This window comes from Pectinophora gossypiella, chromosome 15, assembly GCF_024362695.1.
Source record: "Pectinophora gossypiella chromosome 15, ilPecGoss1.1, whole genome shotgun sequence".
NCBI lineage: Eukaryota > Metazoa > Arthropoda > Insecta > Lepidoptera > Gelechiidae > Pectinophora > Pectinophora gossypiella.
In genome coordinates this window covers 2,879,477-3,023,655 of record NC_065418.1, presented here as the reverse complement: position 1 = coordinate 3,023,655, position 144,179 = coordinate 2,879,477, and the positions used below count along the sequence as shown (strand labels likewise).

Below are 144,179 nucleotides of genomic sequence, written 5' to 3'. Positions count from 1 at the left end.
ACAATGCGCACGCGGCTTTGCTTGCGAATTGACATAATTAAATACTAACATGAATTAAATATATTATTGGGATGTTATTGTGTATATATAATGTATTGTAGTGTATGTCTGTATGTATGTAAGTAAAGTATCTTTGTGTTGTATTATTTTGTAAGTATATACTACATAATTCTAGCTATATATTATATTATAATTATGTGTGGTGGTTCCCACAAGGGAAAAACTGTACAGCGCCATCTATATTGTTCTTGAGGAACGTAGCCTCGAAAGCCCGTCATTACACTTCAATTATAACAGTTATTCTGGTAATGGAACAATAAAGGTGAAAGTCTAAATCGATTAATTTCAAGAATATAGGCTGTTTTGCAATAAAACCGACTATTGTGCTTATTTTATTCGGTTGTTACTGTCCTGTATCAGCCTCCGTGGTCTAGTGGTTAGAGCGTTAGAAGTCTGGGTTCTATTCCCGTTGGGGACATGGTCGAAATCACTTTGTGCGCCTGTCCTTTGTTTGGTAAGGATTTTGCAGGTTTGAATCACGTGTTTGTCGGGAAAAGTAAGATGATTCCGTGGTTTGAAGGGCACGTTAAGCCGTTTGTCCCGGATATTAGAAGTAAAACATACCACCAACAACCGACAGTGAAGCAGCGTGGTGGAGTATGCTCCATACCCCCTCCGGTTGATTGAGGACGTATATAGGTTGTATATGTATTGTCCTAAATGAGCAATAAATAATTATTGATTGATTGATTGGATGGATATATTGAGATGATGGGGCTGTAAAGTTCTCAATTGTGAACGCGTGAAGCGCAGCGTGGGCAGGCCCCCACAAGGTACACTGATGATCTTCTGAAGGTTCCAGGTAAAACGCTGAATGCGGGCAACAGAAGAATAGTCATTGTGGCGAGCTTTGGGGGAGGCCTGTGTCCAGGAGTATATTTCTAGATGATGACGATGATGATTGAGATGATTTCAAGCAAATGACCATTATATTAGAGTAATAGCGTCTACTACTGCATTTAAACTCTTTTTGAAAATCAAGAAGCTAATTTTAGTAGCATGCTAAGTAAAGCTACGATAAATAATTCAAATTCTATTGCCAACAGCACTCCACATAGAAAAGCTAAGCCAACATCGGTCCCTGATCCCAACGGCAACAACGACTCAGGGTACGCACCTTCGAACCTTGAAGATACTATCAGGGAACACGTCTCGCCTCCTGGGTCACCCGGTATGAAGGATGCCACAGTCCTCAAGAATATGGGCTGCGATGGAGCTAGGTGGAAGAAAAATGGGAAGGAACCTAAGTAAGAAAAAGCTCTATAATATACAGGGTGTTAGAGACACCGCAACGAAAACAATTTTAGAATGTCTACTTGATGATGGTTGTATTTTTCTTATCGGAAATTTTTAATAAAGATTTTGAGCTTTTGCTACGCTACACTGTAAATCTAAAAACGCGAACAACCTACATACTTGCAATGTTGTTTACATGAATGATATTTAATAATTTGTCATGTTTACTTTTTATTTTAAATTTAGGTTATGCAATTTAAAAAAACACTAAGATTTTCATATTTTTTTCGCCAGGATACTCCACTTGATAGGTATGAACTCAGACTAACGGTCTGAATTTTTGAATCGTCCCTCAACGTTTTCGTTGCGGTAAAACTAATACATAGTACAAAGAATCTTGCTTTTTTTAACTTTAAAGCGAAAAAATTTTGCGATTTAATTTTGGACAATTTTACTACCCGTTTTAATGTCTTCATTACTGATTAACAGAATTATGTAAATCAAGACTGCTGAATTATTCAAACGCTTCTTTACCTTATTTTTATCATAAGTTGAGCTCAGGTTAGCGCCCGCTTAGATACCCAAAAGCATGTTATCCAATTTTTTCCACGTGAGTGTCTTCAGCGCTCCCCTTTAGTCCAACCAAGTAGTGAAAGCCATCCAAGGCATATCTACACTAATATTATTAAACTGGTAAATTTTGAAAAGTCGTGAATTTTTTGTAGAAAGTAATTTCTCGACTTCCTGAACCAATTTTACAAATTCTTTCACCAGTAGAAAGCTTTATTATTCCTGAATTCTGAAGGCTATATTAGATAAATAAAAATAATAAGTATTTTTTTTATATTTTGCCAGGAATGTTTCACTGACCGTCCAAGTTGATGAGGAGAATAAAGTAAGTTCGTTAGACCTTCGGGATGCAGAAGGTTCAAAGAAGGAGAGGAAAGCCAGTTCTGCAACTGCAAGGTTCACGATATACAAGGCTAATAAAGCGAGTAAGAAGAAAAGAGAGAAGTCTTCCGCCAAGAAGGAGCGTAAGGCTACCAAAACGTTGGCTATAGTTTTAGGTAAGTAAAAACATAATCAGTTACTTACTTGAGAAGGTGAATCGATGGCAAATAGACCAAGATAGGTACAGAATGGTTACCAAGAGATAGTTTACAACTTATGAAGCACACCACTAGTCAGACGATCAAATGACTTTGTGAGGCTTACACAGGACCGGAAACAGTACCTTGAGTAACAAGAGGTCTATACTCAGCAGTAGGTAGATACAATACAATACAACACAACACAACACAATACAATACAAATACACTTTATTGCACCAAAATAAAAAGAAATATAACTTACAACTACTTTTGATATGAAATCCTAAGATGGATGTAAAATAAAATGATTATGGTGACACGTGATTAGACCATCGCGCATGATCACATACTAATTTACCTGATGATAAATACTTATTTGGCGAGGTGGTAACAGGGTGCGTTCTGCGTAGTGGTATATCCAGGGGTCACGTATAAAGTAGCTTTAGACGCGAGCGTGTTCATATTTCATTCTTAATAATAATATTAGCATAATAATTAACATAGATACAACAACTGTTTCAATAATTTATGAGAATAGTTCTATGTCACGCATTGTAAGAATACTGGAAATAGGATTTGTTCAGCTAGAAGATAATTATTGTTTTACTTATCTAATTGATCATTACTAACCCTAAATCCAGGTGGGGAAAAATCACAAAAATCTCTTTGTGATCCTTAGATTGGTTAGAAGAATAGAGGCTGATCACCCGAATGTCCGAAAGTAACATGATCCGCACTCGTTAAGTCCGTTGGTCTCGGATACTACTTACTTATGTATGTACGCAGTTGTTACATGAGTCATGTTGAGGGGCTTTGGCAGCTCAAGAACAACCCTGACACCAGTGTTGATGAGGTTGGTAACACCTCATAACACATAACCCACGCGATAGGAGAAGAGTAACATTGTTTATATTTTCCCAGGTGTATTCCTGTTCTGCTGGACGCCCTTCTTTACGTTCAACGTGATCGACGCTCTGTCCGTCAAGTTCGACCTGCCCTTCTCACCAGGAGTGACTGCCTTTATCCTCACCACCTGGCTGGGCTACATCAACTCCTTTCTCAATCCCGTCATCTACACCATCTTCAACCCTGAGTTCAGGAAAGCTTTCAGGAAGATACTCAAATGTGGTACTTAGCCCTAGAATTATTTGGTCGTCTTTACTGAATAGATCTCTTTGCTGGTAGCTATTTGTATCTCGGATAGGATTGGGGTTGGATTTTAGCGTCGATCGATGTTAAAACTTCACAAATGCCGATTTACAAACAGTAATAGTTATTGTAGTAATGTGGTTCACCGGCTTTTAAACCCCAGTACCAAACTTGCACAATTTACCTTAAGTGCAGTTTTCACTAAAACAGTACGCTCGACCATTATAGACGGCGATACGGCTCACCACCTATCACACTCGTCTAATAAAGCTCCATGAGGTGTGGGTACTTATTTCATATTGTGATGGATGTACCTCTGACTACCCCAATTGGGATACAGTCGTGAGCTTATGTGTATGTTTTTGTAAAATCATAGTTTTGAATAGAATAGAATAGAATAGAATAGTTTATTTGCCAGAAAACAGTACAATAAGATGTTGTTACAATTTTATGTCCAGTGTTTTCAGCTTACACGTAAGCATGCAATGAACTTGGATATAATATTTATACTATTTATTGTACATACGAAAGGATTTTTCCTTTTTTATCGAAAAACTGATAAGCAGCTGTAAAATTTAAAAAAAAAAACTTAATGTCGATGATTGTTGAATTTTTAAAATGACACCCACTACACGATCTGCCTACCCCAAATCCGTAAAAATAACTGTAATATAATATAGCCAATAGGTACATAACTAACTAAATATAATTCTATAAAATAGATATTTGTATATTATTTGCTTGATTATAATAATAACGAGATCTATCAGACGACCAAATGATTCAAATAAGGGGTAAGAAGCATTATAATATTTAATGTGATATCTCAATAAAATAATTTAGAATTATTAAATATAAATAAATGTAGGTGTTTTAGCATATCATAATTTTAATTATAAGACATTTATAGCAAATTATTTGAAAATAATAATTATAAAATTGTACCATAGCCTAAGTAGTAAAAATATGCTTACAACTTTAGTAACAATTATAATTTCATCAGCATTAATAAAACTAATTATTTACTGTATATCTGCCAAAATTAGATAATAATTAGTTTTGTTTTCTGGTTGTGAATATTTTTATATTAATAATTACTTGACTAGTATAGTGATACTTATTTTCACAAAATATATCTAGTCATTTCGTTAATAATTTATTTCGTTACCCATTTGTGTTTTTTCACATAAGCAGTTTTGTATCATTTCCGTTATAATTATTTTTTATAATTTTCAATATATTAAAAAAAATTGGTAACTATTTGAAAATTCCATAGTAATTTCGTGTTTAGTCAAAACGTATATTCATTTATTCAAACAATTAAAAACAAAACAAACACAAAAAAAATCAAATATTTATATATAATATTTACTTTTACCGGATTTTCCTTGCACTTTTTTACGTCTTCAAAAAGTACTTAGGTGTCAATACACACGACCTATCCATTTTAATTGATTATTTTTTTATTAATAAAAAATAAATATTGTTAAGATATGATAATGTAGTGTCAATACATTGGCCATGTACCATGCACTGCGTGATTTGATAAGGTAGTTTGTAATTATATTTATATGCTAATAAATCTCTTTAATAAACCAAAGATACAGCGTAAAGTGTAAATAATCTTTCATTATTATTATAAATGGGTGAATATCAAAATTTCAAGTTTGGTGGCGACATTTCATATTATTTTTTCGTGAAAAATTGGGTTCCGCCATGAAAAAGATCCAAAAGGATCCTCGGTTCCGACATTTACGAAACCGAACCGAATTTCCGTGATTTATTTTTCACGAAAAAATTATATGACAGTTCGCCACCAAACTTGGCACATTTTGATATTCACCCAAATATATTATGTTTGTGTACAAATTAGAGGCAATAATGATGCGTAGTTATGTAAGAAAATAACGAATAAATTAAATAAAGCTTTTAGTGCACACTATGATGCTGTTTAAATAAATTCTGTGTGACATTCTGTATCAGTCTATCAATGCCAAAGAAATATCAAAATTAAATAATTATCAGCTTAAATAGGAGTAGTCTAATGCCGACATATACCTTACCTTATCTTTTGGCTTGGTTACAGATTTTGGTTCTTTTAATATTTTGATATATACTACAAGACGCAATAGTCATAACCATAAGCACAAATTATAACTATAGGTATCGATAGACACATATCAAACCTCAAATTTTATAGTTGAAATATTATAATTTGGAGAGTAGTTATTATTTTATCATTTTATAATTTATACTTTCCCTAAAAAAATAAATTAAAATATATAAATGTAGTGTGTATATGCATCAAATCAATATACCTATAGTTCAATATAAAAATCGGGCTTATTAGATGGTTTTTATAATATAGTAAATGCAAGTTATTATGTGAAATATTCGATATGAAATGTATATATAGAGTTGTAATATTTAATAACTTATAAAACATTGTAAATGTTCATGTTTTAGCAAAAACAGTATTATTATTAAATAAAAAGCTAAGAGCCAAAGTAATAATAACTTATATTACATATATTATAAAAGTTTAAATTCTGCTCATTAGATGAAATTTTGTGTATAATAAAAATGTAATAGAAATAATAAATAGAAGTATTAGGTGATATTATTATAAATATGTAACTTAACGAATTTGATGAAGCATTTGTTATGTAGTAGGACAGAATATGACATATTATGAAACTTGTTAGGCAGGTTTGTCACTTCATTAAAATAGCTAAATCTGTTAATTTTTGAAAGCATCTCTTTACGTAATTTCGATGTCATTTTTTATAAACAAATAGAAGGGAAGCTGGTTAGAAAGAGGTAAGGCTTACATGGAACACATTAAAGAGAACGTAAACGTCGTGTCTTATAAGGAAGTCGAAGAATAGGCCTTTGATAGCCAAGAATGGAGAACGCTACACCGACAAGAGCGTGGTTCTTTAATTAATGATGATGACAAATGAGTTACAACAATACAAATACAAACCATATAATATGTTATTTACATTTGAAACAAACGTTATTTAACCGTTATATGCAAATGTAAATTAAATATTACATACAGAAAAACATGTATGCCTTATTGTCGATCGAATCGAATGGTCTTTAGAATGATCGTCTTTAGAAATACATGCAAAAATGTGCTTCTGAAATTACGTTTAGCGTATGTAGGCACTTTCTAAAATTCATACAAATATTTCTGAAACTCATCAATACTTTTGTCATCGCATTTTTCTTCGTAGAATATTGCGTGGTTTTAATTTATGTTCCTTGTCTTTATTTTTTATATTCTTTTATGAAGAGGTGTTTTTACGTGTACAGCAAACCCGAAACAAACAATATAATTAATTATACATTGTTTTAATATTAATTAATTATTATTATTGTTTTTTTATGTTATGTAATTATTATTATATTTGAGCTGAGTGCACGTGTAGACAGTGGTAATTTGAGTGTAATATAGTGAAACGCAACACGAAGTCTTTCATTATAGTGTTTTAGTGACATAGGTACCTTCCATTTATACAAGGATTCAGAAATGTTAGTAGTTTAATTCAATAACACTCAACTATGTTAAGTATAAAAAAAACTAGAAAAAATTAAGCTTTCATGATAGAACATACCAACTTATTAAGTTAATTTTTACGTAGGTTGGTTGTATACATAACGTGAGCTGTCTATATAAGATTGTTTTAACTTTCTATGCAAATTGAATATAAGTTGAAATATATCATTCTGTTTTCAAACCTGGTTGTTTTATTACACTAGCCATTCGACCCGACATCGCCTAAGGTAGGTACAAATTAAGTTTTCTTAGAGAAACGCAGGGGCCAAGTTGAAGTGGGATTGGGCAGGTCACGTCTGTCGGATGCCTAAAGACTTGCACGCTAAGATCACCACAGAATGGTCTCCGAGTTGAGACAGACGCAGGCGTGACAGGCCGAGGCGAAGATGGCGCGACGACGTGGATGCTTGCTTTCCTGGAAGGTTGGTTGGAGGAAGCACTGGAAAGAGAGTCCTGGAAGAATTGGAGAAAGGACTTTGCCCAGCAGTGGGACACTTTAGGCTAGATAAGATAAGATAAGAGAAACGCAGAGCATAACATAAAAAAGAAATATCTATAATGCAAATTAGTTCAATTTTTTTTATTTATTATTAATAAGCCTTAAGTATAACATTAGTTTAAATGCAATGTCCTGCAAAATTGCATAAGCAATTTGTCTGCAGGATCACAGTCTCGCTCATTTGGTTAAATTACAATAATTAAGAATTAAAAAATAGGTAAGTACGTGCTAAATTAAATCTAATAAATATTTTTTTAACTTATTTTCAAACATTTTTTTGGTTGCTGATATTAGGCCAAACTTGACACTCTAGTTGGGTGACGACCCGATTAATTCAACCATAAGGCGGACAATCAGCTCGCGACAACAAAAATACTTCACGATCCCAATAGCGACCCCGCCTTATTCAGCGCTTATCGCTATTGCCCGTTATTCGCGCCCAACGGCACCCTCAGGCCTTAATTTCTGGCCAGGATGTCTTAAATTTTGTACCAAATGAGACCACTCAGCGCTCCCCATTTATCCGGCTAAGTAGTGAATGTCATTGGCGGAAAAACTACAATATTATCAATAATAAATATTATCAATATTATAAATATTGTGGGGTTTCTCGGATGGCTCGGACTTAAAGTGCAAGGGCGGCACTGTTCCCCAAACGATGGAACATCTTACGAGTACATCGTGTCCTGCGTGCCCGAACACCTGCACGCAGGAAGATCAGACGAGCGCTGCAGATAGCGCCATACTTGTTGCCAAGTTTTAGGCCGATACTACGTATTTAGTTTGCCATCGACAGGTTAAATAGAAGTGCTTGGGGAAACTCACAAAGAGAAAAATTAAATCGAAAAACATTTCTGACTCGGACGGCATTTGGGCATCGGTTTAATCACGATACGTAGATCGAAAAAAATTCGCATGGCCAGGAGGAGGACCCGGTGGTATAATGGATAATACGCTCGTCCCGGCTTGGGCAAGAGCTGCGTTCCAATCCCGTCTGATTCAGATGATTTTCGATTTATTTTTTCTGTTTGATAGCGTGTTCCTAAAACCAAAAAAGAATAAAGGAAGTTTATGAAAATTTACAAATGGACGTCTTTAATGGTAATTATAACGGATTTCTGAATTGTTTGTCCGTTTCTTATTTTGTGTAAAATATTGTGTTGTAGGTAATATTTTAGATGCACTGAGGCGCCGAAACCTCATCAACTAAAAGGTGTATCGATTATAATTACTCTATGCTTTTAAAAACTCTTCGTGAGAATAAACAAAAAACGCTCTTTTCCTGAAATGGAAATAATAATAAACTCTGATTAATAGCAGCTAACTTACCCTACTAAGCATTATTTTATTTATTATTATTAAGGCCTTAAATAACTTATAAAACTCACTTAGAAGCCGTGGTAGCCCAGTTGGTAGAACGCTTGACTCTCATTGTAAGGTCGCAGGTTCGAATCCAACACCGGCCTAAACCGATAATTTTCTAAATTATGTTCGAATTCATGTTTAGATCAGGAATGATAATCACGTACTCAGCGGTGAAGGAAAACATCGTGAGAAAACCCACATTCCCGAGAAATACGTTTCGGAAGTATGTGAACTAACCTGCATTAGGCTGGCTTTTCTTTCACGGGTTGGAAATTCAGACAGGCAGTTGCTTCTGTAAAAAACCGGACCTGTCAAATCTCCAGGTTAGGTAAGCAAACCCTGCGCGACAAAATAATGATTTCTGAAGTGAGGTTCAAAATCTATGAAAAGGTACAAAATGGGTCATATCTTGTAAACTGTAAATAATTGAAGATTGATGGGGGTGTTTCTGGTAGCAAATGAGCCCCTCTATTAAATTTTCAATTTTGATCGCGTACCTCTGGGCCACCCTGTATAGTATAATTATTATACGTTTGATTTTTTTACTCTTTAGAGATGTCAGATAACTGCTGTCAACATATCAATTGGTGGTGGTGGTGATGGTACCGCAGGTGGTATCTTAGAAATTTGATTTAAATTAACGTAGGGTAAGGTGGTGCAAGAGTGCGCAGGCGATAAGAGTGCGCATATGGCTCTGTGCAAAAACTGAAAGATATTTGCTGCTAATTTAAATCATGTTTTGAACACCTACTATGCCGGTTTACACTCCCCAAAAATAATTGCGATTGAGTGAAAACTGTGTCTCTCAGGTAAGTCCGAAGTTTTTTAATGCTTTTTATGTTAAATATCATCTATTTCAATGTGTGATTGTTTCAAAAAACAACCCACTACAAGTATTTGATTACAATTATTAAACAACCTAACCTGTCAACTTGCCGCTCGAAAGAAATAATTATAATCGCTGCGCAGAGATGGTGCTAGTAAAGTCATTACTGCGATTTGAGAAAAAATGTAAGAGTGCGCACTACGAGGGTGTGTAAGATGGCGCGTGCATACTCTTACACTACGGTGGATATTTTAGTGATTTCTAATTTTTATGCAATTTTTATTGACTTGCAGCATTACCAGAAGATAAAGGAAAACTGACCGACAAAATTGTCCACTTTCGTTATTAGAAAGAAGAAGCTCGTAAATGCGTCAATGGAGGGGAAGTAAGAGATCGGTTGCTAAATCTCTTGGAATTGCGGTATCTACTTTAAGAAAGAGGTTGCTCAGAACTTCAATTGCAATCAAATCAGGAAGATATGATCTTACATTTCCGATAGAAGTAGAACAAAAAACCAAAAAAGCCTCGATTAGATTTTAAGACGCCTAAAAAGCCTAAGAATGCTCCCAAAATAAAAAAGTGGAAATGTGGAGGGTGCGACGTAATATATAAAAAACCTATTGATGAAGACTGGATTGAGTGCTCCGGATGCAAAAACTGGTGGCATGAAAAATGTACAGCGTATACAGGCGTAGGAGCTTACATATGTGACTTTTGCGTGGACAAATAAACTGCGCACTCTTATCCGTCTCATAGCGCACTCTTACACACACCTGAGTGTAAGAGTGCGCAAATCTCATTTTGTGATTTAATTGAAATACGTCCAAAGATAATAATTATAGATGAAAATAATATATTCCAAATAATAGTCTATTAGTTACTGTATAATATTTAATAGAGTTGATTTTCCTAATTGCTTTTGTTTTATTTTTAGAACTAATTGAACTTTAAGTGCGCACTCCTGCACCACCTTACCCTATGTTTTTTTTTATGGTACTATTATCGTGTCATTAAACTACTGGTTGATTATAAGTAGGTACTAGAAATAGAAATGTTTTATTGCGACCTTGTGTTCGTACAAATTGCGGTGTTATAAAAATACAGTAGTAAGTATTATAGTATCAACATGGACCCGGTAAGGGCGCTGCAACTGGTAGAGAGGACAACATACTTAATTATTAGTCAGTAATAAAAATTTTCGACGTCGAGGTAGACCACGACGACGGTGGAGGGACGAGCTGGACGCCTTCCGGCCTCCGGCACACCTGGCGGAACGATGCCCGAGACAGGGAGGATTGGAAAGAGAAGGGGGAGGCCTTTGCCCAGCAGTGGGACATTGTATGGCTACAGAAAAAAAAAAAAGAAAAAAAAATTTTTATAATATTATTTTACTTATATTTACTAACTTAATTACAAAATAATTAATATAAAATGCACTTCTCCTGGCAATTTACAAATAAGTAAATATTATATTGTATTACAAACCCAACAGCATTCTGGGTTGCTGTGTTCAATCAATTAACCAATAAATTGTACGGTGTAACATGTAATCAATCTATTTGAAGAAGATGGATCGGACAATTTCGTAACGAATTGAGGTTCTTGTACATGAAAATAATATGTACCAACAGAATAAAGGTCGTGATTTTGGAAACAGCTGAAAATTTTCTAAAGTTATTGTTCGTGGCTGGTTTAAGATAGAAGAAATTTTTTTTATGGTTCTGACACGTAACAAGAGAGGATGAATTAGTAGATTTAGTTAAGCAAAAGATTTATGATGATGATGGATGTAAGTGGTGAAGTTGGAAGGGGAAAGCCTAGGCGATCAGATCCAATATGTCTTAAAGAAGCCTTTCTTTAAAACATATCAGGTGAGGCCAGCTACATCGCGGCGAGCATGCATGAAGTCTTCGATGAACTACTAGGTGATGAACTATCATCAAGTCAGATAGTGATCAAACCAATAAAAAAAAACCGCATTAAAATCGGATCCTCCGTTTGGGAGCTACGATGCCACAGACAGACACATACACATTTACACAGACACGTCAAACTTATAACCCCGTCGTTTTTGTGTCGGGGGTTAAAAATAAAAAGAAACAATAAAATAGATAAAATAAAACAACTAAAATTAAATTAAAAATACATATAAAAAATGTTTATAATATTATAATAAAAAAAGGTTTGATTTCGACAACAACTTCACATGCTAAGTGAAGATGTGTGTGGCTTAAGGTGGTACACGCTTACACACTCGAATTAAAATGCCTATTCGTTCTAGTTTTGAACTTTTGAAAGATTCCGAGATAGTAAGAATGGAAAATATTTTACTTTATGTATACGGGTCTTCGGAAAATAGATTTCTATTTGTAGTCCGTCGATTTACAGATTAAATTATCCGTTGTCTGCGATACGCCTTGAGGTCCGTTCAATCGAAGCGAGGGTCCCTTCGCGGACAATATGTCTAAGATTAACTCGGGGATTCAAGACAACTCGTCCATTTTACAAAACGGCGTGTGGTGTAAGGGTTGAACTTTTGTCGATTTAATCAGGGTGTTAGTGACATCGTAACGAAAACTTTGAGGGATGATTTAGGACATGATTCTGAGTAGATGTAAGGTAGAGTTTTCCGTCGCAAAAGGTTGTAACTGAAATTAATTAAAAAAAAAGAAACTAAAATTACCACGAATTTTTCGACTAGAAATGCCACTTGATATCAACTCTGAATCATGGTCTGAATCATGCCCCAAAGTTTTCGTTGCGATGTCACTAACACCCATACATACTTGTATGGCTACCTGTAAGTACTTGTACTTGGTGTTTATCATTAAACAATAATTATCCAATAGTTCTTTTTAATAAAATTATTTTTAAATATTTTATTTTTACAAATTAGGAATGCGATTTTCATCTGTGTTTTACAAGACCCGAAACATGGGCGGTCCTGATAGAGCTTCGTTTGACGTCACATTTCACAAAATAAACAAAAACTATCTATCGAGTTTTAAGTTATCATACTGTCTGACAGTTTCTTTGTTTGTTGAAATATGACGTCACTGGGCAAAATGTCACGAGACCACCCGGTTTTGCGCGAAATTTAAATTAATTGAAGAAAAATGCGTTTTGTTGTATATAAGCTCTTTCGAGAACATAAAATATTTTAAGAGGTCTTAAATAAGTAATTCTAGTTTTTAAAATATTTATCCAAAAACCGTGAAGTAGCCAATTTATTTTTAACCAAGAATAATATGTACGAATTCCTATTTGCCTATTTCCCGAAAAAAAAAACTGTAATGAAAAATTACGAAACGTTTTTATCTCGCCCCATACCCCACGGGGGCGCGTAGTCCCATGTGAGACTCTTAGCACTGACAATAGTGTATTGTACAAGATATTGCCGTTTGACTGAGGATTTCCGAGAACTATCAAGAACCGTGATATTATGGCTTTAAAGCCATTGTCAAAGCAATACTGGTGGGAAAAATCGAAGCCAATATTAAGGCTCGATGGCGTTTTATAATCTGTGTACGAAGTTTCCTTATTGTCTGGCAAAGAACGGAGATAAAGTATAAAGATATCTTGCTTTATAATGCCAACAATGAAGAGGTGGAATCCCACTTGTTCGGTAAAGTAGTGAACGTCATCCGAGGCAAATATAAAATAAGTCAAAACAATGTAAAACTTGGGTTGTGAAGCCTATACCAACCTCATCAACCCTGGCGTCAGGGTGCCGTGCCTTTCGAAGCACGGATCATCTTACTTTCGGACATCTGTAATGTCCTAACCAAACAAGAGCTCATAAAGTGGTTTTTGTGATGTCCCCACCGGAATTGGAACCCGGGACCTTCGGATCGTGAGATACGGAGCATACTCCAACAGTCTACTGCCCTGCAGGTTGATGAGTAAATCTAGAAGTGTTCGGTTCGAATCAAACCCGATGGTGTCATATTAAAAATAAAATTCTTAAATTTTGCCACATTTCAACTTTTATTTACTTTGACACACTTCCAATTTCAACTTTATCACAATGTTTACTTTAAATACTTTCTTATCAGCCCTACAGAACCATAATAAAGATATATTTTTTTAAAATTTTCGTAATTATATTTACCTATAATTTGCAGAATAAGGAAACTTAGCTTCGCGTACCCTCACGCTCGACACATTTTTATAACTCACCGCAATTTCAATATTTTCAGATTTAAATTAAATTAAAAACGAAAATAGAAAACAAAGCTCAGAAATAAAAATAAGCGTCTTTTATCTGTATTCTTTACCTTTTCATAGCTCTGAAAGTGAGCCTCCGTATATTCCATTCAATGAGGTGCACTCCCAATGAAGTGCAGAATGCGACTCGACTATATTTCAACATCAATTGCGGCCAAACTGCCTGGCTCGGCATCCAATTCTGCGTTTCTATTCATACTGTAATCCCAAGGGAGAGGCGAGCGAGAATTGGAATCGAATTGTGGCATTTCAATCGCATTGCAATGAATAGGGAGATGCGATGGAACGCAAGAAACGGGACAAAGACGCGCCCACAAAATAAACTGGAACTTGGAAGAGAATTGACTTTGAGTGTCAAAGAATATTTTATTGACTCTAGTGTAGGTAGTGTAGGTAGCTTCTTATAATTAGAGACACCTGAGGCGCGAACGTATTTAACATTTTTAACCCCCGACGCAAAAACCACGGGGTGTTATAAGTTTGCCGTGTCTGTGTGTGTGTGTAAATATGAATGTGTCTGTCTGTGGCATCGTAGCTCCCAAACAGATGATCCGATTTTAATGATTTATTTTTTGTTTTAAAGGTATATCAGTCGAGAGTGTTCTTAGCTATGTTTGGTGGAAATGAAGTGGTGTTTGGTCTTCAACGTCATCAGGTCGTTTGTTAAGTCTGATAGGAAAGTTACACGCTCAGTTTGCTTGCAAGCATATGTGGGATAAGTTATTTTTTGCTTTTTATAGGGTTTAGCATTTTTAACCTTTTGTCATAATAATTGAGTAATTTGTTTTGGTCGGGGCTTTTTCAATTTTTAATTTATTTTTTTCTACTTTATTTTGTTTCAAAATTGAATGACATCAAGTTTGTTTAAATGTTTTAAGTATCATGATGAATACAAAGATCCTAATTTAGTTCTTTTCTATTTACCAACATTACACCAGATACCGATTACGTAAACTTAAAAAAAAACTGTGTTTGTTTGGTATTTTAGTCAGCAACATTCCTTTTCATTTTCTATAGACATCAAAGAACTTTTTGAAAACAAAAAATAACCACAAAATACTTAAAAACTTAATGTGTATGTGTAAACCTAATATCCTAACCTAACCTAAAAGTACCTAACAACTAACCTAACCTAATAGTTCTTACCTATTTATTTTACACATACTATACTATAATTATATATTATTAAGTAAATAGCTTAAATAAAAGTTTGTTTCTTTTTTACTCTATAATGAATTTATAAAACAAAATAAGTTATTTATTAACGATGACAGTCCTCAGAGAGGCCTTGCATTAATAGGCAAATATCCAAAAACTAGGAAGCTTTCTACGCCTGTCTATTCAGTACTTACTCTTCATTAGTTTCGACAATGGCACTCAACAAAGGCAAGAGAGCATTCTTTGCAGAAAACGACTGGGTTCAACGAGGTGGGTACTCTGAACGTCCTTATTACGACTACCTCTTCTTTGGAACTTATTTCTTATCGCTGGATTCGCTAGGATTTTGAAGGAAATAATCTTTAGAACATTTTAATTGCATTTCATAATATCCCTACCATTATCCCGTTTTTCATAGGCTCCGCTTACCTAACCTGAAAATTTGCCAAGGTCGGTTTTTTACAGCAGGGACTGCCTGTTTCAACATTCAACCCGCGAAGGGTTTTTTTTTGACTGACTTATTGTAGATTTGCCGCAGATGGCATTAACTACTTGGCTGGACATATGGGGAGCGCTGAAGGCTCTCACCCGGTAAAACGTTTAAGACAACAGGCCTGAGGGTGCCCAGTTGGGCGCGAACCTCGGCTCAGGGCGTCGTCTGAGAGGAAAAATATTTATAAGAATTAATCGACCCTAGCGGGTCGATAGCTATAAGCGCTGATTGAGGGAAGCCGCGAAGGGAAAACCAGCCCTATACAGCTTAGGTCACATACCGAATGTGGGTTTCCTCATGATGTTTCCCTTCACCACTGAGCACGTGATAATAATTTAGAAAGAAAAGTGACATTTAGGAACAAAAACGATCATTCTGTGATACATAACCGGGTGAGAGCCCTCAGCGTTTCCCATTTGTTCGGCCAAGTAGTGAATGGCTTATACGGCAAATCTACAATTAGTGACGACTAACAATAGAGAAATAAAAGGGTGTTACACACTCAGGCTTCGGTACAAAATTTCATATAGTGACGAATACTTTCTACTACTCATCATCATCATCATCATCAGCCTTTTAACGTCCCCACTGCTGGGGCACGGGCCTTCCCTATGGATGGATAGGGAGATCGGGCCTTAAACCATCACACGGGCCCAGTGCGGATTGATGGTTATTAACGACTGCTAATGCAGCCGGGACCAACGGCTTAACGTGCCGTCCGAAGCACGGAGGAGCTCGAGATGCAAACTTTTTTTTTGTGGTCACCCATCCTATGACCGGCCTCTGCGAAAGTTGCTTAGCTTTAACAATCGCAGACCGAGCGCGTTTACCGCTGCGCCACCGAGCTCCTCACTTACTACTACTTAGTAAAAATCTAACAGATGGATTTTAATTCTTATTTACTGATTGTAGAATACGTAACTATATCGCGGCCGCGCGCCACGATACTTCTTTAAGATTAGGACGCGTCTGCAGGAATCGGGGTCATAAAAAGTCTTCATTTTGTAATTATTATTACAAAATGAAAACTTTTTAATTAATTATTGTTATTTATTGGGCGGCTGTTAGCTGAAAGTTGTTACTTCTGGCCCTTTCCACATCAAAATAGAGACAGCGAGCGTGATTTGTATCTGTTCAATCATTACACTGTGACTCCATTGTATCTCGCCTATATAACTAGGACGGTATTAACTCTAAACTTATCTGTTATCTTCATCACAATTCCAGTTAGGGCAGGGCTCAAACTTACCAACTTCTCTATTATTGTTGCTGGCAACTATGCCCTAATCGAGGGACAATGTTAAGGCGAAACGAGCGTTTTAAATTATAGACCAGAAATAATTATCTTTTGAGAGTTTATATTTTTAATGACCTAAACTCGGCGCAACGTAAGGAGTCGCGCGGCTGCGGCGCCAGTGTCGCATATTCTGCATACAATTATTATAACTTGACAATATTAGTTCCATAAAAATGACTGACTTCAGAAGTTAGTCATCATGACTAAATTCAGAAACTATAAGTGCTATGAGTTTCAAATTTTGCATAAAGGTTCCTGATTGGATGTTATTCGGGATCCCACGCGGATAGTCCCTGGCTTTGACTCCAAACAAAAAATCTGGACCCAATTGAACCGGTGTAGGACCAACCATGGAAAGTCGAACCATCACCTACATAAATGAGGCTTAAAGGAGTCTCCATACTGTGAATGTGGTCACCCGGATCAAACCCTATCTCACATAGTAATGATTTGTTTTTTGCCACTAACATAGTAAGTATATAAGTTTTTATACTGTTACTAACAATTATGGACATATTGTCTGAAATAAAGTTATTGATTTGATAGTGAACGAGTGCTCTCTACACCGGTTCCCAAGTGGCATAGCCGAGCTGCATTGTGTGACGGATGCGGCAGAGACTTGGTTAGGGAAGCTTAAGCTGAATATTATGATCCACGCAGGATATTTTATTTTTGTCTGCCATACGCAATAATATACGCGAACGAAGTCGCGGGTAACAACTAGTAATATATAAGGATATTAAAAGACAATACTTATATCTACCCCTTAAGATCGAAGAAGGTTTCCAGATGGACGGGTTATGTTGATGTTAGCCCACATTTTGGGACGAAAAGCTTTTAGATTGTATAGAGGGTAGGCTTAAAATCTGCCTTCAACATGGTCTCAAGTGAAATATTGTGTGCGTAAGATTTAGTTGGTTCCCAGAGGGGAATACGCCTATCTCTCATATTGAATTAGGTATAATTTTATGAAATAATAACCCGCCATTTTGATATGGTTCTATTGAATCACTTCTCTAACTGGCATGATTAATATAAAGCGATAAGGGCTGATTAACCACCACCGGAAGTGGAATTCTTTGCCGTTTTCTGTATTTCCGAATGCATATAACCCCGGTGCTTTCAAGGCCAGAGTGAACAGGCACCTTCTGGGCGAGCTCGCTCCATCTTAGGTCTCGTCAATGCCTTCGGGCAAGTCTGGGGCTAAGAGCAAACTCATCAAAGTAAAAAAAAAAACCGGGGTTGTTGAGGTAATCGACCCCCATAACACACACGATAGAAGGAGAGCACGTGAAGAGGAGGAGGGCTGGTAACCTGTGTGTGGACCATATGGTTTAAAGAACGCAATTTGGTCAATGTACTTATATTTTTCTAGGTCTTACTGTGCCAGCTCTAACAATCTACGCCTTATACCATAGAATAAAAAAATATGTATAGAACGGCAACCATCCGCTAAGCTATGACCTAGGTTTACTTAAATTCTCAGTCTTATTTTAGTCTTCAATCGTACGGACGTCAGACGTCACGCACACAGATGCGCATGTACGATAAGGAGCCTGTTTCATAAAATTTACAATTGTAAATTACAACGACAATTTGGTGTTCATTACGTAGCTAATTTGAAACTGCAAAATATTTGTGATCACACACTCCGCAATGTACATCAAACTGTCATTGTAATTTACAATTGGAAGTTTTATAAAACAGGCCCAAAGTCAATTTATAGTGTCTGTGTAAAACGAGGTTTTTAGTATAAAGTGTTCGGATGTACTTTCACTTTCCTTCATCCTCCACGCGCCCATCTTGCCTTACCTAATATTATTATAATTTTGTTTTAATTAAAACGTGTTTTGCTTTCCTGCACTTTAAAGTTTTTTCTTATTTATTCTGTTCGCTACAGGTAAGCTTTGCTTCGAGTTTAAAGTAAAGAGTAAAAACGAATTAATTTTTCGCTTGACTATTACAAAATAAAAATAAAAACTTAAACCGGCTTCAAAATCTTTATAATATTTTGTTGAATTCAATGTTAGAATCTAAATTGTTGTCTGTTGGATCGTAAGATAGAATTTGCTTGAATTAAATCACATAATAACGGGTTCTTACCGCGTTTAAATCAGGGATGTGAGACTCCCGATATTTCGACACTGTTGCATTATCACGGGATGACTGATGAGAACGCAGTAAGAACCCGTTATTATGTGTTTTAATTATGATAATATCCGCGTAAACTTAAAACAACATAGATTTTGCTGACTTACCGATAAATTTAAAAATTTACCGTATTTCAGACTTTTACAGTAACACAATATATATAATTATGGAACTTAAAGTTACTAGTGATAAAGCATTGTACAGAATAATACTCCAATGAATGTCAGATAATTAACAGAGCTAATTCACACAAAAGTATTTTCGCTAACCCAAATCTAAACGCTAAACCACTATATGCGAACAAAATGTGCTACGTCACAACATCAAAGTAGGCTAAAGTCAAAAAGTTCCAAACCAAAAAGTTTGTCAGTAAACTGGATTCAAAATGTCTTTCCGTCTTTCAAAAGTAAACAAATTTAGCTCAAACGTAATTTGATGAAGAGGACTCGAAACTCGGAACAACTTTGGCATAATGAGGTCTCAACACGTTTTACAGCTATGCTAATGGTTTATTAGACTTCTGATTTATTCAGGGTCTGAGAGACCCACTAAGTGCATTCCATATTTATTTGCCCATCTATGAATATTCAGCTTCATCCCCATGGGTTAGTAGACGGTTTTAAAAGCCCAAGCTCAAAGGTTATGAGTGCCCACCACGCTTTTTGCTCGTATCTTCTCTATTTATAACTTGCTCAGTATAATTATAAGAATCTTTTTAAGCTACGGCACACCCCCGACACTTCGTACAAAACATGTCGTTTACACAGACACCAGACATTGACATTATCGGACACGCGCATATGTGTGTGTGACGTCTGACGCCCACGCGATTAAAGACTAAGGTAAGACCAAATAGGGGTGAGGCAAACCTAGCCGATTTAACATTGTCGAAATCACTTTGAGGATTTGGCAAATAAGTGCTTTTAAGATATTTTCATAAGTAATTTTAATAAGGGTTCACATATTAAAGTATTAACTTTACATCGTTTATTTTGTCTATAAGTCAAAATTCGCGGCCCTCAGCATTCATATCTAATCTTCTTCTATCGTGTGGGTTTGTGAGGTGAATTACCAACCTCAGCAACTCTGGTGTCAGGCTTATTATTGAGCCGCCAAAGGCCCCTGACATGACTCATTTAACGACTACTTACTTACATCAGTAAGCAGTAACCGGGATCAACGGCTTAACGTGCCTTCCGAAGCACGGATCATCTTACTTTTTGGACAATCAGGTGATCAGCCTGTAATGTCCTAACCAAACTAGGGATTACAAAGTGATTTTTGTGATATGTCCCCACCGGGATTCGAACTCGGGACCTTCAGATCGTAAGCCCAACGCTCAACCACTGGACCACAGACGTTATGCATATGTAATTATTTTATCGGTGTAGATGACGGCTCTATTATACTTGTGTTTCCAAATGAAATGCATGAACACCTATAGATTCACGCCTTTACCCGCGATAAGGCAGCTAAATTCAAATCCGCCTATTGTTTCTATACTACTTGAAGCATGGAGAACTGTGATATTGAAGCTTGTCTAAACAACATTAACTGGCAGAGCCTTTGTCCAAGTTTGTGTCCAGCCTATCGGGTTTATAGTTTCTTGTTTCTGACTGCGAACAGGCTCGCCTCGATTGTTCGACCAACAGGTGGGATGACGTAATTGGTAAGGTAAGGTATCTGCCGACCGTAGATACACTTACCTACGTTATTCTATAGGGAAATGTTGTTAACTTATCTGTGTTGTAATAATCTTCATTATCTACCCGACTGTGGAGGGGTGTTTGATCGCTATGCATATGTCGTGGCCAGATCATAGAATTGATCATTTCATGATGTGCTCGATCATTTCATGAAATGGAATATCATTCGTTGGCCACATCATGATGTAGTTTGGCCAGATCAATGAACACAAAACGTTTAACGATATGAGCAACTAAATACATGATTACTTCATGATATGGCCAAACGTTGGCAATCATATCGTAAAATTAGTAACATTATTCACCGATAGTGTCGATTATTGTTAAAACTTGATTGATGTTATAATCGATGAATCAATGTATGATTTTCCATATCGAGTAGGTACATAATTTTGAACCTAAAATTAATCGACTATTCTCATTTTTATTACACCACACACGATATAGCCAAACGTTGATTGATAGATTATTAAAAGTTGACGTTTCAAGGATATGGTCAACTTAAGTTGGCTATTTATCATGAAAATGACCATTTCAGGAAATGGTCGAACACATCAAGAAATCTGGCCACGACACATATATGCACGTGTGTATGTGCGTCTGTTTCCGCCTAACTTCTAAACCGCTTATCAGAATTTAACAAATGAGGCGCGGAACAAGGGACTTTCCAGGCTACTTTCCCCACAAAAGCATAGATGGTGCTGTCCAAATTTTTCTTCGTTTAACAATATAATTTCATGGGCAAAACACATGTGAGTATCAGAAAAGTGTATTAGAACATAATTGTGGAAAATTTAATAAGCTTTTACTGACTTGATTTTTTCAAATTCAAATTACTAATTACAAATTGATTTATTTGTGAAACACAGGTGGAGTAGGTTTTTCTTGATATTACTTTATATTGATGTGAGAGTAATAAACATATCATCATCATCACCAGCCCAATAACGGGCACGGGCCTTCCCTATGGATGGCTACTATCACGCGGGCCCAGTGCGGATTGGTGGTTATTAACGACTGCTAATACAACCGGGACCAACGGCTTAACGTGCCTTCCGAAGCAAGGAGGAGGTCGAGATGAAAACTTTTTTTTTGTGATCACCCATCCTATGACCGGCCTTTGCGAAAGTTGCTTAACTTTTCAACAGTCGCAGGCCGAGCGCGTTTACCTCTGCGCCACCGAGCTCCTCAATAAACATAATTATATTATTTCTTGGGGATTTGACTTTTAGTACCTGTGTTAACCCTGAACACATTCCTGATAGAATCGCTTATTAGGTCCCCTCTCACACCACAACCCCTTTATTGACCGACTAGTTGTAAATTAAAAAAAAAACTAGCGTTTATCGCCAAGATTGATATAACATCGTAACATGGAAACATATAAGGGAAGACATTTGTTTTTCCACTTAGTTTTGCATGACGGACGATGCTGAAGTGAATTTCTAGGTCACTAAGTGCCAATTAGTGCTGAGTTGTCTTTTTATACCTAGTGCTACTTAAGCTAGAGATACAACTCTTAAGATATTTTTACAGGGATATTTTGTTTTCTTTTGTAATTTTCTATATCACGTTATCTTTTGACTATGTAACATCATCATCATCAGCCGTACGACGCCCACTGCTGGGCATAGGCCTCCCCCAAGGATCTCCACGACGATCGACTATGTAACATTATAAATATCAAATAAAGTAAACACTATGTTATTATGTATAATCAGGTGCTAATTTTAGCAAACACCTAATTTTATTTTAAGTTGTAAGTACCTGCCATTTCTTATCCGCTGCCAATCAGTCCTAAGTCTAAGAGTTTGCTTGCCACGGTTATCGCCTACATTACAATTCGGAGGTATTTTCTTGTTTCATACTTTTTAGAGCGCAGTTTCATGCTTTTTAGATTATTCCATAATCGAGTTTTAATTTTTAAACTTATTGTCACACTTTTTGGGCGCTCATTTTTAATCTATTATAAGTACCGTACCTTATATAAGTAACAATGTAACAATGGTGCTAGTTCCTGTACATACCATCTAACTTTATTTCCATATTTTTTTAACAGCTAAAAAAGAAAGGGACACGTAATCGACAGGCATAAAATTTATGGAACACACGTAAATTTTAGGCAGAAATCTAAAACATCACTCAAAAAAGTTACATCAGCCAATAACCCGACAGAATTAAGTCGATAGCATACGTCAAACGGCTTGCGTATCACCAAAATGCGTTTTTTAAACGCCCGAGTGACACATTTATTTGAATATTAACAGTTGTCAATCCTCAGCGGATAAGAAAATGACGGGTATAACTTAAAATAAAATTAGGTGATGTCTGCAGGCATCGGGGCCAATGGTTAGTTTTAAACAAGTATAATCTTTCATTATCTCGGCAAACTTAAAGTAAGCCCTGTACACTTATCACAAAAGTTGTTTAAGTTATTCTCGTCACGTTATAAACCGAGGACTATTAATAGAATTATCCTTTAGGGCTCAAATAAAGGTTTGACCACAGGGCGTTACAATATAACATAAATGCTTTATTGCACCAAAATAAAAAGAAAATAATTACAAAAGGACTTAACTAGGTACATGGTTAATGGCGGCTTTATCGCTTAAACCGATTTCTTCCAGACAACCATATAAGGTGAGGAAATACCAATAAATCATCATCATCATCACCAGCCCATTAACGTCCCCACTGCTGGGGCACGGGCCTTCCCTATGGATGGGTAGGGAGATCGGGCCTTAAACCATCACGCGGGCCCAGTGCGGATTGGTGGTTATTAACGACTGCTAATGCAGCCGGGACCAACGGCTTAACGTGCCTTCCGAAGCACGGAGGAGCTCGAGATGCAAACTTTTTTTTTGTGGTCACCCATCCTATGACAGGCCTTTGCGAAAGTTACTTAACTTCAACAATCGCAGATCGAGCGTGTTAACCGCTGCGCCACCGAGCTCCTTAATACATGCGCAAGAATAAATAAATACATAATAATAAATGCGTAATATATAAAGAGCCGAGACGACGAGGCACGGCCGACGGGCCGAGGCGGAGATGGCGCGACGACTTGGATGCTTTCCTGGAAGGCTGGCCGGAGGAAGCACTGGAGAGAGCCCTGGAAGAAATGGAGGGAGGCCTTTGCCCAGCAGTGGGTTTTTAGTTAGTTAGTTAGTGGCCCAGCAGTGGGACACTTTAGGCTAGATAAGATAAGATATAAAGATTTTTATTGTTCAAGATGGCGGGAGTTTAACGAGTATATCTTTTGAATGAGAAAGGTACCATATTTTTTAGTTTAGGTATCAAATAGTACTGGATAGGTATTATATCTAACATGCGATCCGCGCTTCGGAGGGCACGTTAAGGCGTTGGTCCCAGTTACTGCTTATTGATGTAAGTGAGTAATAGTTACATGAGCGGCTCAATAATAACCCTGACACCAGGGTTGATGAGGTTGATAAACCACATCACAACCCACACGATAGAAGAAGAAGAAATATTCGGTACGGTGTCACAACCTGTATAGTCGGTACATAATTATGCCTTGTGAAAGGCATTTGGCGGCTCAAGTTTAACCCTGACGCCAAAGTTGATCAGGGGGGCTAAAAAGGCCACTTAAAATTTATCTAAAAAGCCATATTGCAATTATTCATTTCCTCCGCATATAAAACTAAGTGCGCAATATCAAACATGCATACATAAACTCACGCCCATGTTCCCCGAAGGGGTGGGCAGAGCCACAAATAATCAGAAGACTATTTGCAGCCACTTTTGATACATAGTCCTAAGATAGATAATGATGAACCGTATGGTGATAGGGGATCAGCCTATCGTCCATATCATCATTGGCCTTATACGTCTGTTTCAGACGATTTGTGACGTCATTGCCTCGAAGAAATGCACTTTATTTCATGGCTGTGCAAGCCAACCCTATAGCGGCAAACACCTGGTTTGACACACTGGCGAGCAGGAGAATTAAACGCCACCAAACCGACAACAATCCACCAGTTGGAGACTTCTCCTGCAGAGTGTGCGGTAGAGTTTGCCGCTCTAGGATCGCCCATATAGATAAACAATATCAAGAAACGTCAAATAGCAATTATTGCTTATTTAGATGAATTGCTTTGATGTGGTCTTCTTAAACCCTTCTTGACAACCCACACGAGAGCTGAAAAAGTCGATTTGATCAGCAAAATAATGCGATGCGATGCTTTAAATCTCATAAGCTGCCTCTTGTGTTTTCAACATGAAATATATTATTCTCCTGTATTTAATTCATTCATCTCGTTTATTCATTTCATGTTAATCAAGTACACAGTAAAGTCACAGTAAAGCATTAGTAGAATCTTCATAACAGCGTCGCTTTATATTATATTTTGAATTAAGCCTTCCTTATTTGTTTAGGTTACGGCAAAGTTATGAAACGTTCTGAGGTAAATATAAGTATAATTATTTTAGTTACAGTTTATTTCGCCCTAAAGTTGCCAACATTCGTCACAAGGCCGCTCTTACCAGGTACAAAATTTAAGACATCAGGCCTGAGTCACCGAGGTTAGGCGTGAACATTGGTATACAACTAGCGCGAACTACGGCTAAGAGCGGCGTCTGAGAGGATGAAATTTGAAAGAATTAATCGTCTCTAATTGGCTGACATCGATAAGTGCTGAATGAGAGAAATCATCGACCACGCGGACGGGTATCGGCGGGCACTCGCGTAGAACGTGATACTACGTTTAAAATGTTATACTTAGTGCCCTTACAGACCAGCAACAATAGTGCCGATGACGTCGTCGACATGCTGCGGCGACGGCGACGGTCAACAAAGTCGACATGCCGACGGCAAACGCAAACAAAACTTGTGACGTGTCATTACGTCACTGCAGTGTAGTCAAGGATAACGCACGTATTTTGCAAGTCGAAAAGAAAATTTTACATAAGATACATAACTCCTCTGCTGGACTGGGAGTAAAGAAAAAACATAGAATGCGTTCAGCTGCCTATCTTCCTGTGCATGTCGTAAAAGGCGACAAAGGGACAGCGTCCTGTCGAACATGATGGATCATCTGTAAGAGCGTTAGGCTAATCCTATCATCATACGGTTTATTATTATCCACCTTAGGACTTTCTATCAAAAGTGGCTGCAAATAGTTTTTTGATTATTTGTAGTTCTGCCCACCCCTTCGGGGAATAAGGGCGTGAGTTTATCTATGTACGTAAGATACATGTGTATACAATCACAGTTGCTGTTGTAGTATTGCTGTATGTACCGAAATAAGTAAATAAAACACACAGTCTTATTCCAAAACGTAGATTTGCCGTAGATGGCATTAACCACTTGGCCGGACAAATGGGAAGCGCTGAAGGCTCTCACCCGGTACAAAATTTAAGACAACAGGCCTGAGGGTGCCCTGTTGGGCGCGAACCTCGTCTCAGGGCGTCGTCTGAGAGGAAGAATATTTGAAAAAAATAATTGAACCTAGTGGGTCGATAGCGATAAGCGCTGAATGAGGGAAATCGTCCACCACGCCGGCGCGGCGGGGTCTGTGTCGGGGTTCGGAAGTGTTTGGTGTCGCGAGCTGCTTGGCCGCCTCTATGGCTAGAGTAATCGAGCCGTCGGGATTGTATCCTTCAGAATGATTATGATTAGTTAAATTATTTTCTTCCGAAAATTTGTAGTTTATCGCGCACGAGGTAAAATAAGTTAAATATCGGGCGACTTTCACGGGCAACACAGACCATTAGGGAATTTAGCTGCGGTTTGGTTAAAAGCGTGTCTAAAGTTACTTTTAGCGCGTTACGTTCACGTACGCGTTATCGTAGAGGCTTACCATCATCTGTCAGATTTTGTGGTCAATAATTCTTGTGATTGCTAATTTATATTCGGACTAATCTCGAGAATCCCTGATTGGAGTCGAATTCAGTGGTTTGCCTACGTGATTCGAACCACGGATATTACGATAGCGCTAATTACACTTGCCAATCTATTCTGCCTGATGCTTCAAGGTCACCGGCTTGCCGATCAGGATCATGTAATGTAATGGCAAATTAATATGGCGTTACCATGGTAACCATGATCTCGAGCGAGTTGGTGGGGAGTAATCATGGTAACCACTATCACAGCTGATTTAAGGGCTATCACGGACAAGTCTAGACGTGCTTTTAACATGAATATCTTCTTCTCTCGTGTGGGTTGTGTCAATAACCGACTTTTTCAAACCCTCAAGGTTATTATTATTATTTGAGTTTAAAAGGACTCGAGCTATGCAGCTCGAATGGCCACTGCGACCTAGCAAGATATCATCATCATCATCAGCCCATTAACGTCCCCACTGCTGGGGCACGGACCTTCCCTACGGATGGATAGGGAGATCGGGCCTTAAACCATCACGCGGTCCCAGTGCGGACTGATGGTTATTAACGACTGCTAATGCAGCCGGGACCAATGGCTTAACGTGCCTTCCGAAGCACGGAGGAGCTCGAGATGAAAACTTTTTCTTTTTGGTCACCCATCCTATGACCGGCCTTTGCGAAAGTTGCTTAACTTTAACAATCGCAGACCGAGCGCGTTTACCGCTGCGCCACCGAGCTCCTCAAGATACATTGTGACCAAATCCCTACATTTAAAAATCCTCCTCCAGACCGATCCGATTAGATCTAGCGTCATTTTGGGAAGGTCCATGACCTCCTGGGGAACCATTATGTGGCCTCCCAGTGCTCGACTTCTACTGTGTATGAGAGCCTCACAACTCCACAGCAGGTGTAATGGCGTCTCATCCCCCTTTAAACAGAATCTGCATAAAGGGGACTCGGTCAGCTCAGGTGTCAAGGTCAAGGTATCAGGTGTTGAACGGCCAAAGACCCCTGACATGGCTCATGTAACGACTACGTACTCATTAGACAAATAGTGGCCAGGACCGATTACTAAACGTGCCCTCTTAAGCACGGATCATCTCACTTTCAGAAAAAATGAATATTAAAGAATGCTATGGCTCTTAACCAATTAAGTGATTCTCTTCAATCTTTATAGCGTAATAACTATTTGACGGTCTCTCAAGCGCAAATAGTCATTAAAAGCTGACATAAAAATGTAAACCAAACTTCAAATTAGTATTAAAAAAAAATAGTTCTCCAGATTACCTGTGATGGCAGTTTCACAGTTTTATAGAGGTTCTCTCTATAAAATGCTTACGAGTTCAAACTAGGTGAGGTAGGTAACAACATAAAACTTTATAGTCGGTTCCTCTTACCGGAGAAGTTAAATTTAGGTAGTAAAAAACAGATTTATCGCATTAAATGAAAGAATTATGGAAGTACAGGGTCAGTTTTAGGGTTAATTTAGCTTGGAAGTGTCACTGAAAAGCAACCTTAAACACGTTTATACAGACAATGGTTCTAATTCCTGTAAACACCATCTAATTTTATTTTAAGTTATAGCTGTCATTTTCTTATCCGCCGAAAAAGAAAGGGACGGGTAATCGACAAGCATAAAATTTATGGAACACACGTCAATTTTAAGCACAAATCTAAAATAACCGTCTAAAAATTTTACACTGGCCAATAACCCGACAGAATTATGTTGACAGACGTCAAACGGTTTGCATACCAGCGAGATACCTTTTTGATTCGCCCGGGTTATCCATTCATTTACTCATTCTTCCTAAAATTAAGAGCTGTCAATCATCCGTCCCTTTCCTTTTCGGTTGATAAAAAAAATGACAGGTATAACTTAAAATAAAATTAGGAGGTGTCTGCAGGAATCAGGGCCAATACGTTCCTTCGTCGATCGGATGGAGTATGGACCGTACGGTCACGAGCATTAATATGTATGCACTTTGGTACCATGTCACATTAGCTTTTTTAACAAATTAAACCGTAAGTCTCATTAAATGTCAAATATGATAGTGCGACAGGGTTCTAAAGTGCGTACATGATATTGTTCATGATTGTACAGCACGCTGTTACGCGAGTTAGTGATAAGACGGGACAAATAAATAAAAACAGACTCGGGGCCATAGACCGCTTATAACAAATAGACAACCAACTCTCTAACACAGTGTCCACGGCGTGTAACGACACAGTACAACCGATATTGCACTTTATTTTATTAAAACGGAGAAAGAAAAAAAAATAGAAAAAAAGTAAATTAAAATAAGTACCTGTTTTTTGTTTATTTATTTTTTTATATTGTTCGTTGTAAGTAATTTAGACTGACTATTGAAGAGTACGTACTCAAAGATATTCTGTATTTAGGAATATTATTATTAATATGTCTAAATTCATTTTCTCTTTTCATTTATATATTTATCTTACAGGTATGTGTTTTATTTTTACTTTTTTTTTTTTGTATAATTTGCATGCATAAATTCTTGGTGAAAACTTAATTGGCTTCTGTACTACCTAAAGTGTGTTATATCGATATTATGTTTTATTTTAAACTTTATACGTTTACGTTAAATAAAGAAAAAACAGCCATAACATCTTAATTTTATAGTATCTTCACCCACGTTACCCATGTTTGTGATTTGTTAGTTTAAGTTTACTGTACGCAATGGATTATTACGTTAGTGCAGTAGTAATACTGTTTTCTTTTCTAAATAAATAAATAACTTAATCTTGTCGCTACTATTCTTAATTGTAATGGCGGCGGGGAAAGTTTGCCTTATGTGTCCGATGCCTTGGCAGTCTGGGGGGGCCTCAATCCGGGTGTATCGGCCCCTGTTATCTCCGCTACACAGCGTGCGTGGGATGATATTGGAGCAAAGCGGATCGAGCGTCAGCTCCTGGCACATGCTAGTGGGGCATCTTTGGCTAGACTCCGGGCGGTTTCTCAACCTGAATCTGGGGCATGGTTGCACGCATTACCCTCCCCTCACTTAGGCACTTTATTAGACGATGATTCGTTGCGCGTGGCGGTAGCTTTCCGCCTGGGTTGCAAGGTGTGTGAACCCCACATATGCACCTGCGGTTCTATGGTGGAGGCTGATGGCCATCACGCACTGAGTTGTCGACGTTGCGCGGGGAGGTTTTCACGTCACCATGCACTCAATGATATTGTGCGGAGAGCCCTAGTATCAGCGAGTGTTCCCTGCGTGCTTGAGCCGCCGGGCCTATGTAGGTCCGATGGGAAAAGGCCGGATGGGCTGACTTTGGTGTCTTGGAAAAATGGCAAGTGCCTAGTTTGGGACGCTACTTGCGTCAGTACTGTAGCTGCCAGTCACCTTAGTCGCACCGTCCACTCTCCTTCAGCGGCAGCTGAGGACGCTGCTGAGAGGAAAAGGGAAAAATACGTAGCACTGGCGCCACTGTATGATTTTGTACCCGTTGCTGTGGAGACCTTTGGCTGCTGGGGGGCAGACACCAGAATCTTTATTTCAGATTTAGGTCGCAGGCTCAGGGAAAAAACGGGTGACTCTCGCTCCGGTTCGTTCTTAGAGCAAAGGTTGGCCATTGCTATTCAGCGCGGCAATGCGGCGAGCGTTATGGGCACCTTTGCACCGGGAACAGTCAGGGGCGGGTTATTTATGGACTAAGTTTTCTTTAATAATTTTATTGTTAAATTGTATATGTGACAAATTGTATAATTATATAATAAATTTCTTTGTAAAATAAAATTCATATCCAAACTTAATACGAATTTACTAGAGATGGGACGGGTACCCGGTGGCCGGGTACCCGGCAAAAGTGGGATCCGGTGCATCACTAGAATTTACCACACGGTTTAGGCACTTTTTTAGAAAATCTCCTTAGCGAACGTCAGTCTATTTGTTTATAAATGTAAGTGCTTGGGGCAGAAGGAATTCGAAACCGCAGCTCTTGTCAAACTGGAATCAATGGTCAGGACAAAATATATTTATGTGTATACAAACTATGTTAAGTACTTAATCATCATCTCCCTAGCACTATCCCGGTTTTTACAGGGTCCGCTTACCTAACCTGAAGATTTGACAGGCCCGGTTTTTTACAGAAACGACCCACATACAGGTCACATACCTCCTGAAATACATTTCTCGGCAATGTGGGTTTCCTCACGATGTTTCCTTCACCGCTGCTATGTGACGACTTAAATACAGGGTGTTAGTGACATCGTAACGAATACTCAGGGGGATGATTCAGACCATGATTCTGAGTTAATATCAAGTGGAATTTTTCGTCGCAAAATTCATGATTTTTTTTTAGTTTTTTTTAAATTATTTTCAATTCTATAATTTTGCGATGAAAAATTCCACTTGATATTAACTCCGAATAATCAGCTGAATCATCCCCCTCAGTATTCGTTACGATGTCACTTACACCCCACACAAGTACATACGGTAGCCATACAAGTAGGTATGGGTGTTAGTGACACCGTAACGAATACTAAGGGGGATGATTCAGACCATGATTCTGAGTTGATATCAAGTGGAATTTTCAGTCTGAATATTCCTGAAAATTTTTGTTTTTTTTTTTTAATTATTTTCAATTCCATACTTTTGCGACGGAAAATTCTACTTGATATCATCTCAGAATCATGGCCTCAATCACCCCTCAAAGTTTTCGTTACGATGTCACTAACACCCTGTATATTACTTACCTAATTAATAAACAGGTCACAATTTTATTATAATAATACAATTTGTCACATAAACAGTCACATACGTAACTTCGTCACGTCCAACTACGCGTTTAAGTGTTCTGATTCTGACCTGGTCCATACGAACCCATTACACTAGCAACCTAACCTTATTAATAAAGTTTTTCTTGAGTTTTTGAACCTCGTTGTAGTTACCTAATAAGTATTACAAAAGCAATGCACATTCCACTTCCAAACTTAAATCAAATTCATATATTGGCGGCGTAAGTACTTACTTATTACGAGTACCTATTAAAATATATTTTATCCTGGTTGCCCCACTCGAGAACCCGAGGGCCCACTCAACAGTTTATATGGGGGCCTTACGTGGCCCTATTGGCCGGCAGAAGTGCTTACTTGTCCCCTGGGCCGCTTTAGGGCACTCCCTTCTGAGTGCGTAATTGATAATGAAACGCCTGGGTCACTTTCGGCTGAACGGACGATGCTAGTTGAGTAGGCCGAATTTTATTTTCTGCTATAATTTAACATCATCATCATCAATTCAACATCTGGCTAATTATGAGGAGGTCTGTGCCCAGCAGATATAATAATAATAATAGACTGTTTATTGTTTATGTTCTGTGTGTTTAGTCTTCTTCTATCGTGTGGGTTGTGAGGTGAATTACCAACCTCATCAACCCTGGTGTCAGGGTTATTATTGAGCCGCCAAAGGCCCCTGACATGGCTCATGTAACGACTACTAACTTACATCAGTAAGTAGTAACCGGGACCAACGGCTTAACGTGCCTTCCGAAGGATCATCTTACTTTTTGGACAATCAGATAATCAGCCTGTAATGTCCTAATCAAACTAGGGACCACAGTGTGATTTTTGTGATATGTCCCCACCGGGATTCGAATCCCGGGACTATATACACTTACCATGTATATTTTATGTGTATTAAAATTTGTAATGCCTTACCATTTACCATAAAGGAGTTACCATTGCCAATATTTAAAAGTAAATTAAAAAAATTGCTTATTCACCATACCTTTTATTCAGTGAATGAATATTTCAATTTAAAGTCACAACCGTTTATTTAAATTAAGGGTAATTGTTTTTTGTGTATTTAAAATATCTATTGTTATTTATTTTTTATAACACAGATTTATTAAAGATTAAAATGTTCCTCTAATTATAAATTATTTAATATTAATATTCGCACGCTGTATGGTTGAGTGATGGACTTTTTTTGTAACAATATTTTTAAGATCTTTTGTACCACTCTAGAGCGAATAAATTTTATTTCATTTCATTTCATTTATTTTGAAGAAAATTTAATTTTGTTGGGTGTAATAAAAAGAGTTATCATTTACACCCAAAAACTAAAAAATGCATAATATACATTGTTTTAAGTTTACGCGGTTATTATCATAATTAAAACACATAATAACGGGTTCTTACCGCGTTTAAATGGGGATATGAGACTCCCGATATTTCGACACTTGTGCAAGTGCCATGATCACGGGATAACTGATGAGATTGGAGTGGAGTAGGTAGATAGAATATCGGGAGTCTCATATCCCCATTTAAACACGGCCTCCGTGGTCCCGTGGTTGAGCGTTGGACTAACGATCCGGAGGTCCCGGGTTCGAATCCCGGTGGGGGACATATCACAAAAATCACTTTGTGATCCCTAGTTTGGTTAGGACATTACAAGCTGATCACCTGATTGTCCAAAAAGTAAGATGATCCGTGCTTCGGAAGGCACGTTAAGCCGTTGGTCCCGGTTACTACTTACTTATGTAAGTAAGCAAACGTTACATGAGCCATGTCACGGGCTTTTGGCGGCTCAATAGTAACCCTGACACCAGGGTTGATGAGGTTGGTACTCCAACTCACAACCCACACGATAAAAGAAGATTTAAACGCGGTAAGAACCCGTTATTATGTGTTTTAAAAATGCAGAATATGTCTGTCATCCATAAAATTAGAAAAAACGAAGAAAAATCTGTACAGCGCTATCTATATTGTTTTCGAGGAACATAGCATGGAAAGTCCCTCATTGGGATACCTCCCATTAGGTTACTACCGTCGTCAGCGTATGTTATGTGAAAGTGGAACATTTCCATCCTTCAGTCCTTCAGAAATAAGAAGTTAGACATCAAAATGTATGGTTTCCAAAGCTATGTGATTTCTGAACGGAAGCCGTAGGAACGTCTCGGGGCGATGCTAGGCCGGCTTAGTTTAGGATCGTTGCACCTACGTGAGTTACTGCTGCGAGCTCACATACTCTGTTTAGCCAAAATAAGATACTAAGTACGGTCACGAGCATTAATATGTATACACTTTGGTACCATGTCACATTAACTTTTTTGACGAATTGAACTGTAAGTCTCACTAAATATCAAATATGTTAGTGCGACAGAGTCCTAAAGTGGGTACATTATGTTGCTCATGACTGTACACACCCGCTTTCCCACAAGGTCTCAAAATGCGACATTGAATTCATTCATTCATATACTTATACACATTTGAAACATTTTTACTCATAAAAGTAAGTGCGAAACTACAACAATAAATGTTAAGTAGTAAATTATTGCTTTTTAAAAGATATATTGCTTTAACGTGGCCGTTTTTTAGGAAAAAAGAAAGAAAATAAGAATGTGTATTGGTGTACGATTTCGCTTCGCGGGTTGGAAAGTCAGACACTTAGCCGCTTCTATAAAAAACCGGACCTATCTAATGTCTACGTTAGGTAAGCGGACCCGTGAGGAAAGGGATAGCGAGAGAGACGATGTGATGATTTTATTTCTATCCTTTTTCAGTCGTGTGGGTTGTGAGGTGGATTACCAACCCCATAAACCCTGGTGTCATGGTTATAATTGAGCCGCCAAAGACCCCTGACATGGCTCATGTAGCGACTGCTTACTTACATCTGTAAGTAGTAACCGGGACCAACGGCTTAACGTGCATTGCGAAGCATGGATCATCTTACTTTCAGACAATCAGGTAATCAGCCAGTAATGTCCGAACCAAGCAAACAAAAAACAAAAAAAAAACTAAATTTATTTCAATGATGGACGCTACAACTTACAAGTAACCGACTTCTTACTAACACCCCAACTTACTATTAAACTTTTCAAGTACCTAGTTCATGACATTTGCGGCAAATCTACAAAAAAAATACTTACTTTATTATATATTAATATTCATTGTATTTTTTTTGGCTATTAGCCGTAAAAACACCTCCACCAACCCGCAGTGGAGAAACGTGGTGGAGTATGCTCCATACACCCTCCGGTTGATTGAGGGGAGGCCTGTGCCCAGCAGTGGGACGTATATAGGCTGTATGCATTTTTTTATATTTTAAGTTTAACGTTCACTATCTGGGTAGCATAATTGGGATATTACACTTGCTTTTTTTATTCAATATTTCCAATATAAAGTGGAGTTGCCATGGTAACGTTCGTAAGGTTGAGATGATTTCAGTAGTGCTCCAATATCTGGGCTTAATGCCCCCGTTTCGATACCACGCTATACACGATGGCTAAAATATAAGGAAATTAAGGTAGCTAATGTTACAGATATAGTATTGAAGGCTGAAGACTCATGGTTTTCATGAAGGAAATGTTCTTTGAAGAAAAACGTAATACATTTCGCTTCTTTAAACAATATTCATAATATATGTACATCATATAAATTTTCCGGAAAGCACTTAAGCTGTTGATCCTGGGCCCAAATTCACTGGAAAAGCGTGATGGAGTAGGTGAGGTATATATGCTTCAATATTATATGCTTATATGCTTCAATTATATACTATATGCTTCGATTACGTTGATTCTGATGATTCTGATACTGATTCCCTTCTTTCTGCTTCGCCGCAGTCGAGTAAAAAGTACGTACAAATCAAATACATGTTTAAATTAACAAAACCCGTCTATAGTACACAAAGTCATTAGCATCGGTACACCTACAGGCAGAATATTAAGTATAATGGAAAGGTACAGACACAGGTAGAAAGGCACGAATGTTTAATTCAAATTAGTGGTAAACTATTTTGGGACCTTCGTTCGCGGGTACGAAAGGTAGACCTTTTCTTATATAAATATATACGAGTGTATTAGTACGTACAGATACACATACAACTTTGTTTTTCAACTAATGATAAATTCGTTAACATAGACTAGAGAGGACACGGAATAGAAGAAAGAGTTTGGAAAGGCCCTAACGCTTATTTTGTATGAGAACCGCTGTCGCCGGTTCAAACCCATCCCCTGGTAGTTGCGGCTTCCGAATACATTCCGCTTAGGGACGGTACTGAAAAGTATCGTCGTCCGAAGGACGTAATATACGATCCCGACGACTCGATTACTCTAGCCACAGAGGCAGCCAATCCGCTCGCGACACCAAACACTTCAGGACCCCGATACCGACCCCGCCGGCGTGGTCGACGAATTCTCTCATTCAGTGCTTATCGCTATCGACCCACTAGGGTCGATTAATTCTTTCAAATATTTTTTCTCTCAGACTTCGCCCTTAGCCGAGGTTCGCGACTAACTGGGCACCCTCAGGCCTGTTGCCTTAAACGTTGTACCGGGTGAGAGCCTTCAGCGCTCCTCATTTGTCCGGCCAAGTAGTTAATGCCATCTGCGGCAAATCTACAATAAGTCACATCAAAAAAAAAAAACAATAAAATATATAAATAAATAAAAGCGTCGGCCACGCCGGCGGGGTCGGTATCAGGGTCCTGAAGTGTTTGGTGTCGCGATCTGATTGGCTGCCTCTATGGCTCTCTATGCTCTCTATGCCTCTATGGCTAGAGTAATCGGGTCGGACATTTTATTGATAAATAGCCGATCATACTAAGATTTTTAGCATTCCTGTGATAAGGATCTTGCACGATAGTCAATATTCGACTACCCTGCAGGTCATAATACACTAAACAATAAAAAAGCACAAAAAGAAACATGAATCTGCGACGGAAAATTCCATTTGATATTAACTCAGAATCATGATCTGAATCATCCCGTTCAGTATTCGTTGCAATGTCACTAACACCCTGTATAAGTATACTTCTTGAATTTTTATAAGCTAACTGTCAATTTAAGTCCCAAATTGTTATAAGCTATTGCGAGAAAGTTATATATAACCTAAGAAAAGTTTTCAATTAATGCCTTTTAAAATCAAATGCAAAACTCTGAAAGTGAAAGTTAGGTCAACTATTCTAAGAACAAAGTACCGAGGAGCTATTGTTTTGCTAAGAATCTTAGAACAATTAGCAGGTTCCCACGATACCAAGCCACTTCACAGTTCTCGTGCCACCTCCAAAAGTTTGGCACCTTGGAATTTATTAATTGAATTCCCTAACTTGGCTTTACTTTTACAATGTGCGTAGTTTGTGGAAAATATAAGTCTGGTAGAATTAGGTAGGTATAGAGCGTCTTATTGATACCGTAAAGAAAACGTTGAGGGATGATTCAGACCATGATTCTGAGTTGATATCAAGTGGAATTTCATGTCGGAAAATTCATGAAAGATTTTATTATAAAAAATAAAATAAAAATAAAAATGACAAATTATTAACAACCATCAAATTGTTCAAAAACTTAAAATATTAATTAAACATTACCAACAAGGGAAGGTACCGTCGTTTTAGTACAATCAAATAAAGGTTCTATTTTTTTTTTTCAATGTTTTTAGAATTCATGTTTGGTTCATATCAAACATATATAAAAACATAAACAGCCTGCTCACCTCCCCTGAATCAACCCGATGGGATATGGAGCATTTGAAAATCTAAGAAATTATTCAGCCAGTTACAAAATCGTCGCTGACTTATCAGAAAATTTTGGCGAATCTGTTTTGCACGTTTTGCTATTTTCAATAAGACACACATTTTTCAGCAAAATATTGCAGATACGTCAGTTTGCAAAATCAGCCACGAAATAGGTACCTAACTTTATTAAAACAAATACATTCATCAATATTCACGCTCGAAACTTTAAGATGAAGATGATCAATTGATTACAACTCAATGTTACTGGTTGGCTGGATAAACTCGCTGGCAGAGTATACAGAACTATACAAATAACTAAGTTAGAAACATTAACAATGTTACTAATTGGATAGTTTCCTAGGTCAAAGACAAAATATGAAATTCTGATTACTAAAAAAAGACAGATCTAAAACATACAAAACGTTTTCTTTTTTCTATTGAACTTATTTATGAATTTTAATACAGAAAAAATATAGGTAACATTTTGTCACGATTTTCTACCTCCATGACGTCACACGTTGCTTTTTCATACAAACTCCATAGTAATTTCGTGTTTTGACATTTAGTAAAAAGTAACTGGTTTGACTAGTTCGAAACTATATTTATAACCGTAATAGTAGTAGAAGTAGTAGTTTTATATAAATAAGTATCTAATACGTAAGTATCTAATATGTAAGTCGTATAAGTAAGTAGTAAATAAGTATTTTTTTTTTTCTCTTTGAGAGTTGCCCAAGCACGGTAACCACGGGTGAGTTCTACATAAACAAAAATCGAATAAGTATCTTTTTATATTGTTATTATTTAGAACTTTTCGAGAAAGAAAAAGATTCTGACACTTCTAGAAGGCTGATATGAGCTTGAACTGCTTATGAATACGCTTTGAGTATAAGAAAAACAACAGTTTGATTATAACAAAAAGAGGAGCTCGGGGGCGTAGCGGTAAACGCGCTCGGTCTGCGATTGATGAAGTTAAGCAACTTTCGCAAAGGCCAGTCATAAAATGGGTGACCACAAAAAAAAAGTTTTCATCTCGAGCTCCTCCGTGCTTCGGAAGGTTTAAGGCCCGTTGTCCCTATCCATCCATAGGGAAGGCCCGTGCCCCAGCAGTGGGGACGTTAATGGGCTGTGATGATGATGATGATAAGAAAAACAAAAATCCATCTAGTTAACGCAGTCTTCTTCTCTATTGTAGGTTGTGAGGTCTATGACCTTATAAACCCTGGTGTTGGTACAGTATACGGTAAATAGCAATATATATCTCTCTAGCGTTATCCCGTTTTTCACAGGGTTCGCTTACCTGACTTGAAGATTTGACAGGTCCGGTTTTTACAGAAGCGACGGTATACGGTAAATAGCAAGAAAACTAGAAATCATTTTGGGTACAATATCACAATATTCTTTTAACAATACAATTCTTCTCAATATTTTTTTTCTTTTAACAAAAATAACATAGATTGAATACTTTCTTTTTAAAAGTCGGTGAAAAATAAATGTCTCACCAAAATAGACGAAAAAACTAAGTTCCGAATGTTTCCGGCTAAGTAAGGAATGCTGAAAAAAATACAAACATAAGTGTTGGAAAATTTTGCATTCACAGTCGCGAAGCTTAATCAACACTAGCTACAAAAAACTCCATTTTACACCCTCTACACTGTCAAATTTAGAACAGCCATTGAGCCATCCATCCTCGAGCACACCGAAATCCAAACAGGCTAGTTTTCGAAGAAGTTCCTAATGATAAAAGCTTTTTTACCATGTTTATCAATATACAGGATGTTAGTGACATCGTAACGAAAACTTTGAGGGGTGGTTCAGGCCATGATTTTGAGTTGATATCAAGTAGAAATTTCCGTCGCAAAAGTATGGATTGAAAATAATTAAAAACAAAAGAAAAATTTTCATGAATTTTTTGCCACGAAATTCCACTTGATATCAACTCAGAATCATGGTCTGAACCATCCCCCTCAGTATTCGTTACGATGTCACTAACACCCATACCTACTTATATGGCTACCGTATGTACTTGTACGGGGTGTAAGTGTCATCGTAACGAATACTGAGAGGGATGATTCATCTGATTATTCTGAGTTAATATCAAGTGGAATTTTCCATCGCAAAAGTATAGAATTGAAAATAATTTAAAAAAACTAAAAAAAAATCATGAATTTTGCGACGGAAAATTCCACTTGATTTTAACTCAGAATCATGGTCTGAATCAACCCCCTCAGTATTCGTTACGATGTCACTAACACCCAGTATTTAATAGGTAACCAGACGATCTCAAAAACTTAACTTCATTCAATTTAAAAAGAAATTGCGTGTGTGGCTAGAGGAGAAAAACTTCTTTAAGTAATGAATTATAATTTATTTTGTCTTGTTGGCGTTTCTGTAATGTGTGTGTGTGTGTGTGTTGTTCCAATTTTAATTGTAATCTGTGGATATTGCAAAAATGATATTAAAAAAAAATTAAAATAAAATAAAATATATAAAAATATTGATTTTAAATTAATTTTGAAGTGGTACTTATTAAATATTATAATGTTTTACCTATATGTTGGTTTTCATGCCTGACAATGGTGAAGTGTGTGATCTTGCTGAATGTTATATAAAACCTTTACGTACATTTTGATGCAAATAAGTTATTTAGATTTTTTTTGAAATTCTAATAAACTTCGCAAAAACAAAAACCTCGTGATATTGTGGCCAGAATTCGCGATCACAGAATTCAGTACAAAACTAGTTGACCACGTTTCGACCGCATTTTTCAATAAAGCTGCTAAGTCCACTGGCTTTTCCAATAAACGGACTATCGCAGTCCCTTGTGGTGTCATGTCTGCTGTAAATTAATAATAAGCTTCCTAGGTTATTGGGGAAAATGCCAGGGATTCATATTTAGACGACGTTCCATTCGAAAAGACTATTTTGCACCCGAAATACTTCCAACGAAACGTCAAAACATTTGTTTTCTATTGAAATTTTCCTAGGTCAAAGATAAATTATGAAATTCTGATTACTAAATAGAAACAGATCTAAAGGTGACAAAAATGTTTTCTTCTTTCTATTTCATCTATTTATTACTTTTTATAAAGAAAAGTTTTTCTATGACGTCACAGGTTGCTTTTTCAAACAAATTCCATAGTAATTTCGTGTTTTGACGTTTTGTTAAGAGTAACTGATTTGATGGATATGGGTGAACATCAAAATGTGCCAAGTTGCTATGTCTATTGACATTTTGATTTTCACCCATATAATGTCCTAGTGTAGTGACGTCATCAATAAAAGCAGTCAACCTTACTCATTGCGGTTTAATTCGGAATTTGAATTCGGAATACGTCAAAAAGAAAATAATATTTAGTTTTGATAATCTAAAACTGGCTTCTATTTCTAGAAATAGTTTTTTTTTAATTGGGTCGTGTAGTAGGTCGTGTATTAGGTTCAAGATAAATTATGAAATTCTGATTAAGTACTAAATAAAGACAAATCTAAAACTGTCAAAAAACGTTTTCATTTTCTATTAACTTATTTATGAATTTTAATCACGAAAAACGTAATAATAAGTCCAACATTTTATCACCTTTATCTATAAAGTTTCGGGTTAATTAAAAAGTAACTGATTTGACTCGGAAACTAGCCTATTTATCTAATTATCTTTGACCCGAAATATCATTTTCTACTCTTATCTTCTTTTGTTTTAGGTAGAATTTAATATTGGGTCCCACCGGTTGAAATCTTAGGGCAACGCCGTATTTAAATTGAAGAAAGAAAGAAAAGTATTTGAAAATCTTATTTCGGGCCTGTCGTATTTAGTTTTGGAGATTTTATTGTCATCGTCGTGGGTAATTCAGTACATTTAAAAATGTTTAATTTTTCATTTCACATACCTACTTATTCATACAGCGCTATACAAATTAAGCCGAAAGAAATTGCTAACAAGACAGAAGATGTAAGATAGATAACATAACATAATAAGCTGGTCGGCAGGTCGGATGCGCCTGTGGCTGCGCGTTGGATTCAGTTGCACACAGGACGTGGCAGTGACATTAATATTAATTGTATTTAAAACGTGAATGTTTACTGACAATAGAATAAGACTGTAATAACTTACACCTATGGACTGTAATGTCTGATAACAAATATTTATTATAATTATTTGCGCGTTGTTTCCATATCTCGGGCCTATGGAGTCCCGGACTTTTGGAACGCGTGCGTGGGGCCGAAGCCAACACGTAGAGGCCCCTTAAGACAATTAAATTGAAATGTAGAGCGACACTAACCGGCGAGTATGCACTATAAGAGTGCACCCAAAGACAACCCCCGGTTCGTGTAGGACTCATCATCATCTCCCTAACGATATCCCGTTTTTCACAGGATCCGCTTACCTAACCTGAACATTTGACAGAGTTTTTTTACAGAAGCGACTGCCTGTCTGACCTTCCAACCCGCGAAGGGAAAACCAGCCCAATATAGGTTAGGTCACATACCTCCGAAATGCATTTCTCGGGGATGTGGGTTTCCTCACGATGTTGTGACTATTGCATAATTTTATCGTAACAAGGGGAACTGGGCTTTCCTGGGTGTTCCTGTTGAATGCCGACAAATGTGTAGTGTTGAATGCCGACAAATGTTGAAAAAAAAAAAAACAATAGCAACAAAGTAACTTAATTAACAATTTTATACCGATTGGCAAAAAAAATTAAACTGAAAATTGTAATCTGAGATTATCCTCGATTCAATTTCAGCCAAACCAAAATACATTATCGAATGAACTTTCAAATTAAAATCGTATTCATTGACACTTACAAAAAATCGGACAAGCGAGTAAAGTTTTATCTGGTAGAGGTTCCGTATAATAACAGTATTTTATGTACAGAGTGTTAGTGTCATCGTAACGAATACTGAGGGGGATGATTCCACTCATGATTCCTAGTTAATATCAAGAGGAATTTTCCGTCGCAAAAGTCATGTTTCTTTTGTATTATTTTAAATTACTACTTACACTTATTACTACTTTCTACTTATTACTTGTTTCCTTTTGTGGTGGAAAAGTCCACAAATCTAGCTCGGCAGCGGTATGCCGAGGTTTTTCTTGCAGTTTCCTTTCCTCAGCTGTAAGTACAGGTTGTGAAAAGCTGCAGTAGCTTTAGGCGGGTGAGACGCTTATACATACATACATACATACATAAACAGCCTATATACGTCCCACTGCTGGGCACATGCCTCCACTCAATCAACCGGAGGGAGTATGGAGCATACTCCACCACGCTGCTCCACTGCGGGTTAGTGGAGGTGTTTTATGAGACGCTCGTTATGTAAAAAAATACGAAAAGAACGTTACCTTTAGGCAGATAAGACCAGAGTATAAGAGAGAACAAATTGGAAAAAAAGAAAAGCAGCCAGTGTCCTATCACTATTAAAGAGATTTTTTTACAAAGATTGATTTGTTTTTTTTTTTTGTTATTTGTTTAGAAAATGACAGGTATAACTTAAAATAAGATCGAGCGGAATCTACGCCAGTATAATCAGAATAGTAAGGTATATTTATTTTTGGCATGCTTGGTTGGTCTAACTAACCTCGGGCAGTATCAAAACCATTTCCATTGCCCGGCAAATGCATCTGTCACAAATAGCACTATCAGGTTTATCCATTTCGATAAAAAACAACTATAAATAGTTCTAAACATCCAAAAAGGAAAGGGACGTGTAATCAACTCTCTAAATTTTATATTGGCCAATACCTCGACAAAACTAAATTGACAATAAATTGACAATTTTGACAATTGTCAATTTAGTTAATACACGTCAAACGGATTGAATACTAGCTGGACGCCTATCGGATTCGCCCGGATTATTTATTCATTCATATTAAAATTAATAGCTGGCAATCATCCGTCTCTTTCCTTTTTTAAGTTAGAATTTGCCCCTTAGGGGAACGCATGCAATAATAAATGACAACGGAATAGATGGAAACAATCGCTGCTTGTTTTGGTTTTTTTTTAATTTTTAATGGCTTGGTTGCACGTCCTTTCAGCCAAGTCTTTGTTTGGTTTTATTTTTCCACATAAATCAACTGTCGACTTTTTGGCGGGAACATGAACGACATAGTTATGCTTTTCTCGCTGGAGGAAAAAATTGAGCATACCTAGGTACTCTACCCAGCTCCTCTGCGGCTTGATGGATGGCATGATACTAAATTAATATTTTCATTCTATGAACGCAATACGCAAAGCGAAGACTGTCAAAATATAACTTGCCAGGATTGTAAATTGGAAACTTTCAGGCGACTCAAACGACCTTGTTATTTTAAAAGCGAACGAAAAGAGAAGGTTAAAAAGAATCGTCCCATATTCAAATAAACTCATGTTTCACAGGCGGACCAATTTGAAATTCTAATAACAGAACGTGGAGCTATTATTTGACTTGCAGTTCCGAAACTGACACTTGGGGCAATCTTGAAATAAAGGTGCCGTATTACTACCGGTTTCAGAAACGTCGGAAACGTTATGAGTTTTCTGTGAGAAACCACAATCGCGTGCTCGTATTATTATTTTTGATTTGATTAGAACCATGTCGCTTCAATTTAATTGAGAAATTGAAACGAAGTCTCTTGGCATGTCAAATGTGTTAATACGACAGGGTTCTAAATATATTGACATGATGGGTTCATTTCAATAATTTTTCAAGCTTCTGTCTTGTGGGGTGTGAGATCAATAGCCGACCTCATCAACCCTGGTGTCAGAGTTATTATTGAGTCACCAAAGGTGTCTGACATGCTTACACTTGTAAATAGTAGCCAGGACCGACTACTTAACGTGCCCTCCGAAGCAAGGATTATCATGTATGAAAATGTCAAATACCGCAAACTATTAACATTACTAATATCGACATTATGTGCCCTCCAATAATCATAATTCCAAAATTGAAAATTCTGACAACGCGTTCAAAGATAAGAAGATTCTAGAATATTTTTGGAGTGACACGAATGATATTGACTTCCTGTGTTCTGATATCCACCCCTTTCATAGATACCCAACTTTGTCAGTTTATTAGTTTTCTTACATTCAGATATTACATTAAATCCAAATTGACATTATGTTGTAAAATGAAGTACCTACTTTGCTTTTTGATAGAGCAATACTTCAAACAAAATTACCTAGGTACGGTGAATATAATTTAATATCATGTCACATTAACTTTTTTGATAAATTGTACTGTAACTCTTACTAATTGGAAATATGTTAGTGTGACAGGATTCTAAAGTGGGGACGCGAATGAATGTTTAGCGCTAAGTATAATCACTTCTAGAAAAGGCAAAGTACGAAATTACCAGAAATATGTCATTCGGAATATTTATTTCTATATTTTCTATATTAACTGGATGTGGTCCGCGAATTCGTCTATGGAATTCGACTATCGATAATAATGCGATAAAAAAAGAAAAAAAAAACGAAAGAAAGGTAAGGTACATAGGTTATTTAGGTACATTTTACCGAATAATTAGAAGATAACTTGCAACCACTCTTCATACGAAGCTCAAGATGGAGACGTGTAATCGATTTCGCCCATTAAAATGGTGAACGAAATTTAAAATAAATAAATGAATAACCCGGACAAATCAAATAGGCATTTGGCTGACATCTGCGTGTTTGACGTGTGCTGTGAACTTAATTCTATTGGATTATTGACCTATGTAAAATTTTGATAGATTATTTATATTTTTGCCTAAATTTGACGTGTGTTGCCTGTCGGATAAGAAACAAACTGATATAACTTAAAATTAATTGGTGTGTACGATCACGAGCATTAATATGTATACACTTTGGTACCATGTCACATTAACTTTTTTGACAAATTGAACTATAAGTCTCACTAAATGTCAAATATGTTAGTGTGACAGAGTCCTAAAGTGGGTACATTATATTGCGCATGACTGTACTGGAATCAGCACCATTCTACCTACTGAATGAAAACGCCTAAAACACATAGTAACGCTTCCAATAGAAACTTGATTCATGAATTGAGTTAATATTTGAGTTAACTGTAAACAGACGTGATGTTCCGACACGAAAAGCCTTTCCAAATTAGAATCGAAGTTGGACCGCGAGTTTTACCTGCGCCTACGTTTATTTTACAAAGAAAAATACAAAGCTGAGCGAATTGAGCAGTGTCATTTCCATTTTATCCGTGATACCGTCAAAGTAAGGTACGGGTAACTTCTTGTCCACATCGCTACGTTACGGCGTCGTAATGTGGAAATTCAGATTGACTTGTCGTGACACGTAGCGATTCCCATCGGGGCACCGGCTACGCGAATTTCCACGTCACGGAGATATAGAAATGCCCTTAATCGCATATGCCCTCAGATTAATTTGTCTTAGTTTAATTTGCCTCCATTCTGAGTGGCTATTCTGTTATTTTTTATTTATTTTAATAGTATTAAATTTATTTTAAGCTGAATTTTTATAATTTTGATTAAGTGTAAATTACTTAGCAGGTAGTTATAATAATCATCATCATCATCAGCCCATTAACGTCCCCACTGCTGGGGCACGGGCCTTCCCTATGGATGGATAGGGAGATCGGGCCTTAAACCACCACGCGGGCCCAGTGCGGATTGATGGTTATTAACGACTGCTAATGCAGCCGGGACCAACGGCTTAACGTGCCTTCCGAAGCACGGAGGAGCTCGAGATGAAAACTTTTTTTTTTTTGTGGTCACCCATCCTATGACCGGCCTTTGCGAAAGTTGCTTTACTTCAACAATCGCAGACCAAGCGCGTTTACCGCTGCGCCACCGAGCTCCTAGTTATAATAATAATAATAATAATTTATTTATTTATTCAAGTAACATGACTCATTGGGTTAGTATATCTTACTCTATGTTAGTAAACAGTATAAAAAGAGTTAAAAATAGTTGGTACGGTCACGAGTACTAATATGTACATTTTTAAACCATGACACATTAATTTTTTTGACAAATCAAACCGTAAGTCTCGTTAAATGTCAAATATGATAGTGCGACAGGGTTCTAAAGTGGGTACATGATATTGCTCATGACTGTACGCAAGTTATCTCTACGTCGAGCCGGTCCGCGATCATCCCCAGGATGATGATGAAGCTGCCTCGCACCCGATGCACCAGGGATCTACATCTTTTTCTCATGGTTATGCAAAAAAAATTATGCCTTAAATATTTATATGCAACTAACCCTGTATAGCTAATCGGTGATCTAAGGGTCAGCTTGTCGTCTAGGGCCTTGAAAACCAGTCAAAGCCGTAAGTTTTCTCCGGATGACTCACGACTCTTCACACTCCAATAGAAGCACATTTATTTACAATAGATTCTTCTAAAATGTTTAAGATTGTAACGGTACACTTACTGTAACCCTTTTCAAACGTAATCCTCGGCCACTGGTCGAATGAACTCCGGTTAAATTTACTATAGGCGGGAGTTCTTTTATACTGAATTATATTGTTGGGAATGGATCCGCGTTAGTGGATTAAGGAATAAAAACTACTATGTATAGAACAGCAATGCTCCGCTCCCTATTATGTTAACCTCACCTCCCCCCCCTCGGTCTTACTTGAGTCTTCAATCGTTAGGCGTCAGACGTCACACACACACACAGTTGCGCGTATACGATAACGTCAATGTGTACTGTCTGTGTAAACCGAGGTATTTTGTATGAGTGCTTGGGGTGACTGGTAAGGTTGCGTCAAAAGTGTGATTTGATTAAAAATCAAATAAAAATTATAACGACATTTTGTTATATGGTGTAGCCGCATGGCATGTTTTGAAAACATGTTCTCTTGTATTTCTGCCCACAACACACATTATAACATTGATGTGAATTTATAAAGTACGATGGTGTCCGATAAGCTGTGTGTGCAGAGTAATAGACCCTTAATACTAAACGCGAGTAGTTTTATGGGCGCCTATAAATCAAGAACGAGAGAGATCGGTATTATCAAATCAAATATATACTTTATTGCACACAAACATGAAAAGCTCGGTGGCGCAGTGGTTAACGCGCTCGGTCTGCGATTGTTGAAGTTAAGCAACTTTCTCAAGGGCCGGTCATAGGATGGGTGACCACAGAAAACCAGTTTTCCACTCGAGCTCCTCCGTGCTTCGAAAGGCACGTTAAGCCGTTGGTCCCGGCTGCATTAGCAGTCGTTAATAACCACCAATCCGCACTGGGCCCGCAGGGTGGTTTAAGGCCCGATCTCCCTATCCATTTATAGGGAAAGCCCGTGCACCAGCAGTGGAGACGTTAATGCGCTAGTGATGATGATGGCACACAAATATTTAAATAACATTTAGCAACAGTACAAATGGGCGGCCTTATTGCTCTGAAGCAGTTATTATCTATAGATTGACTGTTACAGTTTTCCAAATCCTTCACAGCCCTTGTTTCCATCTTATGACAATCTTGATAACGAAGGCACGGAAGCTCAAAGAAAATGCGACAATATACTTATACAAACGAAAAAATAAATATGAGCTACTACGGACTTTTAAGTGTAAAACTTTGGCATGAGTGAAGAAGAAAAACTACTGGTAACTTCTAATGCATATTATGAAAAATGTTTCATAATGTTAACTTTCAGATGTGGCTGGAAAATGGAAGTCATAAACGAACTTCCCAGCTCTGATGAACTGAAAGTGTAGCGTGTAGTGTGTGTAGTGTGTGTGTGTATACGACTGGCTGTATACAAGTTGCGAGTGCATTCCAAGTTATGAGAGCAGTCATAAACCTGACGCATTGTTTCGCATTTGAGATGTATTATATTTTCTAAACTAGAGACTGTACCCTGTTTCATTTGAAGAAATTTTGCTATTGAGAATTATTAAAAAACAGTCGTTAACTAAAACATCCCTCCGGTTGATTGAGGGGAGGCCTGTGCCCAGCAGTGGGACGTGTATAGGCTGTTTATGGCTTATGGTTAGCTAAAACATAAAAAATAATTATATAATTATAATAGTATAGTTTATTTGTTTTTTGTACCAACTAGTGAAATAATTACGATATATTACTGTTATAAATAGTGAGATTTTAGCTGCTGAGAAGTTGTTTTTTATGATGAATGTTGTGTTCACTTGTAATTGGCTTACACATTAGTACAGTTTTACTTTGTTAAATTGTCTTCACTAAATGTTATAATGTACATAGCTGTAAGTGATTCATTAAATAAATAAATATTACTATATTACTGGTTTTACCTTCCCCTTTGTAATTCGTACGGCCAAGTAGTTAATGCCATAAACGGCAAATCTACAGCAAGTCACGATAACAAAAAATAACTTGCAAATCCCTTCCATTCCCTCCCTTCAGTAGTTCTCTAGGTTGACACTCCCATTCTCATGACATTCCCAACAAGAGAGATAATATAATTGGAAAACACTAGTTTCATGAACAGACTAAATCTCAATTCGACTTTGTTCTAAAGGCGCTTACAGGCCAACGATGTCGTCGCACAGTGTCGACGAGACGCTCGCTGGCGTGTCGGCCGACCGTATCTGTAAGCGCACTAAGGAAGTAGAAATTTAAGTGCATATGAAGTATGGCTGCTGTTGTGCATCACATTTGTCTTGCAGCGAATTTTATGTTACATAAAATTATATTTCTCAAATAACAATAAATTGTGACGAAGATCTGAGGAAGCGACTTCCTTACGATATTGTATTCTACACATTACGAGTTTAGCTTGTCATTGGTGGTAATAATGTAGACACCATTTATTTTTTTTTTGAGCTGTACCTGTCATTTTCTTATCCACGGAAAGGGACGGATGATTGACAGCTGTTAATTTTAAAAGGAATGAGTGAACAAATGAATATCCCGGGCGAATGGAATAGTTATCTCGCTGTTCTGTAATCTGTTTGACGTGTGCTAAAATTAACAGATGAGAATCGTCCGTCCATTTCCTTTTCGACGCATAAAAATGACAGATATAACTTAAAATAAAATGGTGTTAAAAGAATTAGCACAATTGTATACAATTCAGAACCATGTGACATTAACATGTTTGACAAATTTAAATAAATTTGTTTGAATTTGAAGATTTGCTTAAGTACAAATTATGAATATTAATATGAAAGGACTCACTACTTGTTGGCGTCAGATCTGGCAACCCCCGTTGCCTAGGTACTGTTGATTGTATGGCGCTTAGCAACGGGGGTGTAAGTTAGGTTTTTTTATATCATTATATTTTTGTGATCTTTTACTCTTTATTATACATTAATACTGAGTTGGTCATCTTTCATTTCGCTCGCTAATATCGTGGTCCTTCGAGTCAATTTAATTATAAACCAGTTTCTTTTCTAAATTCTAAATATTTTCATATCGTAAGTTTCTTACGAAAATGATGACGAGATCGCAAACTAATAAAGTGTTGGGGGGTAGCAAAGCGAGTAAAACACACTCGAACTCGTCCGCGTCGAGCGCCTCAACGGTCGCTCGCGTCAAAGCTGCTGAAGCAGTTCGCAAGCAACGGCTCGCGGACATCGCTAAGAATGAAGCAGCCGAGTAGCGGAAGTAAGAACCAGCGCAGGGGTCCTTAGGCGACCTGCGCGCAAACTGGCTAAGCTGGATTTGACGCCATAGCTTGGTAAGACCTTCGGTTCTTACCAGGGGGGAGAGATGTTGGCGTCAGATCTGGCAACCCCCGTTGCCTAGGTATTGTTGATTGTATGGCGCTTAGCAACGGGGGTGTAAGTTAGGTTTTTTTATACATATTATTATATTTTTGTGATCTTTTACTCTTTATTATACATTAATACTGAGTTGGTCATCTTTCATTTCGCTCGTTAATACTACTGTTGGTTGAAAAACACATCATCGTCATCATGACCAGCCCATTAACATCCCCACTGCTGGACCACGGGCCCTCCCTATGGATGGAATGGGAGACCGGGCCTTAAACCACCACGCGGGCCCAGTGCCACACAAAAAACCCATCACAGAATATTTAGGTATCTGAATAAATGCATTTATTTCATAAAAATATTATTCTTACAAAACACTAAACACACAAAATAAGCTAAAAGAAGAAAAATATATTTTACTAAAGATAATAAAAATAATTCTTTAGGTATAATAGTAAGACTCACTTAAGTATATTATAACCATCAAAACATTTATAATGTAATTTTCTGGCTATAAAATGCTATTAAAAAATTATGTCAATAAAATAACAGTGTCCTTCATCTTTATCAGAAATAAAATAACTAAAGACAAAGCGCTGGGCAAAGATCTCCCTTCAATCAACCGGAGGGGGTATGGAGCATACTCCACTACGCTGCTCCACAACAAAATACAAACATAATATCTATTGTGTTCGCCTATACTTCGAGTAAGTTTCGTTCCAAAATGCAAATTTTTCGGAGTTCCAAAGAGGTTCCGTAGAAAAAAATCTGTCAATAATGAAGACACGGGGATCTTCCTTATCAGTGGATCGCCATTTGAGAGGGAGAAGCGATGTTAATTCCGGTGTCGGATTTCTGAAATAAAAAGGTTAGTGAAACGTAAATACCCACATTCCCGAGAAATGTATTTTTGGAGGTATGTGACCTAATCTCTATTGGGCTGGTTTTCCCTTCACGGGTTGGAAGGTAAGACAGGCAGTCGCTTCTGTAATAACTGGACCTGACAAATCTTCAGGTTAGGTAAGCGGACCCTGTGAAAAACGGGATAATGGGAGATGAGTGTAACATAAGTACAACTTCTCGCATAGGTTGTCACGTCGATAACCAGTCCACCAACCAACCGTGTCAGGGTTGATAAGTATTGTCTCACCAAAGCCCTCTTACATGAGTTATGGACACATGATATCTATTGTGACATTGATTTTTCGATGAATGTAGCAGATATTTATTCCATCGAAGCTGCCATGATTGTTGCTAAGATAATGCGCGGATTTAACAAACATATCCTGTTTTCCCCTAGGCAGGGTGCATAGCATAACACCCAATCCTCGCCAGTTATGTTTAAGTTCCATGCAATAAGGGGCGAACCTATTAAAGCGGATTTAAGTTTATCGAATTTGCAAAAAGTTTAAAAATAAAAATTTGAAATAATTATTTTTTTTTCAACCAACGTAATTATGTTCAACCAGCAAAGAATCCCAAAACAACAAAGTTGTTTCCATCAAGAAACAATTTTATTTTTAACTGACTCATCTAAATCGTGAAATAAAACGTCTTTAAGGAAAAGTTCTCTTTAACTTTTTGTGGAGTTAATTTGTTGTTTAATGAAAATTTAAATATTTATGTTAAAGCTAATTACACTTATTGGAGATTCTAATTTTGATTTTGGTGTAAATACTTGAATAAATATTATAAGGACAACAGTAACTCACCCATATTTCGCAAAATTCGTCCACATAGTAGTCATTTTCTCAATTGCATCATTTTCAAAAACTCCAATAGGAGTGGTTAGTTTTGGCTTGAAAATATAAAAAAGATCATCTACATGTGCTGCTCCAGGAGACAATGGAAATCCCGATCTGAATTTCTGAAGATTTAACAGACCACTTATAGAAAACTTGTACGAGTATATTGGTTCATCACTTGTCTTCAATAAAAGGTCTATAGTAGCTATCACAGGATAACTTATTCCCGATTCTCCTTCATAATCTACTAATGTAGCTTTAGAAATCTTTTGGTCACCCATATATAGCTGTTTCAGTATTTTAGCAGTTTTTATAGCCTCATCTTCTGATGGAAATTCTAAATCTCTAGGTAATGATGCATAAAAGTTCATATTTGCTACAGTTGTATCGTTTTCTTTTCCGGCGAAGTAATATCCTTCTACACTATTGTACCCTATTATCAATGGAACATTTGAATATCGACCTTCAGATATGATATTGTAAGGTGCTTCAGTAATAAAGGGTTCCACGTTAGGTATTGTCTTCTCAATGCAAGGTACAAATATGTTTTCTGCCTGCACTAAAGTACTTTTAGGCCTAGGAACTCGCGTTTTTAACAATTCTTCAGCGCTTTTGCTAATGAATATTTCGTACAACTCTTGAGGATCTTTAGTTTCGAAACCCATTTCTTTTGCTAATTGACTTGCAATTTTAAGTGGCTCAAACTGTAAACTCCAGAATGCTATTGGTGATCCACTTTCCATGATTCCTCTCTTGAAAAGTCCTTTTGACATTGGAGATAGCAGGTGGTACATAACAGAAGCAGACCCAGCACTCTCTCCAAAGATAGTGACATTATCAGGGTCTCCACCAAATGCTCTTATATTTTTCTTAACCCATTTAAGAGCTTCAGCTTGATCTTTAAGACCAGCATTGCCGGGTGCATCTTCTATACCCAAACATAAAAATCCTAGTACTTCAACTCTATAGTTAATAGTTACGAGAATTACGTCTTTGTTTATTAAATATTCTGGTCCGTATAAGTTCGGCATGGAAGAACCCTCTCTGAACCCCCCTCCGTGTATAAAAACCATTACTGGAAGTGGCTCAGTTAATTCATTAGCTTTGAATGGTGTGTAAACATTTAAAATTAGACAATCTTCCTGCCCTATAACATTGGTTCCATGTGTAGGTAAAATGTTGAACCATTCACGTTGCATACATTCGATGCCGCGTTTGGTAGCTTCGAAGACACCTTGCCATTTCGTCACGGGTACAGCAGCCTGAAATAATACAAATTTATATCATGGAAACATGACTTTCAATAAGTTAGATAGAAAAAAAGTTTTTTTTTTTTAAGTAAACCGGTTCCAAATAAAAATAAAAAATAATATTCCGTTGAACACAATGTTAGAATCTTAATTCTGTAGTCAGCGCAACCAGCAACCTTCGTTACCAGCAAACCGTGCAAAAGCTCCCTGTGATTACTTTACCTATGACAGTGCGATTCCAATAAAATTTTATTTCTTAGTTCTTATTAGACAGATTTGGAATAAAGTTTATTTTTATTTTTTTAAATACTTATAACATTTTTATTTTTACTTTTTGTTAGTTTATGTTCGAGTAGGTAACACTAAAAATATTACTTCGTAACCTGATTCATTATGAAAATCCTACGTTATTAAAACACTCGGATACAACAGGCTTTATAATTTTTAATGTATGTCCGACACACGCTTGAACATTTTCTAATATTCTACTTAAACTAAAACTATTGCTAAAGGTACTTACTTAATTACACTCTTAAATGACCTCTAAGCCTCTATTAGGATGGCCGAAATGTAACATTTCTAATAATATCAGCATTAAGTACGTCTTCATTTTTAACAGTATTTTGACTATAATTTGAAGATTTCTGAACCAATATAGATAAAAAAACTACTATTTCCTGAGTTGGACTATACTTAAACCAAAAAAAAAGAAATATTGCCACACTATTTGTAGTTTCTGAGAAATGCATAGACAAACATACATATATAAACATACATACATACATAAACTCACGCCTATTTCCCACCGGGGTAAGCAGAGACTATAGAATTCCATTTGCTTCGATCCTGACACACTTCTCTTGCTTCCTCCACATTCATCAATCGCTTCATACACGCACGCCGGTTCAGAGTAGATCGTATTGAACCTTTTCTAAGGACATCTCCAATTTGGTCATCATAAGTCTATATATATATATATATATATATATATATGTGTGTGACAATTTCATCAATATTTTATACATAAGTACGTGAGGGTCGAATTGATAACATCATCAAAGTCGTTTAAAAAAAATATTTTTTTAATCTCACCTGAAACCTTTTCTTCACCAAAGCATATGGGATCCCGTAGTAGGAGTAGTATCTCCCAGAAAGACCATATGACACTGCACCACGGAGCTCACCGGACTGTGTTTGTATGATAGGCGTTCGAAGTAGGGTCCACATGTCTCCTGACACCATCTTTGCCATCGTCGTCGACAACATCAGCAACAGCCATGTCCATTTCACCAACATCGTCTGCTTTGAATTTGTTTCTATTACCTATTTGTTTTATCACTTTTAATGTCACTTTTTCACTTTTAATTTTTACTTTTATCAGTTTTTCTTATGCCAACTTAAGATACGTAAATGTGAACGGATACTTACTAGTGAGTGATGACTATCAGTATTTAAAAAATAATAAGACTTAGCTCAGTGCACACAGAGATAGTAGTGTCGCCGAGCACTTAATTTATATTGTTATTTCAGTATATAAATAATTCAACATTTTAACACGCCTTTACCAGTATTATTTACACAGCCAAGATAAAGAAATTCATATTGTTATTAACACAATGTCACAAAATAAAAAGTATGTTTTCCACTTTACACAACGTATGGCTATAATCGCTAATATACAACTGAATACAGACTAGCTACCTACTGTTACAATAACTTAGCAAACAAGTTATACCTACATACTCAATTAGTTATTCCTATAGCCTATCATGTTTATTCGAATTCCGCAACTATTTTCATTGGGCCTAATTCCTGCAGATGCCTCCTAATTTTGTTTTAAGTTATACCTGTCATTTTCTTATCCGCCTAATAGGAAAGGGACGATCGATTGACAGCCGGGCGAGTCAAATAGGTATCTCGCTGTTATGGAACCGGTTTAACGTGAGCTGTCAACTTAATTCTATCGGGTTATTGGCCAATGTAGAATTTTTAGAGAATTCTTTTAGATTTCTGTCTAAAATTGACGTATGTTCCATAAATATGCCTGTCGATTATCCGTTCCTACCTTTTTCGTCTGATAAGGAAGTGACAGGTAAACCTTAAAATAAAATTAAACGATGACTACAGCAATTAGCTTCATTGTCGATATAAAATGTTAAAAGCATAAAAATTCACTATTTTTATATTTTTTGGTCCTGCATTGTCTAAAGTGATGATATCCTTGTAGTGGTGGGTTGGTAAACTGATAATACAATAACACAGCGTTACTTTTTACTAAACGGCAAAACACGAAATAACTGTGGAATTTGTATGAAAAAGCAACCTGTGACATCATAGAAAAATGTGACAAAATGTCCTACTTATTATTTCATTTTTCTTTATTAACATAAATATAAGTTAAATAGAAAGAATAAAATGCTTTTTGTCACCTTTAGATCTGTCTTTATTTGGTAATTGGAATTTCAAATTTATCTTTAACACTTTCAAGGATAGAACATGGACGTTCCGATTCCAAGGTGTCATACTACCTGTTATGAACCACCAATGGCCCATGGTCTCTGTCCGCGAAAGGGTTAACCTAGGGAACTCCCAAATTGTCGATTAAAGTACGTATTTATTAATCCGTAAAGTATTTTTAGGAAAAGTAGTAAGGCACTACCAACATGGAACCTTCAAAATAAGTGTGAATAGGCATTTATTATGTGGCTGATTATAAATACTAGTGAGATTATCTTATGTAACGTTACTCCTCAGTGAAAGTAACTAGTAAGGAAATAATATTCTTCCGTGAACGTTATAATTGATATACCTCATAGCTATCTAAGAACTGATTACCATTATGAAATACGAATAGACTACATAATAAGCAGCCATAGATAATTATTATGCACTGATTATCTGCACGCAATATTCCGATGTTGACAGTGAAAATCTTGTTATTGTATACGGAGTGTTAAAGACATTGTAACAAAAACTTTGAGGGATGATTCAGATCATGATTCTGAGTTGATATCAACTGGAAATTTCCATCGCAATCGCAAGTATGGAACTAAAAAAGAAATAAAAAATCACTAAAACTTTCTTGAATTTTCCGACAGGAAATTCCACTTGATATTAACTCCGAATCATGGTCTGAATCATCCCCCTCAATTTTCGTTACCATGTCACTAACACCTGTATATGTGCATGAGACTGTATAATATGGTGGTGCGATTGTCTGAAATGTCCGCGCTAATGAACAGAATCACAAAGGACATGTCAGACTGAACTCGTGCGCAAGTATACGTCGTACTTTATTCATTGCTACGCTGATGGGGCTGACATTAGTCTGATGAAGCGGACAATGAATTTTATGTTAGATACTAGAAGAGCTATACTAGAAGTGTATTTGTGAACAACTGTAAAACACTTGGCCATGGAGTTGATTCACGGTTATTTTATTAAATGAGTTCCAAGAGCGAACCTTTTGGTACAACTTATCCCTGAATCACAAAGAATCAAACAACTTAGTTATCAAAATCGGTCGAACCGTTTAAGTTTCAATTTTTTGCAAGACTTATAATAATAATGCTTAGAATTTGTATTTTTACCATAATAGGAGATAAAACATAATACAAACCGAACTTTATGTAGATGAAAAATGTGGAAACGTAAGGAAACCTTTGCTCAATATTAGATAGGGAGACAATGTGTATACAGAGGTTGTTAGTGACATCGTAAATAATACTTTGAAGGGCGATTGAGGCCATGATTTTGAGTTGATATCAAGTGAAATTTTCCGTCGCAAAAGTATGGAACTGAAAAACAAACATTTTCATGAATATTCAGACTGAAAATTCCACTTGATATCAACTCGGAAACATGGTCTGATTCATTCTCCTCAGTATTTGTTACGATGTCACTAACGCCCTGTATATTATGCTGCATTTATTTATAGAAATTTCAATTAATATGCCGATTTATAATTATGCTGTATATGCAAATTTAAAATATTTTAATGCACTAAGTATAATTTTTAAGAGTCTTATCTAGTTAAAACATGCATCTTTGAATTCAGCAATTGAACCGCACCAGAAGTGCAGTCGTATAATTATTCGGTGGTGCTAAAGCATGTCTTTTATGATTAGGTGTTGTCAGTAATTCTACCTACTTTAACCTCGTAGCGCCGAAGCATAATTACGATTTCGAAGTAATAAACGACGGTGGTACCTTGAAAAGGACCAAATTTTTGTAGTCGTAAAGGCCGAGCACTTCAAGTACAAATTTTAAAGTGTTAGAGTTATCCGATCGGGTTCAAATTAAGTGGAGACCTATGTAAGGATGAATAGAAGACATTTTTGAAAAAAATACGTTTTTTTTTAGTTCTTCCAGAAGGACTCCCGGTTTGAGTCACTACTTTTAGTAAAATTTGAAAAATATTATATTATATATAGCTGGAGACCCACTGACTGACTGACTGACTGACTGACTGACTCACTGACATAATTGTTCTCCCAGAAGGAGCGTCGGGGGGTCAAAATGATGTATGGGGGGTGTGATCGGGACCTCCCGGTGAGTATGGGAAAAATCCCAAATCTTGGAAAACTGCTCCTCATCAGGGAGACGCTCTACAGTCTGGCGCGACTATTATACCTGGATCATTTTTTTTTTCGCAAAACCTATTTAAATCTTGGTCAAATTCTATTGTGGGTGAAAAAAAATCAAAATGGCGGAAAAACAAGATGGCCGCCATACAAAATTTAGTTTTTCCGGAAAATGTCTCAAGGGTAAAAATTGTGTATGGGAGTGTAATCGGAGTGTCTTGTTGAGTATGGAGACACTTCTCTTTCTTCAAATCTGCTCCGCATCAGGGAGACACCCTACGGCCTGGCAAAACTATCGCACCTGGAACGATTATTTTTTCACAGAACCTATTTAAATCTTAATCAAATTCTATCGTGAGTGAAAAAAAATCAAAATGGCGGAAAAACAAGATGGCCGCCATACAAATTTTTAGTTTTTCCTTAAAATGCCTCGGGGATAAAAATTATGTATGAGGGTTTTGATCGGAACGTCATGTAGAGTACGGGTATACTTCCAGGTTTTCGAAAACTGCTCCGCATCAGGGAGACACCCTAAGGCCTGGCAAAACTATCGCACCTGGAACAATATTTTTTTTCACGAAACCTATTTAAATCTTGGTCAAATTCTACTGTGGGTGAAAAAAAATCAAAATGGCGGAAAAACAAGATGGCCGCCATACAAATTTTTAGTTTTTCCTGAAATTGCCTCTGGGATAAAAATTATGTATAAGGGTTTTGATCGGAACGTCATGTAGAGTACGGGTATACTTCCAGGTTTTCGAAAATTGCTCCGCATCAGGGATACACCCTACGGCCTGGCGAAATTATCGCATCTGGAACTTTTTTGTTTTCAAGAAACCTATTTAAATCTTAGTCAAATTTAATCGCCAGTGAAAAAAAAACAAAATGGCCGAAAAACAAGATGGCCGCCATACAAAATTTTGTTTTTCCAGAAAATGTGTCAGAGCTAAAATTGATGTATAGGGGTGTGATCGGAACGTCATCTTGGAAAACTGCTCCGCATCAGGGAGACACCCTACGGCCTGGCAAAACTATTGCACCTAGAACTTTTTTGATTTCACGAGACCTATTTTAGTCTTGGTCAAATTCTATCGCGGTAAAAAAATGGCGGGAAAACAAGACACGCGAGCAGCTTGCTGCGAGCGAACCACGCGACATCTAGTTATATTATATATAGCTACAAACCCATGTACCTATTGACTGACTGACTGACTGACATAGTTGTTCTCCCAGAAGGAGTGTCGGGGGGTGAAAATGATGTATGGGGGGTGTGATCGGGACCTCCCAGTGAGTATGGGAAAACTTCCAGATCTTGGAAAACTGCTCCGCATCAGGGAGACACCCTACCGTCTGGCAAAACTATCGCACCTGGATCAAATTTTTTTTCGCAAAACCTATTTAAATCTTGGTCAAATTTTATTGCCGGTGAAAAAAAATCAAAATGGCGGAAAAACAAGATGGCCGCCATACAAAATTTTGTTTTTTCAGAAAATGTCTCGGGGGTAAAAACTGTGTATGGGAATGTAATCGGAGTGTCTTGTCGAATACGGAAAATGTTCTCAATCTTCGAAAACTGCTCCGCATCAGGGAGACACACTACGGCCTGGTGAAACTATCGCACCTGGAACTTTTTTGTTTTCACGAAGCCTATTAAAGTCTTGGTCAAATTTTATCGCCAGTGAAAAAAAAACAAAATGGCCGAAAAACAAGATGGCCGCCATACAAATTTTTGTTTTTCCCGAAAATGCCTCGGGGGTAAAAATGATGTATAAGGAATGTGATCGAAACATCATGTTGAGTATGGAAATACTTCTCGATCTTTGAAATCTGCTCCGCATCAGGGAGACACCCTACGGCCTGGCAAAACAATTGCACCTGGAACATTTTTGATTTCACGAAACCTATTTAAATCTTGGTCAAATTTTATCGCCGGTGAAAAAAAAACAAAATGGCCGAAAAACAAGATGGCCGCCATACAAATTTTTCGTTTTTCCTCAAAATGCCTCGGGGGTAAAAATGATGTATTGGGGTGTGATCGGAACGTCATCTTGGAAAACTGCTCCGCATCAGGGGTCACCCTACGGCCTGGCAAAACTATAGCACCTAGAACTTTTTTGATTTCACGAGACCTATTCAAGTCTTGGTCAAATTCTATCGCGGTAAAAAAATGGTGGGAAAACAAGACACGCGAGCAGCTTGCTGCGAGCGAACCACGCGACATCTAGTTATTATTATAAAGGGTTATGTATTTTTTCATTAACATACATACCTATTTGTACGTCATAAATATGTGTATATACATGCATGTTTAAATATAAAATAAGTAACGAGTTTTAGTTTTTATGATGTAGTTTGTGATTAGTCCCTCTGGAAGTACATTAGGTTTATATTATTAGGAAAAAATTAATTCATGGTGTCAGTTTAGATCATCATTAGAAGGAAAAAGGAAATAAAATGAAGACGGTAGTTTTTTTTAATCATAAGATCACGTAAGCAAGTCAGTCTATATCGGTATGATTTAATCACATATAACAATTTAAAAAACTTTTTGAAAAATATCCGGACATGACACCTAAAGTCCCTTGCAAAGGACTAAAAAAGTTTGCTTTCATATTGCTAACGATATCGATACAAAATTGATAAAATAAGTATGTCATGTTGTTGATTATTATCTTACCTGCGATTTCTGAAAATAATGTGTATGAAAAACTACGAAATTCGATTATTAACTTGATTTTTTTTTTACCTCGTCGCCGTGTGCGCGCCATCTTTACCAATAAAATGACAAATTACGACAAGTGATACATATTTCTTTTTTATTAAAACCACCTATTCACGAAATTGAATGAACTAGTTCATAGACAAAATACTTTTTTTCTCAATCGGCGCAAAGGTTTGAATTAAATTGACAGGCAAAGTTTTGGTACTTTTAAAAGTACCTTCGTTGATTATTAGAACAAACTATTTCAAAACCTTCGGCCTTTATGACTACAATTATTTGGTCCTTCTCAGAGGACCCCAGGGCTTACGAGGATAATGTTTACGTATATAATATCGATTGATATATACATACATACATGAACTCACGCCTATTTCCCACCGGGTTAAGCAGAGACTATAGAATTCTATTTGCTTCGATCCTGACACACTTCTCTTGCTTCCTCCACATTCATCAATCGCTTCATACACGCACGCCGGTTCAGAGTAAATCGTACTAAACCTTTTCTAAGGACATCTCCAATTTGGTCAATCTAAGTCCTTCTAGATCTGCCTCTGCCAGCCTTACCATCAACTTTCGCTTTATATACCGCTTATCGATTGATATATTAATGTTAGTCTCAGTTACTAATATAAAGGGCACGACTATATTATACAAATTAGGATAGCTAGAGGGATGGGTTCATTGCAAGATGAAGTAAGTACCCGCACCTCACCGAGCTTTCTGTTAGACTAAAGTGATAGGATATTCATCAATCGTTTCATAAGCGCACCTATTGACCATACAGTACAGTAGACCGTACAGAAGGTACTTTTTAACTCCATTGCCTAATGAAATTGAATCAAATCATAATAAGGAAAATCTAAGGAATATGTCGGTGTTAATAATTGAATTCCACTCTACGCCCCACATAGTTACCGCCACGACTCCCTGGCGACATCTGCTAAAGAATCAATTAGTGGAAACCTGCGCAAACATAACCAATATAAGATTTCAACGGCATCGCGGCGCGGCGCAAAAGCCTTAATATGACTTCTGAAGACTACTTTTATACGACGATTCGAGAACGATTTTATCTATTTTCTTCAAATCTTTAATACAGCGTGTTAGTCACTTCGTAACAAAAACTATAAGGGATGATTCAGACCATGATTCTGATTTTATTCGTCGCAAAAGTATGAACCTGGAAATAATTCACAAAATAGGAAAATTTCACTTGATGTCAACTCAGAATGGCGATCTGAACCGTCCCCCTCAGTATACTTATGTTACAGTGACACTAATACCCACAGTCGTAATAGCTGCACGTACGTGTACGGGGTGTAAGTGACATCGTAACGAATGACTGATTCAGCTCATTACTCTGAGTTAAAATTAAGTTGATGAGGCTGGTATTCCACTTCACAACCCACACAATAAGAAGAAGAAGTAGATAGAATTTTTCATAGTTAAAACAAAGAATTAAAAATAATTTTAAAGAGCCCATTAAAAAATACTAAAAATGGAGGTTTAAAAATGGAGTCATTTTAAAAGTTGGAATCACGGACCAAGTCGCGGGCGGGCAGTTACTTATTATATTCCAAATAATCCCAATTGGGGTAGTCAGAGGTACAGCCATCACATAATAAACTAAGTAACCGCATTTCAGCAAGCTTTGTTGCCTTAAAGCGATAGGTAGTAACAATCTCCATTGTCTAGTTATGGTTAGCGCGTTAGGGTCACCACCTTTCAGGTCAGGATTCGATTCCCGATGGGGACAATATCGAAATCACTTTGTAAGACTGTTATTTGTTTGGCTAGAACATTGCTGGTCGAACCATTATGAGACATACGATTAAGAGCTCAAAGTTTTTAAGTAACCACAAAATTCGCATAATTTTCTGCATAATATATTTCATTAAGATATGCGATACTAGGCGGTCCCGACGTTCAGAAATATTTGGTCCAATGCGTTCCAAGATCAAAGTTTTGTGTACTCAAAAACAAGAAATTCGACATATTACCTTTAGCTGATCAGCTTCTTAAAGTCGTCTAGGAACTCTCAAAGTCTCAATAGTTTAATGATGCAATTCCTTTATGCATTGAAGGGTACGAGTAAAAGGACCTACTTATATCAACTTCGTGATCACAAACGGAATACTTTACTTTGAGTAATAACGTTTGCTACACTTCGGATGAAGACGTGTAATGGAGCTTAAGTGGAGCTTAGGTACAAGAATGCTGAAACATTGATCGCGAAAGATATTCAAGCATTATACGTACAAGACAGGATTTAATGCAAGGTAAATAAATAAATAAATAAATAAATAAGTAAGATCAGCCATAGTATCTACAGAAAAAACACACAAAAAATCATAATCATAATTCCAAAAAATATCAAAAATTGGAAAAGGAAGGCCTAAGCGTAACTACATACCTTTTTTGTTTATAGAATAGAATATAATAGAAATTGATTATTATAAAAGGACGCCTCACACACAAAGACAAGACAATAACATCACTTATTTTTTTTTACAAAACAATTACAAAAATCATAGGAGGATGTTCATTAGAATGATCATAAGTTGGTGGTGGACGTCCTGAGATAAAAAGGCCTCATTCAGCACAAGTCACGGTGTGAACCACGACCCTGGTATTATGTGGACCCTTTTGGGTGAGCCACGAACGTCGTGTTTCATAAATATGCGTTAATATTCGTACATGTTTCACGTACTTGGCCCGAAGCATACATACCGCAATCAGCCGGGTCTGCATGACAACCGCGCCGCGATTTATATTGAGCGCTTCGACCAATAAACGATACGAATGCTATCTACGTAGATGGACGTCAAACGGCTATTGGTCGAAGGCCTGTATATAATTCGCGCCGCGCGCAGAGCGGTTACCGTGCAGAGCCTACTGATCCATATTTTTAAGGAAAGACTATGTCAAGAGTACTCTAAACCGGCGAGCATGCATGAAGACATTGATGAGAGTGGAAAAAGCAAAAGTCGTGTGTTAGGGTCGTAGTAAGTGGAATTCCGTGGGTTCTGTCTACCCACATACCTTCCTGCGTGGTCGATGCTGCGTGGTGTCTGATCTTAAGTGTATACTTACACGCCTATTTTCCGTTAGGGTATATGCATACAGGGTGTTAGTGACATCGTAACGAATACTGAGGGGGATGATTCAGACCATAAAGAGTAAATATCAAGTGCAATTTTCCGTCGCAAAAGTCATGATTATTTAAAGTTATTTTTAATTCTATACTTTTTCGATGAAAAATTCGCTGAATCATCCCTCTCACATTTCGTTGCGATGTCACTAACACCCCTTACAAGTCTTATTATGGTATGGGTGTTATTGACACCGTAACGAATACTGAGGGAGATGGTTCAGACCATGATTCTGAGTTGATATCAAATTTTCAGTCGGAAAATTCATAAAAATGTTTGTGTTCTTTTAAATTTTTTTCAGTTCCATACTTTTGCGACGGAAAACTCCACTTGATATCAACCCAGAATCATAGTCTCAATCATCCCTCAAAGTTGTCATTAGATTGCCACTAACATCCTGTATACATGTGTGTGTAAAAAATATAATCATAAGTACGATGAAGATTATTATGCAGTACCACCCGTCATATCCAAAAATTAACTTTCATTTGTAGATTATATTATTTTTCTACTCCTCTACTTTAATCTGGCATTTAAATAACCAAAAAGTCTAATATAAGTACATACATAATTAAACTCTTTGAAAAAGTGTACGCTCTATGGCCTATAAAAGCATTGTTTACAAAGTGTAACTGTACTATAATGTCGCCAAAAAAGCATTGTTGTTGTTTTTTTTTTTTGACCTGGAAACTGGCACCTTTACTTTGTTTGGTGCCATAGATATACTATAAAAAAAGTATACATTTGCCGCCATTTTCCCGCGCGTTGGAAAATAATTTTTATAAATAAAATTTTTCTTTGTATAATTTTTGTTTCATTTAAAATTACGTCGTCGTAGAAAAAGTATTGTATGCAACGTTGTATAACTAGGTCAAAAAATGCTCGTGGCGTCTCTTATTGCGATGTTCGCCAAGGCTCACATCGCAACTCACGCCACTCGCATTTTTTGACCCTTCTTATACAACTGTTGCATAAAATACTATTTTGTTTGTTGAATATCGTTTGGTGTAAACTGGATGAAGTTATAAAATGTGGAGGCCAATTAGACACAGCAAGCGATAGAAAATAAGCTTTCTTCCGTATAACATTACTATTACGGCTCATTTTTAAAGAACATGGTTTCTTGTGTACACTTCTTCTTATCGTGTTGATGGCAAACTAAACAGTACCGGCCCAAAACTTGGCAAAAAGTATGGCGCTATCTGCAGCGCTCATCAGATCCTCCTGCATGCACACAGAGCACACAGGACACGATGAAAGGTGACCCATCGTTTGGAGAACAGTGCCGCACTTGCACTTTAAGTCCGAGCCATCCGAGTAACGCCACCCGATCAAACTGTCCTTACTTCGGCCCACCTGAGTCCGAAGTCTATTTAGAGATACTTAGACACTTCCAGGTAAGCCAAGGCAAATCAAGACCTGGCGGAGGTCTCTCGAACGGCAAAACAAAAGGGTTTAGGAGGTGTACCGGTTCCTGCCAAATCCTGAATCTTACATCCAACTGAAATTTACGTATGACTGCAATTATGAGCTTGAACACCATTAGTTAAAATCTAAAGTAGAAGGTACGCTCATTGTTCTGATATTTTGATGTTTGCTTTCTGATATTAAATAGCATCACGCCTGTATCCCCGTAGGTGTAGACAAAGGTGTATAGTATAATATTATACGGTCACGAGCATTAAATATGTTTACACTTTGGTACCATGTCACATTAACTTTTTTCACAAATTCAACTGTAAGTCTCAATAAATGTCAAATATGTTAGTGCGACAGAGTCCTAAAGTGGGTACATTATATTGCTCATGACTGTACAAGTGTACACCTACTCCTCGCCAGCTATGTTTATCTCCCTTGTAATAGGGAGCAAGCCTATTGCCATTGACCGGCCAGAATTCCTGGAAACCACGTTTTATTAATTATGTAATGATTCAAATGTGAATTTAAGTTCATAAAATCGAATTCAATGGTTTAGAGACCGAACCGGGGTTCGATCCTTAAGTTCACTAAGGTCTTATAAATTCGAATATTTTTTTTTTTTTTTTTTTTTTGGGAAAGCTTCCATCATTTTTCTTGCGCAGTGAACATTTATTTCCCTATAAAAATAAATAAGTGAAATACCTCTATGAGAACCATTTTTTTGACAGTTTAACATGATAAAAGTCCCATACGTTGTGTATTCTCATCGTTATCGTTCAAAAGCAACGTCGACACACATAACTTTATTTTATGGTTTTGATATTTCAGAATATTGGCGTATTTGCGTGAGGGGAGTTTCCTGAATAATGTAAAATTGTTTTGCATGCGTGTATGGGCAGACGATGTAGTGAAAAAAATGATCGCGTAAATACTGGTTAGCGAGTGTTTTTAACGATAGTGAACACAAAAAAAACACACACAATATATAAATATTTTTTGCCCGGTGTTTAATTGTCTATTTTACGGTAAATGAAATATTAAATTAACTTTTTCAGCTAGTTTAAGTTCAAACATAAACACTCTTTATAGGTACGTGCTGGGCCCATGCCTCCCTTCGATCAATAGGAGGATGCATAAAGCATAATTTTTATGTTAAGATTTAAAACCAACAATAACTTCTGAAGATTTGTTACAACAACACTAGCTTAGTTGCCAACTAGTCAAATCGGTTACTTTTTACTAAACGTCAAAACACGAAATTACTATGGAATTTATAAATATGAAAAAGCCACCTGTGACGTCATAGAAAAACGTGAAAAAATGTCGCACTTATTATAACATTTTTATTTATTAAAATTCATAAATGAGTTAAATACAAAATAGAAAATGTTTTTTGTCACCTATAGATCTGGGGGCCTAAAAAGGCCACTTTTGATGAATCATAATAGGTTCCTATTATGAATTGAATTGAAAATCGTAAAATAGATTTTCATATTTCAATTCATATTACGATTCATAATATGAATTGCCCATTTTGACAGTTCTCTATGGAAAGTCGTAAAATGGTCAACTTTAAGATGAATTGCAAACGTCAAATAGCTGAATTCTTAGAAGTTAGTCAAGAGCATCTTTTTCAATTCATCTTGTAAAACGCGGGAAAGTGTTTGTAAAAAATTCAATAAATAATTTAATTACGGCGGATTTAGGCTTGATATGGCATGTTAATGAGTGAATAAGAACCCTATCTGCCAGTGTCTCGGTGTGATATAACCCCTTTTTCAAAGGTAAGTGAAAAGATTCGATATTAAAATTGTACCTAAGTGCTTACTTATTTATAGGTACCTATTAAGTACACTTGAGTTTTTATGCCTATGGCTTATACTAGAGGCGTATAGGAGCTAGTGCACATGTTTCTATGCATTGGGCCAGTGTGTTAAACTGCATAAGAGTGGTGACTCTAGCCTTAAACAACAAGCATACACTGCTACTACTACACTGTTAGTACAGTGTTAATAGAAAATGGTAACATTCTATCAACGCAACGCAACGGTTGATTGAGAGGAGGCTTGTGCCCAGCAGTGGGACGTATATAGGCTATTTATGTTTATGTTATGTTATGTCTATCAACGCTCCAAAAGTGAGCACATCACTTAATTGTTTTATATCTAAATAGCCATTTCATGCAGAAATAAAACAATGTGTTTATATTAATAGTTTATTTAATTAGTTCCTTATTATTGTCATGATCACTCATATTTTAAAAGAAGTTGAATTATCTGCAAGTAGATATCTCAATATCTAACATGAATATTAACTAGATTAAAGTTAAAAGTTGCGAAACGCTACCTGCACTTTTATCGTTCAAGCAAATGGGCATATAATTTAAAAGTATTTTAATGATTTAAAATATTATTAAATAGAATTAATATAAGTTATTTATAATTGTAAATGTACTAATTAATTAATTTAAAAAGTAAGTAAACAGAAAAGGCGGGAACGGAAGTGAGAATTACGCGGCGAGAAAAACAAATGAAGAACGGGGTTGATTTGGTTCCCCGACTTTGCTAGGAGACGTTGGTTGTGGAAAGAATTACGATAGAAATTAATAAATAGTCGATAAAGTCACCAATTACAGTGTTTTCTTGAAAATTCAGAAGTGTTAATAAGTGAGCCTACGTCACCCACAAAAGTGGACAAGGATTGATTTAAATGTAAGTACCAGTGTGTACTATTATGACGTATTACTGAAAGTTGGCATGGCGCCATTATTACTTATAAGCAAAATATTTTGCATTCACTATCGTAAAAGAATGTTTAGCCTACTCCGTTAGGGATTGTGGGCGTGAGTCTTAAAGTCTTATTAAAACTTTAATGATAGTGAAATCAAAGATAAAGAAATACGACTGCGAAATGTTTGTTTAATGAAGTGGAATTATAACTGAACGAATTATGTTTTTGATCAGATTGACAATAAAATGTTAATAGTACTCAAAGTAGTTTGGGTGTCGTGATTTTCACATTCTCGTTATCATAATTTCGGAATGTTTCGGAAGAATATTTGACCAAGAATATTTTTTGGGAGTGTATGGATTCTACAATAAAGAAAATATTTTTTATGTCGAGTGAATACTATTTTGCAATTTTGTCGTGATTTCGAAAATGAATATTTTTAAGGAGTGAATGGAATTTACAAAATTTCCGGTTTATATTTAAAATAAATATAATAAATTTACAGCTGAGCGATATTTATGTGAGTGAATGCCACTTTACAATCCTTTCAATTCTCAATCTACTTTTAAATATTTATAATGAATGTATGGTATTTTATAATGTCTATATTTTTTAAGTATTTGATTTAATATCATTTTTAACAAGGGAATGGAATTTTACGATTTTGAAAGCAATTTTCATAGGAAAGAACATACCTATGGCGAGTGAATGATACTTTATAATATTTTATCATAGTATTTTATAAAGTGTATTAATTTCGAGTTATTTTTACCTAAAGATGAAGAATATTGGTTTTAAGTTTCTAAGTGCCGTGTAGATGTCGGATGAAGAGAAACATTTTGAATTTGTTGGTCATTTATAATAATGAATTGTTTATTTCGAATTAAGTACATGGATTTACACTGTTTATTACCATATTAGTGATTGAAATGTTCAAGACGGGTAATAAGTATAGTACCTACTTACTTATAGGTATTTTATTTAACAATGACACCAATTAAGTACAATGTGTTGTGATGATGATTTATGAAATATTATGTGGTTTTAAGGAACTTACCACCGTTTTTAGATATGATATAATAGAGTTTGTAGGAACTCTAACGAAAGTCGTACCTACGATGAACGAACGTATCTGAAATGTATGTGACATAGTAGGACAGAGTTTGTAGGAACTCTCATACGATTATAGCATTGATTGTTTATGCAATTAAATTATTGTTTCGATTAAATGTCATGTAGGTGACATAATGGAATAGAGTTTGTAGGAACTCTAATGCCTACAGATAACAATGTCATGTAGGTGACAGATTAGAGTAGAGTTTGTAGGAACTCTAATGCCAATAGATAGCAAGGTCATTTAGGTGACATAATGGAATAGAGTTTGTAGGAACTCTAATGTCAATGGATAGCAATGTCATGTAGGTGACAGGACAGAATAGAGTTAGTGGTAACTCTAAAGTCAATGGATATTAATGTGACATATGTGACAGAATTGAATAGAGTTTGAAGGAACTCCAATATCAATGTATTTCAATGTCATGTAGGTGACAGAACAGAATAAAGTTTGTAGGAACTCTAATGTCAATGGATAGCAATGTCATGTAGGTGACAGGACAGAATAGAGTTAGTGGTAACTCTAAAGTCAATGGATATTAATGTGACATGTGTGACAGAATTGAATAGAGTTTGAAGGAACTCCAATATCAATGTATTTCAATGTCATGTAGGTGACAGGTGATAATAGACTTTGTAGAAACTCTAATGTTAGTGGATAGCAATGTCACGTAGGTGACAGAGCAGAATTAGAGTTTGTAGGAACTCTAATGTTAGTGGATAGCAATGTCATGTAGGTGACAGAGCAGAATAGAGTTTGTAGGAACTCATATGTTAATGGTTAGAAATGTCATGTAGGTGACAAAATATAATAGTTTGTTGGAACTCTAATGTAGATAAATAGCAATCTTATGTATGTGACAGAGTAGAGTCCGTAGGAACTCTAATGTCATTGAATAGTAATGATATGAATGATAGACCAGAGTAGAGTTTGTAGGATCTCTAATGACAATACATAGCACTGACATATGAGTGACAGAATAGAGTCTGTATTAACTCTAATGGAAACGAATAACAATTTAACGTATATGACAGAATAGAGTAGAGTTTGCAGTAACTCTAAATGTAAATGAATAGTAAGGTTATGTCAGAATTAGATTTGTAGGAGATCTAATGTAAGTAAATATAACGTTGTATGGGGTTAATAAATATTTTATTGGAATAAATAATAACGTGATGAAATACTAGAATAGAGGAAAGTTTGTAGATTCTCTAAAGTGAATATTTATAAATTTTGATTGAAATAGAGTGATATGTACAAAATAAATATAACTTTGCATTGTAACAACACGAGATTAGGACTATGTCCGAATTGGGGTAGTCAGAGGTACATCCATCGCAAGATGAACTAAGTAAGTAAGTATGCATGTTACCTTTGTATGGAGTTATTCAATAACAATGAGCTCGTGCAAGATAAACTGAGTTTGTGAGAACTCTTATACATAAATAAAATTACCAAATGAAGATGCTTAGGTAAAAAAAAAAACAATCAGAAACGAATGTAAGCGACAAGGTACCTGAAAGCCGTCACTTCTCATACTTACCTATTTAGTGAAGTTTTCATATTTTGTTTTCCTAAACAGATGTATTTCAACATGATAATATAAAATAGAGTTTATAGCAAGTTAAATGGGACAAACATAAAACCTTGTATGGGTTTCTGATGTGTAAACATTATTTACCAGTGTGATAAATTATTATTATTAAAAACATCATAGAAGGAAAGCTAGAAGGAAAGAGAGGAAGGGGAAGACCAAGAAGAGAACTTACTTACTTACATGGAACAGATTAAAGAAAAGATTAACGTCGTGTCTTATAGGGAAGTCAAGGAATTAGCCTTTGATAGACTGGAATGGAAAATGCTGCACCGACAAGAGCGTGGCTCTTGAATTGATGATGATGTGATAAATTATACCTTTATCCAAAACCGGTTACTTGTTTCAGAATAAGTGGTGTGTTTTGTATTTCTTATCAAATTGTGTTTGATGTAATTACGTATATAAGCGATTAAGTAAATACAGTTTGTAAGAACTGTATTATGAATTGCATTGTGTTTAGAATAGTTGTATTCATGTTTAGTACATGCATATGAGACAATAGAATTTGAGTGAATAATATAAGTAATGATTTTAATTAATACTTGTTATGATCCTAATATAGTGTTAATTTTTGAAAAGGGAACAAGCAACAAGTAGAGTTTTTGTGGAAATACTATGAATAGATAGGACCGTATAAGGAACTTTTGCCAGTAAGAATACAAATAACCCCTGCATATAATAATATGTACCTATCATGGAATGAGTTCTTTAAGAGATTTGGCATACCTAAATAATGAATTAGATAATGAAGTACGTACAAAGAAACGATATTAGTCTTAAAATGCAACTTTTTCTTTTTGTTTTAAGTTTTAGGCTAAAAAGGCCCTGATTCGGTTTGGTGCGATACGTAAAGTTCTATTTGACGAAGACTGATGATGGTATAATCTTGACTCTGAAGAAAAAAAGATAATAGCTTGAAACCACGATCAGTTTCTGTACCTAAAAATAGTCAGGATTTACAATATATTAGTAGTACGAGGCACATTAATGTATACCTACTTAGTAACAATCACTTGCTAGATGTGGTGGATTGATCAAGCGATGAAAACTGTACCAAGTTATTACAGGGGACATGGGCACAACTGTGTTGTTCTAATGAAATAATAAAGGCATCGAAGAGAAGTAGTATTGTTTACTCAAACATGTAACTATGTAGATGTAGTATAGGCATTATGATCTAAAGAGGATTTGCTGTCATAAATCGTTTCACAGAAGACAAAAGAAATATTGTCACAAATAGCCTGAGTGTTAAATGAAAAGGAGAGATTAGTATTATCCATATAGGTACCTACTCATTTTGTGAATGGCTATACCAGTTTCAATGTTCCGAATTAATGTATTTTTGATGCGGAGAAAACGACATAATATATATAAATCGTGTGTTCAAACCTTTTATTACATACTTTTACTGTGGATAGAACTAAAACTGCAGTGTGATTTTCTCATGCATTGGCATATGGCAATGCTGAGGTAGAAGTTTACACGTTTGACAATTACTTAGACATTTACTTAGACAAAATTCCAGGATGAGCGCACGTCATTGCGCCTTTCGTACGTAACGATTTGGGATGGGCTTAATCCACAGAAGATAGCGCTGAAATTGCTAGTAGATACTCACATTAATAATAAGTATATTACAGAGAAACAATAGTAATCAAAATAATACAGCCAAGGAAATGATCTACAAAATGTTTCTGAAAGCAACAGGAAAGTTTATAACGTTACAAAATAAACTATTTAATAAAAATAAAAAGGCTTTGGTATTGATAAGAAAGATTCATTATCATTTTTTTTTTAGCGGTTCCGTAATGAAATGATGAAAAGGAATCCTTATGATGAGAGTAATTCCATTCGATATGAGACGGAAGTTATAAAAGTTTGAAATATTTATATGTGAAATTTTTTGTGATTGCGGTCTTCCTTTAAGCGGTACTACGTGCTTCAGTTATTGATGTTAGAAACCAAAATGTACTGTGCTAATCAATCATCATAGATGGTTCGATAGTAGTTGTTCCAAGACAACTGCAGCTACAAGGATTATTGATTGCTCCTGTTTAAATTTGACAGAAAATGTGGTCCATTATGCCTTTAATTAACTGTTTTAAAAGACAAAGATAATCTTTGGTATACATCTGAGTAATTCTTCTACCAAAAATGGTAGCGTAATTAAGTTTATCATTTTATTCTCAAAGAAGCTAAAAATAAAAGCTGGAATAAGAGGGATTTTGAAGTGCATAGTATGTCAGAGGTATTATTATATACCGGACTTATTTCGGATCAGAAGTATCATTTTTATCGAGAGTAATACAGACTTGCTTTAAGGAAACAGACCATGTATTCGTTTATTACTTATTACATAATATGGGCAAATTATGATTTATAATATATCACAAACGAGCTAAGATTGCTTTTGCTGTTGAAAGAGATTTGTTCATAGCTAGAGGTTTTCACTGCTGGGTAGAGACCTCCCACTTGAACGTAAATCGTAATGCAACGGAATGCTCAAGTTTGGTTAGTTACAAGGAGTAGTATTTAGCAGTTTGAAGAAAAATACATGTGGTATACTAAACATTTAGCTTTGAATGGGACAAAATTCCGGGTGAGAGCCTTCAGCGCTCCCCATTTGTCCGGCCGGGTGGTTGATGCCGTCTGCGGCGGGCCTGCAATAGGTCACGTCAAAAAAAAAAAAGGACAAAATTGCATACAGATGTCAGCCCTAACGATTTAGACAGAATTAATGCATTTGTAAAGAAGAATAGTTAGGAATATTATATTTTATATAGTGATTAAAAGTGAAAATGATGCGCAGAGAAGTTACATATTATAGTTAAAACATTTAAACGAACAAGTAAGCGCTCAAGAATAGCTATAATATACCTAAAGAAGACGAATTGCCAAAGATTGCCAGAAGGAAGTTACTATTTAGCAATAAGCCTATCGATGGCTCTTAAATCCATGTTTGTGGACAATGAAGCGGTTGTTGTAATGTAGGTATTGTAATTTGATGAAATCGCAAGATAAGTTGCAAATGACGAAAAAGAAAAGAAATACTACAAAATTACGGGTTTCTTTTAATTAGTGCTATAAAATATCTAGCCAGGTAGTTAAATAAGTAGATAGGTACGTATTGGATAAGTAAGTACCTATCTGAAAGAAAATAAAGATTTGAAAATAATTAAGTAAATACTTGATATAAATAATATGAAAATATTTGATTGATTGAGGATTTGAGTTCCGATTATTTGGATATATTATAACTGGTGTATTTGCCGTAATAGTTACCTAAACTAGTGTCGAGTGTCATGATTATTGTTTGAGTTAATACCCATTGGGGTATAAGTCTTAATACTCATTAAAGTAATGTTTTTAAGATTTTATGTTTATACTGACTAATTCATTAACTTTTTGTTGTTAGTATTTGGAGTAGATACCTAGCGTGCTCCGGAGAGAGCACGGAGTCGGATGGCCGAGTGTCATGATCACTCATATTTTAAAAGAAGTTGAATTATCTGCAAGTAGATATCTCAATATCTAACATGAATATTAACTAGATTAAAGTTAAAAGTTGCGAAACGCTACCTGCACTTTTATCGTTCAAGCAAATGGGCATATAATTTAAAAGTATTTTAATGATTTAAAATATTATTAAATAGAATTAATATAAGTTATTTATAATTGTAAATGTACTAATTAATTAATTTAAAAAGTAAGTAAACAGAAAAGGCGGGAACGGAAGTGAGAATTACGCGGCGAGAAAAACAAATGAAGAACGGGGTTGATTTGGTTCCCCGACTTTGCTAGGAGACGTTGGTTGTGGAAAGAATTACGATAGAAATTAATAAATAGTCGATAAAGTCACCAATTACAGTGTTTTCTTGAAATTATATAGCTAAATACTAAAACTATTTAATTTCAGGTGTGTGATGCGGAGTACAATCTTTTAAATGTTTTGGCTGGCCATGGTCGGGGAGGTCATGATTCCTTTGTGTGGAACAACCACATACTTCTTCCACATAAGTCTTGAAACCCACTTCAAGCTGCTACACGAAACTGAAACGGAAACAGTGTGGTTATTATCTGTGATGTACTACGACCTACTGTTATAACTCCAATCATAGAAACTGAGCCCGAGTGCCTCCTGCGGTGTTATACGAAGAGAAACGCAAAGGAGAAACCTTTTAACGACTGAATGAGAATTAAATAAATAAACAGCCAGCAAAAATATTAATATTTATTTCCCTAAAATAAATAAATAAAAATAAAAATTAATAAAAAAGCAAGTCAAGAGATAATAGTTTTTTTTTTCTATGACTGATTATTACCTAGTATATTCTATTGGTCCCGGCTATTAGCCGTAAAAATACCTCCACCAACCCGCATTGGAGCAGCGTGGTGTAGTATGCTCCATACCTCTTCCAGTTGATTGAGGGGAGGCCTGTGCCCAGCAGTGGGATGTATATGGGCTATTTATGTTTATGTTATGTATGATTATTACCTATCTCAGCTATCTATATCGAATAATTTTCAATACTGAACCCAACTTTTTACTCGACGCGAGTTACGTGTACTTTAACAAAAAAATACGTACAATATGTACTCACAACAAATGATTCTCCTATGAGGTATCATAGATATACTGATAGATATTGTTTTACATATTCGTATAGGAAACAGTTTGTATAATTAATAGGATACTTACTTTTAAATACAAGTTGAATTCCGTCAACTTGTACTAGGTATATGTTTTGCATAATATATTGTTTAGGTAGACAAAATTTGAAATGCCGCCACTCCATGAAATTCTTCTGTGTTCATTTTACAACCGTTACATTTATCACTTATTTTATATTAAAATATAGCCGCTTAGAACGTAAAAACCTAAAAATTAGGTACATGGAAAGTAAAATATTTTATTGTTGACCATTGTTGACATCAAAGACCTTGTATAGACATTGACTTGCCGGTGCCGCCATATTTGACATCCATTTTTTTAAAATGTAATAAAATTATTGCCATTTAAAAAAAATAATAAAAGTAATGTATTCAGTCTCTTTCGTGTATCCTGTTTTAAACATAATTACGTTTGTTTTGATTTATATTAGTATATTTTATTGATAAATATGTTTTTTAATGCTTTTTTAACACATTTTTAATGTACACCTTGTTCAAATAATCTAAAAAAAAAATAATAAAATTTACCGGTAAAATTCCGGTAAAGTTACGGTTTTATTTTATTCGTATGGCAATAAATGCGTGCAATCGAATTCAGCAGATGAATCAAAGATGAAATGAATTGTTGCAGATCCTCTAAAGAATGCGACCATTTTACCAAAAATAGCAGAATTGCTTCAATATTGCTCGCAATTCAGGAAATGATTTGGATTTAGATGAATTGCTAAAGTGGCCATTTTAGCCCCCCTGTTTTTATTTAGTAATCAGAGTTTCATAATTTATCTTTGACCTACGAAACTACCCAATTATGAAGTTGTTGTTAACGATTGGCATGAGTTATCGTTATGACGTACTTACATAATACAAAAGTGTTAAAACCAAAATGAAGTGTGAAAATGGTCAGATAAGAAGCTATTCAGTATAAAAACACTACATAACTTTTATCCGTTGGCCGATCTTAAAACTATTTCAAGCACGAATTTCAATAAAGCCAAAGTGTCATGTCTTACTTCGTATAAGGTCCTATCAGCAAATTTTCTCGGACCTTTCCCTTCGTATCCCTAGGGTAACCCTTTCGTGAGATCATTGGGATGACATCTTTGGGGCAGAAAACAGGAACATAAATTAGTGGGTATTTACAGATGGGTGAAACAGAGCACATATATTACATAATCATACGAGGGGTCCGACATTAAGACGTAGCGAAATGCAATTAGACATGAAAAAGGTTAAATCTAACTAGGTATATACTTCAACTTGCAATGTGCGTTTTGATTACACTTACAAGAAACAAGAAATATTTATTGAGAAGCTGTGTAGGTACATACATGCAGGTGTCAAACATTATGAAATTGTTCAACAGCATGTCCATGTCGGACGTACAATATTGCAAATAATGTCAGTATTATCTCAAGGAATTAAGTAAGTACCTAATAATTAGTCACATTATAAACATTTGTCAATTTTAAATATCATTTTTGTTGAAAATATTCATTCAAGTCATAAAATTCCATATCAACTAGCCAATTTTTTAGACGTTTTTAAATGTCTTACCCTCTAACAATTTTAGTTCAATGGGTAAAATTGAAAATTCGAACGGCAACAAGCAGCAACAAGCACAACGACAAGCACACGGCGACAAGTAGCAGTCTTTGTGAGTTTTATGCTGCTTGGATGGTTGGGGGCAGAAAATTTTCTGCTGCCATATTGTATATTAAATTTAAGAATAGGTACATAATTAAAAAAAGATTTTTATCTTCACTTTGCCTCTTCCTTTTCGATGCGAACAGCAAAGGGCTGGAACTGTCTGCAGTTGCCTGTATTTCCAACTCGTTATAATCTGGAAGTCTTAAAGGTAAGAAGTAAATAGGCATTTGCTAGGTAAGACCATCAGGTGAGATTGTGATCAAACGCGAGCCTATATTATTTAAAAAAATAATACAAATTTATATGTAGCGAACCCGTAAATAGTCCTGGGATACTCGTGTTGGGAATAACTCGGTACCTACTTCTTGTCAAAAAGTAGTTATTTAAGGAGTGAATGTTTTTATCGCTCCTCTGTTCGAAAAACATCATTCTTGTTTTGAAATTCGATCTTTTTTTCACAATCTTAAACAAACTTTTTTCATCCCCAAAATACAGGCACAAAATAGATTCTTAAAAACAGCTTCTAAACTATCTGTCATGGCTTTGGTCATGTCACGCGAGGATGTTACGATATTTTTATATATTATGTTTGTTAGTTTGTATCGAATGGAGCTTTTGCTATGAATATATATCTGACCCGAAATCGCTGGGGCACATTAGAAGGAATACGAGGTTGAAGCATCGAAGACAAAAATCTGAGGCAAGAACTCGCCGACATGAGACTGAAGATCCCGTTGACCTCATCGACATAGCCAGTTTTATCCAACAACCAGACCCTGATTATGAAACCGTTGAAGATAATAGTATCTACGCATCAAATAATAAAAGGTATTTGTCGCTGTATAAAACAGGACCTGTCAAATGTTCAGGTTAGATAAGCGGTCCTTGTGAAAACGAGATAGCACTAGGGAGATGATGATGATGGCCATGCAGATTATTGCGTACTTTGTATTCTGGTTCCAACTTCTAATTCCGCGAGCCGCCAATCTGAACACACATACATACAGAAACTCACGCCCGTAATCATTAACAGGATAGATAGAGACACAAGTATTTAAAGACAATTTCAGCCGCTGTTGATAAGAAGTCCTAAGATGGATATGATGAACCTTATACTAACAAGAGTTCAGATGATGGGTTTGCTGGGTTTGCTCTTGGCCCCAGACTTGCCCGAAAGCATTGACGAGGCCTAAGATGGAGCTCGCCCAGAAGATGCCTGTAAAAAAGGTGCAAAGGTGCAAGGTGCCATTGGAGTTTTAGACTCAACCTGCATTTCTTTTTCTGTATCTATTACAGAGGACATACTCAGTAGCGATGATGAACTTATGAGGAGCTCGGTGGCGCAACGGTAAACGCGCTCGGTCTGCGATTGTTGAAGTTAAGCAACTTTCGCAAAGGCCTGTCTTAAGATGGGTGACCATAAAAAAAAAAGATTTCATCTCGAGCTCCTCCGTGCTTCGGAAGGCACGTTAAGCCGTTGGTCCCGGCTGCATTAGCAGTCGTTAATAACCACCAATCCGCACTGGGCCCGCGTGGTGGTTTAAGGCCCGATCTCCCTATCCATCCATAGGGAAGACCCGTGCCCCTACAGTGGGGACGTTAATGGGCTGGTGATGTTGACTCAGTAACGACTCATCATCCTCCTGCCCTCATCCCTCTCTAGGTCAGGTCGGTACAACATGTACTCCTCATCCAAATTCGTCAGGCCAACTTTATTGTGTGCCGTGTGACCGGATCTTCAAGTCCAAGTCCAGTTTTGCCGGCCACAACAGAGCCCACCACAATAACTACCCAGGATAGATATTTAGGAGTCGCCGTCGCCGGATACGGTGTGGACGACATGATGATGATGATTCCTCTTCCATTCATTTCTGTCAGTCCCTCTATCCTATAGTCTTATGTGTGTCACTTTTCACACACATATCCTTTTTTACACATCCCATCCATACTTTACATTTAGTAGCGACTAAGCTTATTAAATAAAGATGAAAAAAGTTCGTTTTCTTCTATCGTGTGGGTGGTGAGGTGGAGTACCAACCTCATCAACCCTGGTTTTTGGGTTACTATTGAGCCGCCAAAGGCCCCTGAGATGGCTCATGTAACGACTACTTACATCAGTAAGTAGTAACCGAGACCAACGGCTTAACGTGCCTTCCGAAGCACGGATCATCTTACTTTCGGACAATCAGGTGACATGCCTGTAATGTCCTAACCAAATAGGGGCCACAAAGTAATTTTTGTGGAGTGTTTCCACCGGGAATCGCACTCAAGACCTCCGGATCGTGAGCCCAACGCTCATCCACTGGACCATGGAGGTCGTTAAATTTAAAGTAAAAAGTTGTGACGTATTTCTGCCTAAAAAAAAATTGCCTATTTAATGAGGTTTAACATTATAGAAGGAAAAATTGAAGGGAAGAGAGGAAGGGGTAGACCTAGGATAACATTTATAAAACAAATAAAAGAGAAGGTGCAGGTCGTGTAGTATCGGGGGGTGAAGGTTTTGGCGGGAGGAAGAGAGGAATGGCGATTACTCCACCGACAAGAGCGCAGCTCTTAAATAGAGAGAGAGAGAGAGAATGAGATTTGGTTAGCAGAAATTTTAATTTTAATCAAGAAAAGGGTTACACACCACTATCTGTTTTCTTTGTATGTTTCTTGTGTCTGTTTTATTGTGTACAAATAAATAAATAAGGTTGAGCAATCCGAGAATTTAGTTGCTTCCCTTTGTTTTCAGTTTTTGCCAGACGGCATATTATTTGCTAAGAGTTATTTATTTATTTATTTATAAAGTAAAGCCACATCACATACATTAAAACATTTTTACACTTAGAAGGTTACGGTATTGTGCTCGTATACAGGGTGTTAGTGACATCGTAACGAAAACTTTGAGGGGTGGTTCAGGCCATGATTCTAAGTTGATATCAAGTAGAAATTTCCGTCGCAAAAGAATGGATTGGAAAATAATTAAAAAGAAAAGAAAAATTTTCATGAATTTTTTGACGCGAAATTCCACTTGATATCAACTCAGAATCATGGTCTGAACCATCCCCCTCAGTATTCGTTACGGTGTCACTAACACCCATACCTACTTATATGGCTACCGTATGTACCTGTACGGGGTGTAAGTGTCATCGTAACGAATACTGAGAGGGATGATTCATCTGATTATTCTGAGTTAATATCAAGTGGAATTTTCCATCGCAAAAGTATAGAATTGAAAATAATTTTAAAAAACTAAAAAAAAATCATGAATTTTGCGACGGAAAATTCCACTTGATTTTAACTCAGAATCATGGTCTGAATCAACCCCCTCAGTATTCGTTACGATGTCACTAACACCCAGTATATGACAATTACGGCGTACATAAGAGACGCAGAGAGCGTAGAGTTCTGTTGCATGGTTGCTATATTTTTTTTTTTAGGAGGCTGTCGAAGGAGGCTGGCAACTACGACAGCCAGTCTGCACACATGCCACAAGAAGATGAACAGAAAGAAGGCCATGCCTACGGAGCACCGCGTAGGTTTTTCTTTTAATAACTAAAGTCATAACTTAAACATAAAACACCTTCTATCGTGTGGGTTGTTAGATGGAGTACCAACCTCATCAACACTGATGTCACGGTTACTATTGAGCAGTCAAAGGCCCTTGACGTGGCTCATGTAACGAATGTTCACTTACATCAGTAAATAGTAACCGGGACAACGGCTTCACGTGCCTTCCGAAGCACGGAATCATATTACTTTTTCGGACAGTCAAGTGGTGAATCAGTGATTTAAGCCTGCAATGTCCTTACCAAACAAAGGACTGTCTCACAAAGTGATTTCGACAATGTCTCCATCGGGAATCGAACCTGGACCTCCAGATCATGAGCCCTCCGCTCTAACGCCCATTGAGGCTGTTATAATAATAATTATTATTAAAAATAAAGTCACTGTAATCCTGTACTACACTTTAAATACTCACTCACTTCCATTCATTTATTTACAGTTGGAATTTTCAACCCTTACGGTGTAACAGCAAAGAATCCTTTCTCAGATGACACATCAGCTTTGCTCCACAGACAAGAAAAGAAAAGGTAAGGATTAACTTTAAGCCTCGTTTTCACTAAGGGACAATGGGCTCGCGACTTTGCCTTATATGAAATATTGTAACAATTAACAATGTGTGGATGGATTGTGTCTTTTCTAACATGATGAACATTCATTATGCATGTATTTATCGGTAAGTTGTACTTATAGTTTGTAAGTACCGAAAATCTTTCAATTTACGTTTTTCCTCAACTTATGGTTATCTAGAAGAAATCGCTTTGAGCGATAAGGCCACAATTTGTCACGTACCTAGTTAAGAGCCTTTTGTAATTATTTCTTTTTATTTTGGTGCAATAAAGCATATTTGTAATTGTATTCATCATGGCGATAGACTGATCCCTTGTAACCGTAAGGCGGCCTCCGTGGTCTAGTGGTCGAGCGTTGGTCTCACGATCCGTAGGTCCCGGGTTCAAATCCCGGTGGGGTCATATCACAAAAATCACTTTGTGATCCCTAGTTTGGTTAGGACATTACAGGCTGGTTACCTGATTGTCCAAAAAGTAAGATGGTCCGTGCTTCGGAAGGCACGTTAAGCTGTTGGTCCCGGATACATCTTACTTATGTAAGTAAGTTGTCGTTACATGAGCCATGTCACCTTTGGTGGCTCAATAATAACCTGACAACAGGGTTGATAAGGTTGGTAATTCACCTCATAACCCACGGTAAGGTTCGTCATATCCATCTTAGGATTTCGTATCAACAGTGGCTGCATGGGTTCTTTGATAAGTTGTAGGTCAACCATTCTCTCTTATACGGATCACGGGCGTAACTTTATGTTAGAATGTATGTTTTTTAACCATGACCCATTTGATAACAGAAAAAAAGTTGTACCTCGTGCGAATGAGACACATCAGAAAATTATTGGTCAGACGGCTGATAAGTTGAGATTGATAGGTTAATGGAGTACCGTTTGCAATTATGTCTAGTGATTGTTGTATTATATATCCCTGGCGATAGGCGTCGCATCGCGAGACATTGTCCCCTACTATATACGAGGCATTATACTTATATTATAAAAACAAACATACGAAATAAGTGCTTATTTATATTGAGTTCAGTCAATGTTTTTATAAAAGTAATTTATTAATGGTGCTAATTCCTGTACGCACCATCTACTTTTAAGTAATACCTGTCATTTTCTTATTCGCTAATGTGACGGGTAATCGTAAAGCATAAAAAATATGGAACACACGTCAATTTTAGCCGAAAATATAAAATAACCCTCTAAAATTTCTACATCGGCCAGGAAGCCTACAGAATTAAGTAACAGCACACGTTAAACAGATTGCTTACCAGCGAGATACCTATTTGATTCTCCCGGGTTATTCATTCACTCATTTTAAAATTAAGACCCGTCAATCATCCATTCGTTTCCTTTTCAGCGGATAAGAAAATGACAGGTGTAACTTAAAATTAAATTAGGCGGTGTCTACAGTAGTCGGCACCAGTGCAACACTACTTATCTTAAGAGCACGTCTAGTCTAAACTAGGTACGTCTCCTATAAGACAATCTTACAACATTAATGTTATAGTAATTCCATGAAAAATTCTTAAAAAAGGCATAGGTAAAAAACGTTAAAGTGGGACTGGGCTCTACACGTGTGCCGCATGATCCGGAACGATGGGCAAAGATCATCACGCACTGGGTACCACAGGACGGACACCGTAGACGTGGTAGACCCCGGAAACGATGGCGCGATGATCTCGACGGTTATCGAAAAGACTGTATAGAGGTCGCACAAAACCGGGATACTTGGAAAGACATGGGGGAGGCCTTTGCCCAGCAGTGGGATCATACAGGCTAATAATAATAATAATTCCATGAAAAGCAAAATAAGCGACTTATTTCACCTTTCAGTTATAAATCACAAATGAAGCTCCCGTTTTTTTCCCGTAAAAAAACTGTACCTCCAAAGTCGAAGAAAAACAAAAAGAGAAAGATTTTCAGTTTTCACGCTCCTAGGACCACAGATAGTACCACTAGCATACCTAAAATTAACGAATCAAATTCAGTATTAAAAAACTCACATATTGGCTACAGAATCCACAAGAGAGCGGAAGGAGATCGTTTCTGCCCATTGTGTAAAAGAAAGATTGTGCCAAAAGCGAAAAGCAAAGTGAGTGGCGGACGATCAAGCAATGGTCAAAAAATGGTGCACAACAGCAGACAATATTTCCAAGAAGCCGCCGAGTTTACTAAAAGCAAGCAGAAAAAGAACGCTGCCAAGTTCAGGGATCTCCAGAACGGCGAAGTAGATGATAAATATTACGAAGTAGAAAAGACTGAGAGAAAGTACGAGCCAGAAGAAAGAGAAAAGAGAGAAGAGAGTGAACGCGATAGACAGCTGAAAGAACTAGAAGAGGTGCAGAAAAAAATTGATAACGTTGAGATTGCAACCCCTAATTTCCAGAAGAATCGGATAGATACCAGCAATACTATTATTTAAAATTAGTATGTAACTGTCACATGTATTATCTTTTACCTTATCCGTTAATTTATTTTAGAGTTAGAACTTTCCATTTAGTAAGTTGCTGTTTAGTTTATAAAGTAAAGAGCGTTGAAATCCATGACATATTTTATTGTATATACTTGCTATCAATAAATTCTTAAAATAATCTGTGGGGTTAAAATGGCTACATCGAAGCAATTTATATAAAAAGTTATAATGCTGTTGGACATTTGTTTGCATTGCGCATTTACTTTTATATGCGCAAATACAAATTGCAATATCGTTATATTAGATGAATTTCTTCGTCGTGGCCTTTTTAACCCCCCCCGATATATTCAAAAAATAAATAAAGAATTATCTAATGCCAACATAACAACCATTATCACAAATAAAATTATACTGCTACGGTACTTTAGCAAAAGGTAAATAAGATAGACACGTATTAATGCACAAGCAAGATAATTATAAATTATCAAAACTTACCATCTTATAGATGACGATAATTTTATAATTATTATACGTAATTATAATATATAGATGAGTATCGTAATTCGCGACCACGGTTCATAGCCTTAGATGGTGATTGACGAAATTATATAAAAAAATGTGCAAATCCATCCAACAGTTACTTAGCAAAGATAAATTAATTTATATCAAGACTATTAGGAAGTAAGACTTATAAACCATGGCAATTCAGGCTCGTGTCTTTTAAAATAAAACAAATAATAAACATAATAAATTGAGTTTATCCAACAAAATAATTATATGAATTAATAAAATCTGTAGTCTATGGTCTTAGTATCTGCAGCTAAACATACACTCTCTACAGTGTAAGGGCCATCTGAAAAGCAAAAAAGCCTTGGTTAGTAAAATTAAAAATAAAATTTATTGTAATTATTATTGCGTATGGCAGATAAAAATAAAATATCCTGCGTGGATCATTTATATCCAGCTTAAGCTCCCCTAACCAAGTCTGCCGCATCCGTCACACAATGCAGCTCAGCTATGCCACCTTGGTACCGGTGTAGAGAGCACTCGTTCACTATGTGAGATATGGTTAAATTAATTTATCAAAACACTCATATTTTAAATAACCTAAGCACAACTTACCGATATCAAACCACAGTGTTGTTGGAATACCAGAATCCTTTCTAGCTGCAGCGATTGCTTCCCTAATGGCGAAAGGGATTGCTACTGCCATGCACAGCGGTGGTTCTCCAGTCACTAAAAAAAAGATGATAATTTGATAAATCTAAAAGGACTGCGTAGATTCGAGTCGATGGAATTTAAATACATTATATGCTGTATTATTATATCGTATCGCCCAGGTGACGATCTTATCAAGAACGTGTATCGTCATATATCTCGGTATATTTTAGAGGCAATGCAGACGATGTTTACTTACTTTTAGAGCCCAAAGCAGCGGGAGTACTATACGATTTCCTTCTGAAATATACTCTGAAATCTTGCGGTATATCTCTTGCTTGCGGAATGTAATAATTCCAAGTTCTATCCGTGAGTATCTCCCCAGTTCTTTCGTTGTATACTAATTCTTCAGATGTCCAATAACCCACTCCCATAATGAAAGCGCCTTCAACCTTGGAATAAATGTTCAGTCAAATATACTAGAAGTAATCAACTTTAGAGTAAAATTTTGCATTGCATATATCCAAGTTATCAACAAGACAACTCGCAGTCGCTCCTGATATTATGTCTAGCGATGGATATGATTTTGACAGGTAATCGCCCAGATCGGTAACTACCATAACTTTTAAAAAGTAATTTACGAGCGACCACGTTAATCACACACACAAACAAGCTGAATACATCACGATAATACTAATTCATACTTAGAGGAAAATAAAAAACTTACTTGACCAATGTCGATTTCAGGACTAACACTCAAACCGACGTCTTCTAATAAATCCACGCGCAGTATTTCGTATTCTCCAGTCAAAACATCCACCTCAACTTCTGCAAATGTTACGCCGTAGATATTGTAATTCTGGAAATCGTTTGCTCCAACAAATCCATGACTCTGTAGATCTACTCCAAGTCGATACGCTCTTTCTACCAATTCTTCCCACGTCGGATTTTTCATCTGAGCTCTAATTGGGGCCAGTTTTTTATTCATCTGCTCACAAGCTCTTTGTACACCGATACCAACATACTGCGATGTAAAGCTTCCAGCTGATATATGAGAGTTCGGAGTTACCATAGTATCGTTAGCCTTTATTTGGATTTTATCTATTGGGATTTTTAGAAAATAAGCAGCAATTTGTACTGCTTTGGTATTCACACCTTGTCCCATTTCCACTCCACCATGTGTTATAGCTACAGTCCCATCACCGTGATAGACAGATAGAGTTACGTCATAATGAGTAGTTCCTAATGGAGTCCACCTTAAAAATGCAGTTCTCAAGCCACGCTTCTTCCATTTATTCTCACTGTTAAACTTTTCAACATAACTTCTTCGATTATTGTAGTCGGCTTTGACCTTTAAATTGGCTACAATTTCTCGGATGTCTATATACCTAGTGTCATCTACGTTTGCTAATCGTACCTCAATTGGATCTAAAGATAATTCATAAGATATACGTTCCATCATCGTCTCTGCTGCAGCAATATTTTCTAATGTTGCTGTAAATTGAAATGTACAAGTGGACAAGTTAGAAGAGACTATTATTTAATGCGAAGTAGACAGTCACACTTATTTTTATCCAAGATTAACATTATTCTATCCACGACTTACCGGGAGATCTGCACCACGTATTTTTAGCAGTATCAGTTGTACTATTAAAACACTTGTAGTTCCATCTCGAATTGTCATAGCAATTGTAATAAGCATCGATACCCAACATTGATAATAATTCGTCGATATCAAACCCGTTGTCTTCATACAAATTCATATTCAAGTACTGTACAGCACCAGCTATGTTTACTCCTACCTGAAATAACGAAAATAACAAAAAGATAATAACAAAAAATGTTTCATAGTCAACTGCCTCCGTGGTACTGTACCACGTTCTGCTCACGATCCGGATGTCTCCGGTTCGAATCTCAGTGGGGACAAATCACTTTGTGATCTCTAGTTTGGTTAGGACATTGCAGGCTGATCACCTGATTGTCCAGAAGTAAGATGATCTGTGCTTCGGAAGGCACGTTAAGCCGTTGGTCCCGGTTACTACTTACTGATGTAAATATATTTTACATTAACGTAGTCGTTACTTGAGTCACGCCAGGGGCCTTTGGCGGCTCAATAATAACCCTGACACCAGGGTTGATGAGGTTGGGCATCCACCTAAGATAGTCACACTGTTGTTAGTGGTACTGCTTTTATTCCTACTTTGATTCCCGTATAATCTTAGTAATGTACATTAGCATAAGCTGTAAATCTTGCACCGGTAAGAAAAAAGCTCTCAGAGAACACCTATTGTTAAAGACTTCATAAATATCCTCTTATAACAAAGTAAACAACACAAAAACACTAGGGAGATGAGTGAGGGGAAAATAACGCAGAAACTTTGCACAATTATTATTAAAAATTATAGTCCTAAGTTAACAATCAAAAATTTAAAAGAGATTAAAAAGATCGCAGTAAAACAATTCATCTAAAAAGCAATATTGCAAATTGATATTTGCGCATATAAAAGTAAGTGCGCAATGGCAATAAATATCAAATGGCGATATTGTTTTTTACATGAATTGTTTCAATGTGGCCTTTTAGACTCCATATTACCTCATAGTCAGTCGAACAGGGAAATCTTTTCCCAACGGCTCTCATGTTGGTAGTCAGCGATTGTATGAACCGGCACGGCAGATTCAACTTTTGTGTGACCAAACTGCAGGCAACTGCAACCTGAGTCGAACGGGACACTTTGATACCGTAGGCTCCGCCAAGACGCCGTATCTTGATGTCAATCCTACAATTATTATTTGTAAAATTATTCATAAAATAAAAATAATTAAGCTACCATTTGCAAAGACCAATGAAAGAAAACAATTTATAAATACCTCAAACATAATGTTCGATTTCAAATCGAGTATTACAATGTGGAAGAGTAAATTTAATTTTCCTTCTAGTTGTAGAGCATGAGCTATATAAAGTACCAGTATTAGTAGGATCTATAATAATATGGTTTTGTTTGTATTCACTTCAGAAGACTACTTGATACTATTTAATTTTAATATTTATAATTCAATATATAAAAAATACCTGTTTTGATCCATTTTCAATGCACGAGACACCATTAAATGAACTCCGTCCATCCATTGTGACGCAGGGTGTATTTCTATCCCCTGTTCCATGGGCTTCGTGACACAAACTAATGTTTCCATAGAAAAATGATACTGTCCATATACTGTTGTCTGGCCTTTTATAACTTTAATGATATCGTTGCCTCTATTTTTTGCGTTGGCAGCAAAATACAGAGTGTTTCTTTTCGGGTCTTTCTTAGCTTTTTTAATAGCAATTACTGGTGGTTTAACATTGCTATATTTTACATTAACCATTTTAGCCGCTCTATCAGCAATGCTTCTTGTTGTGGCTACAATAATACCTAGTGGTTGATTATAGTATTTGACTTCTCCACTACATAATACTTCTTCGTTTGTGGAGTATTGGGGATCTTCAGGCGGAGTGAATGAATTAAGACCTGGTATATCAGCTGCTGAGTAAAATGCGATTACACCATGCTCCAGCTAAAAGTAAAATTATAAAAATTCAATTAGGTTATATATATTTTCGAAGAATACTGTATATTATAATTTGAAAATGATAAGTTTTTACAGATGAAAATTAGCACATCGATAGATTGAAACCTGGGTAAGGATAAATCTATAATCCACATTACTTTCTTTCCAGGGCGAAATTTAGAGAATACATATATCGCGGACGAAGTAATCTTATAAAAAATCTCTCTAATACATACCAGTGCTGGTCTGGGGTCTATAGCAACGATGTGACCTTTAGGTATAGTACTCAACACAAACGCAGCGAATACTTCACGAGGAATAGAGGGTAGATCTTCCGTGTACGGCGCTTCCCCAGAACACTGGATCTGTTTTCAAAAATAATCTCAATAAAAAAGTGGATATAATTATATAAGTACCTAGATCTAAAATATAAATTATAAAATAAAGATAATTGTTAGGCAGAAAATTAAATTATATTAGTCTAAAATAGTCCCTGAAAGTTGATCCCCCAACGATGAGTGAGTGTAGAGTGTAGTTTTTTTATAAAGATAAGTGTTTTTGTAATATTTTCCAGTACTTTATGTAAGTAGTTATTATTGTATGTCACAACATGACTAAATGTGCTGAGCCCTGTAAGCTTTACTTCCATCGATATACTTACCACATTTATGTCAATCAATTTTCATTTAATTTCATTTCATTTCATAGTAAAATAATTTTGGACTGAGAAATTATTCCGCCCAATATATTGAGGTATTTGTACTTATAGGTATAAATACCTTACTTCCCCATTATTTTTTTTATATATTATAATATATATAGTTTTTTTATACAAGTTTCACAGCCCAGCAAAATTTCAGCGACTGAGAATATAATGTTGTGGTCTTCGTGCAAACAATCACTTCGTTTCCTACGCTGAGTCTCTTTATAATTATTGGGTTGACATCGCGTTTACCAATTCAATTGTTTGTACAGTTGAAAAATCAATTACAATGAGGTTTTTTTTGATGACGCATTTTTGATTTATTTCCTGTTTACAATATCAGAGGTATTCATTTTCTTTTTTATTTATTTTCGGCCCTCCGTTCTTGACATTTCGTGTTAAAGATAAATTGACACTGAACGCGCCTTATGCTTTAAGTACACAAAGTGATCACGAGTGGTAATAACGCACAAGCACAGAATAAATAATAGTGCACAAGCTCTTGGCAGCCTGTGCAAGTGTTGCCAGTGTAGCATTAAAATTATGTCACTTTAAGTATATTTCGGCTTTTGCCAGTCGTGCGGCCGCTACTGTCGCTCTCGCATCGGACTTTACAGCCATTTTGAAAGCTGCCACAGAAACGCTGTTTGAATCATCTGATAAAGATGTAAAGGCCTGAGAGAGAGAGAAGTATATTTCAGATAACGTAGTTTTGATTTTAGTAGTTTAGTTTTAATTATTACTAATGTTAAGTTTAAGAATATTTAATTGTTAAGTTTTTGTAATAATAACCCAACAAAAACATTTTCATGTAAAATATTGTCAAGACAAGATCATATCGGTCACAATGTCAAAAAGTCATTAGATCTCATGTAGCGCCAAGTTTCTAACTCTACACGTCCTAATTATACAAACTATAAGTTCACAAACTCTACACGTTAGGCAAAATATGGGGGCTTGCCCGTTTCGTTACTATTTAGAAGCACGTTATAACAGAATGGCAATGAACAGTCAATAAATTTGTTACCTACGGTGGCGATAGCGAAATAGTAATACTTAAAAACAAACTTAAAATAGTTAAAATTACATATAAAAGCGTGTAACAAATTACCAGTGCTTCAACTTTTGGAATGGGTTGATTCAAAGGCCACAGAGATGGATTAGTGTCGAATATCTGACGAGCCTCCGACACGGGTCGAGTTTCTCGAATCTTGATCGCCCCAGAGCGGAAGCATAGGGGTAATTTGTATTCTGGATATAAATATAGTAGACCCTGAAAAAATATATGGGGTACAGTTAGGTACGTTTTTCACAGGACGAAAAATGGTAACTGAATAAGTGTAGGTAGCTATATAATTTCGTCATCCATAATAAGATTAAGAGGACACTACAGCATTATAGACGATACGGCGCACCACTTATCAAGTGAAAATCAGCGTCACGGCCTTGACTATGGCATTATGCTGAGATGGAACCGTTTCGACATACATTAATAATTGTCATCATCTCCCTAGCATTATCCTGTTTTTCACACGGTTTAGCCAACCTGAAAATTTGACAAGTCCGGTTTTTTACAGAAGCGACTGCCTGTCTGACATTTTAACCCGCGAAGGGAAAACCAGCCCAACATGAGTTGGAAAACCAGCCCAACATGAGTTAGGTCACGTACCTCCGAAATGCATTTCTAGGGAATGTGAGTTTCCTCACGATGTTTTCCTTCGCCGCTGAGCACTTGATAATCATGTATGATCCAAACATGAATTCGAAAACAAATTTAAAAATCGTTGGTTTAGGCCTATTTCGGGCACGTATACCAACTTATGCTACCACGGCTCTCCATAATATACATATTTTTTTAAAATTATTGAATATATTAGATTGTCGAAGTATTATATTATCTTTTTTTTTTTCATTTTCTTTCTTTCGTCTAACAGAGAGCTCTGGGTTGTGGGTACTTAGTTCATCTTGTGTAATGGATGTGTGACCTCTGATAATACCAATTGGGATATTGTGAACTTTCTTGTTTTTACGTTTTATCAGTCATCAGGGCAGATCAGGTCATCAGATTTTTTAAGTTAAATAAGGATAAGTTTTCTTACCTTATAAAACAAATTCACAGCAATTCTCCTTCTATAAAGCGCAGAGGGTTCTGGAGGGTTTTCTAAAACATGCAATTCACTTTCTAAAATTCCTATAGCCAATTGGAGCGTTTCGTTCGTAAACAGATCCCTTCCGATCAGGTAGGTCTCAGTTGCTGCCGCTCTGACGACTACTGGTGAAAGCCCACCATACGCTATTCTTGACTCTAACACTCTCCCATTTGAGTCTAGTTTATAAAGAAAACCAGCGTTGACAATCGCATGAGCATTCTGTGCTCGAGGCATGATCTGAAAAAGTGAATTTTATTAATTCCAGTGAGGAAGTGGTTGCGTATACACCTCTGCCTCTGTCCGACAGCTCATGTAACGACTACTTACTTACATCAGCAAGTAGTAACCGGGACCAACGGCATAACGTGCCTTCCTAAGCACGGATCAGCTTACTTTTTGGACAATCAGGTGATTAGCTTGTAATGTCCTAACCAAACTAGGGTGATAAATTAGATTTTGAATTTGAATTTGAGCCCAACGCTCAACCACTGGACCACAGAGGTCGTTATTGCATTACGTATTTAGTAACGCAACCGACAACAAATTGTCACATTCCTGAAGTATAGGGCCAGATCTTTGACTGCCTTTCTAAAAACAAAAATGTGAGGCCCGCGTTTCCCATACCATACCGTATCCGTTGCGAATAGTACCCACATTCCTAGACCGTACCAAGACATTGAAAACTAGAAAGGCAAATCACAATAAATGAGTAAAAAATCGAAATTCAATTGTTATTTACCTTGTAAGTAACGAGTTGGTACTGTGATGTTAATGGCGGCAGCAACACATTCAATATCACAGCGCTTGTCATGTTCGTTTTCAAAAATTGCTGCATCGTCAATTGAAATGTTGCGCCATGGGAGTTTCCTGTAAAATATAATTATTTACACAGAAACCCAACCTAATAAGGCACAGTAAAATCTATTGTAAAGATCCACGTGGCCGAAAGGTATTTTTACATGCCATATTTTTGACGTCACCAAGGGACAATGACGTCATAAATATGTACCTAAATAATAGTACCTACGTCAGGTATTATACACTGTTTTAAGTTTACGCGGTTATTATCATCATTAAAACACATAATAACGGGTTCTTACGGCGTTTAAATGGGGATATGAGACTCCCGATATTTCGACACTGTTGCAAGTGCCATGATCACGGGATGACTCAGACGACAGGATGTCGAAATATCGGGAGTCTCATATCCCCATTTAAACGCGGTAAGAACCCGTTATTATGTGCTTTAATTATGATAATAACCGCGTAAACTTAAAACAATGTGTGTATTTGTTGTGTGTGTGTGTTTTATAAAGAGTTTTTGTATTGTGTATTCCTTTGATATATATAATGTTCTTTTGTGCAATAAAGAGTCAAAGTTAGATTATAAAATGCTAATCTAGAAATAGAAACCAGTCTAAGAAGATCAAAAATCAATCTCATTTTTCTTTTCTATTTATTTCCGAATTCTATTTATAAATTAAGTAACTATGACGTTTGACCGCTTTTATTGATGACGTCACAGGACAGTTTTTCCGTACAAACTCCAAAGAAAACTTTCGTTTTGAGGTTCCGTAAAAATATCTCATTTGACTAGTTTGTCAAGTAGCCTATTGTGTATTGTATTTCACGAAAGATAAAATAAATACGAGAACTGAAAAGAGCTTTACATTTTCATTACATTAGTATTACTTACGTATAGTCAACTGAGCGCCAACGGTTTCTAGCAAGAGGAAGACATCGGATGGGAAGTCGTTGTGCTGGTGTTTTATCATCAGATTTCCAGCAATTGTACCCAGCTGGAAATTAGGAAAAAATTGTATTACCGTTTCTTCTTCTGGTGTGGGTTGTGAGACTGATAACAATGGGGAAGATAGCCGGGTCAAACACACGCACTGGAGTAAGATGATCCGTGCTTCGGAAGGCACGTTAAACCCTTGGTCCCGGTTACTAATTACTGACGTAAGTAGTCGTTGCATGAGTCATGTCGGGGGCCTTTGGCGGCTCAGTAATAACCCTGATACCAGGGTTGATGAGGTTGGTAATCCACCGCACAACTCACACGAGATAAGAAGACTGGATCAAAAATAAATTACAAAATGCTAATCAAGAAATAGAAACCTGGGGAGTTAAAAAGGCCACATCGAAGCAATTCATCTAAGAAAGCAATATTGCTATTTGACATTTGTTTGCATTGCGCACTTTTATATGCGCTAATGTCAAATTGCAATATTGCTTTTTTAGATGAATTGCTTCGATGTGGCTTATTTAACTCCCCAGTTATACTAATAATAGGTTGAAAAACAATCTCATTATTATTTTTGACATAATTCAACATCTCCCTAGAATTATTCCGTTTTTCACTTGGTTCTCATCTAACCTTTTTATTTAATTAAGCTACATAAGCCATCTTCGGGCGCATCAGCGTCGTAACGACCACAAGTCGAAGTGGTCGCCATCGCTGAAATCGATCGGAGATCATCATCATCACATAATACCATCTGACAGGGGTAGCAATGACTGTCAGTACTATTTAGAGACGCAGGACAGAAGTCTTAGTACGGCTTTGAAATAGACTACTCTGAGCGCCATCCCACTCGCGTCAGACAGAGTACTGCGACGCGTAAGGCAAGAGGAAAACCACTGCCCTATTTTTCGCTTAAAAAGTATAGAGAATGCTACACCGACAAGAGTCTGGCTCTTAAATTAGTGATTATGTACGGTCACGAGCACTAATATGTATACAATTTGAAACCATGTCACATTAACTTTTTTGACAAATTAAACCGTAAGTCTCATTAAATGTCAAATGTGATAGTGCGACAGGGTTCTAAAGTGGGTACATGATATTGCTCATGACTGTATAATATAATAAGTACCTACATTCCGTACAGGAATATGGGCGACCAAGTTGAGATGGTCGTGGAACTTCTGCAGATATCTGAAGTATTCCTGGCTGCTCACATGTTGGAAAATCTCCATGGTGTCAGTGAGGGTAGTGCCAGCTCCTATGACGAGGTTCTGATCTACTATGAAGCCTTTTATTGAAGAGACTTTGCTGATGTCTATCAGGATGCGAGGATATTCTTCTATTGGATACGCTCCTGTAATTGAATCAATATTGACATTGAATATACGTTGTTTGAGGTTTACGCGGTTATTATCATAATTAAAACACATAATACCGGATTCTAACCGCGTTATGAGACTCCCGCTATTTCAACAAACATTATCATGGCACTTGCGACAGTGTTAAAATAGTGGGAGTCTCATATCTCTTATTAACACGGTAAGAACCCGGTATTATGTGTTTTAATTATTGACATTGAATTTTGTGTTAAGGTAGGAACTCCTTGGTATTTTTTAGCAAGGACACTACGATCTGCTCTACTAGCAGTGTCGATTACTATTAACGACACAGTAGTGTCGGTTACAATTGACGACACACTAGTGTCGGTTAGAATTAACGCCACCACCAAACCTTCTTTCGATTAAATTGTACAGAGAACACAGAAGTTTCGGATTGAAGTTTAACCGTCAGGTCTAACTACATAACAACATCACGCCTGTATCCCCGAAGAGTTAGTCAGAGGTTTACAGCATATACACCGACTCCGCGCCAGCTATGTTTAAGCCCCTTGTAACAAGAATCCTGGAAACTACGTGATATCATTCATGTTATAAGAAGACCAGGTATGCTCAATCCTATGACAAGCCGCCATTGCCAGCCCTTGATAACGTAAATTACCATTAAATTGGCATCTCCAACATTCCAAGGACGTAAATTTTAGTATTGAAAATTAAGTGAATTAATCACAAATTTAATTACTATATTATTACTATATTAATAAGTACCTATATTATTCGTCACATATAAAAAAACATTAAAACTGTACGTAAAAAAATCCTTGCAAAGTAAATTAAAAACATTGGATTTTTAAGAAATGGCAACGTAGTGTGGGATGACGTCAGCTGGGCTAACCTTGAAATGCTAGCTGTCACTTTTGAGCATAAGTACTTGGTTTTTTATACCATGATCAATTGTCCACACATGAATAAAAATTCATAAAGTTGAATTCAGTGGTTAAGAGCCTGCACCGGGATTCGAACCCGTCACATTACTATGAAAGTCACGGGTACTCTTAACTGTGACGCGTTTTAATAGCATGAGAACAGCAATAAACTACAGAGAGTCGACTTGCGCGTCACAAAAACAGACGCAAATGTAACGCTTGGTGTATAACTCGCATGCAATGAGGCTAAGTTGGTAATTAAATCATTCAATGTACCAATACTTAATATCGGAATATGTGAGAAACATTTTCACGCACGCATGAACTAAACGATTCTTGGATTTGATATTGAGTGTGTGTATTGACATGATAATAACAAACTACATTAACGTTTGTATGATATCGTCACTGGAAAGGAAAAATTACATAAGCGTAGTAAAATAGCAGTCCATGTTATGATAGATAGATAGATAAAATACTTTATTGAGCACAATGGACACAAAATACAGAGATAAGGACAACATATACAGAAAAGCACAACAGGCGGCCTTATTGCTCACCTGGGCCTTATTGATATCTATTGCTAGACATAAAAATTTAAAAAGCAATGTAATCTTACGTTGACGTCATCTAAATTGGATAATTAGGTAAAAAAATATGATTAAAAAAGAAAAAATACTTAAAACGGCTTTTTCTTGAAATGGCATTTTGGTGCTTACGTAATTTTGCGTTATCAGTGACGATATGGTTAGTTATATCACGCAAGTGTGGTTCGAAAAGCATACCTTTAGCAGTGTTCCCAGCTACTAACATATAGGAGTCATCTCCTTCCCTCTGCAGTACTTTAAAAATATCATCAACATCATATACCCTGAACCATTTCTTGCCATCTTTTAGATCGATTTCAGTAACTTTAGCTTCAAAACACCAGTCGTCTTCTGTGCATTTTTCTTTAGAACATTTTTTACCACAGTTCTTGGCACACTTTTGATGTATATGTAAGTCTTCTATGTCAGGTAGCTTTGTAGGGTTTGGTGTGTCTATGGCAAATTTCTTAAAAGCATCCAGAATAGGTCTGTACCCAGTACATCTGCAGACGTTGCTGCCAAAAGATTTTTCGATTTCCAATTTTGTAAGGTGTACGTTAGTGTGCAGAAGACTGAAATAGAAAACGCTTTGGTTAACAAACCATATACAATTGCTCGCTGTAAAGATTAACACATCCGCGTAAGAGCAGTAGCGTTAACATAAAAATGATAACTGTAGAAGACAGAATAAAGACCCGATGGTGTAAATGTACTTAATGGATAACACGCTCGTGGAGCTGTGGGTTCAAATCCCGTCCAAGTCAATAAAAATAAGTTTCTTTTCGTAAGGAATTCTCGAACTTTCTCATGCAAAGAAAATAACATAAAACTGATACTAGGCCAAACCAAGTGAATTATATTCTGGATATGTTACAACAATCTTAAATGCCTGCCATATTTAAAAAAGCAATAATACTATTTATAAAATTGCTAAAGACATCGATTCTGGCCATCATAATAACAATTATGGCCTAACTGGTCAAATCACTCTTAAGATTTCGTATACATACCTACACTTTGCCAACAGCATAAACAACTCTCAATCGACCAGAGGGGTTATGGAGCATACTCCACTGCGGCTTGGTGCAGATGTTTGATGGCTTAACGTGCCATCCGAAGCGCATAATCATCTTATTTTTGCGGACAATCAGGTGATTCAAACCTGTTTTGTTCTTAGTATTTAGAGTAGGACCACCTAGCGTGCTCCGGAGAGAGCACGGAGTCGGATGGCCGAGTGTCATAATCACGCATATTTTAAAAGAAGTTTAATTATCTGCAAGTATGTGCAAGGTCTACCTCACAACCCACACGATAAGAAGTCAAAAATAAAGAACTACTTACCTATAATTAAAACACATAATAACGGGTTTTTACCAAAAGAAAGAGAAAAGAAAAGAGGAAAAGAGGGTAGATAGATATGTCTGCCCGTAGAAAATTATGGATCTATCTACTCCACTCCAATCTCATCAGTCATCCCGTGATCATGGCACTTGCAACAGTTTCGAAATATCGGGAGTCTCATATCCCTACTATAAACGCGGTAAGAACCCGTTATTATGTGTTTTAATTATGATAATAACTGCGTAAACTTAAAACAATTGTTACTTCACCAAGGCGACCGTCAGCGCCACCTAGTGACGTAGTTTCTCCATTACTATAAATATGAGGCGCGATCCGCGCCGTAGCGACTCTTTTTTACTTTTTCCTTCAATTCGAATCTCTTGTATTGAACGTGGTGAATAAATATTGAGTCAAGTTACCGAAATCCCTTTTATTTACGTGAAAGCAGGGTCTAAACAACAATGTATACTTACCTATACATAGCCATGATCCACCCAGGCGTGCAATAACCACATTGTGTACCATTGTGCTCAGCAAGTGTGGTCTGTATGATGCTGTAACCCGTCAACTTGTTGCCCACCTTCTCAACGGTTGTGATGTCCCAGTCTTGGCAAGACGTTATGGATACCATACACTGGAAGAGACAAACACTAAAGTACTTAAGTAAGTAGGTAAATGTATTTATTGTTCCAAACAACTTAATAAACAATTATGGACACATGGTCTGAAATAAAATTATTGTATTGTATTGTATTTATTTGAGTATTTTTCTAATTTGATTTAGTTTTAACTTAATTTAATTTTACCATTGTATTTTGTTGATTTTGGAATTTTAATTTTTGAATTGTAATTTTAATTTAATTTCTAATGTAAATATGGGTTACATGCCTGAAATAAAATGATTTTATTTATTTTATTTTATTTTTAAAAACTATTAGTACAATACTAGAGAATGAACAATTTTAAAGCACTGCTGGCACTTACAATAGGTACAATCTAGTAAAAAGTACAGTCACGAGTACTAATATGTATACACTTTGAAATTATGTCACATTAGCTTAACTTTTGACAAATTAAACCGTAAGTGTCATTAAATGTCAAATATGATAGTGCGACAGGGATCTAAAGTGACTGTACCAGCTATCTTCCATTTGTACAATAATGGCCCCGATTCCTGCAGACACCGCCTAATTTTATTTTAGGTTATATCCGTCATTTTCGTATCCGTCGAAAAGGAAAGGGACGGATGATTCACAGCTCTTAATTTTAGGAAGAATGAGTAAATGAATGAATAACCCGGGCGAATCAAAAGGTATGTCGCTGGTATGCATTCCGTTTGACGTGCTGTCTACTTAACTTTGTCGGGTTATTGACGGATGTAAAATTTTTAGACGGTTGGTTTAGATTTGTGCTTAAAATTGACGTGTGTTCCATAAATTTTATGCTTGTCGATTACCCGTCCCTTTCCTTTTCGGCGGATAAGTAAATGACAGATATAACTTAAAATAAAATTAGGCGGTGTCTGCAGGAATTAGCACCAATGTATACCTATTCATGAGTTAAGCGCAGTTCTAATACAATTATAATATTTTTTTATATAATTTAACTTGTACTTTATTTATTTTTTTCTTTTATTTTTATTTCTATTTTTCTTATTTAATATTTATTTATTTAATAAGGTGAGAAAATAATCATAGAAATTATAACAATTTTAAATTGTTCAAGCTACTTCGTGTGTAAGTGTGTGAGGGTGTGTATGTGCGTGTCAGTGTATTTGTGTGTACGTATGTGTGTGTGTGTGTGTGTGTGTGTGTCAAAATTAAATGAGTGCAAGGGTAAGCGGTTCCTAAGAAAACGGTGTAACACTACGAAACTTCGGATTGCTAATTCTACTTTTTTCGTTGGACTGTGGCACCCATGTACATTTTTGTGTTCTTAGGTTAAGTAATTTAAATAGCGTAATTGGGCGGAAGGCAAGAGGGACACCACTGCCCTATTTTTCCCTAAAAGTAGCATGGAGAATGCTACACCGACAAGAGCGTGGTTCTTAAATCAGTGATGAAGAAGTAATGAATGTTGTTAAATAGTGTAAGTAAATGTATATGTGTGTTGTGGTTTGACCGAAATAGACGTTACGATTATTATTATTATTATTTTTATCATCTTAATTTCAGACAATCAATCAATAATATTTTATTACACAACGATATATATAAAGGACATAAACATAGGAATAAAAACATAAGCACAATAAGCGGCAATCAGGCTTACTGCTTCCGTCTGTAGTACTGTGGTTGAGCGTTGAGATCACGATCCAGAGATCCCGGATTTGACTCCATAACGTTAAATAAAATAACTTTGTGAGACTGTCCAGTAGGGCTAACGTGCGCAACGTAATATAATTTTGTAATAGTTTAATTATGTCTTTTTGTCGATTGTTGCAAATAAGTCATGTCGTTCTGTCAAAATACGAACAAAATCACATGCCACGCATCGAGAAAAAAAAAGCAAAATCGATTTCGACAAAATTTATTGCATCGATCGATACTTGTATCACATTTAGGCGTTTAGACGATCGTCATGTAAAAATAAAGATATTTTTGAATTTGAATTTGAACTTACAGCATTGACAGAGGTGGGTGGAGAGCCAGGGTGTGTAACAGCGCTGATGATGCACGCCCCGCACCCACCCTCGCGACACATGTACTTGGTGCCTCGCAACTCTGCCACATTCCGGATAAAGTCCAACAACGTCACATCTGAACTCACTTCACTTCCCACTACAATGCATAGAAAAAAAAAATGTCCCCTTAACGAAAAAAAAAGACAAAGTATGAAATAACTTTATTTTAAAAAGTACGGTCTCCATGGTTGAGCGTAGGGCTCAGTCTGGAGGTCTCAGTTTTGAATTCCAGTGGGGACGTATCACCAAAAATCCACTTTGTGAGGCTCCGGTTTGGTTAGGACATTCCAGGCTGAACACCCGATTGACCGAAAGTAAGATGATACGTGCTTCGGAAGGCACGTTAAGCCGTTGGCCCTGTTACTACTTATTGATGTAAGTACGTAGTCCTTACATGAGTCATGCCAGGGGCCTTTCGCGGCTCTATAGGGATGAGGAGGCTGGTCATTCACCTCACAACTCACACGATAGAAGATTTTTTAAGTCGGTTAAATAATATCTAGCGGCGTGCAAGTGTACCGTGAACTTCACTTTAAAAAAAAATACCTAATTTATTTCACGTGGATATTTTCTGTAGAACAAAATTAAAAATATTTAAAAGAAAAAGATTTGAAGCTAATAAATCAAAATCATTCATTAAATAATTTTATTTTCAAGAACTTTTTCAATTAATTAATTGACCCGAGAAATTATGATTAAAAAACTTGAGATATTTTAAAGGAATTTTTAATTCTGAATTCTAAAATTATATCCTTTATTAAATAAAATACTTTTATTTATTCAGACACCTGTCAATCAATTATATTTATATTCATAAAAAAAATTAAAAACAAATTTGCGAATAGTTTTAGAAAATTTCCCACCTGAGTAAGGGATGTCGTTGATGCGAAAATTCACACGATCCATAGGTGTTATGTGAGGAGGAAGACTTAGATCACACTGCGCTGTAGTAGAGCACTCTACTTGCTGTACCGAACACTTAGATTGACGTGTTGCATTATATCATAGACAGCGCGATACAGTTTTTTGCTCAAACGCAATGCTTAAATTACTGATTGAAATCACATTCTTTTGTCGCGACCGTTGAAGTTAAGACGGCGCGGCGGTTGATGGCAAAAAGTGGCAATTTCTCTAAATTTAAAGTACATATATCTCCCTAGCATTATCCCGTTTCTCACTTTGCTTAACTAACCTGAAGATTTGACAAGTCCGGTTTTTTACAGAAGCGACTGCCTGTCTGACCTTCCAACCCGCGAAGGGAAAACCAGCCCAATACAGATTAGGTCACATACGTCCAAAAATACATTTCTCGGGAATGTGGGTTTCCTCACGATGTTTTCCTTCACCGCTGAGCACGTGATAATCATTTATGATCCAAACATGAATTCGAAAACAAATTCGACAATCATTATTAGGCCTGTGCTGGATTCGAACCTGCGACCTCAAAGTGAGAGGCAAGCGTTGTACCAACTGGGCTACCACGGCTTTCTATTTATTTATTTAGATAGGTATCAGTATAAAGTTATAAAATACAAGTCTTATCAGTTTTTGTATAAATATGTGCCCCAATTATAGGTACACACTGCATTCACATGCTCTCTCTAAATTAAAAGTACTTACAGACATTATTATAATGGCCCGATTCCTGCAGACACTCCTAATTTTATTTTAAATTATACCCGTCACTTTCTTGTCCGCCGAAATGGAAAATAGAAAAACAATACAATGGAGAAGACAAAATTATAAACAAACTATTATAGACAAACTATAATAAAACTATTTGAGTTAACACACCAAATATGTTTGATTACTCAAATAATATGGGGATCTGTCAAAACTTAAGAACATTCAACAGTAGCGACACCTGGTGGGAGAAATAGTTTATATCCTTATTACACAGACAAGATCATTAGTACTTAACACGTCATTGTACACGTTTATTTATCCAGGCAAAACTTCGTGGTAAAACATTCGTACCGGATTAAAATTAATTGAAAGAAAAAACAGGTTTTGTTGAAGTAAATCACAGGTGAAAAGCTAGGATATAGGAGACGTTATGTTGGGTTGCAGTTCAAACGCAGTCGATCTGCAATAAGTTTTTATAAGAACCATGAGACCTTTCGAAAGGCATCTCAAGTATGTTAGTGGGACTAGTTGAAGCCGTCTTTGTTCATAATTTCTTAGCAAAAACGCAACGGGGCGTCACAAGCATTCTCGACAGTTACTAGACCAGACTTTAGACTTCACAATGTAAGTATCGTCAGATCTCAGGGTCAATGACACTACACCTATACTCATGAACATACTACAATTCATCAACAGTAAAATCTGTTGATGAATTGTAGTATCTTGTGTCGTCAGATCTCAGGGTTAATGATACTATACCTATACTCATAAACATACTACAATTCATCAACAGATTTTACAGATACCTTTAAGCTTGATGCACAAAACGGAAATTTCGTTGGCATTTATTATATGTCGGTTCTTTGAGGTCGCAGAATCGAATCCAGCGGAGGTCTAAACAAATCATCTCCCTAGCATTATTCCGTTATTCATTGGGTCTACTTATCAAACCTGAAGATTTGATAGGTCCGTTTTTTTACAGAAGCGACTGCCTGTCCTGTGTGAGGTCTAAACCAATGATAACCGAATTTGTTTTCGAATTCATGTTTGGATCATAAATGATTATCATGTGCTCAGCGGCGAAGAAAAACATCGCCGACACATTATCTTAAGGAAATTGTTAACTAAATTCAACCTCTAAACTCACACATACATAGCTTAAGATCATTTAATATTTACCTACAAACTTGTAATACTTTTAGTAAGACCTAAGGGAAGTAGCGGGTCATTCCCAACTCAAGTATCCTCATTACTTACTGGGAAGTCCTGTCCACGAACAACTGTTAAGTATGTACTTTCAGAAATAAATGTATTCTTTTTTTCTTCTCGAGAAATGAATTTTCGCAGGTATGTGACCTAACTTGTATTGGGCTGGTTTTTACTTCGCGGGTTGGAAGGTCAGACTGGCAGTCGCTTCTGTAAAAAAACCGGACCTGTCAAATCCTCAGGTTGGGTAAAGGACCCTGTGAAAAACGGGATAATGCTAGGGAGATGATGACGGTTCCACCTGAGCATAATGCCATAGCCAAGGCTATGACGCTGACTTTCACTTAACAAGTGGTGCGCCGTATCGTCGATAATGCGGTAGTATTTTATTATTATCTTATATGGATGACGAAATTATATAAGAGATGATGATGACAATGATTTATGTGTCTGGGAACGCGTCCCCGCAGCACGGTTTTATATATACTCCCGCTTCCCAGAACGAAACGCTGCTGGAACCGAGCTGCTTGCACATAACGTGTTTCTTTTTATTTTATCTAGTAACCGGAGAACCTCTATTCTGTTTGTCGGTAGTTATATTAGTATCAGATATGCCATCGCAGCCCAAAACGCTAGCTGGTTAGTTTCAGATACTTACCTGTATATTTTTTTGCTCTGTTTGAAATGTTATCTTTTATAATTATCATCAGACTATCACAACCAGTTCCGCAGTAGGTATGTGTCATTGACCCTGAGTGTAAGTATTGAATATTAACGCGGTAAGTACTCAAACTAAATAATTTTATAAACGAGAAAAATGAACTTTCCACACAATGGCCAATAATAGTTAGTTGCAAATACTTACTTCAGTATTGTCATTGTCTACAACTGCGCCGTCAGAAGGGCTAAAATGCACAAAGTGATAAAATTATCGATAGATTCAATAAAGTCGAAATCGATAAGTTCGTTTTTTCCCTAACGTCGGTGGTTTGTGATTTTGTCCGTATTTTGACAGAACATTTCTTATTCGTGAATAAGTCAAATATTAGCACCAATCGATAAAACGACAACTATATCGTCATAATCGATAAAATGACCGTGACCGTGCGTGGTTGCGCATGCTAGCCCTGCAGGACGTGTTTTCTATTTATGACAAGTGCTATCTACGTAGATAAACGTCGTACGGCTATTGGTCGAAGCCAGTGGTATACCTCGCACCGCGCGCGATAACAAACTCAATGAAAATTCAATGCTTTGATGACTTATCACGAAATTACCACTGTGTAAGTACTAGTTGGTAACAAATTCGTAACATGAGTAAAAAATGCACTCAATTTGTGGCCATCAAGACATAAGATTGGATTTCTTTCATAGTACAATGACCTTAGCTAACGTGGTCCAATTTCTTCTATGTGTAACTGTAGGTAAATAATATGGTTTCTTTCATAATACCGTTTCTTTGTTAATATGTTCTAAATTGGCATCTATGGCAGCCATAGAAGGCTGGCAACAAAAGCTTTGTTTTTTTTTTAACTTAATATTTTGTATTCTCTATTTTTATTTTCAAGGCAAGGGTGCATATTCAAGGCTAAGATTGCCAAAACTTTCAGAAAAAGATGCGTCAAAACCTTCGTATGGATAGCCCTCTATGGATGTGAAACTTGGACACTGACACAGAAGGACAGAGAGAGACTCGAGGCCTTTGAAATGTGGTGTTGGAGGAGGATGGAAAGAATAAGTTGGACAGAAGGGTTACAAATGAGGAAGTGCTAGTAAGAGTAAGGGAAAAGAGACAAATACTGAGAATTATTGAGGACAGAAGAGGCAAGATGATTGGACACCTAATAAGACACGACGAATTCATTAAAAACATCATAGAAGGAAAGCAAGAAGGAAAGAGAGGAAGGGGAAGACCAAGAAGAGCTTACATGGAACAGATTAAAGAAAAGGTTAACGTCGTGTCTTATAGGGACTGGAATGGAAAATGCTACACCGACAAGAGCGTGGCTCTTAAATTGATGATGATGATGATGATTTTTATTTTAGTTTATTTGGGAAACAAACAGTTATTAACAGATTTAAATAAGTACATTATTTAGTTTATTATTATAAGTAGCTTAACAACAAAACAGTTTCGACAGATAATACATGCAAGCTCTATGGAATTATACAGTTCAATTTATTTTATTTATTTCGTTGAATATAATAATTAGGACAAAGGAGGTAGAGACGCTTTAAACGACTTTGACAATCAACACTGACAGTGATAAAAATACATAACGAATACTGAGGGGAATAATTCAGCTCACAATTCTAAGTTAATATATTATCAAGTGTAATTTTCAATGGCAAAATTCATGTTTTGTTTTTTCTTTTCCTCCTCATTACCTATTCGTTACGATGTCACTTACACCCCGTACAAGTACGTACAGGAAAACAAGTTCGTCACATGTATACAAGTACGTCAAGTGGAATTTCCTGTCGGAAAATTCATGAAAATTTTAGTCTTCATTTTTTATTATTTTCAGCTCCATATTTTTTCGACGGAAATTTCCACTCGATATCAACTCAGAATCTTGGTCTGTATCCTCCCTTAAAGTTTTCGTTACGTTGCCGCTAACACCTGTATATTAGGTTTATCACTGTAACAGTAACTGGTCCGCTTTCTGAAGATCCGACAGGTCTGGTCCGGGAATGACTGCCAATCTCACCTCCCTTTGTTTCACAGATTAGGTCACTTATCGCCCTAGTATCATGCCCGCAAACAAGTAAGGGGTATCAAAGAAATAAAAGTATCAATTTCAAATATTACATGTTTATAAATTATAATTCAAATATATGTTATAATAATAAACATTTTTATAAAATTAATTTTAAAACGTAATTTGTACTAATGGCAAGCATAATTATTACCTATTTAAAAAATAATAACAATAAAAAAGAATTATTTTTCATTATTATTAATAATGCAAGTAGCCAATTGCGCTTTTGCTGTATATTTATTAAAAATAATTAAATTAGAGTTTTATTTTATTAGTTTATTAATATTCAAAATTGTTAATATTTCTTAATTATTCATTGGAATCCAATCCTATTTAATTTGTATTATGTCTACTGGGCAATATCTTCCTTCATTCTTCCACCTTGCACGGTCCACAGAGTACAACCACCTATTTGTCCGGTAGTCGTCTAGATCGTCACGCAACCTTTTACATAATTATTAAATACTTATTAAGAAATCTTTTGTATCGGTTAACGACAACATACATATTTCTTCCGTGGTGACTGGGCCATCTGTAAATTGAGAATAGAAACAATTATAATTTTTGTTCTGTTTTAATTTGCTATCAGTGGCATTTACTACATGGCTGGATATGATGAGTGCTATCGGCTATCACACGGTGTCAACAAATTATGACTTTCAGGGATATCAGACGGTGTCAATAAATTAACACTCTCAAGACTATCATACACTGTTAGCATATAAGCTCTTTAAATGCTTCTTAAATTCTACAACGCATAATCCAAATCCTCGTTGAAGTTTCAGCACTCAATAAAGAATGCAAACATCATCATCGCCAGCCCATTAACGTCCCCACTGCTGGGGCACGGGCCTTCCCTATGGATGGATAGGGCCTTAAAGCACCACGCAGGCCCAGTGCGGATTGGTGGCTATTAACGACTGCTAATGCAGCTGGGACCAACGGCATAACGTGCCTTCCGAAGCACGGAGGAGCACGAGATGAAAACTTTTTTTTTGTGACCACCCATCCTATGACCGGTCTTTGTGAAAGTTGCTAAACTTCAACAATCGCGGACCGAGCGCGTTTACCGCTGCGCCACGCTCCTCATTATCATGTAAAGCAGCTAAATATTTTAGATTAATCTTAAAATCAAAAACAAAACATACCGATATTAAACCACGTAGTTTTGGGAGTACCAGAGTCTAGCCTAGCTTCGGATATTGCTTCTCTGTAGGCAAATGATAACACTACTGATAGGCAAATCGGCGGCTCTCCCGACCCTGAAATAATAAAAAGCATTAACATAATAAAATAACATTATTATTAATATAATTATTATTTGCAAATTTGCAACGGGCAAAATACTGGGGAGACTAATATCCGCATATCCGCATACGGAAATGGCGGTGGATTGGACATGTCTTTAGAAGACCTGTGGAACACCCGTCTCGACGAGCTCTGACCTGGTGTGCGCGTGGAAAACGCAAAATGGGGCGGCCCAAAGAGACCTGGCGACGCTCGGATGACCGAGAGTTGAAAACTCAGCTACAGCAGCTACAGCTACAGGGGCTGCAAAAGATGTCGATAAGGGGCCTGTATAATAAAATTTGACGTACATTGCGGAGTTTGTGATCACAAATATTTTGCAGTTTCATATTAGCTACGTAATGAAAATCAAATTGTCGTTGTAATTTACAATTGTAAGTTTTATTAAACAGGCCCCAGATCGCGAGGAGTGGAAATCTGTTATTTGAGCCCTACATCCTAACAGGGGATAAAAGGATTAGAAAAAAAAAAGATTTGTAATGTTATGTTCTTTCCATACCCCGGTACTGGACTTGCACCAATGAGTTATTTTATCTCACTGGCTCACCAGACTCACCACCTATCACGTTGGTCTAACACAAACCTCAGAGAGGTGTTAGTACTTAGTTCATCTTGCGATGGAGGTACCTGTGACTACCCTACGTTAGCGTGTGTTCTTTCCAAACTATGAAGGGACTATAAAGTCCCAAGCTTTTGGAAAATGTGCGTGGGGCCAGAGCCGTAACGTAGAGACCCCTTAAAACATTCTAATCTAAAAGTACACTAAGCGGCGATTATTATTACCTGTTACCACAGTGTATATTTTGTGAGATAGATCGTAATTTAATTTATAATTTAATTGAATCTTTCACCTTCTTATAACGTACTTACTAAAATTTTCAAATAATTTCATCATCATCATCAGCCGTACGACGCCCACTGCTGGGCATAGGCCTCCCCCAAGGATCTCCAAATTTAAGGATTCCAAATAATTTACCAAATAGTAAATATTAACAAACATATTTTCTTTCAATTATAAGTTTTTTGTTGCAAATAATATATTTGGTAGGAAACCAACATTTGTTAAAACAAAAACTGTATACTCAATGTATAGAACATATGTGTTTTCCAAACATAATTTAATATATATTTTATAACACATTGTAGAAATAAATGACTTTTTTATAATTTATTTGTTACGTTACGTTTTTTTAATATACTGACCCCGGTCTCGCTTCAGGATTATGCTTCATTATTCCAAAACAATGACACAAACAATGGGGAAGGCCTATACCCAGCAGTGGGCGTCGTACGGCTGATGATGAATGAATGAATTCCAAAACATCTGTTAAAAATATCATTGTTTACCTGCTCAAACAGAGTGTATCTACTCAAAAAAACTAAGAAGACGTATGAGCAAGGTTGTGGAAGTATTGAAAATTTGGGAAGCTAGAAAGAATATAAAGTATGACAAAGTTTAAAAAATTGGAGACGCTCTTTTTCTTCTCTCGTATGGCCGCGAAATGCTGAACAGAAGACATAGCATAAGACTCTCAACATAGATTTTAAAATTCTCAATAAAATATTGTTACATCGATTTGTTCTTATTTCGTAACTCAGAGATTCTCTGTACATTACCTTTAGCTCCAAGAAAAGTGTCATTGCTGTATGAGTTCTTCTTTATATAGACTCTGAAATCTCTGGGGATATCTCTCGCTTGAGGCACGTGATAGTGCCAAGTGCGATCTGTTAGCACCTCTCCGGTATTTTTATCGTAATACAAGTGTTCTGATGTCCAATATCCTAATCCCATAACAAAAGCTCCTTCAATCTAAAAATGGATATTTAGATATATTCCTTCTATTACTTCATAAAAGTATACAAGTGATTTATTTAGAAGATACGTGCAAGAAATATCAAGTATTAATTACCTGTCCAATATCAATTTCAGGACTAACACTTCTGCCCACATCCTGCAGTATGTCGACTCTAATAATATCACACTCTCCTGTCAGAACATCGATTTCAACTTCTGCTAGCACCACTCCAAGTATGTCGAAAGTCTGCATGGAAGCGTTATTGACAAATCCATGACCTTGCAAATTTACGTCCATTTCAAACGCCTTCTTCACCAGCGCTTCCCAGGTTGGATTATCCATGGTTGCCCGGATTGGATCTAATCTAGCCAAAAGTTCCTCACACGCTTGCTGAACACCAACTCCGACGTTCTGTGAGGTAAGGCTTCCCCCTGTTATGAATCCGTTAGGAGCTATAACAGTGTTATTAGCTTTTACCTGAATCTTCTCTAATGGTACTTTCAAGAAATATGCTGCAATCTGAGCCGCTTTTGTGTTAATACCTTGACCCATTTCTATGCCACCGTGGGTGATAGCCACTGACCCGTCGGCGTGGTAAACAGATACAGTTATGTTAAAATATTGGGTTCCCAGTGGAGTCCATCTGGATAAAGACATTCGTAAGCCACGTTTTTTCCACCTGTTTTCTTTGTTAAACTTATCAACTGCTGCTCTTCGTTCGTCGTAACTAGCAGTTGCTTTTACATTATCAACCATTGTTCTCATTTCCCCATACTTTGTTTCGTCTAAATTTGCCAAACGCACAGCTATTGGATCCAGAGACATTTCGTAAGATATCTGCTCCATTAAAATTTCAGCCATCGCTATAGCCTCAAGGGTCCCTACAAAATAATAACATGTTTTCGGTGAATATGAAACCAATTGTTAAAAGCTTTGATTCCATAGAATACGAATTGTAGAATGGTTGTATTAACTAAGTTTTACAGTGTAGCTTACCGGGTGATCTGCACCAAGTGTTTTTAGCAGTATCCGTCAATGTGTTAAAACACCTGAAGTTCCATCGTGCATTATTGTAGCAATTATTATAGATGTCAAGAGTAAAAAGTGCTAATGGTTCATTTACGATAAAACCGTTGTCTTCATATAAATCGTAATTTACATACTGTATTTCCCCTGTTTTGCTCACACCAACCTGAAATCAAAGGTTCACCATTTGTAAAATGCTGTATTTTTTGTAATGCGTTGTCAAATGGCGTTATTAGTCTATCTATTTTTTAAATCCTAATCCTAGATAAGGTTTATTTTGACTTAATTAAAACGGATTTATGTACAATTAAATGTTTTTATTTATCTTACTTATTTATGTTGTTAAGTACCTCAAAATCTCTTGAGCAGGGAAGTCGCTTTCCCACAGCCCGCATATTCGTAGTCAGAGACTGAATGAACCGACAAGGCCGGTTTAGTTTCTTTGCCACCAAACTGCAGGCTACAGCCGCTTGTGATGCCCTCGATATCTTGATACCATATGCACCACCAAGACGACGAACATGGACGTCAATCCTGTCAATAATATAGATGCACATATCCTTGACTGTTTATGATTTGTTATATAATTTCAGATTGAAAGCGTTTTAAACATTTTCACCCTTTATTATTTCATAACACTACAAAAGTAGACCTTCTCTTACCTATTCACATCCATATTCAACGCCTCTGCTGTCATTTGCTGCACGCCATCCATCCATTGCGTCGCGGCATGAACTTCCAAACCTTCTTCTATTGGCTTCGATACACAAACCAACGTCTCCATAGAAAAGTGATATTGTCCGTAAACTGTACTTTCTCCTTTTATAACCTTTTGCACATCGGCTCCTTTTTCCTTGGCAGGTGTATTGGCAACTACTATGTTTCTAGCTGGATCTTTCTTCGCTTCTTTGATGTCAATAACAGGTTTCTTAATACCTGAATACTTGACATCAACTAATTTGGCCGCCCTGTCTGCTAAAGCACGAGACTCGGCTACGATGATTCCAATTGGTTGATTAAAATATTTGATTTCACCAGTAGCTATTATTTCTTCATAGACTGGATAGAATAATGTCCCACTTGGTGTGAACGAATTAACTCCTGGTATATCTTTTGCTGAATAAAACGCTATGACTCCTGGACAACTCTGAAAGAAATATTCCTAATTGAATGACTACCTAGTTACTTATTAATATATACACTGTAGCAGGTTAGGTACATGTCTATTTTAGGAATAATGCAAAATGTCAAGTGGAATGTGTGAGTGGAAATTAAATAATGCGAAACATGAATTATCCTACTACGATATGCTATGTTATGGGAGTACTTGCGCGATAAATAACACTTTGCAAAGAGAATGACTGATTCGTGTCATACCAAAGCTTTGCTAGGGTTCATGGTCACTATAGTGCCTGTAGGTACTGTGCTGAGCACAAAAGTAGCAAACACTTCATTAGGCAATGCTGGCAGATCCTCGGAGTAAGGCGCTTCACCAGAACATTGAATCTGAAACAAAAAAAAACTCTATTCTTTCTCAACTCAATCCGTTCTGAGTGCGCCCTATTTCTGTGAAACTGATACTTACTTAAAAACAAACATTGGTTAGGTTAGGTACTCTTTAGTTAATTTTATAATAATACTAAGACTGAAGGACTAGAAAGGTAAATAATATGACTCACCAAAGCTTCCAACTTTTTCACAGGTTGATTCACGGGCCATAAAGTGGGATTAGTATCAAATATTTGGCGACCATCAGATGAAGGCCGAGACTCTCGCACTCTATCCGCTCCTGAACGTAAGCGACTGCTTATTCGTTCTGGGGGACAGAGTGTTAAAACACCCTGAAAAGTAAAGCTTGAGTTTATATTTCTAGAAATTGCCCGTAATTATAAGCAGCGAAACGCAAAATTATGTTTTATCTTCTCAGTTAATAAGAGTTAAAAGAATACCTACTTCGCATTACTGATAAATAAAATTCCATCCAAAGCAATTTTGATTTCCAGACACAATAGTTAAACAATTGGGTTTGGATTTTAAAATAACATTCGGTCTTGTGACTTTATTTCACCATAATATTATGTCTTATCTCATAATACCGTCTGACTGATTTTTTGACTTACTTATAAAAAGTTTTATTAAGTTATTAGCAGGAATGTTAGGGAGCTCCGTTACCGAAACTATCGGAGTTCCGGTATAAAAAATCATCCGTTACCGTAATCGAATTCGAAATAAATGTTTCCGATAGTATCGGATAGGGGCGAAGCCTAATTGTGAGACGGTATGACAAGTTATTTTTATCAGTTGGCCACTGCCAGTGCCGACACACAAGCTTTGCTTAGTTTGTGTTTTCTTCATTTGTCGTCATAACATAATTAAACTTATCCTTATAAATAAAACTACTTTATTACCTTTTTGTATTTTACTTTTAGAATTCCTTAAAACATTAATATCCATAACCGAAATTATCCGAAACTAACGAATAATCCGAAATAATTTATTATCCGTATCCGTAACCGGTATAATAATCATTCTCAAATCCGTATCCGAAATTTCATATCCATAACATCAATGGTTATTAGCATAGTTTAATAAAGTCATTTACCTTGTAAAACAGATTAATCGCAAGTTGTTTCCGATACGCCGCTGAAGGTTCAGGTGGGTTTTCTGGTACAATAAGTTCCGTTTTCAAACTCTTAATAGCATCCTGTATAGTGTTATTTGTAAATAAATTCTTTCCAACCAGTAATAATTCTGTTCTTACTGCTCTAACAAATGTTGCTGATAGTCCTCCGTACACAATTCTGCCTTCTGCTATCAAATTGTTGAATCTACTGAATTTGTATAGAAATCCGGCGTTTACTATGGCATGGGCGCTTTGAGCCCGTGGCATTATCTGTGGGAACATTTATCATTTTAAGAAACATCTGCCAGAGTATAACTTTGTCTTCAAATTCAATTTTCTGTCAGACTGTTAATTTAAGTTAAATTTTCATTTTGTTGACGTCACAATAACTTTGTAAAATAGGCTTACTTTTGATGTTTACTTTTGGCTATGGAACATTTTATGATTGCAATGTGCTATTCGTTTAAACAATCTTAAGTTTTTAACTAACAGTTTATATTTTTGTCAAATGTACCTATATTTATTCTGAATATACAGCCTCCGTGGTCTAGTGGTTAGAGCGTTAGGTTCACTTTCTGGAGGTCGGGGTTCGATTCCCGATGGGGACATTGTCGAAATCACTTTGTGAGACTGTCCTTTGTTTGGTAAGGACCTTTCAGGCTTGAATCACCTGATTGTCCGAAAAAGTAAGATGATTCCGTGCTTCGGAGGGCACGTTAAGCCGATGGTCCTGGTTATTAGCCGTAAAAAAACACCTCCACCAACCCGCATTAGAGCAGCATGGTGTAGTATGCTCCATACCCCCCTGGCCTGTAGCCAGCAGTGGGACGTATGTAGGCTGTTTATGTATGTATTAATGTTATGTAAAGCACTTACCTTAAATGTGACTAGACGGTAATCACTAGAGAGTGGTGGTAGAAGAATATTAACAATGACATTTAATGTCATATCAGTTTTTAGAAATTGTTGCATTGTCACCGCGCGTCTGATCCCAAAAGCATTTACTGGAAAATCAATTCAGAAATCAGAATCATTTATTCAACGTAATTATCATGGATAAACTTGTTAAAGTTCAATGTAACATTTTTGAATTTACGTTATTTCGTAAGGTGTTACGGCTGAGGAGAAGAAATGACAAGAAACTGCAAGATCAACACATCTTTTAAATAAATGAGGGGTACATTACAAGTTATTTAATAACTAGAGGAACACATTCAATGCCAGACATTTTTATCATTTAGGTTATCATTAATCTTATAATAATTAATTAATTCAATTTATTATTAGTGATTTCCTGATTCTGACAGAATCTTTATTTCATGTGAGTTGAACAGATACAAAACTAGCTCTATCTCTTTTTTTCGCTTATTGTAAGTGGAAAACGGCGATATTACGGTATTTTTTTATTTCTCCTCTTCAAACTGTTTAAAATAAATGGAAGAGTGACAAGATCAGAAGCAATGAGCAATCCGTGGTGAAACAAAGTAAGTATAATGTACAATAAATGTAGAAAGTGAATGTAGAACAACCACTCCACCACTCATACAATGTATTTAAACCATCTATAGTAAGTTAGTGTGAACAAAAGGGCGGAAGGCAAGAGGGAAACCACTGCCCTATTTTTCACTAAAAAAGTAGCTTGAAAATGCTGCACCGCTAAAGCGTGGCTCTTATACTGATGATGATGAGTGTGAACAAATAAAGTAAACACACAACATAACGTAAGCTCACGATTATATCCGTCAGAGGTATATCTATCACAAGATGAACCAAGTACCCACACCCCACCAAGCTTTCTGTTACATCAACATGATAGATGATAAGCCGTATCGCCGTCTAAATGGTCGCGCCTGTGTTAGTGAATACTACACTTAAGATAAAAAGTTATACCTACAAATTGTCACCTGAGCACCAACAGTTTCTAACAAGAGAAAAACATCAGATGGAAACTCATTGTGCTGGTGTTTTATCATCAGGTTGCCGGCAATAGTACCTAACTGAAAACAATGTTCAACAGAATAAAAAATAAACATTCGGTAGAAAGCTATAGAGGGTTGCTAAAATCACATTTGGCTACACAGCCGCAACATATCTTAAACTCTTGTTTATAAATGCACCGATAAGCCTTTCGAATTTGTTTTTTTTTTTTTGACAAATCGATTTAACCAGCTCAGTCTGGTATCATAAAATATCACTTACATTTCTCACTGGTATGTGAGCGACCAAACTCAAATGGTCATAGAACTTTTGCAGGTAGCCGAAGTAAGTCTCTTTGGACATCAGTTTGAAGATTTCCAAAAGCTCACTCAATGTTACATTAGCACCAATTACCAAGTTTTGGTCTACGAAGAACCCTTTTAACTCAAGTACTGAGCTGATGTCAATTAGTATACGAGGATACTCTATAGGGTAGGCTCCTGCAAAAAAAAGATTTTTTTTTATCAACACAGTATCTAGGGCTCTGTGCGGAGAATTTTCTTCCATCTAAATTTTCTCGGCTATACAGGTTTGACCTTTGACCAAAAAACAATATTTAGAAATTGACGATTCAAGTTTTTTTCTGTTTTATACAATAAGTCACGCCAAAAAAAGTGTCATTATCTACTAATATCGAAGTTACGATTTGGCAGAAAGACCATTAAATACATAAAAAAGTAAGTAATGCAATACCTTTAGCGGTATTTCCCGCGACCAGCATATATGAATCGTGGCCCTCTCTATACAACACTGCGAATATATCAAGAATAAACTTGGCTCTGAACCACTTTCTTCCATCTTTCAAATCAATTTGGGTAACAGTTTGTTTTAAATCTTCAGGAGATACGAGACACCAATCATCATCATCGCAATTATTCTTGGTGCAAGGAGACCCCGTCTTCTTGCATATAGTCAAGTCTTCAATATCCAGTAAATCCGTTTCTTTGGAGTTTGTAGCAAATTTCTTGAAGGCATCGAGTATTGGTCTGTAGCCTGTACATCGACAAACGTTACTTCCAAATGATTTCTCGATTTCCAAAGGCGTTAGTGCCTTCTTACTTTTAACTAGACTGAAAAATAAATGGGTTATTTTAGTTAATGGTTATTATACAAAATAAAGTGTAAGCCTTCGCCGATAAAGTGAATCCTCCAGAATGGAAGTCGTCAAGTCAACGACACATTTATATTTTGAAGGACATTCCGATAAAATTATTGGCAACATTTCAGAAGATAATATTGCCAAAAAGTTAAGTAAAGTTGTAAATAATATCGTTAGCTATTGCTCGCGATTTAGTCCATGTGAAGTATGTTTTACCTCCTCTTAGCACTTGCATAAGTTATAAAAGTTTTGTACCTAATTTCAATTTTATAGTCACTGAAAGACAGGTATGTAGTAATTCAATATGTATATAATATACTATAACAAGATTATTCACGTGACTATACGATCTAGTTGAAAAATCAAAAGGGTAGAAAAACAAGATGGCTACCGCATTGTTGTGTCATCAAAAATCCAAAATGGCGGCCAAATCCGGTCATACGGTCAACGCAAAGCTGCTTTAGCAGCGAGCGCATCACGCAACACCTAGTTACAATTGAAGTTAGTAATTACAATTGAACGTTTCGCGATCAAAGGAGTGATTGATTGATTACATTCTGTGAGATAGAGATTTGTATCCATAAAAACCATTACGGTAACAAAAGGCTTCTTGTAGATAGTAATTATAGGTTATAGTGCCAGGATAACATAAACTGAATGATAAAATCCCTAATAAATAAAGAATAAAAATGCAATAACACATTTGCTAGGTAAGCGTGTTCCATCTTAAGCCGGATCATCAGTTTCCCAAACGCGAGTCTACCATGAGGAAAGAAATAAAAAGTAGCGAAGTTAGACAAGTTTTTTTAAACCGTAGGACTGACCTACGCGCTACCTGAATTAATGACTCTAGTAAACTTTTTAAACGTGACTTGCAAAGTAAAATTTATTTTCTGTGGTCAAGGTTTGTACCCTCCTATTATTATGTTACCTATATTTTTTCCTTCCTAATTTTTTTTTTCATTATATCCTTAATCTAAATACATGGTTTGAATGAATACCAGGGGGACGGGCTTTAATTAAATACCATATCTGCTCCAAACACGAAGCAAAAATATTTTATATTTGCCTCTGTTCTATGTGTATTTTATATTTTTGAATAATTATTTACCCGAGCAATGAGAAAATAGGTAATTATCTATAGCGTGCTAGCGTGTTTGAAATCTCTAAAGGTTGACAATTTGACGTAACAAAAGTGACAGCGTTTACGCAATTTGAAGCAAATCGTCGCATCGCAATATTCTTTCACCTTGAATGTTCTCTAAGAATCATCATCATCAATTTAAGACCCACGCTCTTCTCGGTGTAGCATTCTCCATTCTTGTCTATAAAGGGCCAATTCATTGACTTCCTTATAAAAAACGACGTTCTCTTTCATTTGTTCCTTGTAAGCTCTTCTTGGTCTTCCCCTTCCTCTCTTTCCTTCTACCTTCCCTTCTATGATGTTTTTAATAAATTCGTTGTGCCTTATTAAGTGTCCAAGAATAAGTAGTCTCTAAGAATAAGTAGAAGTACTTTTTATTAAATACGAGTGTAATATTTTGTGGCCACTTTGATGAAAATATCGGCAAACCATTTATAATTAGTTGGTTTTGTTGCTAATGCGACGCCAAGTAGTTTTTTATAAGCTGTAATAATTTTGGGCGGATGAAAATTTCGTCAAAAAAATATTTTTGTAAAAATTAACTATTTAAAGTGTAATTAATTATGTAACGCACTTAATAAAAGTTTGAGTAGTGCTCAGCGAGGGAACATATCATGGAATACTAACGTGCAAGGGTCATCTGTGTGCAAGTGTAGCCGCTCAGCGTGTTGCCCACCTTTCCTACAATCGTGATTTCCCAGCCCAGAATTGAATTATTGCATTACATTACATTACATTGCATTGCATTACATTGCATTACATTGCATTACATTGCATTACATTGCATTACATTGCATTACATTGCATTACATTGCATTACATTGCATAACATTTACATTGCATTACATTGCATGACATTGCATGACATTGCATTAGTTTTTTCTCACCTGTACATGGCCATGATCCATCCGGGCGTGCAGTACCCGCACTGAGTCCCATGGTGTTCAGCCAGGGTCGTCTGCAGTGGACTGTAGCCGTCCAGCTTGTTGCCCACTTTCTCTACCGTCGTGATCTCCCAACCCTGGCATGACGTCACTGATACTAGGCACTGGAAGAACAACATACATCTTGAATAATCTTGATAATTTTTTGTTGAGTATATTTCTGCGCTTCGAAGGAAACGATTAGTCATTGTTTCACGCAGTGGAGCGGCGTGGTGGAGTTTTCCGTACCCCTACCGGTTGTTTGAGGGGAGGCCTGTTCCGAGTAGTAGAACGTAAGTACATAGGCAATTGATGTTATGTTTTGTTTTATTTTTTTAAGCGTAATATATTATAAATGTTGTGATAATTATAATTCACAAAAACGCAACAATAAATTATATATTTTATCACGTTTTTCAGCGATATCACGGTGAACATTTTCATATAATATCATTTTTTACTTCTTTTTTGCACGTTTAGTAATCATCATCATCAATATACACCATCATCAATAATATACATCATCATCAATACGTCCTAAATATGTATAAGACCTCCGAAAAAGACTTTGCGACATAACGCCTTAATACATCTCCCTCCGGCTTCCACCTATTACCGGCAAAATTCATTTATGTGGCGAGCGAGTAACAGCTTTAATACTCTTAGTCAAACACTTGACTTGGATTTATTTAATACTGGTTGTGAAGTGGCGAAAAGATTAATAAACCGACAATTCTTTGTCTCATAAGCAATGTTGTGCAACTTTATTTCTTTTTTTTTATATTATTATTATTATTTTTAAGGATGTTCTAGTGATTAGGCTTCCACTGTAAGCGATGCGTGTGTGTTTCTCTTTTCTTGGTTTTATTTTATTATTTTTGTCTCACCTATTACTTCTATGCTATCAACTATTTGTGGGGATCTATAATTGGCTTTGTGTTACTAATTTAAGGATTAGACTGTAAGTGAATGCTGTTGATCTCCCTAACAATAAATAAATAAATAAATCAATTTAAGAGCCACGCTCTTGTCGGTACAGCATTTTCCATGCTACTTTTTTAGGGAAAAATAGGGCAGTGGTTTCCCTCTTGCCTTCCGCCCAAACGTCTAGTAATAAGTAACTGATATGACTAAGTGGAAACTTCCCAAGTTCCCTTCCCAACTTGTAGCTCTTCACTCTAGTGACTTTAGCTCAATTTTCATATTTTTAGGGATACCAGCTGACTCATAATAGTTATGTCACGGTTTGTAACTACATAGTTGTAGTTGTGTTATATAGTACAAACATACATTTACATTATTATATACTGTGGTAGTTCTTCACTCTGGCCGTTCTTCACTTGTCAAAGAACTACCTACTTACAGAGTTGACAGAAGTTGGTGAAGCGCCGGTTTTCTTGACAGCGCTGACGATACAGGCTCCGCAGCCACCCTCGCGACACATGTACTTGGTACCTCGCAACTCTGCCACATTGCGGATGTAGTCTAACAACGTCACATCTGAACTCACTTCGCAACCCACTGAAAGAGATCGGTTTATATTTAAGGCTGAGGCATGAAATAAACAATAACACATACATATCGTCACTGGAAAGGCAAAATTACGTAAGCGCCAAAATAGGTATTTTGGGTTTTTTATATATTCGGAATCAGCGTTTCATTCTGCGTCGATCTGTCTGGGTAGCATTGCGATACGAGCACTTTTTTGGCGCTTACGTAAATTTGAAAATAGTTGACTTTTTTCAATTCCAGTTTCTTAAACGACAAGATTTTGGTGTTTTTTTCGTGACTGGTGTATAAGTAATATTGTAGTCCTATATAATAACTACATATTAACTTTAAGTAAATTTGGCATTCTATAGTTTGAAAAGTATCATTTTATTAGTAATTTTGGACTACTGAAAATAAAAAATAGACTATGTATAAGTCATTTTTATTTACAGCTTTTAAAATAAGTAAGGCGTGTAAGAAAAAATGTCTTAGCATGTTTATGCAGTGAATGGCGAATAAGTAATTTTGACTTACAGTATTTAGAATAAGTAAGGCGTGTACGTAAATTTGCCTTCGCATTTTTATGCTGTTATTAAGCAAGTTTGTGGGCTAGCAGTAAGTTTCCCAGGAAGTTATTTTTTAACAATAGATCTAAAAGTAAAACTATTTTAGAATTGATTTTATAATTTATTAGCGACCCGGCTTCGCTCGGATGCAATGCTGAGGAAAAATGAAATTATTTACGACATCACATTAAAATCCTCAAAAATAACAGTATTTCTACACTATTTATTGGATGTTATTATACATACCTATAAACGTTCCTCTTGAATCACTCTATCTACTAAAGAAAATTGCATCAAAATCCGTTGCGCAATTTTAAAGGTTTAAGCGTACATAGGGATATAGGGACAGAAAAAGCGACTTTGTTATACTTTTTAAGTTCTGTCGTTTGCATATTTAGCGCCAATTTTGAATTGAGATCTCTAAATTCAAATTTGTTGGAATTTCGAATATCAAAACAATTGAAAGCATTAGGATTAATGCAATTGTTTAGTCACAGCGTTGGTTTGAATCTGTCAGATCATGTCCGAAAATGAATCTTACAAAGAAAAATTTTCTATAACTTTCGAAGAGGCCTACTGCGACTTCAGTGTTTCAAACAGTTAAAATCTCTATTCCACGATGAAGTGCCATGTCTGCGAGCCATCGAACGCTGGTATTTAGAATTCGAGCGTGGATATCCGCCTTCACAGAAGATAATATCGTTGCTGTGAGACAACTAATCCTCAAAAATCGTCATGTGACATACCGAGAATAGGGGCGTTATTAGGCATTTCAGGGACAACCATTTAAACGATATTGAATGAGGCACTTGGTGTGAGAAAACTAGTTTGCCGTTGCATCCCGCATTTTCTGACGATCATAAGGTAGCCCGCGTCAGATGGTGTAAGAAAACTCTTCAGAGGTTCAACCGAGGAGAGTCAAATCACGTGTACGACATCATCAGTGGTGACGAATCTTGGATTTATGCTATTATCCTGATTCCAAACAACAATCCACAGTTTGGGTCTTCCAAAACGAGTCAAAGCCGACTAAAGTTGTTCGCTCTCGAAGCACTTCAAAGAAGATGGTGGCTGCCTTCGTGGAGAAAATCGGTCATGTTGCGACAATTGCACTTGAAGATCGTAGGACGGTTAATGCAGATTGGTATACCACAATTTGTTTACCACAAGTCATCGCCGAACTTCGAAAATCTAACCCAAAGCGACGCATGATGATGCGCAGGAGTGCAGGATGCTGCACCATGACAACGCAAGCTCACACACCGCTCGTCAAACGATTATTTGAAGCAGGAAAACGTAGAAATTCTTGACCATCCTCCATACAGTCCTGACCTAAGCTCCAATGATTTCTTTACATTTCCTAAAATTAAAAAAGAAACTCTTCGCGGTCAAAGGTTCCAGTGCGGTGAAGAAGCGGCCAACGCTTTCAAGTCAGCCATTTTGAACACTTCTACTTTGGAGTGGAATAAATGTTAAATAATACCTGGTTCGAGCGAATGGAAAAGTGTATTAAACTTCGTGGTAAATACTCTTAAAAACAATAAGGGGAATTATTGAGGAATTAAAAAGACTTGACCCTTCCAGAGACTTGACTCGACTTAGAGCCACGTATGCTTGTCCTAATTCAAACAATTTTGAGCCCAAATATACTACTGCATGGTCGACTGTGCTGCCCTGCATATGTTATGTTATGTTAGTGGGCTCTGTTTTCCGCATTTAGACTCTAAGGTGGCCCATTATGCGTGTAATTGTTGACTACGTAAGCCAACCTATCTCCTTCCAGAAGCTCAGAAGCCTCCTGGGGATTTCACAGGCTTCGCGGAGCGACCCCACCCAGCGATCCACTGTGCTGCCCTGCATATTATGGACGGTGGATGACAATGACAAAATTAAGGGCAACATCCTTCTTTCAGTCATTTTGTAATATCGTCCATCTTGGATTTGAAGTTTTGACATAATGACAGTATTCTACTAGTGTAGTCCTATCTTTGATACCCATATTGAGGGGGTTGTGGAAAAATATGTAATCCCCCATTATGTACCGGCTGCCATCTTAGATTTGTAATGTTATTGATTTTATTATATTGTATTGACATCGGAATTAAAGGTGCGTACCAAATTTCAGATCAATCTGACAACAGGAAGGTACTTAAATTGCAATATCTAATTTTGATACAAATATACCGTACGGGTTTAGCTAAATAAAACCGTTTAACCCTTTCACGGACAGAGACCATGGGTCATTGGTGGTTCATAATAGGTAGTATGGCACCTTGGAATCGGAACGTCCGTATACGTTCTGTATTTGAAAGTGTTAAAAAGAAACTTTTACAAACAGATAACGTGTTGTACGCTATTATTTATATTTTATGAAACTTTATTTCTGGCACTTCAGTATTTTAATAGCCATTTTTATAAATCAATTGAAGTAATAAGTAGTTCAAAGAGGTATTAAGAATAATTATTTGTCTCTTACGTCTTTTTACCCATGTAAGATATTACAAAAACTTACTTTAAAGAATTTTTGGTGAACTGACATAATCAATCGATCACTTTGTAGGCAATTTTTACATAATGAGAGCAGATGTGTAAAAGTCGTTACAGTAACTTTTACTCCGCTAACATTACAGTATTATTATATTTAAAGAAATATTGTCGTTCTCGTATCCATTGTCGTAAGAGCTGTAAGTAATTTTGCTTCCAAATAATATTTTAACCAGATGGCGGTTAAGTAAATTTGCTTTACTGTAAACTGAAGTCATTTTTACGTAAGCGCCACTATATCCTAAAATAGCAATCCAACAGTTATAATATGTATTGCTGGACATAGAAAATTAAAAAACAATGTAACCTTACTTTGACATCATCTAAATTGGATAATTGGGTAAAAAGTTATGATAAAAAAACGAAAAAATGAAACTTTAAACGGCTTTTTCTCGAAATGGCCTTTTGGCGCTTACGTAATTTTGCCTTTCCAGTGACGATATATAAACAGCCTATATACGTCCCACTGCAGGGCACAGGCCTCCCCTCAATCAACCGGAGGGGGTATGGAGCATACTCCACCACGCTGCTCCACTGCGGGTTGGTGGAGGTGTTTATATGGCTAATAACCGAGACCAACGGCTTAACGTACCCTCCGAAGCACGGAATCATCTTATTTTTTAGACAATCAGGTGATTCAAGCCTGAAAAGTCCGTACCAAACAAAGGACAGTCTCACAAAGTGATTCCGACAATATCCCCATCGGGAATCGAATCGGACCTTCAGATTGTGAGGTTGTTGTTCTAACCACTAGTGGTTAGAGCGTTAGGCAATTATTATTGATTAACAGGCTGTTAATCAATAATAAGCAAATTATTATTAGACCTGTGGAACACCCGTCCCAACGAGCTCTGACTTGGTGTGCGCGTGGAAAACGCAAAAGGGGACGGCCCTAAGAGCCCTGGGGGGTTGAAATCGAAGCAATTCATCTAAGAAAGCAATATTGCTATTTGACATTTGCTCATATAAAAGTATGTGCGCAATGCAAACAAATGTCAAATAGCAATATTGCTTTCTATTTATATATTGCATTACTACATATCAGTCAACGAGCTCTGACTTGGTGTGCGCGTGGAAAACTCAAAAAGGGGGCGGCCCAAAGAGACCTAGGTGGGGGTTAAAATGGCCACATCGAAGCAATTCATCTAAGAAAGCAATATTGCTATTTGACATTTGCTCATATAAAAGTATGTGCACAATGCGAACAAATGTCAAATAGCAATATTGCTTTCTTAGATGAATTGCTCCGATGTGGCCATTTTAACCCACCTGGCGACGCTCGGTTGAACGTGAGTTAAAAACTTGGCATGTCATGGGAGCAAGCTGCAGAGACTGCAAAAGATCGCGAGAAGTGGAAATCTGTTATTCGAGTCCTACATTCCAACGGGAGATAAAAGGATTAGAAGAAGAAGACATAATAAAGTACGGTCACGAGCACTAATGTGTATACACTTTGATACCTCTCTCTCTCTCTATTTAAGAGCTGCGCTCTTGTCGGTGGAGTAAAAGCCATTCCTCTCTTCTTCCCGCCAAAACCTTCACCTCCCGATACGACACGACCTGCACCTTCTCTTTTATTTGTTTCATAAATGTTATCCTAGGTCTACCCCTTCCTCTCTTCCCTTCAATTTTTCCTTCTATAATGTTTGTTATAATAAATGAATCGTGTCGTATCAGGTGGCCAATCATATTTCCTCTCCGGTTCTCTATAGTCTTCAATATGGTTCTCTTTTCTTCAACTCTTTCCAGCACTTTTTCATTTGACACCATTTCAGACTTGACTTGATGACTTTGATACCATGTGACATTAACTTTTTTGAAGCACGTCAGTTTTTAAAGACAATTTTAGCTCGCCTCATCGAGGCAACTTCCGACCCTAGAGCAGGCAGTTATTTTGCCCAAAGGGTCAGTTTGGCGGTGCAGAGAGGCAACGTGGCCAGTATTCTGGGGACTTTGCCTCGATGTGGTGAGCTGGAGGACATTTTTTATTTATATCTTTTATTCTTTTTTTGACAAATTAAACCGTAAGTCTCATTAAATGTCAAATATGTTAGTGCGACAGGGTTCTCAGGTGCAAAGTGGGTACATGATATTACTCATGACTGTACAACAATACAATTTACCCCGTTAATGTAACTTGATGAGTGTGTCTACAGCGGCCTAGGAGATATTTTTAAACATATAATTTTTTTTATTGTTAAAAACAATATAATACGCACGGGAAATTGCATGGCACCTCAAGTAGGTTAGCATCAATGCCATATACCACTATTGTTAAAAGTTATATGTGAGGATGTAATATACCAATTTGTAACAATGTTGCGAACAAAAAACCGAAGGTATCATAAAAAAACTGTTTAAAACCTCAAGATCCGAAGCGCCTGACAAATTACTCATACTAATTGTTTTTTCGATATGTGTCCGAACCTAGCAATGGGTATTGTTGCAACCTTCACTTATTCTATTATGTACTTCTCTGAATAGACGCTAATACTCCGAAACCTTTGTTTTACTAATTAAATTCCTGTGATAGTTTAATACAAAAACGCTATACGTACTGAGATCACGCTTATTTCCCTTCGGGGTAGGCAGGGACCACGGAATTCACTTTACTACGATTCTGACACGCCACTTTCCTTTCTTCCTCTAATCAAAGTCTTAATGCATACTTTAGAAGTATTCTTGATCTGTGCCTTGTTTATCAAAACTTACAAGTCTACAAGTTCATAAGTTACAAGTTAGAATAGAATAGAATAGAATATAAATGTTTTATTGCGACCATGTGTTCGTACAAATTGTGGTGTTATAAAAATACAGAAGAAAGTATTCTAGTATCAACATGGACCCGATAAGGGCACTGCAACTGGTAGAGAGTACAACATACTTAATTATTAGTCAGCGATACAACTTGTATTTATTATACTTACTATATTTTAACAATATTATTACACTTATATTTTAAGTATTGTTTTACATGTTTATTATGATTTAAAATACGTGTGAATTTTGAGGAGCTCGGTGGCGCAGCGGTAAACGCGCTCGGTCTGCGATTGTTGAAGTTAAGCAACTGTCGCAAAGGTCGGTCATAGGATGGGTGACCACAAAAAAAAAGTTTTCATCTCGAGCCACTCCGTGCTTCGGAAGGCACGTTAAGCCGTTGGTCCCGGTTGCATTGGCAGTCGTTAATAACCATCAATCCGCACTGGGCCCGCGTGATGGTTTAAGGCCCGATCTCCCTATCCACCCATAGGGAAGGCCCGTGCCCCAGCAGTGGGGACGTTAATGGGCTGATGATGATGCAGTGTGAATTACGTTTATTTAAAAAAAGTAGAGGGATTTTAAAATATACTTGTGTAATAAATATTGACACTTGTAACATGTATTTTTTTAAATGTGTGTTTTGATGAACAGCCTCAGTGGTCTAGTGGTTAGAGCGTTAGGCTCACAATCTGGAGGTCTGGGTTCGATTCCCGATGGGGACATCGTCGACATCACTTTGTGAGACTGTCCTTTGTTTAGTAAGGACTTTTCAGGCTTGAATCACCTGATTGTCCGAAAAAGAAAGATGATTCCGTGCTTCGGAGGGCACGTTAAGCCGTTGGTCCCGGCTATTAGCCGTAAAAACACCTCCACCAATCCGCATTGGAGCAGCGTGGTGGAGTATGCTCCATACCCCCTCCGGTTGATTGAGGGGAGGCCTGTGCCCAGCAGTGGGACGTGTATGGGCTGTTTGTGTTTTCATGTTTGTAGTTATGATAAACACATTCTTGTAATAATGAAAAAAATTATTAATGATGTTTATAGGTGTCCAGTACGAACAAGGGAAATATTAAATAGTCTTCTTAATTTGAATTATGGGTTTAATTTGCAATTATTGATATTTTTATACAATGCGAGATGGATATACGTTGAGTGCGGTGAGTTGAATGTGTGGAGAGTGTATCGTGTGTGACTGCGATTGGTTCGCGTGTATGACGTGGTATGTGACGTGTTTGATGCAAGTGTATGACTCGATACTATGCAAGTAGGTATCTATAGTCTACTAAATAGGGTCGATGTTGCGTTAACAACAGGTATTTATTTATGGAGATTAAATTTTTTCGGTTAAAATATAATTATGTAAATGCAGTTCCTTATAAATATGTATTTAAGTATTAAACGTTTGCTTTTTTATATGGACTTCATGCCACCATATTTATTTTCCCGCTTATTATCGGTCTTCTTCTTCTTATCACTTTAGAATACCAACCTAATCAACCCTGGTGTCAGGGTTATTACTGAGCCGTCAAAGGCACCTCGCATGGCTCAGGTAGTCTCTCCACACTAGCGTCTTTAGAGCGTCGTCGTCGTTTCAGCGTCTGCGCAACGTCTAGGTACGCGACGCCGGCGCAACGTTTACGCGACGCCGGCGCCGCGGCAACGCGCAGCCGCAGCGCCAGTTCAACTCTTTTTGCGAACAAGTACAATGCACAACACAATCAATTGTAATCGTTCGTCAAAAAATCATTTTGGCATCCGTAAATAATCATAAAAGTGTTCTTTTATTGTTTTTTATAATGTTGACAATACAATACAATACGAAATTATCGCTTTCCTGACACTACCTACACAGAGAATGTTCGCAATGTTGACGACAAGGATTCTACGTCATAATTATCTCACTCCGGCCTACTGAAGTAAGAGACGCCCACCCCTGCGACAAGGACGCGCCGAACAGGAATTGCCCCAATGGTGAGCAGAGAAGACAACACAGTGTGATAAGACAGAGATGTGGTGTAAAAGACGATATAGTGACTAGGATTGAGAAGGGAATGTTAGGTTGGTTTGGACACGTAGATCGGATGAAAGATAATAGAATTGCAAAAGCGGTATATAAAGCGAAAGTTGATAGTAGGGCTGGCAGAGGAAGACCGAGAAGGACTTACGATGACCAAATTGGAGATGTCCTTAGAAAAGGTTTAATACGATCTACTCTGAACCGGCGTGCGTGTATGAAGCGATTGATGAATGTGGAGGAAGCAAAAGAAGTGTGTCAGGATCGAAGCAAATGGAATTCTATAGTTTCTGCTTACCCCGGTGGGAAATAGGCGTGAGTTTATGTATGTATGTGAGCAGAGAAGATGACTCTGCCCCCGCCCCCCGCCCCCCCTCCGCCAGTTAATGGTTTTGTATGAAACCAAAACCAAAAGCAAATTAATGTTGATGATAAGTAAAAGTGAGGAGCTCGGTGGCGCAGCGGTAAACGCGCTCGGTCTGCGATTGTTGAAGTTAAGCAACTTTCGCAAAATCCGGATGAGTGACCACAAAAAAAGTTTTCATCTCGAGCTCCTCCGTGCTTCGGAAGGCACGTTAAGCCGTTGGTCCCGGCTGTATTAGCAGTCGTTAATAACCGTCAATGAATATGATGTCTCTTTCACTACGTCATACTTTTGAATAACTTTGTACCCAAGCAATGTTAATTATCACGTTAAAAGTGTACAGCGCCTCTATTTTTTTTTTTTTTGAGAAACCTGTTCTGGAAAGTCCCTATTTGATTGATAAATTACTTAAAGAAGAAAAAAAATCAAACAAGTCAATTACATTCACTAGTCACCGCTCTGGAAGGTGAAAGATAAAAGTCACATAAAAGTAAATTGGGCACGAGTATAATTGCGGACAATTACGATAAGTGAACGAACAAAAAAAAAGAATAAACGAAACATTAAGTAAGGGCGAGAATACACGGGTACCCGGCATGTAAGTAAATTGCGCTAGATTTGATTCTTGAGCGTACTGTTGGCAAGGTGGGTTAAAATGGCCACATCTAAGCAATTCATGCGCATATAAAAATAAGTGCGCAATGCAATCAGATGTCAAATAGCAATACAGCTTTTTTAGATGAATTTCTTCGATCTGGCCTTTTTAACAGTACTGCAATTTGACATTTGCGCATATAAAAGTAAGTGCGCAACGCAAACAAATGTCAAATACCCTATTATGTGTCTTTTTTTCTTTTTTTTTGACGCGACTTATTGTTGGTTTGCCGCAGATGGCATTAACTACTTGGCCGGAATTTATGTGTCTTATCAAAAATAAAAAAAAAGTAGAACACACACACAACATCACACCTTTATCCCCGACGTGGTAGACAGAGATGTATAGTACTTATAATAAAAAAATCTCTATTGCACACTAGGAGAAACTTAATCTAAGGTGGATAAAGGCGGCCTTATCGCTAAGAGTGATCTCTTCCAGACAACTTTCGGCAGAAGATATAATAAGTCCACTTGTATAGTCATGAGCAATATCATTTACCCACTTTAGAACCCTGTCGCAATATTATATTTGAAATTTAATGAGATTTACGGTTTCATGTTGGTAAAAAAAGTTAATGTGAGACGGTATTAAAGTGGGTACATATTAGTACTCGTGACCGTGCAACTGCAGTATACTTTTTTTTTACGTGAGTTATTGTAGATTTGCCGCAGATGGCATTAACTACTTGGCCGGACAAATGGGGAGCGCTGAATGCTCTCATCCGGTCGCAGTATACATACACCCATTACATGTTTAGGTCTCATGTAATAGAGAGTGAACCTATTCCCATTAACCGGACACGAATCCAGGAAACCACGTGATTTTAATTACCTATATCATACATATCATAAACTCACGCCTACTTGCTGCCGGGGTAAGCAGAGTCTATAGAATTCCATTTGCAAGATTTCAAAGTATAAAATAAGGAAAAAAATGCGAAAAATAAACAGTTACCTGAATGGCTAACGTCGTTTATCTTAAAGGTGATTCTGTCCATGACTGTGTAGCATGGAAGCGTAGTACTGACTGAGAGCCGGAATAGCCTGTAAGGTAGCTTATACACTGTTAAGCGACAGCGGATTTAAACGGAAAACATACAGCGACATAAAACGAGTTCCAAACGAATATAATGACATTCATTTTAACGAAAGGTGAATGGAGATAACATATCTAATTTGTATGCAACATTTTTCGAATGGTAAGTGTACCTGGAAATAACATACAGACAAAAACTCACGCCTATTTCCCACCGGGGTAAGCAGAGACTGTGGAATTCTATTCGCTTCGACCCCGACACTTCTCTTGCATCCTCCACTGTCATCAATCGTTTCATACACGCACGCTGGTTCAGAGTATATCGTACTGAACCTTTTCTAAGGTCATCTCCAATTTTTGGTCAATGTAAGTCCTTCTCGGTCTTCTTCTTCTCCCTACCACTGCAATTTAGCACCGCAGATGAATTACCAAACAATAACATACTTGGAAAGGAACTCATTGGCGCAACTCCGGTACCGGAGTTCGAACCGTCGTCCCCTGATTGAGAAGCAAACAGATGTACCACCGGACCTTCTTTATTTAAAAAACAGCGCTGTCACTAAAGAGTTTGTATGTAAGTACATTAGTCATTAACATAAGTACATGAGATAAATGCATTTCCGCGTTCGAAATGACCGTGTTGTTGTAGTGTCTGAAATGTTACAATTCGAACGATTTGGAGCTAAATTAATTCCATATTTCGATTTGAAAGAGGCAAAAAATGGAATGAATCCTTATCTACTCCTCTCATTCACCCGGACGACAGCTTCTGTGTTCCAGTAGTTGAACAATGGACTCACGATCCTGAGGACCCGGGTTCGAATCCCAGTGAGGACATGTCACAAAAATAACTTTTGTGATACCTAATTTGGTTAAGACATTAAGGCTGATCACCTGACTGTTCGAAAGTAAGATAAATCGGTGCTTCGAAAGACACGTTAAGCTGTTGGACCACTTACTGATGTAAGTGTAAGTATTCGTTACATGAGCCATGTCTGGTCTTTGGGGGCTCAGTAGTAACCCTGACCCCAAGGTTGATTACGTTGGTAATCCGCCTCACAACCCACTCGATAGAAGAAGAATCAACCGGGTGTATACTTAAATCAATCACTTGCTGCCTTTAAAGCTCTATTGGAGAAGTATTTTCTGGAACATTGACTTTGAGATAAACTACACTATGTATATTATAATATATCTGTTTTATATATGTATATATCTTGTTATACCCACCCCCCTTGTTGTTGTTGTTGTATTGATCTTGTACCTGACAGAGGGCAGCAGTAACTGTCAGTACTATTCAGAGGCGGATGGCAGGAGTCCTAGTATGGCTTTGTTATTACAATGTAGTCTATTGACTTCTCTGGGCGCCATCCCACTTGTGTCAGACGAGTACTGCGGGGCGGAAGGCAAGAGGGAAACCACTGCCCTATTTTTCCCTACAATAGTAGCATGGAAAATGCTGCACCGACAAGAGTATTAATTGATGATGATGATATCTTGTACTAACAGCCTCCGTGGTCTAGTGGTTAGAGCGTTAGGCTCAAGATCTGGAGGTACGGGTTCGATTCCCGATGGGGACATTGTCGAAATCACTTTGTGAGACTGTTCTTTGTTTGGTAAGGACTTTTCAGGCTTGAATCACCTGATTGTCCGAAAAAGTAAGATGATTCCGTGCTTCGGAAGGCACGTTAAGCCGTTGGTCCCGGCTATTAGCCGTAAAAACACCTCCACCAACCCGCTGTGGAGCAGCGTGGTGGAGTATGCTCCATACCCCCTCCGGTTGATTGAGGGGAGGCCTGTGCCCAGCAGTGGGACGTATATAGGCAGTTTATGATGATATCTTGTAAGTAATACACTTATTTATGTAATAAATGAAAAGTAATATAAGTATTAAGTATACATTTCGTTTACTTGTCATTCATAGTTATCAGCTCATTTATTGCATGTTAACACCGGCCTTTATTTCTTTCAGACTAGTTTCAGACTGTCCAAGGTTAGCTGGAAGAAATCTCAATAGTGTGTTAGTGACATCGTAACGAAAACTTTGAGGGATGTTTCAGGCCATGATTCTGAGTTGATATCAAGTGGATTTTTCCGCCGCAAAAGTATGGAACGGAAAATAATTTAAAAAAACATAAAAAAAATCATAAATTTTCCGACAGGAAATTACACTTCATATTAACTCAGAATAATCAGCTGTTTCATCCCCCTCAGTATTCGTTACGGTGTCACTAACACCCATACCTACTTGTATGGCTACCTGAAGTACTGGTAAGGGGTGTAAGTGACATCGTAACGAATACTGAAGGGGCTGATTTAGCTCAGTATTCTGAGTTAATATCAAGTAGAATTTTCGATCGCAAAAGTTTAGAATTAAAAAAAAAAGACATGAATTTTGCGACGGAAAATTCCACTTGATATTAACTCAGAATCATGGTCTGTCATCCCCCTCAGTATTCGTTACGATGTCACTAACACCCTTTATGTTTTACTTTGTATTTTAAAGCAATAAAGAGTATACAAACAAACTTACGTCATTTTTTGCATAGCATGTCTACATATTCCGAGATATATTTTCAAAATTAATATTTGCTCATTTAAATTTTAATTGCGTGAACCGTTATCTTGTGGATGTGCGCGTGAAGACTTTAAACCAAGATAACAAAATTGATGCAAATAATTTAATACTTCATGTACCCAAGTACCTTCTAATCTTGCACTGTAGGTTATTAAAATTTGCGCTTAAGGAGCATCACGGTTATAACACCTTGGCACAACGTTTAAGACAACAGGCTTGTTGTCTGGGCTGGTCTGAGAGGAAAAATATTTGAAAGAATTAATCGACTCTAGTAGGTCAATAGCGATAAGCGCTGATTGAAGGAAATCGTCGAATACGCCGGCGGGGTCGGTATCGCGGTCCTGAAGTGTTTGGTGTCGCGAGCTGATTGGCTGCCTCTACGGTACGATTTCTGATCCTCACGATTGTTTTATTATTGCATTGTTTGATTATAGACACGTCATATTGTATGGTTTACTAGAACATTCTTGACGCGAGTGTTCTGTACGGCGGTTCTTGATGGAATGCATCTTGTTACTGCGCACGCAGCCATCAGTCTTCTATATTCAAACTTGACAACTTGCCTCGCTGGTGGCCAGTTGTCTCCGTACTGACACAAAGGCACTCGTCGAAGGAGTTCTTATTTAACATAATAATGCTCCTTTTGATGCAGCTTGCAAATACAAGACAACTCCCAATACACATCCAGGTCTAGGAAGTCTCTGTGGTTTTCTGGAAGAAATGTATATACAGCAATACTCGTAATACTGCCTAATAGCCTGCCTGACGACCTCAGTGATCCAGTGGTTAAGCGCTGGGCTCACGGTCACGGGTTCGATTCCCGGTGGGCACATATCACAAAAATTACTTTGTGGGCCCAGTTTGGTTAGGACAAAACAGGCTGATCACCAAATTGCTTGCCTGTATATGTTGTCTGTTTGTTCAAATTAAGTTCTGTGTAATAAAGTTTATTTCATTTAGACAACTAATGCCATACATAGATGTGATGAAATGTATGGGCTTCTTCATATAAAAACTTGAGATTTCTTTACCGTTTTATTTAGAACACAATAATCAGCAAGAAAACACAGTCGAACCATAAACTTACAAAGTGCAGAGACAATATATCTATTTTTTTTTTTATTATTTAAACTTTCCGTTCTACTCAATACTCCCACTAAAGTTTAACATTACCAAAAAAAAACTTTACTTATCAAATAACAAATGACTCCTTAGATATGCAAAAGACTGAGTAGGCAAAGCCTTAGTTAAAATGTCAGCTAACTGATGTTTACTTGATACATATTCAATTTTTATCAAACCAAGTTCTACTTTTTCCCTTATAAAATTATACTTCACATCTATATGCTTTGTGCGTTTGTGATAAGCTGGGTTGTTAATCAGTTTAATGGCACTCTGATTATCAACACATAGTGTAATAATACATTTATAGCTTTCACCTAACTCTGACAATAATTGCTTTAACCACAGTATTTCTTTTGCTGCTTCACAGGCAGCTACAAACTCTGCTTCCGTAGTGGAGAGAGCAATGGTCTTTTGCTTTTGACTGCACCAAGTGATTGGTCCACCATTCATTTGAAAAATGTATCCCGTAGTAGACTTACGAGTATCAAAATCTCCTGCAAAATCTGAATCTGAATACCCTATGAGATCACTGCTTTCTCCATACTTAATATAATAATCTTTAGTATCAATTAAATATCTTATTATACGTTTAACAGCATTAATATGCTGTTGGCTAGGATTATTAACATATCTACTTAAAACATTTACAGCAAATGATATATCAGGCCTTGAAACAGAACACAAAAACAAAAGTGACCCGATGGCTTCTCTGTATGGAAAGTTTGGAATGTCTTCATCTACATTCTTTGTAATAATAACATTTGCATCTGCTGGTGTGGATACAGAGTTTGCATTATGCATAGAAAATTTCTTAATTAATTGCTCAATGTAATTACTTTGACATATACATATACAATTGCTTAAATGTCACTTTGAACCACATTACAAGAGTCCGGAACCACTGTTTCAATTTTAAGTTTATATAAATTGTTTTCTGTAATTTTTGCACTCATCACTATTTTATCTTCTTTATATATAAAAGCATTTGGATGTTTCTTGATAATAGTGTACCCTTTTCTACCTATTACACCTTCTGAAAATAGATTTCTTCTCAAACTGGGGACATACAAAACTCCATGTAGTACACTGTACTCCCACTGTTCATCAACCCATCTGCGAATCATAACTTTTCCAATACCACACACTTCGACACCGTTCATGAATCAGCATTTTATTCAATTCACTTTTCTGTTCATATACTGAATCTAACTTTGACATAATTTCCTGAGCAGTTTCACAGTTTTCTATCAATGTAATTTGTTTGAGATCCATCGAAGAGGTTATGATAAACATTGCCATACCATCATTTTTTAACCATTCTTTTGGGTTTACTTCTGGTTTAGGTGTAAAAATATCGATTCCATTTGCTTTCAATGCGCATTTTATTTGGAATTTCCATTGCCGAAAGTTATTTCCGTCGAATTTTTCGACATTCAAAGATCGCGATGTTTGCATTTTTAGGTTAGCAATGTGCCTTTTTCTGACAAAAACTATTGACTTTTTCTTTGCCGTTTCTCCTGTTCTCTAAGTTTCAGAGCTTCCTGGGCCCATAACCTGATGAAATGTATGGGCTTCTTCATATAAAAACTTGAGATTTCTTTACCGTTTTATTTAGAACACAATAATCAGCAAGAAAACACAGTCGAACCATAAACTAACAAAGTGCAGAGACAATATATCTATTTTTTTTTTTTTATTATTTAAACTTTCCGTTCTACTCAATAAGATGCAAGACCACATTTGCAGCCACATATTTGGTAATATAGTATTAAGGTATATCATCATCATCAGCGCCTTAACGTCCCCACTGCTGGGGCACGGGCCTTCCCTATGGATGGATAGGGAGATCGGGCCTTAAACCATCACGGGCCGCTGGCAGCCGAGACCAACGGCTTAACGTATATACCAAGATCGATATGAACTTTCTGGCCAAGTTCTGAACGTCATACAGGGCAAAATGTACATTACTTTACATAACATCAACAACAAAAACATCCTACCTGCATCCCACTGCTGGGCACAGTCCTCTCAATCAACGAGAAGTAGCAGACACAACCACGATGCTTCACTGCGAGTTAGCGGAGGTGTTTTTTTTACGGCTAATAGCCGGTACCGATGGCTACATGCCTTTCGAAGCACCTAATCATCTTACTATTTCGAACAATCAGGTGATTCAAGCCTGCAATGATCTTACCAAACAACGGAAAGTCTCACATAGTGACTTCGAAAATATCCCTGTCGGAAATTGAACCCGGACCTCCAGATCGTGAGCCCAACGCTCTTACCACTAGACCTGTTACATGCATAAAAGCTTGGCTTGGAATTATAGTTCAGATTTGAAAATCGCTATTCCGAATGTAAACTCTACCTCATAATATTTTGAAAGTAGACGCATAAAAAATTTAGAGCCACACTTTATAAATAGCTATACATAATATTTATACTTACATAAGTTTATCTCCGCCATTTGTTTTTGGGCTAGACGTTTGGCTGGACGTTCGACTGGTTTCTTAGCCTGAGGCGTAGTAAGTAGTAACGCTCTAATGAATTTGGAATATTAAATAAGTTACGATTGTAATGTTATGAAGCAGGTACTTATAAGTAAGTAAAAAAAACACAACTGGGTTTAAAGTACTACACTATTTAAAGAAGGCCGCGAGAGACCGTTGGCAGTCAGGTTACGTTCTCCCAAAAACAAACTAGATGGCGCTGTACAGTGTTGCCTTTGTTTAAGCCTTCTCATTTCCTTGATAATTCAAATTCAAAAATATCTTTATTCAGTAGGTAACATAGTCACACTTTGAATCGTTAATTTTACATAACGAACGTCTCACCCGCCTAAAACTACTGCAGCTTCTCACAAGCTGTATAGCCGGGGAAAAGAAGCTGCAAGAAAAACCTCGGCACAGGGCCCTAGACGTTCTTTTGAAAAAAAAAACATAAAATATTGGTATACAATTGAGTAATATAGCTGCCTAATATCAGTTCTCAGACAGTTAATCCCATGCATTCATATCTTTTAAATAATCACTAACTTTATAATAACCTTTTTTGTAAAGTTTTTGTTTAACTACTGTCTTAAAACAGTTGAAAGGCAAATAAATTCTGAATATATATTATCTTATCTTATCTTATCTAGCCTAAAGTGAATATATATTATTATTATATAATATATATTATTATATAACTGAAATATGCATCATTTATCTTTGTTTTTTGGTATAAACGATGACCCTTGTTATTAAACCTAGGCACAACACGTCTTCCACATGTATAGTGTCTGATCCAAATATCGACTTACAATTGTTTATAATAAATGCTTCTGCCATCACATTATATTTTTGTATAATTATACATCATAGAAGGAAAAATTGAAGGGAAGAGAGGAAGGGGTAGACCTAGGAGATCATTTATGAAACAAATAAAAGAGAAGGTGCAGGTCGTGTCGTATCGGGAGGTGAAGGATTTGGCGGGAAGAAGAGAGGAATGGCGATTACTCCACCGGCAAGAGCGCAGCTCTTAAACAAAGAGAGAGATACATAATAATAGAGTGTTAGTGACATACGTAACGAAAACTTTGAGGGATGATTCAGACTATGATTCTGAGTTGATATCGAGTGAAATTTTCCGTCGCAAAAGAATGATAATGAAAACAATTAAAAAGATACACAGAAATTTTCATGCATTTTCCTACAAGAAATTCCACTTGATATCAAAACACAATCAAATTCGTAATAATCCCCCTCAATACTCGTATTCGTTACGGTGTCACTAACACTCATACGTAATTGTATAGCTACATATACGTACTTGTACAGGGTGTAAGTGACATCGTAACAAATTCTGAGGAGGATGAATTCAGCTCATTATCCGCAATTAATTACAAATAGCATTTTGATATTAATTAATAATGTTATACTTATATAAAAACTAGCTATGTCGGACCTTAGGCTACAATATATTATCTTAAGTTACAGGAAGAAATTATATTTTATATTGTTATGTTGAATATATTTCAGGACTGACCATTGAACTTGGCACCCATTTAGATCTCACTTCTTTTGTCATTGAAGTCAACAACCAAGGCATAGTATTTGGCTCATAAACATAAACAGCCTATATACGTCCCACGACTAGCAAATCTAGTAACAGTAAAAAAGCAATTAGTTCCACAATAAATTTATACGATACTGTGCTATTTACTGCACTAGTCTTACCCAATGGCTCAAATTAACTTCAAAACGTTTTTTCGATTCTGCTCCGCACCACCCAAATCCCCTGGTAGTTGCGACTTCCGAATACATCCCGCTTAAGGACGGTACTGAAAAGTATCGGCGTCCGAAGGACGTAATATACGATCCCGACGACCCGATTACTCTAGCCATACAGGCAGCCAATCAGCTCGCGACACCAAACACTTCAGGACCCCGATACCAACCCCGCCGGCGTGGTCGACGATTTATTTATTTATTTATTGAAAAGGTCCCTCAATCAGCGCTTATCGCTATCGACCCACTAGATTCGACTAATTTTTTCAAATATTTTTACTCTCAAACGACACCCTGGGCCGAGGATCGCGCCCAACTGGGCACTCTCAGGCCTGTTGTCTTAAACGTTGTACCGGGTGAGAGCCTTCAGGGCTCCCCATTTCTCCAGCCAAGTAGTCAATGCCATCTGCGGCAAATCTACAATAAGACACGTCAAAAAAAAAACTGCCCTAGTCAATAAGTCCGCCCCTGACTAATCCGGATGCAAATGTGCCCATTACACTAGCCGCAATTCCTCGCTGCATAGCAATGGATAACCTTTGCCAAGAACAATCCGGCACGGGGGTCATCTCCACTCTGCCTTGTCTTCTGTGTTCTGTGTTTTCTTTATTAGTTTCGCACGCTATCTCATTTTTGCATGCACTTATTTTCCTTCTTTTTGTTTTGTTTTTCTTCTTGTTTTTCTTCTTTTTTGTTTTGTTTAGCTTTAAGTCGGTTTTTATTTTGTTATTCTCCGATTGTGTCATCCAAAGGGAGGTTGCGAGTCATTCCTAACACAAGAATTACTGTTACTTACTGGGAAGTCTCGTCAACGAACTTTGTTATTTTTTTTTTTGTAAATAAACAATTTTTATTTTATTTTATTTTTTAGTTTCATTACAATTCTTTCGCGGCGTGGAATTTGAATTAAGGCGGATATGGATTATTTTCGCACTTCGAGTTAAGTACTCACCTAGCTAACGCATTTAACTCCTTAAAGGAATAGCGTGATGATAATAGTTAAAATGTTGTTCTACTGCATTTAACTTCATCTTGTTTAGAAAACAGTTAAACGTTAATTTCAGACATGCAAACATGATAAAACTAGTAAGCTTCCTGGGTTAATATAATGGTGTTTACTTACTGTTTGGATGTTGTCCGGTTGGTCAAGGTTGATGTTTCTGGAGCAGCGTGGTGGAGGATGTTCCATACCCCCTCCGGTTGATCAAGGGGAGGCCTGTGCCCAGCAGTGGCACGTTGTTGTTGTTGTGGGTGTGTGGTTTTTGTCTGTTGAGCATCATGGTGGAGTATACTCCATACCCCTGTGCCCGGCACTGGGACGTATATAGGCTATTTATGTTATGTTATGTTTATACTTGTACTTATTACATACAAACATAAACTCCCGCCTATTTCCTACCAGGGTAAACATAAATTAAGGAATTCCATTTGCTTCGATCCTGACACACTTCTCTTGCTTCCGCCACATTCATCAATTGAGTCATACACGCACACCGGTTCAGATTACATCGTACTGAAACTTTTCTAAGGACATCTCCAATTTGGCCAACGTACGACCTTCTAGGTCTTCCTCTGCCACACCTTCGCTTACTTACTTACGTGATTACTTATTTATCTTTAATTTTTATAGCAATCCCTACAACCAACATCTATTATGATTTTAATTTATACCTGTCATTTTCTTATCCGCCGTAAAAGGTAGGCGCGTGTAGACAAAGTGTAAATTTATTTATTTATTTATTTATTTGGGAAAGCAACAGCCTTAGTCTAATTATTTACATTATATGGTTGTTAGTAATACACATTCAGAGGCCAATTATAGCTATCCACGTGTTACATAGAAAAAAAAAATACATAAGTAGCCAATTAAAACAGGTTGGAACTGTGGCTCAATAATAATAGGGAGAAAAAAAACAAAAGCTTATAAATATTATCCCAATAGGGAGGGTATAAGGGTAATAGGGTAAAAGAGTGTATGTAGGTACATCCACTCCTCGCCGTATTTTATGTCCTATGTAATATGGGGTGATCCTGTTGCCATTAACGGGGAACAAACCCTGAAAACCACGTGATATTAATTATAACCCAAAACTTTCCAGGCTACGTTTCTCAACGAACTTATAAATGGTGCTGTAGAAAATGCCTTCGTTTAACCTTCTAATTTTATGGATAACAGACATATGCATCTTTTATCTTGGTTTTTAGGTATAAAAGATTTCCTTTTTTATTAAACTCAGGCACAACTCATCTTCCACTATTATTCTGATCCAAATAAAGAGAAGTAATATAGGTAGCAACATAATCCTATACATAATCTGATTCAAATATCAAGCAACAGCTATTTTTATTTTTATGTCATCATCAACATCAGCCCATTAACGTCCCCACTGCTGGGGCACGGGCCTTCCCTATGGATGGATAGGGAGATCGAAACGGATGGAACGGGATGGAAAGAGGAGCTCGGTGGCGCAGCGGTAAACGCGCTCGGTCTGCGATTGTTGAAGTAAAGCAACTTTCGCAGAGGCCGGTCATAGGATGGGTGACCACAAAAAAAAAGTTTTCATCTCGAGCTCCTCCGTGCTTCGAAAGGCACGTTAAGCCGTTGGTCCCGGCTGCATTAGCAGTCGTTAATAACCACCAAACCGCACTGGGCCCGCGTGGTGGTTTAAGGCCCGATCTCCCTATCCATCCATTTTTATGTATGCTTCTGCTATTACATTATTATTTTCGAAAAAATATAGGTATACTTACCCTAGTGTGGAAAAAATAGGTAATTATTACGTTAAATCTGGACGGATTCGAATTCAGTGCTTTATGCAACCCAAGCGTATATTACAATAAAATATTGAATAATTAATCAAATTTTATAAAACGTAAGAATCTACAATCAAAGATTTTGAACGGGCACAAGACAGTAAATTTATGACAAAAACTAAGCATAATTAATGGCGCGACCGTCTAATTAGTTTTCCTTTGTTCCCCTAATAAATTAACCATGACAAAAAGCTCAAATGCTAGCAGTAAGTATTGTCTTAATTTATAATTCGATTTCGAAGTACTTTTTGATTATTATTTTTTTGCGATAAGTAATTTTGATTTTTAGTTGAAGATCCATATATTGTAGAGGTGTAAGTCATAATAATTTTGATCTCCACGACCCAATTGATGATCTGATAAATGGAAGCGGTCAGGTACGCAGGATATATTAAGGCGTTCGCGCAAAACGCGGGCGCACACAATCGTCTTACCCTCATTGCTTCAGTGGAACGACCCAATTACTCTAGCCATAGAGGAGGCTCCGCCGGCGAGGTCAACGATTTTCCTCATTCAGCGCTAATCGCTATCGGCCCACTGGAGTCAATTCACAAATACATAAACTCACGCCCGTAATCCCTAATGGGGTGGGCAGAGCCACAAGTAATCAAAGACAACTTGCAGCCACTGTTGATACGATGTCGTAAGCTGGATATGATGAACCTTATGGTGATAAGGGATCAGCCTATCGCCCATAACATTAGTCCATCATGTTAGAGGACACAATCCCTCTGTCGGTTTTTACGACATGCCCGGGAAGACAAGCAGCTGAACGTTTTCTATGTTTTTTATTTGCTCCCAGAACAGCATAGAAGCACGGTGCCCATCTGGGCACCCTCAAGTCAATTTTGTACAGGTTGTGAGCCCTCAGTGCTCCCTATTTGCCCGGCCAATTTGTTAATGCAATTTGCGGTAAAGTTTCAATAAGTCACGCCAAAAAAAAGTCATAACATAGTCAGTCATACCACATAGCATAGGATCAAGACAAATTGGGCTAATCAGTGGTGCATTCACCGCACGATTGTCACTGTGCTTTCTATTCGAACATGATAAGTGAACCGGTTTTTTACAGATGTGACTGCCCAATCATTTATGATCCAAACATCTATCATTTGTTTAGGCCTGTGGTGGATTCGAACCTGCGTCCTCAAAGTAAGAGACAAGCGTTCAGTTTAGAAGAATCATCCAACAACCAATAAATTCATCTACGTACTTACAAATGTAAAAATTGTTTGCTCGCAAATAATAAGTAGATAACATAATTAGCTGGGTGTGCCATTTTATGCGACTAAGTAAGTATCAGGGAATTACAGCATCTAGCATTTATTGAGTAGTACGGAGAAGTGCTTTTATCAAGGATATATTTGAAGAAAGGAAAGAAAGAAAGAAAGAAAATATTTATTTCCATATTGGACGCCATATTTACAAACTTACATTACAGAAATAAAAAAAAATAGGAAAAAAAATAAAGATAAAAAGACAATTAATAATACATACATTAGTTACACAATGGAGGCGCCCAAAATGAAAAAAGGATCTCCCTCAGCATAATGCCGTGAGACGTGCTTAGCACGGGCCGTGGCGCTGGTATTATGGGAGACCTATCGAACGTGAGCCACGGGTACACCAAACTCAATTACGTACCTACTTATATACAATAAAGAAAACATACTATGATACTTACATAGATTATAATTCATTACTTATACTTGATATTATAGATAATAATATTCCTATCAAAAATATAATATAATGCAAAATGAATAAAACTTACTTATAATAACAAAACTACTAAAAGAAAAGAATACATTATAATAGGAAGAAATCTTTTCATAAAAAGTAATCTCGTAAAAACCAACACAACAGTCATAAACTTAAAATAATAATTATTTATGGAGGTAAGATTCACAAGGCTCATTGTTTGTTTATTTGATAACGAGAGATAAGATAAAACTGTGCACTTTGTAATTTTCTTATCAAAACAGTAACATTGACTCCTTATTCGAACCAACAGGAAAAAAGTACACGTGCTCCTATCAGTCGGTCAGGTCGCGTGTTCAGCTGGATTTTATTATTAACGCCTGTGAATTTTAATAAGCAATAACATCAGTATAAGCTACGGCAATGACCGTATTAGACTTTATTGCTATTGATTCACAACAGGCGTTTAAATTTTCATAAAGTATACGTATAGGTTTTATTATTTTACGGGATTTACTAAAGGATTTAGATATTAAATAAGATTCAAAAAACCGAATTTCCAGCTAAGGATTTGCCTCCTGATAGATTTTGCAAATTTAAATAATCTTAAAGTTAATATTGATAAGACTAATATAATGCAATTTTTATCCTATAGAACATCACCTCTCTCTTTACATGTAAGTTACAATAATAACCGCTTAATTGAAGTTAACAATATTAAATTTTTGGGATTAAATTTGGACAAGCATCTTAATTGGAAAACCCATGTCGATTCTGTTTGCAAAAGGTTGAACCGTTTCGTTTTTGCTCTGCGCAAATTGAAACAGACAAGTGTCATGCGAGGCGGCACTAACTGCCTACTATGGCTATGTTTCATCCATACTAAATTATGGGTTAATTCTTTGGGGCAATTCTGTAGAGGTTAATAGAGTGTTTTTGCTACAGAAAAAATGTGTGCGTGCTTTGGCAAATGCTCGATTTATGGACAGTTGCAGGCCTCTTTTCAAAAAGTTTAGGATCTTGCCCTTGCCATGCATGTACATTAAGGATATCTGCTTATTTGTTAAATGTAATCAACATATATTCCAACTCCGTAGAGAACGTTCAAACAGACATGTTAGAGCACAGTATAAAGACATGCTATATCAGCCCCCTTCCAGGTGTTTCATTTATGAAAAAAATGTTTTTAACTTATGTATTTTAATATATAATAAACTACCGGATTGTCTGAAGTCATTGGAAGGAAGCTGTTTTAAGAAAACATTGACAAATTGGTTGCTGGAGAATTGTTTTTATGATTTAAATGATTATTTGTCTTTTAAAACGTAAGATTATAAATTTATTAGGATTGGAAGTTTTGTTTTCAAATTGTTAAAATATTTGCATGCCTAGTTAAGGTTGAATACTATGACATACTGTAATATTATACCATCTTATGTAAATTGTATTCTGGCAATTAAAAAATGATTGATTGATTGATTGCAACCACAGAAAAGTACCTACAGAAATTAAACTATGTATAGACCTGAACCAACCCAAACCTAACAAAAAAAATAAAAACTAGGGGTGTATGTAAAGCCAATATAGCCGATCCAATCAGAAAACGTAGCATCAAAAGTTTCGTATGGAGTATAGCCCTCTATGGATGTGAAACGTGGACACTGATACAAAAAGACAGAGAGAGACTTCAGGCCTTTCAAATGTGGTATTGGAGGAGGATGGAAAGAATAAGTTGGACTGAAAAAGTTACTAATGAGGAAGAGCTAGTAAGAGTAAGGGAAAAGAGGCAAATATTTAGAGTTATTGACAAGAGAAAAGACAAGATGATTGGACACTTAATAAGACACGACAAAAGAAAAACATCAGATAAGGAAAGCTAGAAGGAAAGAAAGGAAGGGGAAGACCAAGAAGAGCTTACATGGAACAGATCAAAGAGAAGGTGAACGTCGTGTCTTATAAGGAAGTGAAGGAACTGGCCTTTGATAGACAAGAATGGAGAATGCTACACCGACAAGAGCGTGGCTCTTAAATTAGTGATGATGAACATAATATACGTGGTTATTTTTCGCTTAAGACTATAATTTTTTCGCTTCAGAGTGTAGACTATAATATAGTATAGTAGGGATTATACTTATTTCTATCGTTTTGTTTCAAAACATTCTTCTTCACACCAAATTTCATCATTCTTCTTCTGCCGCCAAAGGCCTCTGACACGGCTCATGTAACGACTACTTACTTACATCAGTTAGTATTAATCGAGACCAACGGCTTAACGTGCCTTCCGAAGCACGGATCATCTTTTTTTGGACAATCAGGTGATTAGCTTGTAATGTCCTAACCAAACTAGGGATCACAAAGTGATTTTTGTGATATTTCCCCACCGGGATTCGGACCCAGGACCTCCAGATCGTGAGCCCAACGCTCAATCAACGGACCACGGAGGACGTTAAAACATTTCAAAACAGTGTCAACAGTAGACGACCGGTAGTCCAATTTAATTTCGTATCTGCCTCGAAACTAAAATATTCACAATTCTGTTATGGATATTTCACAGTGACTGTTTCATAAAACTATTAGGTCTCTCAATCAAAGTTCGTTCGAGTATTTTTTAAAGCGAAATTTCAATTTAGGAATTTGACCGTTATATGCTGTTTTGAAAAAGAACGCTATTTGAAAATGCTGATGCATAGTTTATGTTTGTTATAACGTGCATTCACAAGACCGCGAGGAAGACCACCAATGAGGCACCCAGGATATGACTGGATGCCGATAACCCAAGATCGTCGGAAGTGGAAAAACATGGAAGAGGCCTACGTCCAAAATTGGATATCAATTTAGGCTGATATAGATATATATCTATATAGTTTGTTTATTTTAAACCTTGTGTGTATGTTTTATATTCGCTTCTTTTTAATCGACTTCAAAATAATGTATTGTAATATTGTTGGAAATGCACAAATGCACAATATTCGTAGGGTTCTAATTTTAAATTCTATAAAAATATCTTTAATACACAATGCGACATTGTAACATAAATGTAATTAAATTATAAAACTAAAGAAAAATGCAATTTAGTACCCACTGTAGTAGTTTAGAGACAGCTCTGTGAATGTGAATTTCGCCAAAGAATTTATTTTTTTATTTTGAAATACTTTCCATTACGTTGACTTCGTAGTTACGAAGATGTAATTTTAGTCAGGATAGAAGAGTTTTCAGATAACATGACATAACACAACAACATAACCTCACGGCTATATCCCAAATGGGGTAGTCAGAGGTACATCCATCGCAAGATGAACTAAGTACCCACGCCTCACCGAGCTTTCTGTTAGACAAACGTGATAGGTGGCGAGCCGTATCGCCGTCTATAACGGTCGAGCCAACTGTGTTAGTGATTTTTAGATATCTTTTAAAATTCGTATTGGAGCTCTCCAAAATTGATCTAGCTAGCCGGATTTTCACAGATCCATGCTTCAGATAAGATTGATGAATGACTAGAATCAAACCTCGGTATTTGCAAGTTAGATTTAAAACATTTTAGAAGTAGACGGATTTATCTTCAGTTTTGAGTGCGACGTAAAATTTTATCTTTTCTCTTATTTTTTTTTGATTGAATAGACATTTTCTAGGTATCTATCTA

General features: G+C 36.8%; 4 protein-coding genes across 5 annotated transcripts in view; 1 reads left to right on the top strand and 3 right to left on the bottom strand.

Annotated features, from left to right (window-relative positions):
* LOC126373199 (dopamine D2-like receptor) overlaps window positions 1-3,612 on the top strand; it is a 10,357-nt gene extending 6,745 nt beyond the window's left edge. Inside the window, exons 5-7 of the mRNA XM_050019251.1 lie at window positions 1,107-1,307; window positions 2,152-2,363; window positions 3,309-3,612. Of these exons, the coding sequence (XP_049875208.1) occupies window positions 1,107-1,307; window positions 2,152-2,363; window positions 3,309-3,523 (628 nt within the window). The 3' untranslated portion in view covers window positions 3,524-3,612. The remainder of the gene's footprint in view (window positions 1-1,106; window positions 1,308-2,151; window positions 2,364-3,308) is intronic.
* A 46,586-nt stretch (window positions 3,613-50,198) lies between these two features.
* On the bottom strand, window positions 50,199-54,392 carry LOC126373118 (esterase FE4-like). 2 transcript variants are annotated; one of them, XM_050019126.1, is made up of 4 exons: window positions 54,214-54,392; window positions 53,878-54,108; window positions 51,503-52,797; window positions 50,199-50,645 (listed from the first exon to the last, which is right to left on the bottom strand). In XM_050019126.1, exons 2-4 carry the CDS (start codon window positions 54,079-54,081, stop codon window positions 50,474-50,476), a joined length of 1,671 nt encoding a protein of 556 aa, XP_049875083.1. In that variant the 5' UTR covers window positions 54,082-54,108; window positions 54,214-54,392; the 3' UTR covers window positions 50,199-50,473. The 2 variants fall into 2 exon arrangements, with proteins under 2 accessions (XP_049875083.1, XP_049875084.1); XM_050019127.1 differs by having other exon boundaries at window positions 53,878-54,084.
* A 29,337-nt stretch (window positions 54,393-83,729) lies between these two features.
* On the bottom strand, window positions 83,730-97,079 carry LOC126373076 (xanthine dehydrogenase-like). Its single transcript, XM_050019056.1, has 13 exons — window positions 96,922-97,079; window positions 95,306-95,679; window positions 93,391-93,611; window positions 90,457-90,744; window positions 89,469-89,630; window positions 87,891-88,019; window positions 87,176-87,660; window positions 86,699-86,882; window positions 85,712-85,907; window positions 84,833-85,599; window positions 84,365-84,557; window positions 84,070-84,183; window positions 83,730-83,800 (listed from the first exon to the last, which is right to left on the bottom strand). The coding sequence occupies exons 1-13, from the start codon at window positions 97,077-97,079 to the stop codon at window positions 83,730-83,732; spliced, it is 3,342 nt and encodes a 1,113-aa protein (XP_049875013.1).
* Window positions 97,080-104,856: 7,777 nt separating this feature from the next.
* LOC126373065 (uncharacterized) lies at window positions 104,857-128,034 on the bottom strand. Its single transcript, XM_050019027.1, has 17 exons — window positions 127,973-128,034; window positions 117,985-118,142; window positions 116,586-116,746; window positions 114,149-114,525; window positions 113,678-113,895; window positions 113,373-113,475; window positions 112,355-112,482; window positions 111,458-111,748; window positions 110,535-110,696; window positions 110,233-110,361; window positions 109,518-110,002; window positions 109,206-109,389; window positions 108,826-109,021; window positions 107,944-108,710; window positions 107,651-107,843; window positions 105,874-105,987; window positions 104,857-105,257 (listed from the first exon to the last, which is right to left on the bottom strand). The coding sequence occupies exons 1-17, from the start codon at window positions 128,013-128,015 to the stop codon at window positions 105,184-105,186; spliced, it is 3,783 nt and encodes a 1,260-aa protein (XP_049874984.1). The 5' UTR covers window positions 128,016-128,034; the 3' UTR covers window positions 104,857-105,183.
* Window positions 128,035-144,179: the final 16,145 nt, after the last annotated feature.

Coding starts and splice junctions, on each gene's coding strand:
- LOC126373118 (XM_050019126.1), bottom strand. CDS start 54,081: ATGTTGGTGAAATGGACATGGCTGTTGCTGATGTTGTCGACGACGATG. Junction 52,798..53,877: donor TGGTGAAGAAAAGGTTTCAG/GTGAGATTAAAA, acceptor GTATTATTTCAG/GCTGCTGTACCCGTGACGAA. Junction 50,646..51,502: donor ACGAATTTTGCGAAATATGG/GTGAGTTACTGT, acceptor TTTTTATTTCAG/AAATCCGACACCGGAATTAA.
- LOC126373076 (XM_050019056.1), bottom strand. CDS start 97,079: ATGGTATCCATAACGTCTTGCCAAGACTGGGACATCACAACCGTTGAG. Junction 90,745..93,390: donor CCCATATTCCTGTACGGAAT/GTAGGTACTTAT, acceptor TCACTTTTTCAG/ATCATGCCTCGAGCACAGAA. Junction 89,631..90,456: donor CTGTGAATTTGTTTTATAAG/GTAAGAAAACTT, acceptor ATATTTTTTCAG/GGTCTACTATATTTATATCC.
- LOC126373065 (XM_050019027.1), bottom strand. CDS start 128,015: ATGGACAGAATCACCTTTAAGATAAACGACGTTAGCCATTCAG. Junction 109,390..109,517: donor TTGAATATGGATGTGAATAG/GTAAGAGAAGGT, acceptor TATTATTGACAG/GATTGACGTCCATGTTCGTC. Junction 108,711..108,825: donor CACTTGGTGCAGATCACCCG/GTAAGCTACACT, acceptor ATTATTTTGTAG/GGACCCTTGAGGCTATAGCG.